The sequence below is a fragment of the Mauremys reevesii genome, linkage group 6, assembly GCF_016161935.1.
Source record: "Mauremys reevesii isolate NIE-2019 linkage group 6, ASM1616193v1, whole genome shotgun sequence".
In the NCBI taxonomy this organism is placed as follows: Eukaryota; Metazoa; Chordata; order Testudines; family Geoemydidae; genus Mauremys; species Mauremys reevesii.
In genome coordinates, this window is record NC_052628.1 from 65,241,371 (window position 1) to 65,385,549 (window position 144,179).

A 144,179-nucleotide genomic window follows, 5' to 3' on the forward strand; every position below is an offset into this window, starting at 1 on the left:
TAGACATCTGACGCCCATTGACTTAACTCTTTACACTCCTTTGAAAATCCCAGCTTTAAGTTTCATACCCCACTTTATTTATTTTTTTTAAAGTCAGGATATATGCTTAAGAATAGTGCAAAAATTTCTAAAAATTCCACATTGTGATATCCATAACAAATAACTAGAGGTTCACACATATGGGAAAAGAATATTATGAAAAAAGTCATAAGATAAAAAAAGTGTATTCTTATGCAGTTTATTTCCAGTGAAACCAAATTTTACTACTGCTGTGATCACAGAACGTCTTCACATTTGATGCAAATATGAGAGATCAATTACAAAGTCACTTGGTGCCACTATCTTTGACAAAAAAACCAACAACACATTGTTCAGTTATATTATGTAAAACAGGTTATAAGCATAACTTTAATAAGCTCCAACTGCACTGCAGTTGCAAGAACTTGAACACAAAGTGCCACATTAATGATAATTCTTTTGACAAATTTAACGTAATACAAGCCTTGGATATTACGGTTAACAGCAAGATGTTCTACTGCAGAAAACTGATGCAAATTTTTCTAACTTTCAGTTTGAAAATTTTAGCTATTATTGTAAATCTAAACAGTTTAGAAAGTCTTACATTCTCTTTCTAAACTAAAATATATACTATATATAGCATTTATATATAATATATTTTATATATAATTGTTTTCACATTGTAATTAAAACAGAAGAAATTTACATTTTTAGTTTGCTGGGGCAACATCTCATTCCAGAGGTTAATTTTATTGTGTTCCTGCAGCACTGTGGACTGAAGGAGGGGAATCATGATCAGAGAGAAAGGAAGTAGCAGCAGCTGCTGCTTCAGGGAGTACAGGTGCAAGCACATGACGACACACCGGGCATGTTCCTGACTAGAAGAGACAAAAAGAAACAGATTAACTGTAAAGTGTGCATGACTCTACATGTTTTCCAATAACAATTCTCAACTGCTTTATTCACCCATCTTTTAAATGTCTCAACCACTGAGGATTTCATCCCTGTGCTGAGAAGACAATTCCACACGAAATAGACCTCAACCTAAGTTTTCCAGTGCAATTTAATATTATTACTTCTAGTTAAATTGCTCTGAACCACCTTAAACAATTCCTCATCTTTCGTGATGTTGCACTCTTCACTCTTGTAGTTTGCTATTCTCTCTTGCTAGGCAAGTTATGAAGAAAAAATTAAACAAGTTTAAGTCAATTCTTCCAACCCAAGAAGAATTTTTTATCTAACCCATTTAAATTTTCTTTTTTCCTCCTAGTAATCAGAAGCACAGTATGGAGTTCAAGGGGCTGGTCATTCTAAAGAATATCGGTACCATCACTGATGCAGTCCAACATTCGGACTGTACACACACTGCAAGCAATGTCTAAATTGTTTATGAGTGATCTTGAATATATCAAATGGTCAAGACTAATCAACTTTGCTCCTTGCATACTCCTATAGATCTCTTTTCACCACCAACAAAATTGTTTCCTAAAATATTAAAATAATTCAATTAACTATTTTGTGAAATAATCTCACAATAAGTTTTCAGAAAAAGCTGCATGTTGTTCTAACCAGAAGAGCACAAATTCACCACTAATCACGCAAGCAAGCAAAGGAGAACTCACCTTCTGTAACCAAAGTGTTACACAGGGTTTGTGAAAGAAATGGTGACAGGGCAGCTCAGTTATTATTTCATCTTTCACATAATCACTGCAACAGATAGCACAACACTGCTCCTGACCAACAGCTTGAGGGGAAAAAAAATAAAAACCCATCACAAATTTTAAAATTTAAGTTTAATTAAAAATCAAGTGAAATATGTTAATAAGAAGTTATCAGTGGCTAATCATAATATGATATAGTTTATCAGAGTAAGCAAGTCATTTTCCAAAGTACACTTAAGTTCTACTCAGAGTGAACAGATAATTTCTGAATTTACCACTCAGTATTGTTCTGCATAACAGAGTTTCCTTTAAATATTGTATGTACACTACCACACTATAACAAATTTAAGCTTAGATATTATATTTTGCGGAAATTAAATTTTTTTGTGGGCCGGTTTTTCCATACCATTGTGATTTTCTGTAATAATAATCTGTGGCAGACAGTCTATGCTTTCTTTGCTGGCTGGTGGATGAGCTTGCTCAACATCAACTGCAAGAGACTCCAGATGTGCCAAAGCAGTCTAAAAAGGAAACATTTTTAAAAAGGTTACGTTTCGTTACTCATGTCAGAGATACTTCACATTTAAAAAACCCAACAGACAAAAAAATTAATATAGCTATCGTGTTACTTTATTAAGCAAAAGGATTATGCAAGTTATGTAGAGCAGCATTACTGCTAGATTTTTACAGGTCAAATGGAACAGAAAGTTAATTGATTAGCTACTTATTTCTGGATCCCTGGTTTCAAATATCAATTAGGTTATGAGCAAAGAGAGTTATGGTCTCAAGCTACTCCCTAATGAATCACAAAGTGGCTGAACAAAATGGCATGAAAATGTCTTTTCAGGAATGATTTAGAGGATGCAGACGGTCAGAATTGACTGTTTCCTTAGTAACACACAGCTGTTGTCACCTTATGAAAGCAGTACCAATGGCTTCATGGTAACAGATTTCTCAGTTTCAACTACAATATATCCTAAAACTATAAATGAGAAATTAAGGATAATAGTAGTGGGCTTGACTATGTATCAGCAGTAATACTAGTTTTCAGGAGGAAAGCAGAATTCATCAAGGTCATTATGCGGATGAGTGACATTTCAGGAAGACTCAAGTAATGCAAGGAGTTGGGATATTTCAGTAGATGGTACTCTTCCCTGTGGCTTGCTACTCAACCGATGTATGGTGGTGAATGGAGAAGCACTGTACTCTTTGAGGAAACGTCTCTTGGTTAAGACTTACAACTTAAGATCTTGACCAATACAAGGTCATTAGAGATAACTCCTTACTCTTATAAAAAGTTAACACTGGTGTTCCTGACCAAATATGACATGATTAGTCACATTCTGTCCAACTAAAATTCATATTTCAGTTTCAGCTAGATACAGTATTCTTTATTTTCCGACCTTAACTTATGTACATAATGTAAAACATGTTCCATCTAATGTGTAGCTGCATTTCAGTGCACAGAGAAGCGGTCCCCATGTAATTTTTACTTACCGTACCTTACAATGATGCTGAGAGACTTAATCAATTGTTTGTAAAGTATTTTACAATTCCTGGATGAAAAGTACTGTAGAAATGTACTGGTATATTTATTATTATTTTCTTATTTGCCAACTTAAAGAACATTTATTGCACTTACAACATGAAAAGCTGAAGCAAATGAACATAATACTGACCTATTATATGGAGTGGATGACATGTTAAATAGATTTTACATCTTAAAGATAGAAAATCCTTAAAAAAAACCCAAAACACCTTAAATCAAGCTAGAAAGCCAAGAATACTGGGATAATGGATCACAGGCAAAACCCTTAAGCAAACCAGACCTTGCAAGTCTGTAAAAACAAATTTTAAAGTCAGAAGCCCATATTCACTGGACCAGCTGAACTCTGCTCAGCACAAATCCAGAGAAGACGGAAGCAAAGATGGCATTAAAGCCACTTTTGAGAGTCCCCAATCCCAGACCTCACATAAACGACAGCAACTTTTTGGCTATGTTCTCACTTGGCCCCAAAAACCTATTCTGGCAGCTGAGGATCACAGATATAGCAAGCTCCCCCATCATGTTCCTTATGCTGGGACCAAGGCAAAGTGAGATTGCGCAGGAACTCATACACCTCTTTTCAAGTAGCTGGTATGGCACAAGGCTGACCGAGCAGGAAAGTGAATCTAGACAAATATTTTATTAAACTGGCACCACATGGCTCTTAATACTGACTATCTTCAATAATTATGATACTCCTTCTTTTAAAAAAATTCTTATTGGGAAGTAAATAAATATTTATCAATATATATTAACAGAAAAACATGTACACGTAACATGTGACAAATGTTCAAGCACAAAGAAACAAAACAAGTTAAGTCATATTACGCTGTGTCTCCTTGATTCTCCCTATTTAAATGACATTTGAACAGGTTCCCAAGTTTCAGAGTTGAGGTTTGTCAGAAAGATATTGGAATATGCATATCTAGTGTGGAGTCTGACTGAATACCTGGCAACTCAGTTCCCTAGTGTTGAAAATAAGAAGTCTGAGACTGAGATGAGGCATCAATTTAATAAATTTCAAAATCCAGTAAAACCAGAAGAGTACTTTTGATTTGCATAAGAACATACTTAGGTCAAATTGCAAATTCTTCAAATTTCTAAGGCACTTCAGCAGATTGAAGCAAACTAACATCTATTATTCCCCAAGGTGTACACGAGATGATAAGAAGAACCATAGTACAACCCACCCTGCGCCCCCCACAACTTGCTGTGAACCAAATTTGACAGATTTCAATTGTAGGATGGACCCAACAATAGTCTTACAATAGCACAATAGAACAATAGCAATTGAAACTGAACAGCTAAAATGCCACTTTAATACATGTATGTTATAAGCATGAATTTTTTGGGGGGAAAGTCAGCATCCAATTTATTTATTCTAATGGACACAAAACTTATTAGGGTTGAATAATCTCTAATACTAATATTTACAGAAAATGTTACTGAGATCTACAGCAGCCTAATTAATTACTAATTAATGTAAAATACAAAAGGGGAAAGCACTCAATACACTAAACTAAGGGACTGGTATGTTGGATTATATCTGGATTTACTTTGAGTGTGTCCATCTCAATCTTTAAATAGGGAGAAAGTTTAAAGGACCCAGTCCAAGTTTAAAGGACCCAGTCCAATTGGTTTAATTTATGTTCCTGTATAAGATATTACCTTTGAGTATTAATCTTAAAAAATGTTTAAAACTTTAAATGCAGTATTACATAACATACTTTTAGGATAAAAAAAACATCAAAAGCAAGAAATGGACGAGAAATTTGGGAAACCATGAAAATAAAAATCTGAAGGGTGACGCGGAGAAGGGGATTATAATTCGTTTGATGCTTTCCCCCAAGCACAAATATCAAAGTAGTCCAAAGAAATGGCTATTCTGAAGCTACAAAATGTAGTAGTGTATGTTATTAAAAACAGTTAATGAGAACACCTGGGAATCAACCACAGGCCTCTACTTCTTCCCCAACTGACACGTTTCCTAATTATTGCTTATTTTAAAGTTTTTTTGCACCTCCTGTCTATGGACTTCCAGCCAGGTTTCCACTCTCATCCTCCTATCTGTGCCTGCAACCCATCTTGTACTCTGAAATAAGGAGAAGGAGATACCAGCACTTGTTCTATAGCTTAATTAGAACAGGTAGAAAATTATCACAAATGGTTTATAAGATTAAGTTTGCTGGACACAGAAGCGAAGCTTTCTTTGACATTCAGTAAGATTCTGGAATCTATTAATAAACAATTGGCTAATCTACCAATTAGAGGGGAGAAAAATGGATAGAGTCGTGCTTAATTGGGACAGTTCAATCTCTCCCTTTCCCAGAGTAAGATAAACTTAGATTTTTGCAGCACTACAGATTCATGCCCCTTTCAACTGCTCCTTAGCTACAGCAAATTGGTTTTGCTAGGTAGAAAGATTTTCTGAGTAACTTCTGAGCTACAGTAGACTTAGATAAAAGTTAGGTTGTCACAGGGAAAAATATCTGGCTAATGAATTTGCTAGTTCAGATAAGGAACATTAGAAATTTTGGGAAGATTGAGGAAAGGGGTTAAAATAAATTAGTACCTCTGAAAGAATGAATCACACTGTCACAAGACAGATAGGATTTTATTGATGATATAATTAAAATCAACCCTACCACTTCCTCAGATATCAAAAAATGGTACATAATATTTCAAGTCAGTGGTTAGACTCTGAGAACACCCTTAACCCCACATGCAAAATGCTGCCAAACTGTGATAATCCTGGACACGTCACTGTATTTTGACAGGGACCAGCCAATCTGCCTTTTATGCTACAGAACAAAATGCTCTTTATTATCCCATTTTCAATGTATTTCCTACATTTCGCATATGCAGATAATCAGAAATTGCCAGATGGTGATAAGTCATTTCCATGAACATGCTTGTTACCTGAATTTGAAAAGACTTGGATTAGTGAAGGGGAGTACAGGATTCTTAACTGTTTGTACCCCAGAATAAGCTAACCTAAAAGATTATTCTTCTGAAAAATGTAATTCCAGGGCTGGAATGTTTGTGGGCATTATGACAGTGGTACTAAATAGGAGAGAAAACCTTTGTATCATTATGCCAGTATTTTGAGAAATTTAAGTCATTCTCTGTTCCAAGATTTTTTATTATTTTACTTGCTTCACACCCATTTTAGATTTTCCAATTGCATGTTGCACCATTTAAAGTCTTTGTCTACAATGGCCTAAAAGCAAGATAAGGAATCATTTAAATTTGGTTTGAAGACAGTATCAGGAACACTAATTTCTAGCACCATGTGCCTAGCAAATGTGGGATGGTGCTGCACCTGTTCCACAGTGTCCTACACTAGGTAGCTTGCCTTAATTTAGGTAACACTAGCCAGCCAAATCATGTTAGACTCCATCTTCTAGAATAGTGGTGGGCAGTGCCAACTTCAACTAGTCCTGAAGATGAAGGTGTAATCTTGCATGCTGGACCGCATAAATGCATGGCAACATATGGCTTAATCTCAGACATACATATATCATAATTGAAAGGTGAGAGCAGAAAGACAGGCACAGGCAATGAATTGCTTGAAATTGTACATAGGTCAGGAATGCACTCGAACTAGATATTTTGTGTTTGTGTTAATGCTCACTTCCCTTTGTTCAAAATCAGAGCCAAATGATCAAAGAGATGCAAAGTGAATTTGACATGAGAGAGGACTTGATCTAAGGACTTGCCTTTCACTAACCAATCATCCAGGTACAGAAAATAATGAATTCCTCTTCTTCTGAGATATGCTGCTACGACAGTCATGCATTTGATAAATGTCAAGCCAAGGACAGGCCAAATGGCAACACAGTGTACTGATAATGCTGGCCTGCCACTACAAATCTCAGAAACCACCTGTGACTTGGGAAAATTACCACATGGAAGTAAATGTTCTGAAGATCCGGGGGGGCGGGAGGGGAGGGGAAACCACTTGTGGTTCAAAGCAGGGAGAATAGCAACTAAGTTAACCGTAGAGAAACTCGTGTATCTGATGTACTTGTTGAGATGGAGATTGTCAAGGTTCCTTCCCCACTCTGAACTCTAGGGTACAGACGTGGGGAACCCCCTAAGCTTATTTACCAGCTTAGGTTAACAGTCAGCTGCCACCACCAAGCGTTCCAAATCTTAGGGGAGAGCCACTTGGAACTCTGCCTTTCCCCCAAAATTTCCCAAGTCTCTAACCCTCCCTTTCCTGGGCAGATTTGAGACTAATTCCTTCCTCCCCCCACAAAGTCCTTACCCCCTTTCCCTGGGTAGGCTTGAGAGTATACCCTGACCAATTGGTCCCATTGAACACAGATCCAAAACCCTTGGATCTTAAAACAATGAAAAATCAATCAGGTTCTTAAAAGAAGAATCTTAATTAAAGAAAAAGGTAAAAATCATCTCTGTAAAATCAGGATGGAAAATAACTTTACAGGGTAATCAGATTCAAAGAGTCCAGAGGAACCCCCTCTAGCCTTAGGTTTAAATTTACAGAAAACAGGTGAATACTCTAGCAAAAGGAACATTTACAAGTTGAGAAAACAAAGAAAAAACTAAAACGCCTTGCTTGGCTGTTACTTACAAGTTTGAAATATGAGAGACTTGTTCAGAAAGATTTGGAGAGCATGGATTGATGTTCGGTCCCTCTTAGTCCCAAGAGCAAAGAGCCCCCAAAACAAAGAGCACACAAACAAAGGCCTTCCCTCCCACCCCACCCCCGTGATTTCAAAGTATCTTGCCCCTTATTGGTCCTTTGGGTCAGGTGTCAGCCAGGTTACCTGAGCTTCTTAACCCTTTACAGGTAAAAGGATTTTGGTGTCTCTGGTCAGAAGGGATTTTATAGTATTGTACACAGGAGAGTTGTTATCCTTCCCTTTATAGTTATGACAGAGACTGAGGATAGGTCTCACTCCTCTCTTGACTTGGGGATCAGGAAGTACTGTGAGTAGAATCCCCTTCCCTGATTCTGAAGGGGAATCTCCTCTATGGTCTCCAAAGCCCAAAGAGTTTTCACCTGCTGTAGAAGCAGAGACTCATGAGAGGGGTCCCACAAAAGGGATGGTGTAGGAGGGTGGGAAGGGGGGATGGAATGGCATTACCCAGTCCCACAGTGCTTAGGACACCCTTGTCTATAGTTATTGACTCCAAAGCCCTGTAGAGGTGGGACAGCCTGTCTCCCCCCACCCCAAATGGAGGGGAGATGACTTGAAACTTGATGACTGGAATGTTGACCTTGGAGAATCACACTGACGGCTTGCCCAAAACAGAAGAAAGACAGGCTGACTGGGTGAAATTGGAACCAGAAGACCTCTTACTTGACTTGTACCCCTTTCTGGAGAAGTCCTGCTGTCTAGTGGGATAATCTGACCTCAAGAACTGCTGAGGATGATATTGATCCTTTTGCTCTTGCCCCATGAAATGAGGTCTTTTTACCGCTGGGGTAAAAAAAAAACCCAATGAACACAATGTAGCTTGAGAGTTCTTAAAGGAATGTAACGTTTTCATCAGTTTTCTCTAAAAACAAAAATTGACCGTCAAAGAGCAAGTCCATCATCATTTTTTGGATCTCAGGAGCTGTATCAGAGTTCTGTAACAACAAAGCCCTTCTCATTGCTACAGCAGATGGCATAACTCGAGAGGAAGCATCTGCCATGTCCAAAACTGACTGTAGTGACATATTTGCCTCTAGATGGACTTCTGCAATGAAAGTCTTAAACTCTTCCCTCAAGGATTCTGGCAACTTATCTGTAAATTTTGCTATCACTTCCCAATTTATAAACTTGTACTTTGGCAACTCATATTTGTAAGGACAAGACTGAATATATTTTCCTCTCCAACAACTCCAGTCTTTTAGAGTCCTTTTCTTTTGGTGTTGATTTAGATCTCCTCTGTCTTAACCTCTCATTTGCCAAAGTTATGACATGAGAGTTAGGCACTAGATGCAAGTAGAAGTGCTCAAAACCATAGATAGGCACAATTTCTCTTATTAGTGCACTTCATTGTGGGTGGTGAGGCTACCAGAGTGCTCCTCAGAGAGTCTTTGCAGGTTCCAAAATCACTTAAAATTATGGGGAAAGCTACCCTCCCTGGAGTGGAGGACTGGAGAATATTCAGCAGCTTATGGGTGCTCTCCTGAAAAGCTCAGCCTGAACACCCAAGGCTGAAGCCATGCGCCTCAGGAGGTCCTGATACTATTTAAAACCCTCAAGCATGGGGGAGGAAGAATCCAGCACCTGGAGACGAAGAATAGGAAGAAGCTGAGACAATGGAATCTCCTGTGGTGCCTGTAACAACAGTTCAAGCTCAACCAGTTCAGCAGGAGTAACCCTTGTCTGTGGCTGCATGTTGGAGGTTCAGGAGGAGAAGCTACTAGTGGATAGGTGACCTCACTCTGGACTGAGCCAAGGATTGGGATTGCACGGGAGGTTTTGATGACTTTCAAGAGAAATACTGAGAAGGTGAGGGAGAGGATGACTATATCTCCAAGCCAGACAGTAAGGAACCTTTCAAGTAGTCCAGAAGCAACAGAGAAGCCACCATCAGAGGGGCCAGTAAATGTTCAGCCCCATCCAAAATCCAGCAAGCCGGGTATATCAGGACCAACAAAGGTAAAGCAATTGGTCCTTAAAGCCCTGATAGGAGCCTTGCACTCACATCCAGTACCACAGTAGACGTTGCTACCAAAGTCTGCACCAGTCCCATAGATGCAGCATGCACCAGTGTCGTCATATGCACTGAAGATAGTACCTGTATTAAAAAGCCCTTCAGTACCGAACAGGTGGACAACCTCAACTCTGCGCCCTAAACTGGAAGAGGTGCAGAAGAAGGTGTCAACAACAATGTCAAGTCTTTAGTAATTTCACATGGTGCAAAGGACACCGAAGAAGCAGCCACCATACCTGAACATTCCTGAATTAGTGGACAGTCAGGAACAGACAGGAAAAACAATACGCTACAGTACCAGAGTCAATAGTACAGACCTCTCACCTCGGTACCAGAGAAAAAGGTAGACATCTCTGCTCTATCTCATGTACCGGATGAATCACGGTCTTGGTCTGCATTCCTCTTAGAAGGGGAGAAGAAACCTCTCCTAGCTCTGGAACAATCCTCGTGCATTTTATGAGATCTATGTCTAGGAGGCCCAGAGGAAGGGAGACAGTCTCTCTTCCTCCTGGAAGAAGAATCCGAACCTGGCCAAACCACAGCCCCTGCTGGCTCAGATGCCCATTAAGGTATCTGGCAATTTGTGGAGGTCTCTAGTGCTGAAGCAGACCTCATGGTCTGCTCCAGAAGATACTGCTTCAAGTGAAAGCTTATGGCCATCTGCATTTCTTTGCCTTTCTCTTCTTGAATGACCTGCAGATTTCGTTAAAGTGCCCTTCCCCAACAAGTCTGAGGTCACTATAAGCATTCGCTACACCACACAACAGTGAAGGCATCACACCAGGCAAAATCCTAACTAACTATTAGTAAACTAAACCTAGGGGTCCTACTACACAAACTACAACTAACAACTATATACAGGGGGGGAAAACCACACAGGCAGCACTGTGAAACAAGGCATGAGGTAAAAGCCACAATGAGCACTCTGACTCAAGCTCTGGGCAGTGAGAAGGAACTGACGCAGGTATGGGTAGGAGCACTGCCTGTACGGATTCTGCTAAGCAAAGTTCTCCAGCTTTGGTGTGCTGGGGGGTACATACTTGAGTGGAACACATGGATGCAAACACTTGAAGAAAAATGCCACAACCTCCCTTGGTAGCCTATTTCAATACTTAACTATCCGTAGATTTACAAAGTTTTTCCTAATATCTAACCTAAATGTTTCTTGCTGCAGATTAAATTGATTACTTCTTGTTCTACTTTCAGTAGACATGAAGGACCACCAATCACTATCCTTTTTATAACAGCACATTTGAAGACTCATCATGTCCCTCTTCAATCTTTTTCTCAAGACTGAACACACCCAGTTTTTTGTTTTTTTGGTTTTTTAAAACCTTTCCTCATTGGTCAGGTTTTCTAACCCTGTTATAATTTTTGCTGTTCTCCTCTGGAGTCTATCCCATTTATCCACATTTTTCTTTATGTGTGAGCATCCAAAACTGGATGCAACACTGCAGATGGTGCCTCCACAGTGCTGAGCGGAACAAAACAATTGCCCCTCATGTCTTACATGATGACACTCCTGTTAAAAACACCCCACAATGATATTAGTCTCTTTTGCAACTGCCTTACATTGCTGGCTCATATAACACCCAGCTGTACTATCACCTGGCCAGTTATTCACCCATTTTGTATTTATGCATGCGATTTTTCCTTCTTACATGTAGTACATTTCACTTCTCTTTATTGAATTTCATCTTGTTGATTTCAGACCAATTCTTCAATTTGTCAAGGTCTTTTGAATTCGAATCCTGTCCTGCAAAGTGCTTGCAATCCCTAACAACTTGGTGTCAAGTGCAAATTTTATAAGAATAGTCTCTATTCTATTATCCAAGTTGTTAATGAAAATACTGACTTGTACCAGACAGGGGCGGCTCTAGACATTTCGCCGCCCCAAGAAGGGCGGCATGCCGCGGGGGGCGCTCTGCCAGTCGCTGGTCCCATGGCTCCGGTGGACCTCCCGCAGGCGTGCCTGCGGAGGGTCCGCTGGTCCCGCGGCTCCACCGAAGCCGCGGGACCAGCGGACCCTCCGCAGGCACGCCTGCGGGAGGTCCACCGGAGCCCTGCCTGCCGCCCTCCCGACGACCGGCAGAGCGCCCCCCGTGGCATGCCGCCCCAAGCACACGCTTGGCGTGCTGGGGCCTGGAGACGCCCCTGATACCAGACTCAGGACAGACCCCCTGCATGACGGCACAAGATAGGGCTTCCTTGTTTGACAGTTAGCCATTGACAACTACTCTTTGAGTGCAGTTTTTCAACCAGTTGCATATCCACCTTATAGTAACTTAATCTAGACCATATTTCCCTATGGGAACATATGGGACTACACCAAAAGCTTTACTAAAATCAAGATATTTCATGTCTACTTGCTTCACCCCCATCCACTAGGCCAGTAAACATGTCAAAGAAAGTAATTAGGTTTGTCTGGCTTTATTTGTTCTTGACAAATCCATACCGGCTATTACTTATCATTCAATTATCCTCTAGGTGCTTACAAATTGATTGTTTAATAATTCGTTGCAGGATCTTTCCAGATACTGAAGTTTCCATTTATAAAAGACATGTACTGTATGCCCCTTCCAGTCCTCCTGCATATCACCCATCCTCAATGAGTTCTCAAAGATAATAGCTAATGGTTCCAAGATTGCTTTAGTACCCTACCATGAATTTTGTGAGGTGCTGCTGACTTGAATACATTTAAGTTATATAAATATTCTTTAACCAGTACTTTCTCTATTCTGACTTGTATTCCTTCCTAGTCTTTGTTAATATTAATTGTGTTAAACATCTGCTCATCATTCACCCCTTTTTAATTGAAGACTGAGGCAACAGTCTTCCTGGTGTCATCCAGTATTAGTTCTCCTTCCTTGCTAAGTAGTAGACCTACACTTTCCTGTGTCTTTCTTTGCTCCTAAGGTATTTATAGAACCTCTTCTTACTGTCTCATCCCCTTGCTAGATGTAACTCATTTTGTGCCTTAGCCTTTGTGATTTTGTCCCTACATGCTTGTGGTATTCATTTATATTCATCCTTAGCAATCTGGCCATGTTTCCACCTTTTGTAGGATTCCTTTTTGATTTTCAGGTCATTAAAGAGATCATGATGGAGCCATAATGGCCTCTTACTATTCTTCTTCTTCTTATCTTTCCTTTGCATCAGGATAGTTTGCTGTTGTGCCTGAAATACTCTTTCTTTGAGAAACTGCCAGCTCCTGTGAACTCCTTTTTCCCTTAGATTTTTTTCCCCAATGGAACCTTACCCACTAATTCTCTGATTTTCTACAAAATATTCTTTTTTGAAGTCCACTGGCCTTATTCTGCTGCTCTCCATCCTTCCTTTCCACAGAATCATGAAATCTGTCATTTCATGATCACTTTCACCTAAATGAATGATGCACTAGGAAACGATAACACAGTAGCAAGTGCATCTAGCTCACTGTTTCATACTTGTTTAGATCAGCAGACCTTACAAGAATAAAAAGTAGTAAAAATGTATGTCATTAAAAAGTGAGTCGATATGCATCAATACACATAGGGACCATATGTGTGGAACACACTGGTGCATTACCACTCAAAACAAAATGAAAATTGTCATCTTTAGGCTCCTTTAAGCTAGTCTGATGACATGGTTTTAGTCATTTTAATGTGTTCCATTTTTATTTTTACGCAGAAGTCAGAAACCGTATTTCAATACCTCCATGGCCTGTGCCAAACGCTCCTCCAGTGCCATATATGTGAGAAACTGAGGATCCACATAAGAAATGGCTTGAGCAACTCCTAGGCCATCACCAAATTCATCAAGTAGCCTGAAAACACCAAAAATACAATATTAGGAAAAACAGCCTCCATTTTAAGTGCAGCCTTAACAATATTCAATTGAAAAATTACTTGATCTGTCAGACAAAAACCAGACAAATCCTAATGAGAGAGACAAGGTGTGTGAGGTAATATCTTTTTACTAAACCAAAGCTATTGGTTCAATAAAAAATACTGGCTCACCTTCTTTGTCTCTCTAATATCCTGGGACTGACACAGCTACAACTACACTGCATAATATCCTAAGGAGTGCATAAAAGCTGGGTTTGTATATGTCAATTAGAGGATGTTTGTGAATCAGTCAGCAGTGTGCCCATTTGAAAATTGTATGCTTCATGTCTATGCATACAGATGTTGAGATGTATAGACACACAGTGTCTAGTCTTTGTTCAAAAACATTTACTTCTATTTTAAGTAAAATTGTGCACTCTGCAATGGAACAACCCTGTATCAGGCTTCTGACACCATTTCTGCATTTATATCTGATGCTTTTCTATATTATGCTCATGAAAAATAAAAGCAATTTATTTTAGACCTACTTTTTATAATTTCATCAGTATAATTTAGTGACAACGCTTTGATATGAGCAGATATTGCAAGATGCAGGTATCAGCACTTGCTAGGTATAAGGGATATGCTTTCTGTGTTCTTATCATCCCTAAAAGATATTAACAATTTTTGTTTTCCAAAAAACTGAGACAAGATTTGGGGTTGTGCCTTTTAGATCTTCATGATGCTAAACCACACTCTGAAAGCTCTTGCTTCCTCCCCCAACAAAAAAGTTTATTTCCTGCTTATTTTTCTACATTAGGAACTCAGGTCCTGTCTCGCCTGGAAGAGACTGTGATGTCACCACAACAATAAAAGTGAAAGGTGAACTACTGTAAAGGCAGGACTTGTCATTAGGCTGCTTAAAACTCTGTTTTTGTTCACACTTTTGAACTTAAACACCTAACATTTTTGAATGAAGACTATTTTAAAAATTCAACATCCCACATTTTCAATTAAGGCCAGAAAGTTAACACTGTACTTGTTCACACCCCTCACCCCCACCAAGTGGTCTCTCAGTCAAATCTTGGAAAACAGACTTGATATTCCTAAGGTTAAAAAAAAATTGAAAACCAATATTCCCCCCTACCTCTGTCACCAGATTCAGTTATCTGATAGATTTATAGAGTTTAAAGCCAGAAGAAATCATTAGATCATCTAATCTGACTTCCTGTACATCACAGGCCATGGAATTTCATCCAGGTACCCTCGTACTGAGCCCAATAAACTGTGTTTCACTAAAGCATAACTTGTATTTGCCTGTTTTTCTGGAAAAAATGCTTTAGCCAGTCTTAATTTAGACAGCAAGAAATGGAGAATCTACCACTTCCGTTGGTAGTTTGTTCTGCTTGTTAACTGTCTTCATTGTGAGAAACCAGACACTAATTTTTAACTTGAATTTGTCTGGCTTCAGCTTCCAGACATTGGTTATTGTAAAGCCTTTCTCTGCTCAGGGCTGGTGCAAGGAAGTTTCGCGCCCTAGGCAAAACTTCCACCTTGCGCCCCCCCGCCCTCCTGGCCACAACCCTGCGGCAGCTCCCTGCCTCCCCTCCGCTCTGAGGCGCCCCCTCACAGCAGCTCCCCCCGCCTGCCCTGAGGCGCCCCCCCGCGGCAGCTCTCCCCCCTCGGGGAGCCGTGCGGCACCTCCCCACACCAGCTCACCTCTGCTCTGCCTCCTCCTCGAGCACGCCGCCCCCGCTCTAATTCTCCTCCCAGGCTTGCGGCGCCAAACAACTGTTTGGCGCCGCAAGCCTGGGAGGCGGGAGAAGTGGAGCAGTGACCGCACGCTCAGGGAGGAACCACTGTAAAAAAAAAAAAAAAAATTGGGGGCACCGCTTTTTGGTGCCCCCAAATCTTGGCGCCCTAGGCAACCGCCTAGTTCGCCTTAATGGTAGCACCAGCCCTGTGCTAGATTAAACAGTTCTTTGGCACCCTCTATTTTCTCCCCATAAAGCTACTAATACTGTAATCAAGTCACCTCTCACTCTCCTTTTGGATAAGCTAAAGAAATTGAACTCCTTAAATCTCTCATTCTAAGACATTTTCTCCAGCCCTCAAATTATTTTTGAGGCTCTTTTCTGCACTCTCTAATTTTTCAACTTTCTTTTTAAAATGTGGGTACCAGACTGTATGCAATATTCCAGTATTGGTCTTATCAATGGCATATGGAGGTAAAGTCATCTCCCTACTCCTACTGTAATTATCTTGCTATTTTGCAATATTTCTAAGTAACTTTAACACAGAAATAGAAAAAAAACATGTTAAACAGCATCATAATAATGATTTCTATATGCATAGCACTGAAAAGAGAAATAAGACAAGGTTAATAATGCAGATCTAAATCCCTATAATTGCAGAAGAGTAACTACAACATAAAAACCTTTACCAAGATCATATATACTTCAACATTCAATTAGATGCATATTCTTATGTAATCAAAACTTTGTAAAACAACATTTATATAGGGGCATTTATCAACCTGGAAATGAATCCAAAATTACATCCATAGGATCTCCAATACATCAAAACTAACTTAAATTTGAACCTGATCAATATGACACAATGTCTTAGTCTTCTTGTTGGAAGAAACAGCACTTATTGCAAGTTAAGCCTGAACGGTAGTATTATCAGCTTGTTTAAGCAGTAGAACAATGCTCAATTTGTGGCCTCCTAAATATAGTATGAAGTGCAAGATGACAGAATAACTAACTACTAATACCATCTCACACAGAGAACCCATCACTTTTATGCACAGATGCATACCTCCACTCCATGTCTAAGTCTTCACTCATACTGGAGTCATCCTCAAGGTTGTTGTTCCCATCCAACATGAAAAATCCTGGATGCACAAAATGGCTAACTGGATCATTTTCCTCATCACTGCTACTTTCAATTTCTTCATGGTACTGCAGCCAAGGAATCTCTCCCTCCTCCAAAGAGGTCTGTTCCCTACAAACAAATATTAGAAAAGCTGTAACTTAAAGAAAATCATTGCTAAAGTAAATGTAAATAATGTATACTTCTTTTAAGGACTGTAAAAGCACCTCTCTCATCCCTGGTCTACACTACTAGTTTAGGTCGAATTTAGCAGCGTTAGATTGATTTAACCCTGCACCCGTCCACACGATGAAGCCATTTTTGTCAACTTAAAGGGCTCTTAAAATCAATTTCTGTACTCCTCGCCGACAAGGGAAATAGCGTTGAAATTGATCCTGCTGGGTCAAATTTGGGGTAGTATGGAGCTATCCCAGAGTGCTCCATTGTGACCGCTCTGGACAGCACTCTCAACTCAGATGCACTGGCCACGCAGACAGGAAAAGCCTCGCGAACTTTTGAATTTCATTTCCTGTTTGGCCAGTGTGGTGAGCTGATCAGCACAGGTGACCATACAGAGCTCATCAGCACAGGTGACCATGGAGTCTCAGAATCGCAAAAGAGCTCCAGCATGGACTGAATGGGAGGTACTGCATCTGATCGCTGTATGGGGAGATGAATCCATGCTATCCGAACTCCGTTCCAAAAGACGAAATTTTTGTCCCATGTCTGCCCAGATGCCCCCGACCCACCTAACCAAGGTCGGCCAGTAGCACCCACAGGATGATGACAACGATTAGCAGTTGTATTGCACCGTCTGCTGTCTGCAAGGCAAGGCAAGGGGACACTACTGTGTAGCACTGCAGTACCGCATCTGCCAGCAGCACCCAGGAGACATACGGTGACAGTGAGCTGAGCGGGTTCCATGTTTGCCATGGTATGTTGTCTACATGGGTAACCCAGGAAAAAAGGCGAGAAACGATTTTTTACCGTTGCTTTCACGGAGGGAGGAAGAGGGGGGGCCTGATGACATGTACCCAGAACCACCCGCAACAATGTTTTTGCCCCATCAGGCATTGGGAGCTCAACCCAGAATTCCAATGGGCAACGGAGACTGCGGGAACTGTGGGATAGCTACCACAATGCAACTCTCCGAAAGTTGATGCTAGCCTCGGTACAGTGGATGCACACTGTCGACTTAATGCGTTTAGTGGGGACACACACAATCGACTATATCAAATCGATTTCCAAAAAAACAACTTCTATAAATCGACCTAATTTCGCAGTGTAGACATACTCTCAGACTCAGAAAAACTAGACTCTGAATCCAATGATGTCTGCCAGGATCCTAAGACAATAGCTCCAAGAGGTATCACCTGACCCATTCACCAAAAATCAGGGCCCAGTGACAGTCATAATTCTGTGGTCATGGAGTCTGGCTTTTCCCCAAGATGCTACGGAAATCAGCATTTTTACTGCAGAACTTGCTATTTTGTTGCAGACAGAATCAGGCATTTGTCTCCCTGCCCTGCCAGGGCCCACTTTCCTGCTGAATTTTGCTATCTATCTTTCCCGACAAGAGGGCACTTAATTGAATTGAATTATAGTGCATGCTCTTTGAAATGTTCCATGGAACCAGGAAGCAAGGAATTGGTGACCAAGAATAGGAGTCCAGCTTGCAAGAGTGGAGCTGGAAAGACAAAATTATAAGCTGGCCAACTGGCCTGTCTGGAGAATAGCACTAAACGGTTCCATTTCCTTTGCTACTGTTAATAAAAGGCAAGCAGAGAGAGGCACTCCATTTTCTCACTGACAGATTTGTATATGTTGTGTAAAATTTATACTTTGATTGTTGCCCCAAAATTTGTACTTTTGTACAGGATCAACAATAGGGGGAAAAAAGGGGTACTCTGATCATAACCCTTTTGGATTGATTGTGTAAAGGCTAGTCAGCATAATATACATTTTAAACAAAAAACAACTTAAAATTGTCCTACCCCACTGAAAGTACGTATGTCTAGTCATTGGTATACTGGACTGGAGTTAGGAGTCTACCTGGCTTTGCAACTGGACTTGCTGCATGACCACGAGCAAAACTTCTTTTTGTCTCTATGCCTAAAACATCCTTCACCTAGGATTAAAACCTGCCTACTCCTAGCAGGGATATTATGGAATTAATTTGGGATATTTGTAAAGTGCTTTCAGATCATAATTGCTATAGGAGAGTGAAATGTTATTTCAGAGTTGAATACTGAGTAATTTAAGGTACAACTACATTTTAGTTTTTTCAGCATCTAATACAGTCTGTGTGTCATGCTCACTTTTGGTTTATCTTTTAAATACATTTTCATTCCTATTTTGAAAACTGTTGATGGTGTTTCGCTTCCTATATTTCCATCCATAACCTGATCGAATAAGGTGCTTATCCTTGGAGAACTGAAATCTACTTTGGTGGACATGCAAAACCTACCAGCTACAAAAACGAGGAGTCCTTGTGGCACCTTAGAGACTAACAAATTTATTTGGGCATAATCTTTCATGGGCTAAAACCCACTTCATCAGATGCATGGAGTAAAAAATACAGAGGCAGGTATAAATACACAGCACATGAAAAGATAGAAGTTGCCTTACCAGGGGGCGGGGGTGTGTATGTGTCAGTGCTAACAAGCCAATTCAATTAAGGTGGAAGTGGGCTATTCTCAACAGTTGACAAGAAGGGAGGAAAATCACTTTTGTAGTGCTAATGAGTTCAATGTAATCAACGTGGCCCACTTCAAACAGTTGACAAAAAGGTCTGAGTATCAGCAGGGGGGAATTAGTTTTTGTAGTGACCCATCCACTCCCAGTCTTTATTCAGGCCTAATTTGATGGTGTCCAGTTTGCAAATTAAATTCCAGTTCTGCAGTTTCTCGTTGGAATCTGTTTTTGAAGTTTTTTTGTTGAAGAATTGCCACTTTTAAGTCTTTTGAGTGTCCAGGGACAATGAAGTGTTCTCCTACTGGTTTTTGAATACTAGTATATCAGTATACTATAGCTGTTCCATTGGCAAGTCACGTGTGAAAACAGGCGATACATTTAATGATTCTGAAATCCAAATATTAAGTAGGAGTCAGAGAGCAGAAGGAGAAGCTCCACCCACCATCAACCCAAGAACTACACACTCTTGTTGCCAAAATGAGATGCTTCACAGCTCCAACTGCTAGAAGCAAGCCCAGTTAAACAGCTGGCACACATCTCATTGTAGTTTGGCACAAAGTAAAAGGAAAAGCATTGGAGTTAGCATCTGCTCACCCTCATTTTTTGCCACAAGCATATAGCTACTTGAGCTAACAGGGGCCAATTTTAGGTCACCTGATACTGTTTTATCTGCTAGAAGATGGAAAAACATTGCATTTTAAGTTCTGGAGTGACTGCACCTTGAACATCATACTGATTCCTGATTTTTTTTTATTAGAAAGGTAGTGACAATTTGGAGGAAGTTCAGAAGAAGTTAATAAGTTAACATTTGCCAATTGTTACCACGGAGTTATCCCAACTGGCCTCTAAGGCCTTGCTTAGAGTAGAGAAATAGATGCCTTCTTCAACCAAGTTAGTTCAACTGAAAACTCCATGTAACATGAACGTACACACTCCTTCAGCTTGATTTTAGCTGGTTGAATTATAGGTGAAGTTGAGCTAAAAAGTGTAAAACTGTGTCTACATTGGTGTTAAATGAGTTTTTCAATACATTTGAACTAGCTCAATTGAAAAAAAGCACCTTTTTGCTTAGTTTAGAGAACACCTAAACCCTTGCTTACTTTTTAAAAAGAATTATATGTTTTCAATTAATTTTTCACCTAAAGGGACACCAAGATTAAATTTGATAAATTACTAGATACATAACTGAGAATAAAGTTGAATATACTGACATCACCCACATTCCTGTTCTTTCAGGTAAGATAGTCTTTAATAGAGTTTAAAGAAATTTAATTAAAAAGTCAGTGTTTGGCTCTATAGTGAGCACTCACTTTGCCAGTCAATGAGGGTCAAGGTGTGTAATTGCCATTAATAGGCATTTTAAGGTGCTTTTGTAATGGAAAATTGAGCCTCCAGGAGTCCCCATCCCCAGAAATCAGAAATAAGCCTGATTCCTTGCAAGAATATAGAAGGAACCCTTCTATCTGCAGCAGAGGACAGATAGCAGGAGACAACTCAACTCCTGCAATTGTGGTGCCTCTCCTGGAATCTCGGCAACTATCAGAGGTGCATGAATTGGACTCAGTAAGCTACATTACTGGGGTAGGGACAGGAAGATACTCCAATATTGCCATGATGGGCTCAATACAAGTACCTGAATATGAAAGAACAGACACCAATAAAACCCCTGAGATGTCACCTGCCTGTAGTCCCCTCCCCCACACTGGGCACAAACTCCTCTCATATACTACAGTGATGATGGCAATATAAGAATTTATAAAGAAATGAACACGGTACATCATGCCCCTTCCCCCCCGCCCTTTTTTTTTTTTTTAAGTGGCAGCCATACTTTTGTGTGTGTGCTGCAGATCAGGGAATTATTGAGGGTAACTGCCCTGTAAAGACTGTACTGTATACTGTCTTTAAAATATATGATCTTCACTTCTGACACACACTGCAAGAGTCACAGCTTCTTGGCTATGTAATGCAGAATTGTGTGATTTCTGAAGAGAATGCAGAAATCTCTTTCAATTGTTTTACGGTTCAGACAGAAAGGATAAAAGCCCTTATGTCTATATTTTTATTCCAATTTAGAAAAAAATCCAGCATATGAAGTGTATAAATCACACTAAATCTCAGCAGTTGTTTGCAACAGGTTATTACCACTGCTCCGATGCTAGTTAAGCAACACTTTTATTCATTCACCAAATGTGAAGGCAGAGGCCTTGAAGAGACCACCACTAAAAATAGGACTATGGGTATTGTTTGGCTGTTGTACACATGACCAACATGACAAGCCACAGACACTACTTTGATGAAAAGCAAAATTCAGGTGGTAAATTTACCATGTCAGAGTGCTTGCACTGTGCTGGCCACAAGCGATCTTTTGCAACACAGCAATGGAACGCTAGTGCTTGTCAGACAGGAAAGCTATTCTAAAAAAATATTGGGTATATTCACATGATTATTCTATTTCACATAGCAAATACAGAAAAAATGTATTCCCGAGGGTATTATAAGATTATAATTCAATCAATTTGTTGATGCCACCGATCTCAAGAGTGCAATTTGAATGTCTTGAATTACAGAAAAAACCTCCAGAGAAAGACTTGTGCATTCAGTTACCTTATTGACTAAAAGGCTGCACACTACAGTGAATGTCCTAGGTAAAATTACCTAGTTTTTCTTAATCCATTTCCTTCTGCATTACATAGTCAATGACTTTTCTAGTACTACCTCAAATGCTTACTGATCTTCCAACTATGACAACCCAAAAAAGCCCATGGCACATTGGGAAGACATAAAGTCTGGCCAAAAATACAGAATGTTAAGTTAAAAGAAAAAAACAGTAAATGCTCAAATGTTGTTTGAGTTTTCAATCCAGATTTAACATATTTTAGACAAATACACAAGAAATGCCCTGCCCTGCATAGAACACAAAAGATAGTTTCACTGTCACTCATGAGATATTTGTGCTTTTATCAAAAAAACTCCTTCTCCCCCTGCCCGGGCCACCAATAATCCCTAAGAGAAAAATCACAGCTTTATTTAAGAGATTGTATATTACAGACTCCTTGTTAAACTAAATATCCACCTTAGAGTACACTTCCCTTGCAACTTTCAAATCTCATACACTTTCAACACCTTAAGTTCTTGATTAACAGAAAACATCCTATATAGCACCATTAAGAGATTAAAATAAAATAACTAAGTAGTATTAAAGTGGATTTATGTTCCTAATCTGATACAGTATCTCTACTATTTACTACTTCTTTCTGGATTTAGAGCCAGTATTTATTAGTACCAAATATCCCTTTATTCCCTACATCCCACTCTGCTCTAATCTCTCCAAATTGCCTAGAAGAGTGTTACTATCTGTTTTTCAAGTTTTACAATTTATTTTTTGTCAGTAAGTTTGATCAGGTTTGAATTTACAGTAGAAAAAACACAAAAAGACTAATTAATAGGCAAATTCCTGCACAGCAACCTGGACACAGAGTCATACAGGAACAAAACAGACCCCTATTCCTGAAGACTTCTTCAGACACAAATGAAATTTCTAGAATACAGAATTACCTCTTACTTCAATTGCACATGCTTAACCATTGTGACAGAAACAGCTTTGCAGATCAGTTTGAGAAATGTTGATTTAGTAAATTATTCACCACACTATTATTGTCACTAATATAGCAGCACTATATAAGCTGTACCAATTATTTAAAAAAAAGAGTATAAAGATCAACTTTTTCAAACATCAGTGCCTATATTTGGTCACCTATAGCCATATTTAGGCATCTAAATCATCTAAATTATTATTTTTGAAGTGTTGAACACTTGCAATCATCAAAGACTGTGAAATCAGGCCATTCTGATTTAGATTCCTACAAATAGATATAAGTAACCAAATTTAGGCACTCATTCAAAATTCTTGACGCATAATATTATTTAACAGACTAAAAAGTGTAATGGAAAGCCACACACTTTCACCCAAAAATATACAGTGAATAACCTTTCAAATGTGTAATCTCCCAGGGCGAGTGATTTACTTGACAGGTGAATAAAATGTCAGGTTCTCCCACCATCAATGTTGCAAAGGCAGAAAAGATCTTGTGTCTGGACTGGTAAGTTTTTAAACAGTATTTTTGCAAAGCTGTGCTAATTCATTACACCTGAAATTTATGAAGGCCAGAACAGAAATACCCTAATGGTAGTGATTTCCCTAGGCAAGAAGGACCTGAGAGTGTGGAACAGCAGAAGAACTGGGAGTGACTACTGTCGCTCAAGGAAGAACTCTCTAGTCAATTAAGAAATAATACCGACTGGTTCAGAGGAGAGTTCTCAGCTGGAAGCCTCCAAAGTTTGCTTTGAAGAACAAAGTTGCAACAGTTATTGACACATATGACTGAATAAACAAAGAACTGATGATGGCAAATTCCATGACCAGAGGAGGAAGAGCAACCAGGTAAAGAGAATTGGACAGAAAACCATGGAAGTAAATTTGTAGGAGAAGGTATCTGAAAAGCAGGAAATATATGTAAAGAAGAAGAGTGTTCATTACAATGAAATTGGACAAAGATAATAGAGAATCCACTCTCGCTGTTTTAGTCTAGTAAGTCTCTTTTGTTGCTTGTGCAATCATCAGTATTTCTCAATAGCATTACAGTATTACTATAGCTATCATTCAGAAGTCAACTATTACCAACAGTGGGTCTGTATGAAACACCAGAGTTATTTCCTAGTCTAAATATAGGCAAATACTGCATTCTTTCTGATACAACCATAGTAACTGCTGGTAAATTAAGATTTACTTAAAATGGCAACAATTAAATATACTGTTGAGTACACATCATATTATTAATTCTCACTTATTAGTAGAAATCACTTTCTGAAATACAAAAATAAACATACCCGCCTTGGAAACAGAAGTCTGTGTTTTCCTCTTCTAGGCCACTGCTGTTGCTCTGCACTTCAGGTTCACGTTCCTCCCTGCCTGGCAGAGTCTCCCAGCTTTCATCGCTGGAGGATTGGTCTTTTTCTGTAGCAGCAAAATAGGAGGGCAAACATGCAGACCACTCCCCATCACTGCATTCAGAACTGCAATTTGAGACAAGTCAATGTTGTGTTTAAAGTATTGACAGGTTCAAAAATAAATAAATAAATAAATAAAAGCCAAAGTTAAAATCCATTATTAGCTATTTCACGAAAAGGGTAGAGAACTGTTTCTAAATATAAACAATATTTCTGAAATACATTCATTTTGTACCATTCATGTATCTTACCATCATGAATAAAAGCTGTTGCTTCTTTATAAAAAGGAGGATTTGTTTATCTTCTTATAACACTATGATTTTTAAAAACCATGTCCATATTATTTCGCACAATTTTTCATTTTTCCCTCCTCCATCCATGTTTGCAGAGTCCATGAAATACCTTCAAAATATTCACTCCAGATACTACATAAGAACCCTTTCTCTTCCTGCCCTGGGAAAAGAAAAGGATGGCAAGACCCTTGAGAGGAGCCAGAAGGATACAAGTGAGTGGCAATGGCCTCATTTCCATAGCATGCAAGACTTCACACCCAAACATTGATCCTCCACTTCTAAACACTATTTGGTACTTTTAAAAATAATCTCTATATGTGAATGAGACATCTAAATTGAAGGAACAGGAGAAAAAACTGAAGATTATTAGGTGCATGGGTCTAAAACAGGGGTGGGCGAACTACGGCCTGGTGCCACATCAGGCCCTCCAGACGTTTTAATCTGGTCCTCCAGCTCCTGCCAGGGAGTGGGGTCTGGGGCTTGCCCCGCTCCAGGGCTCCGTCAGGGAGCAGGGTAGGGGGCTTGCCCCACTCCACACGGCTCCCAGAAATAGTGACATGTCCCCCCTCTGGCTCCTACACATGGGGCAGTCAGGGGCTCCACACGCTGCCCTTGCCCCAAGCACCACCCCTATAGCTCCCATTAGGGAACTGTGGCCAATGGGAGCTGCAGGGGTGGCACCTTCAGCTAGGGCAGTGCGCAGAGCTGCCTGGCCACACCTCCTCACAGGAGCCGGGGGGGGGGGGGGAGAGGGACACATGCCACTGCTTCTGGGAGCTGCTTGAGGTAAGCGCCGCCCAGAGCCTGCACCCCTGACCTCCTCCTGCACCCCTACCCCCTGCCCCAGCCCTGATCCCCTCCTGTCCTCTGAACCCCTCGGTCCCAGCCCAGAGCACCCTCCTGCACCAAAAACCCCTCATCCCCAGCCCCACCCCAGAGCCTGCACCCCAGTTGGACCCCTCCCCCCCACACCCCAACACCCTGCCCCAGCCCGGAGCCCCCTCCAACACCCAGAATGCCTCATTTCTGGCCCCAACCCAGAACCTGCATCCCCAGCCATTGCCCTCACCCCCTCCCACACCCCAACTCCCAATTTCGTGAGCATTCATGGCCTGCCATAAATTTCCATACCCAGATGTTGCCCTCGGGCCAAGAAGTTTGCCCACGCCTGGTCTAAAAGAACCAATGGCAGAGAAGTTTTTCCTGAGAAAAGGGTAAAGATTGAGGAAGTTTAACTTTCACCCACAACATAGTGCAGTAAAGGAGCACAGTAGATGGTATCTGACTGGATGTTACTCTCATGGCTTATAGTAGCATTAACATTGTAGAGGCATTAGCTGAATCTCCAGAAGTAGGCTACATAACATGTCAAACAGCATCTTCTATAAAGCAATTTGCATAGCTCTTGGATCTTTTGCCTCTGGGGACAGAGGACACCTGCCTAGATCAAAGCAGAGATAATGGAGTATGTCATTCAATAACAAATCACAGGAAACTATAATGGGTAGGCAAGGAGAGAGTCTGTAATCTGATGGAGAAAATGTCTTCTTATTTAAGACACAGGCAGTCCTGGGACAGCTGCAGAGCAGGATTTAGTCTGCAAATCATTATGAAGTTGACATTTGAAATTTTACCTTCTTCCCGCCCTCAAACTTATTTGGGGAAATGGAGAAATAATGGAGAATTAAGTTTCCTTCTAATAGTACATAACCATGCTGACAGAATTTGCTGAAGAACACGTTTAACCAAATAGCACAGTACATTGGAAGCTATACGTGATAAATGCAAGCTGAGGGAAAGATGTTGCAGGATCTGTACATTTATTTATCCCCTATTCTCCCCCAAAAGAGACATTCACCGTTTTATACTGGCTCTGGTCATGCATGCTGAAACTACAATGGTAAATAAAAGCTAACCAGTAGGTGTCCAGTAAAGTTAGAAGCCCCTCGGGAGTAGTCCCATAAATAGATAAATACATCTAACTGTCCATCTGATCTATGAATAGTTATTCCCCAGAGGAAATAGTTCCATAAACTGGAATGTCAATTCAAATTGTCTTCAAGAGTCACCAATAAAACAGCAGGTAGAAGTTCAACAATATCCCATTTGAAAAAGAAATCTGATAAGTCCAGAGAGAATGCTGTAAAGACAAGGGGGAGGGGGCAAACAGCTATGCATATCTCTCTATCAGTGTTACAGAGGGCGAACAATTTATGAGTTTACCCTGTATAAACTTTATACAGGGTAAAACAGATTTATTTGGGTTTAGACCCCATTGGGAGTTGGGCATCTGAGTGTAAAAGACAAGAACACTTCTGTAAGCTGCTTTAAGTTAAGTCTGCAGCTTCAGGGCAAGTAATTCAGACCCTGGGTCTATGTTGGAGCAGACAGGCATGTCTGGCCCAGCAAGACAGGGTGCTGGGGTCCCAAGCTGGCAGGGAAAGCAGGGGCAGAAGTAGTCTTGGCACATCACTTGGCAGTTCCCAAGGGGGGTTCTGTGATTCAACCCATCACAAGGATGACTTTGCTCTTCTACCCATTCAGCCACCTGAAAGATTCTGGCATGATCTCTTATAATAATATCCAGAGTCCAAATCCAAAGATTAAGGGAAAACAGCTGAGACCTAGCTAAGTTAGGGTACCAAGAAAAAGGTCACACCATTAAAAATAAAAAAATTTCATAGTAGTAGCTCCCTGTATGGAGAAATCCACTTGGGGCAAAAATTGACTTAAGGTGGTAGAAGCCCAGTTTTAATGGGGAAATGTCAACTTGAAACAAAAGTTTGTATCCATTAGTGTCACAAGTTCAAGTTACTATAGCAAAACCAAAACTCACTCTCATGTGGTTTGTTTTACATGTTTGACACTATAGCATATGGAGTCAGTTACACTATTTTGTTGATGGTATATGGCCTTCCCCAAGCCCTATTACAGGATGCTCATCAGTAACAGCAATAGCAGAGCTGAAACAAAAGTGAAGAGCTAGTATTTGTAGTTTAAAACACATGTGCTTATTATTTAATGGTTCATTTATTACCATTATCACTAAGACAATATTCATAAGCATGTGGTCTATATATTTTTCCCTCCCTACCATTCTACAAAGAGGCAAAGAGACAGATTGCCTCCTGGGAGCCAATGCTTAAATTATATAAATGTAGTTACTCACCACATCTATAGTAGCAGCACTGTGGAAAAGAAGGTTATGCAATAATATAACCTTGAAAGTAAAATACAGTTACTTACCTACAATAACTGTGGTTCAAGATGGTGTAGCCAGTGCAGATCCCACTCTAGGTGTACATGAGCACCATACACAGCAGTCTGGATTTTTTGAATAACCATGTCTGTCAGGGCCTTGAACGTGCCTCATGCGTACTCGTGCTCCCATACAAGGGCATAAAGAGTGGGACAGTCACAACTCTCCCTCAGTGCCCTCGCAATTCAAAGCCTGTATAGCTAAGGACTCAGAAAAACTGGGATGGAGGGTGGATCGTGGAATCCACACTGAATACATCATCTCGAAGAACCACACAGTTACTGTAGGGAAAGTCACTGTATTTTCTTTGAGTATGTGTCAGTGTGGATCTCACCCTAGGTGAATAGCATTCTCCCCAGATGGCAAGAGTCAAGGTTTCGGTTGTATCAAACAGAGATTCAAGTACTGCTTTTTCAAACTTGGCATCTGTCCTGGCAGTCATGTAGCCCCGTCAAGTGCATAATGTTTCCAAAAAGTCTCCGGGGTTGCTCCACATGGCTGCCTGACAGATCTCATTTCTGAAATAGGCCGGAGACAGTGCCTGTGTCCGGGTGGAACGTGCCTTGATATTTGGAGGCAGAGGCTTGCCGGACAACTTGTAGCAGGCTGAAATGCATTTTGAAATCCACATAGAGATTCCAAGACCAGACAGTTTGACCTTTTGATGCACCACATTTGGTCAGCACAAAGAGGTGTGGAGAAAATTGAGGGGGGCATCTTTAGTCCTATTGATGTAATAAAGCAGAGCCTTAAATACATCCAGAGTATGAAGCTTCTTTCCTCTTGGCAACAAGTGCAGCTTTGGGAAGAAGACTGGCAAGGTGATGGACTAGTTCAGGTGGAATTCTGAGAGACCATTTTAGGGATTAATTTAGAGTGTGCTCTCATCACCACTTTGCCCATGTGAAACAATGGCAGAATGAGAACTTGCAGTTCACTGACTCTTCAAGTTGATGCAATAGCTACGAAGAAGACAGTCCTGATGGTGGAGATGATATAACAAGCATTCCGCTAATGGCTCAAATGAGCTGTAAGAGAACAACATTAAGCTCACAGGTAGCAGGGTCTCAAACTAGAGGGCAGGTATGGAGAAAGCTCTAGAGGAATCTAGACATCACAGGGCATGAAAGACCAAGTGTGACTGTATTGGAGTGTGGCTCTCTGTATATTGCTTCCAGATAGACTTTAAGGGACCTAAAGGCTACTCCTCCTTGCTTCAGGAGCACTACCGTAATCCAGAATCTTGGCTATCAGGACCTCAACTGGGTTCATATCATTTTGCACTGCCCATATGGAAAATCTTTCCACTTTGAAGAATATGTCTTCTTGGTGGAGGGCTTCTGACTCTGTAGAAGAATCTCCTGGTCCTACAATGAACAGTCTCTCTCAGTCCTACTCAACCACCCAACAGCCAGGCTCTTAGATGCAACGGTTGTGGGTCCAGGTACAATATTTGACCCTACTTCTGCCAGGCTGTTTCTGGACAGATGGGAAGGCATTGGGGCAGGAGGAAGCTGCAGGTCAGATGCAGGAGATCTGACAGCCACAACTACCTCAGACAGGCAGGGGGGTATGACGACGACCATAGCTCTGCCCAATCTGATCTTAGATAACGATCCTGGGGATTGTTGGAAAGGCATACAGTAGTACTTCAAACCACCAAAGTAGAAAGGCATCCAGACAGGAACTGGAGTTCACACCACGTTATGGTTGGTGTTGTCCATCATGGTGAAAAGGTCTATAGTGCAAGTTCTCCATTGGCAGAATAACAATTCCAGGACTGATTTTGCACTGACCATTCATGCAACCACATTCTTGCTCTAGAAGTCAGCCAGGGCATTGTAAACCTCCGCTAGATGGAAAACTATTAGAGTCACCCCATGCTGATAGCACCATTTCCAGACTCAATCACTTCCAGGCAGAGAGGGAATGATTGAGTGACTTCTGCTTGTTTTATATAGTGTGTAGCTGATAAGCTGTCTCTCACGATCTGCACCACTAACTTTCAAAGGACTGGTAGGACCACCTCATAAGCCAGTAGGATGACTGTCAATTTCAAGACATTCATATGTAGTTTTCGATTGTCTTGAAACCAGGAGAAGGCTTTCACTTAAGTGAAGTCACACTCTTCGGAACTCTTAGCATCTGCACTGGTCTGAGAGATAGCGTCTCATAGTTCACCAGGAGTCCCATCTGTGAGAGAAAGAAGAGGATGTGATTCAGGGCTGCTTCAGCCTCCTCTTAGGACCTGTCTCAGACCAGCCAATCTAGACACAGGAAAACACTCTAGTTTCCACAGGTGCACTGCTACTACTACAGCTCAACACTCGGCAAACACTCTTAATGCACCGGAGAGTCCGAAGGGTGGAACTCTGTACTAGCAATGGTTTGGCCCCACTGTGAATTTTAGGTATTTCCTGTGGACCAGGTGGATGGCAAATGGAAGTATGCGTCTTTACCTGCAAGTAAAGAACCATGCACCAGTCTTGGGCTTGGACTGATGACATGATGGAAGCAAGTATTACAATCCTGAACCTGAGATGGCATATGTATATCTTGAGTCTCCTCAGGTCTAGGACAGGACAAATACCCCCTCTGGCTTAAGGTTATAGTGGAAGCAGACATCTCTTCCCTTGTATTCTTGAGGAACCTCCCCTATAGCTGCTAGATGAAGCAATCTGGTCACTCCTGTTTGTAATAGGCTTTTGTGAGAAGGATCCCTAAAGAGGAATGGGGAAGGGGGTAAGCAATGGATTGTATGGGGTAGCCATGGGCTATGATCTCCCATACGCATCTGTCTTACGTTATCAACAGATCACACCTGGGGGAATGGGGTGATGAAGCTTCCAAAGGTCATTCTCTGTGCACTCATTTCTATGCAACTCTCAACCATCCCATCAAATTTGCTGGAGGGTTGCTGCAGAGAACTCTGGGGGCAAGGTCATGGAGGACTGACACCTCATGTTATACCTGTGAATTTCCTGGCCAGGTACTCTGTCTCTGGTAGAATGGGTACACAGTGTCTGCTGGTATGATGGTTGAAGCATTTTTGATAGGGTGGGGGAATGCATCTCCCCAGAGAGGTTAGAGACACTGAAATTTTTCAGTGAACATAGAACACTATCCATTCACTAAACAGCTCTGAACTCTTGAAGCACAGTCTGCTCTTTTCTGCCCTGTCATCAACACAGTACGTGATTTGGCTGGGTTGTCTTGTGATATATTCCAGTGTCCCTCTTTATAAGAGAGCACACAGAGTTCCTTCTAGAGCTCCTGTCCAAGTACTTGGAGTTCCCACTTTCAACACTTTGCTCCAACATCTGAGGTGTCAATTTTTAAGTCAGGGTCAATACTAGTGTCAACGCTAATACCAATCCATCTTGGGCTTTGCTGCTACTTTCTCTGCAGAGATCTCTGGAGTCACCTGCTAACAAATGGAGGGCTGGAAGATGTGGGCTTGACTGTCAGAGGGATGTTCAAGCTTGGCTCTTCTGGATCCAGTCCCACTCTGAGATTGCTCCAGAAGATGGAGCTTCAGCCTTGCATCCCTCAACTTGCAGGTCATTTCAGAAAATGAAAGACAGCCAAAGCACGTGCTTTGATGCAAGACTCTCCCAAGAACAGGCACCTGCTGCACCTGTCTTTCAGTGGAACTAGCTGTCTACTAGCCTGAAAGTTTTGAGCCAACCATTCTAACAGCCCACAAAAAAAGCTATGTATGGGAAAGTGGTTGTACAGGAGGGTCTGCAAGCAACTTCTACCTGACAAATGCTAGACCAGACTAGGTAATACAGAATAAAGATAGCTCTGAGGCATTTCAGAGTGCTTGAAGAAGCATTAGAGAAATTTAGCCAGAGCTGAAGCCTAGTGAGTCAGCCAGCAGCTAGGTTCTATCTTGCTGCCATGTATTGCGGCTCCCCTACCCTTTATGCCCTTGTATGGGAGTATGAGGCAGCAGAGGACACATGCATAGCCCTGAGAGATGCTATTAAAAAAACTCTAGTTTTGCATACGAGGCACATCTGTATCTAGAGTGGGATCTGCCCTAACACATAACAGAAGAAGAAGAACTGTTACAGGTTATTCCCATCCTCCCTCATGTTAGTATTCCTCATAAGTCCGCCCAAAGGCATTAAATAAAAGGCTTGACCTTTTGAATCCATTTACAAGGCCTTGAAGATTTCATTCTCTTGCAATATTTTAGTTACAAGAGTTTATGCAGACAATTTTTCATACTGTAAATCCCTCATAAGTGGTAAAAATGTGAACTGGTAAATGGGTCTGGCCAAGGAGCATAAAGTAGTAAAAAAATACAAGGTCAATTATATATCAAGAGAGAAGATTAGATCTGTGGTTAAATGCACTGAAAATTGGACCTCCAGAGATTTGATTTCTATTTCCAGCTCTGCCAAAGACTTAAGTTGTTTTGGCCATGCTGCTTAACTTCTTTGGGTAACATTTTCAAAAGCACTTAAGTCCCACTAACTTTTAATGGGACTTAAGTGGATTTGAAAATGTTACCCATAGTGACTCAATTCCTCAACTGCACGATTATGGATGGCCTGTGAACCTTAACTCTGTCTTTAAATTTAATACAATGAGGCAATGTTCCATTAATGTCGTTTTGGTAGTTAATATCTTTATAAAAAAATACAGCAAAAAGTTGAAGGGCTATTTTAAAAAGATTTTAGGATCTCAACAATTTAGTAATCATTTTAGAATTCTTCCTCCTTTGGGTACTACACCTATGTTTTTATCTAGCTATGGATATTTCTTCTATTTATAGTTCTTGCGGATAAGTATGATCATTAAAACTTCAATGAGAATTATATCAGCAGTTGGTCTTTCTTACAAGCGTAAATTAAAAAGCTAATACTATGTGTCATTCTCAAATACAGAAATTACATTTTATGCATTTTGTAACATTTAAGATTTACTCACAGCATAAGATGCTTATGCATGGTGGATTTGCTGGAGATTTGCCATGCTACAGTAACCACTAGTTTGCTGCTGTACACAGGCAAACTAAAGAGTGAAAAAGAAAAGTGCAACATACAAGATATTCATCAATTTCAGTCTACAACTGCCTACATTGACTGGCAGTGAAACTAGTCAAAAGTTATGGAAAGAAGGAGACGTCTTCTAAAAGTTATATAGCAGGAGTGGCCAAACTTACTGACCCTCTGAGCCACATACAACAATCTTCATAAGTTAGAGAGCTGGGGCGCACCTGCTGGGGCTTGGGGCTTCAGCCCTGCGGGAGGCGCCTGCTGAGGCTCGGGGCTTCAGCCTCACTCCTGTTAAAGCCCCAAGCCCCACCAGGCACCCCTACCCCACCACCCCACTGCAAGGCAGAGGTCCTGAACTCCCCACCTGCACCCCCCCTTTCTGGTAGGTGGAGAATGGGGGGCTCCACGAGCTGCAGTTCAATGGCAAAGAGATGCACGTGGCTCACAAACCAGTTTGGCCACCCTTGTTATATAGGCTACTACAGAGGACTTCCAAAATAGGCTTTCAAAAACAAAATGCTTACTTCACCCAACTGCATTTCCACAAACCAATCTTCAAAATATTTTGTTTTGGAATGCAGGATGTTAACCTATGTTTCTGCCTAAGACTAAGAGTCACATGGTATGTGGAGGGCTTTAGCTTACAGTACACAGAATGGAGACACTGAAACGTAGCAGAAATGCAAGTTTTTCAGACATCTAAAACCTCCTAGTACAATACACAACTGTAGCAGTTAAGTCTCCCTCTCTACATTACCTTGCACATCTTTTAAAAGAAATTATTCTACAGCAGGAAATTACAAATAGTATTCAGTAATCTTTCTCTACAAATAACTGTATGCAGAAAATTATAATTCAATGTAGTTTTAAATGATCAATTTTGACTGAAGCACAAATACCTTACATATTAGTGGAATGAAAAACGGGCTGGTTAATATTTTAAAATGAAAAAACCCTATATGCAATGATGCATTTCTGGGTTTCGGTACAGCAGCAGATATTAATATTGCACAGCAATTTGAGGAGGAGAAAGATGGCAACTCATGACAAGGTCACAAACAATTTAGAGAGCAATTTTTTGTTTTGCCATTTTATATATTCATTTCCCGGATACTTTGCCTTTTTTAAACCACTACTACCTCCTAATAGTTGCTAAAGTTATTCAGATTAGTACATTATTTTTACAAACTTAAGATGCTACAATACTGTATATATTAAAAATCTTACCTGTCTTCATCTTTGTTGGAACTAGGTAAACGCCTGCTGCAATCTTCAAATTCATCCCAGAAAGCACTATCATCTACTACAGATGTTCTCTCTTGGGTGGTTACATTACTTTTTAGATCATTTTCTGTTTTCTTTTGAGTACCTTCATAGTCTCTTGGGTCAAAGAACATACTGGAATTCATTTTTTCTTTGCTATTTCTCAAGGCATGTTCTGCACTGCCTTGCTGGGCTTCGAAAATTTCACTCCTCCTTCTAGTACTGCTTTTCGCCTCATCATCACTAGTAAGCTTTTTTCTATCCAACAGGTTTGTAGCATTTTGTTTTCTAACTTTAGGTCTCACTACCAGTTCAGGTGATTTTCCTTGGTCAGTCTTGCCATCACTGGTATTCAGTTCATTACAAATCCCTACAGGGGTCCTGATGGCAACATCAGCTATAATTTTTCTCTGTTGTGTTTCACAACTGGCACTACCACTTAAGTTATTTTTTCCTATAACTTCATCTTCAGCAGGTGATTTTTTAAATGTCCTATTATTTCGATGGCCAAGATCTGAGTCTATGCTATATCTCATTGAAGGCACTGGTCCTTGTTCTTCAGAAACTTCTCTAGAAGCATTATGATTAAAAGTAGACAATCGTGACTGTATGCCACTGAAGGACTCTACCTCTTTCTCCAACTCAGAAAGCATGTGATCCAGTGTTTCCTGAAATAAGCCTGCTTCCTCTTTTGCTAAGGAAAAATCAACTTGTCCACCATCATCCTCTCCATCACTGCTATCTGGCTCATAGGAGTCAATGTTTACAAAAGCAATTCCATTCTGACCATTCAGATCACTACACTCGCCAGAAGTATACTCTGCACAGTCCTCAGGAATTTTATCAGGATTCATACTGCTCCTTGAGGTTTGATTGCCTTCCTGATTGTAGCATACTGGAGAAAATGGTGATGTGTTTGTTTCAACAGTTTGCCTCAATACAGTTCTACAAACAGGAACTTCAGATCCACCACTCTGTAATGAAGGTTCATCTGATAAAGCAGAACAAACTTGAACCAATGGATTGGGACCTTCATAGAAAATTGCAAGAAAGAATAATACATTGGAGTGATCAAACTGGATATAAAGTTTCTCATTAACAATGCCTGCTCATGAAAAAGCTGGCAGTTGACTGGAACAACAGTGCAATTGAATGATCAGGTACGTTTATCACAGGTGAGCTTATGTGCAGCTAATATAGCTTTGGTTCCATTTATTAAACTAAGCCTAAACGAACAAACCTAAATGATACAATTTCAGCTTCACTCATGACAGCAGAAATACTTAAGAGTCCTATAAACAAAAACACATTTGCAGGCAAACTCTTTTAAATTGCTTTAAGACAATGGACATTTGAGATGAGAATCACAGGAATTTAGTATGTTTCAAAAGGTAAGGAAACTGAAAAATTTGCTGCTAATAATAATACTGCTAATAATTAGACTACCCATATATTAATGGGCAAAAATGCACATTCTGCTAGGATCTGAAAAAGCCATTTATGGGATTTTTATATAGGTATATTTTGTACTTGCAAGCAAGAATGCCATTCTTGATTTACAAGGAGAAATTAACAAGTAAATGTAAAAGCTCCAATTGGCAACAATGATTTCATTGTAATTAGGTTTAATAGTAAAATTGAGGGTAGACTCCTCTGATGGTATGACAATGAACATCAAGAATGGCAGACTTTGAAAATGGAGGGGGAAAAGCTAGAAAAAGGTTGAATAAGTAAAATAAAGTATAGCATCTGATCATCTTTGAAGTGAACAGTGAGCCATCTTCAAAAGTGTGTACATTTTTGCATACTTCTGACTGGTGCACATGCAAATCAGGGTTGGAACATTTATATTCAAGTTTGCATGGAAACCTCAAGTTGCATTCACAGCTCAGTGTATGTACTTATGAAATTTAAACTACCGTTAGAAGCACAGAAAGCTTGTATACATCTGAGAAAAGAGTTTTGAATAAAGAAGAATGAAATATGCATGGTTAAATACATGTACCCAAGTATAGTCTTTTATATATATATATATATATAGGGAATATGGCATAAACAGATAAGGTGTAAACTAGAAGAAAAAAGAAAAAAATTTCTCTAATTAAAAATGTTACACATTATTCAAATACATAAGCAAACTAGGGAAATGTGGTCTAGATTAAATTAATATAAGGTAAGTGCACAACTGATTGAAAGACTGTACTCAAAGAGTACTTATCAATGGTTTGCTGTCAAACTGGGAGGGCATATCTAGTGGAGTCCCACAGAGGTCAGTCCTGCATCCAGTACTATTCAATATTTTCATTAATGACTTGGTAATGAAACAGAGAGTATGCGGAAAAAGTCTGCAGATGACACCAAGCTGGGAGGGGTTGCAAGCACTTTGGACAAAAGGTTTAAAATTCAAAATGACCATGGCAAGTTGAATTGGTTTGAATTCAACAAGATGAAGTTCAATAAAGACAAGTGCAAAGTACTTCACTAGAGGAAGGAAAAAATCAAATGCACAAATACAAAATGGGGAATAATTGTCTAGATGGTAGTACTGCTGAAAAGGATCTCAAGGTTATTATGGACCACAAACTGAATACGAATCATCAGTGTGATGCAAAAAAGGCTTATATGATTCTGGGGTATATTAATTGGAGTGTGGTATGTAAGACACAGGAGTTAACTGTCCTGCTCTACTTGGCACTGATGAGACCCCAGTTCTAGACACCACAATTTAGGAAAGACAGGGACAAACTGGAAAAAATCCAGAGGACAGCAACAAAAATGATAAAAAGGTTTAGAAAAACCTCACCTATGAGGAAAGGCTGAAAAAAAGTGGGCATGTTTAGTCTTGAGAAAAGAAGACCAAGGGGCGACCTGATAACAGTCTTCCAATATGTTAAGGGCTGTTATAAAGGCTGATCAATTGTTCTCCATGTCCACTGAAGGTAGGACAGGAAGTAATGGGCTTAATTTGCAGCAAGGGAGATTTAGGTTAGATATTAGGAAAAACTTTCTAACCATAGGGGTAGTTAAGCTCTGCAATAGGCTTCCACGGGAGGTCATGGAGTCCCCATCATTTGAAGCTTTTAAAAAAAGTTGGACAAACACCCATCAGGGATGGTCTAGGTTTACATGGTCCTGCCACAGCACAAGTGGCTGGACTTGATGACTTCTCAAGTTCTCTTCCAGCCCTACATTTCTATTATTAGAATCCACATGGCTGCTTGAGACACTTGTATCATATAAAAAGCAACGAGTCCCGTGGCACCTTAAAGACTAACAGATGTATTGGAGCATAAGCTTGCATCTGACGAAGTAGGTATTCACCCACGAAAGCTTATGCTCCAATACATCTGTTAGTCTATAAGGTACCACGGGACTCATTGTTGCTTTTTACAGGTCCAGACTAACACAGCTACCCCTCTGATACTTGTATCATATAGACTCAGATTTCTGCAGAACCTTGAATTATAGGTGGCACAGATAGCGCCACCTCTATTTATGGTAGCCCAACATTTTTATTTATCTCTTCAGTCTTATCTGGAAAAAAAAAAAAGATACGGCATGTCAGAATGGGTGAGCTGATAGCATTTTCATTTCTGGAACACAAGGATGCGGGTTGTGGTTTCCCACACTAGAATTTGGGCTTACATGGCATGCTGTCACTGCAAAACTAAAAGGATATTGCTCTGTTAGAGGTGCTGCCTTTGATGAAACATTAAACTGAAGTGTCTTCTGTCTATCTCTTGTGGTTGTTTAAGTAGATATTGAAGATGGCATGGAATTTAGCAGGGGATAACTCTTGTGTTTTGGTCAGTACTCTCAGTATAAAATGAGAATCAGCTTGGAAACATGCAAACTCATACATCTGGGAATAAAATAATCCAAAACACAAATATTCAATGGCAGGGAAAAATATGAAAAGTAGAAATGCCAAGTAGAGACTTAAGGGTTATAGAGCACAGCCCATTACTATTAGACATGAGTTCACAAGGAAATATTGCAGCAAAAAGTCAATGAAAGTTTGAGCTACATCTGAAGAGGAGTCACATCACGGAACAGGGAAGTAATATTCCTTTTAACCATATACCTCCTCTGAACACCTGAAACAATATGTTCAGTGTGGGCACTTCATTATCTAAAAAGTGACAAACTAGAATGAGTTCAGACAAAAAAAAGCAACAAAAAGCAACAAAAATAGTCATGGGGTTAGCACTGAGTTACCAGAAAACAAAGATGCAAATAAGGTAGATATTTGCATACCACTCACTCTGAACATTTGAAAGATGTAAACACAAAAGGGGAACAGGAATTTCTTAGCATAATAAAAAAAAGCTTTCAAAAACAATAGAATGAAATTATGTGAAGAGTTTCCAAAAAAGTGAGATCTTCTGGTTGTGGAATAGTCTCGTAAGTGTAAGAGTGGTAAATATTACTTGGCACATTTAAGACTAGACTGCAAAAACATTTACTAACATACAATAGACTCAAAAGAAGAGGGACTATACATGATTTAATAGGCCATTTTGAATTTCTAGGTTCAATTATTCTAACTGAATGCTACTTTACTATTGAATGCTCATGAACTATTGATGAAGTTTAAAATTAGCAAACCAAAGAAAACTGAATATTCATGAAAAGGGGAAAATAATGGCCATTTGCTATTTCAACATTTATTTTTCTCTCATATTTTTCTTGTAAATATTTATATATAGTCGAATTAATTTCTGGTGTAGCTCTGCTAAGTCAATGGACTTACATGATGGAAGAATTTGGCTCATGAAATGTAAAGTATTTTGTTTTCTAGCTCTATTTGTGGCAGCAAATAAACATGATGCATTTTCCTCTTACCTGGGAATTATTCAAGAATCTGGTGCTGGGGTAAGATTTCTATAATAATAGAAGAGTTCTATAATATATTCATAGTTACAATTATATGTTTTATGAGATTTTATTAAATTTAAATCTTTCAGTGTTGCTCATTTATTTTATGAAGTAAATTTAATCATTTTAAGATAAATACTAATTTTCATTAAACTTCACATTGAGTTTTTATGCAGAACATATGAACTATAGTTTGTTCATATGACTTTAACCATTCTATACATTTCCATTTCCCTTCCCGCCCAAAGAAAACGTGTCTCAGTTTGAAATTACAGAGCACGCACATAAAGACTTCTCTTTGTGAACATCGTCTAATTCTAATCCTTCACATTCTCCATTCTGTTGGCTTGAATTTCTGTCTTGATTCATCAAAGATGGTCTAAAACTGACATACGCGTGTCTTCTTCCATATCTTCTCCCTGTAATGGTCTGATATCCTCCAACTGGTTTGGGCCAGGCAGGTTTGCCAGCTTCTTGACCCATTGCTGCAAGAGATAAAACAGGAAAAAATGAATACATTATACAAGAGGGATGGGAAAACAAAAATCCATTCCCCCCTTTCCCCTTACAGTTTGATTTCTTTGAGCAGGGAATCATTCTCCACTATAAATTTCCCATTTTTCCTCTTTAAAGTGTTGAAGTGTGCTGGCGTGAACATTTAAAAAAAAGATCTATATATAATCAAGTAACACTACCAGCTTAAATTTTAGTTCTTTTGATGCTAATAGCATATAAAAGTATACTTGAATCAGACTTTTCTCCTTATTTTAAATAATATTTAGTGATTAGAGCCTGTCAGGATAAAAAGACAGACTCTGCAGTAAATAAAGGCTTAAAAACAAACACTGGGCCAAACTCATCCCTAATGTAACTCAACTGAAATCAGGAATTAGTTTGACACAGTAAATTTTGCTCTATTCCTGATTTGTATCATTCCTCATCCCTTTCATATCTCTGAGTGACATGAATACCTCAATCTGGAACACTCAGCACTGTAAAATTAGGGTTTAGTTATTTGATAAACCATCCAAAGCACAACTATGAACTACTTATTTTTCTGAATAATCTATGCAAATGCTTTGCTGAAAGAACAGTCTATTTTTATTAAATGTGGACTACAAAAAAAAAAAGTGTTCAGAAGTTACAGTAGTCCACCAAGCAAAAGAAAAGTGTACTGACACTTTATATAAACTTAGCATTTTGTCATAAAGGCATAATATATGCTATAAAAACATGATTAAGAAAAGAGTTAAGAACAACTGTAGCTCACATCCAGTATATCTTAAGAAGTGCTGATTTAAGAATTGCTGCCTCAAAGAATTTTTTTTACTTGTATGAGCCAGGTAAGGCAACAACTGAAAAAGGGCAGAACTAAACATTGCACAATCCACCCCTGTGAGGTCAACAGATTATATCTAAAATTCAAATCTTCACTACAAACACCTTCTGGTTTATGTGATTAGGCTTTTTCCTTATATATGCAAAAATTTACAAATAAAGAACACAGAACACTTGATTGCTCTTCCTTAAATGACATGCATTGGTGCTAATGGGTCTGACATTTGACATAACCATAAGAAGTTTTATCACAAACTTAAGTACTGTTGAAAATAAACCCAACAGAAACAACACAAAAGTCAGCTGGCTCCAGTTAGTCTCTCTCCGGTGGGGAAAAATATTGGCAGTCAGACCACATCTTCTAGAATAAACATTCCAGGTCACAAGGGGTAGTAATGGATTCTTTACCTTAGGTAACTTCATTAAGCGCAGCCATGCAAAGTAATTACCCATGTGGGATCCTATTACGGTAAAAAGATCCAGGCTAAATAGATCCTCCTGACTTTACCAAGAAAATACAGCCAAAAGTATAAGAAAACTTGAATAGGAAAAAATACTGATATACTAGCTATTACAAAAGTTTCTGGTGAAATGTTAATTCCAGTTGCAGTCTGCCTGATATAAAGTGCTCATGTTGCATAATTTCCCCAATTAATGTAATTAAAAGTTCAATACTTCAGAAGTTCAGCAGCTTTCTTTGGGGTTACATATAAGTCATTTTTCCAGTCAATAGGCCATCTTTAACTTTGCTGGATATTCAATTAACACTTTAGCTTTTGTAACCTTGAAAGCCATCGAAATTCAGATGGGGAAAGGACAAGAGGGAGTTTAGTTTCTCTGAGAGCCCACATTCACAGACAGCAAATATTTTTGGAGTTCAAATGGAAGTTCTATTTTTCCCAGCTCTTACAAGTATTCTTTCTTTAAGAACCATGCTCAGTTCAGTGGAGACAAGCAGGATAAAGTTGTTTGTTTAGACATATGATACCACTGATCAGGGGGTTTCCTCATGTACACTCAAGCGCTTTTTCCACTACCAAAGTTAGTACCTATATTACATTAACTGTCAGGAATGGTGCAGCTACACAGGTGGTAACAGCATAAATATTAAGAGTAGATGGGGGGCTGGTGTTTTTATCTCTCTCATAAAAACCTACACCACTGCTGAAGCATGTATTAATTATGCCAACACAGACACACCAAAGGAGGCAATTTTTTGTTCCAAGCAGGATGAAGCCAGAGCCTGCCCTTAGAAAAAGATGTGGAGAGAAAAAAAAGGATTTTTTTTTTCTGGAGCTTCTCTCAACTAAGATATCACCCTTTAAAAACTTCGACTGAAGAAATGGATGTAGAAGGACTTCTTATTTCAAACTAAGGGCTACAGCTTCCAGCAGAAGCCATTTGGGCTGCAGGTATGTCAATATTCTCAAAGAAAAGTGTAAAGACCTGTAACTGTCATGATTTTAAAATGTAATCTGGATACTAGAAGTTTTTCTGTGGAAGACAATGGTTATATTGTTTTCAGTACTAAAAGGTGAATCTGGAAAATTTCTGGCTGGTGAACACAAAGAAAGATGCGTGCAAGATAAACATTAATGGAATAATTTTACGTAAGTCTTAGGAACTCAGTTACAAAGCATCTATAAAGCAACTTAAAGGAGAACCAGGTTACGCCTCAATTACAGATTGGTAAATATAAGATATTATTCATGTCAAGTTGGGAAACATACAAATTTAGAAGATACTGAGAGATTCTCTCTCAATTTAAGGATTTCTCTTGTGCTTGAACTTCATCACTAAGAAAAGGCACTACGTGAGTTTGGATCTTGTTACTTATGCTTTTTCTGAGAAGTTATTTAAAGCAAATAGCAGCTTAAATAAACTATTTAAATAAGGAATCATTTTATTATTTATGCTTCATTACTGAAGATATGGAGAGCCATTACGGGTGACCTATTCTCATTTTGGAGCAGTATTTTAACTTACATATAGTTTAATCTATACATTAAATGCACATCAAGTTTCATGAGGTTTACAGGAATTCCTGAAGGCTGAGAGAAAGACTTTCACGATCACATTTTCTCCCTTTTATTTTTCAGAGTTGGAGGCAATTTAGCACTCAAGAAAGGTACTAACATCAATAATCATAGAAGATGAGGTCCTCTATTTATCCCGTGATGTACAGCATGGACAGTGGGAGAGCAAATTTCCCTATACTACACTACCAACATGCCTCAATTCTGCTCTGTGATAGGCCTCTTCTAAGGATTAGAGATTAGTGCAGTTTCCTTACCCACTCAATTCTTGGCTTCTCTTGCTAACAAAGATGCCAGACATGTTGGCACTTTTGTTACTAAGAACTGTATTTAGCTAATGAACTCATTCACATGAATCAGCTTTAGAAGATAAGAGCCTTCAAGTAATTATTGACCTCAGAATGAAGATTTTATATAATTTATACCCACAACAAAATTTTCATAGTTGATTCTCTGTATCGCATTGGCTCTTTTTGGCATAGAATCATGTTGCAAGCCCCTATCTAGTTTACTGTCCACTACATTATCTAGATCCTTTTCAGCATTCCTACCTCTTGCTCACTGAATCTGTGTTTTTGAATATGTTTTAGGACCATTATACTTCCCCACTACCACAGCCATGTGAACCATTCAAACATAAAACAATCCCTTCTGGTCATGTTGCCAATATACTGAAGTGCTGAGCAAGTACCTTAGCTAAGTATAGCACCACACATCTGTCTGTGGAAGCCATCACTATAGAAAAACAATTCAACAGTTAAAAGCAGCAACATTTATACAGAAGATTAAGGCCTAATATATTTAAAAAAAAAAATCTTCTCTTGTAGGTGCCAGATTCATTTGACTTTTCAAACCTCTGGCCAAGTGATATGCAGTTCCAACAGCATCTAACTTTGGGCCCCCTCTTTTGTTTCCACCATTCTTCCCACTTTCTTGGGAAAGCAATCCAATTCCCAAAGCACTGCCTGAGTCTGCCAGTGAGCCACTAACCATAGCATAGCTCTGGAGCAACAGCAAAGAAGATAAATCATCATTTATTATGTTTCAAATTACAAAAGCCTTTCAGCTATTTACAACTGCGCTGTGGTTGTCTGAATAGCTAAGACATTTTAAAGCTACAAATAGCATCTTATCACTGGTGTCAATGCAGCACCACATCCAATAACAAAGTGTCTGGCCCAAGTTTCGGCAATAGCAGAAATGTCTTACTGCCACAGACTTTGACTGAGATTACTTAAGCATTGCCCAAAAAGCGATCAGTTTGCTTTTCCTCGATCTATACCCGGCCTATGATGTGATGATTAGACACATAGGGGGCCTGCATGCAGAGTAGGTTTAAAAACGGGAAAAAGGAAGTTAGCATGCAGAAATTAATTTTTTAAATTTCCATTTATGTTGACACACTGCCTTTTCTATTCTGCCACTGATACAAGAGATTTTTGAGCTGCTCTACTCTGGTTACTGAATACAGTATTAAGAACATTGCCCTGCCACCATTAGCTGAAGCAAGGGAAATATAGAAATAAAATTAAATTAGTAAAAACTGGAGTTGCAGCAGTAGATCTTAACATCAAGATGCATAAAGAAAGTATAAAGGAAATACGAATTGTTTATAGTCATAAGTATTTAATAATTTATAAAGGCAATTTCAAGCAGTTATAGCTAGGAATAGTAAAAATGGCAGTCTGGGGTAGTCACAGTCAGAAACACTAAGATGGCGGTCTTGGAGCAATTCAGCCTATGGCAAGCATGCAGCCTGGGATTAAACGCAGGTCACTCCAAAACCTGAGGGAGGGGTCAGTCAGGCAAGACAAGTTCTCAACTAGGCCTTGCTTTGATTGACAGACATCTAGCAGCTATGATTGGTTTATAAGAACAAACTAATCAGAGAGGGCTTAAAGATGATTGGAGAATAGGTATGCTAATGATAAGGATTAAGGGACTAACCAATCAGAATAGGCAAAAACTGTATATAAAGCAGAGAGCTGACAGGCTTGAATCAGCAGCAGGAAGAGATCAGGAGTAGAAGGTGGAGAAGTATGAGAAGAAGGCAGATGAGAAGGAAGAGTGAAATCACTAAAGAGAGTAGAAGAGGGTTAGGTTTTTGTGACAGAACAGAAGAACTTCTGGCAGAGCAGAGGGAAAAGAAGCCTGTGGAAAGAAAGCACGACAGCCATAGTATAAAAAATAAAATAGAAATAAGGTTCATAGGTGTGTATGCTGGGAATAATAAAATTGGATGTATCTGTATGTATGTTTGTTTCTATGTATAAAGTTAAGTCTTTAATTAAAACTGATGTCAGCATCCTACACGATTGATCACTGTATGTAGAACATACTCAAAGCCATTTCCGTGACATTGCAATATTGGGTATTTTAATGCACATACTTGGGCTAACAGGATTTATGATTCTATGATTTATGTTTTGGTTTCTTAATGTATGCTTTCAACATTTATTGTATTGAGGAATATAAATACATTAAATAAAGGATATTTTGTTTTTGAAGATTACTGCCTGATTCTCGATCCGTGTCCTCCCAAGGGTAAAGAGTTACTTTTCTGGGGAGTTTCCTGAAGGCATAGGGGAAACCCTGGCAATTCCTCTAGGGCAGGCCATATCCTTTCGCCTACCAAAATAGATAACTCAGTTACTGAAATAGGCAAGCCATTGTGGGGGTGACACTACTTCTATAATATATAGATGAAAAGTTGCTTACTTGGGTCAGTGCAACTCAGCAGAGCCCTGCCATAAGAGTCTTTAAGTAGAGAAATCGTGTACTAACACCTCCTCCTGCCTCCTCAGTCCATCTGAGGAATTGTTTATTTGTCCATAAAGACTGTATAGTTTGATGTCAATCACGTTTCATCTTCACTTATTATCTTTCCAGGCATTTTCACAACTTGCCGAGCCCACTTGGGCAACCAAGACAAACTTATTGTTAAATAGATATGGTTCATGTGTTCAGTCACTTGTTTTATTCAATCAACTCACCTCTAGTTATAGCCCAAAAAATCTTTTCAAACACTTGCATCAAAAGCATTTCATGCATTCCCAGGCCCGCCGATAGCAATTCCGGAACCCAAGGCTGAACAGTCAAAGGGCCCCCAGTCCGCCTGACATTTGGGCAGTGCTGCACCTGTGCTGGCTGGTGCCCAGTGAGCTTCCGGGTGCGCTGCCGGGGAATTCTTCTGGCACGGCCAGGGCTTCCACATACCCGGATGCCTTCACCACCACTGGTACCACCCCACACGCGCCTAGGAGCCCTGCCAGAGGTGACTAGTGTGAGACACACAAAGGGTGACACCAGCTAAGGAGGTGGACATGTGACACCCCGCATGACCTCCTACATGACACTGCCTCGCCCCCAGCCCAAGGCCCCCATGGTCTCCCTGTCCCCTCCTTCCCATCCCATGTTACCTGAGCGGGGGGGCTCTGTCCTGCTGCACCGGCCTGGCTCCCCCTGGCTGTTCAGGTGCTCTTCTGGCAGCCAGGCTCCAGAGCCACTCCCGGATGCTGCCTGGTGCAGTACAGCAGCTGCCTGGGAGAGCATTTGGCTCCGGCAGCAGTAGGCCACCCCGCCAGCTCAGCTTCTGGTGAGAGTGGCCAAGCGAGCCAGAGCGCCCCCGCATGCTCAGAATTGGTTCCTGTCCCCAGAAGCTGAGCCTGGGTAGGGAGAGGGCTGCCGCTGTCACCGTTCCCTGCCTTGCTCAGCCTCAGCTTCTGGGGACAGGAGCCAACCCTGAGCATGCCAAGGAGGGCTCCGGGCTCACTCGGCCGCTGCATTGCACCGGGCAGCATAGCCAGAAGAGAAGAGGCTCTGGCCCTGTCCCACCTCTTCCCTTTGGGCTAAACTAACTTTTGACAGTATTTTGCAGGTGCAGAGAGAATATTTTCTTCATTTCAATTTATTCAACCAGTTCAATTCAATGACTACTTCATTCAAAGTTAAGAAACCAGGAAAGTTTGTTTTCCTCTTCCAATCAATAAATAAAATGGAGGCATGAGAGGGTAAGATCTAATAGCTCTAACACGTTGGCAAACATTGTGTGACCAGAAACAATCATCTCAATTTATAATACTGCCTTTGTTTAATACAGCAATTAGTTTTAAGTGTAAAATATGTTCTGATAAACCTTTTTCTTATATATCAAGCACATTTAAGATAATTTTATTTAACTAATACAGCCCAAATTTATTTTTTGTGTGTGCATTTTTAATTGAATTCCAATTTTCATCCAAATAGAGCTTGACACACAAATCATAAGTAAAAAAAATTAATCTATTAAATAAGAAATTTATCCTTCACCATTTTCTAATATAATAAAAAAATAAAATTTAAGACTGAATAAATATATGTTAAGCTCTATAACTGCTTAAGTCAATTTGTAAAGATATAGTGTATTCCTTTTAATTATTAAAAAGAACCACCAAATTTAGCATAAAGGCTAGAATTAGTAGCATTTAGTGTCAAGACTAGAGTTAGTTTCAAATCAACATGCTTTAATGGTTACCAACCAATGAAATAACTAAAAAGTACAAATGTAAAGCAAAGATTACAAGTAATTATTTAAATCAAGGTTTTCTGTTCTGTTTTGTTTGATTTTATTTAAATCAATCCACACCCTGGCTGAGATCTTGAAAATCTGGTTTTATATTCCTAGCACTTCCTCCAATCCTGTTTTTAAACATCAAACAATTAAGTTTCCTCCACTTCCTTTGAAAGACTATTCCACAGTCCAAATGATCTTGAGCTCTGGACATTTTTCCAGATACTCTGCTTAAGTTTTCCCTTACTTAATTTCATCCCAACACATCTAGTTTCATCCCCTTAAATCGTTCTAAATAAATCCTCTCCTTTCTTGGTATATATATGCTCTCCTCTGACCTACTATTTTTACCTATCACTAAACCAAGAAACATTTAGGGTATGGCTACACTTCCAAATCTGCAGCGCTGGTAGTTGCAGCGCTGGTCGTCCAGCTGTGCAGGGCCAGCGCTGGTGTGTGGCCACACTCACAGCTACCAATGCTGCAGTGTGGTCACATTTGCAGCGCTGTTGGGAGTGATGAATTATGGGCAGCTATCCCAGCATTCAAGTGGCAGCAACGTGCTTTTCAAAAGAGGGGGGTGTGGGGCAGTGTGACAGGGTCCGGGGGAGGGGGGCGGGAGAAGAGAGAGTGGATTTTTGGAACTGACACTGTGCAAAATCAGAAAATTTTCCCACCCCCTTACTGTTAACTGCAAACAGCCTGCATCCAACATACTCTCTTTCCCCCCTCTGCCCCCTCCCCCCCGTTTCTCTCAAGCAAAGCAAACACTCAACCCCTGTGAATGACTCCTTTTCTCTGCTGGTCAAGCAAAATGCAAACACTCAACCCCTGTGAATCACGCAGGGAGGAGGATCTCATTTGATTGTTCACAGATTGATCACAGCAAACAGGAGCTGATAAGCAGCTCCAGTAGAGCAGCTCCGGTAGCAACCGGAGCTCCGGAGGTTCACAACAAAACAAAGAGAGGCTGCATAACAAAACAAAGGGAGTAATTTAGTTAAAAGCATTCTGGGATACACCCTTATACGCTGGAGGCCAATAACAACGCTGGTGTGTGGCCACACTTGATGACCAGCGCTGCAGCACCAGCGCTGCAATCCTTATTCCCCATGCTGAGTGAGGTGTACGGCCAGCGCTGCAGCCAGCGAGTTGCAGCGCTGGAAGTGCCCTGCAGGTGTGGCCACTTACTAATTGCAGCGCTGGAAAGCCTCCACCAGCGCTGCAACTCGCAAGTGTAGCCATACCCTTAGTAATTTTAGTCTTTCCAGGCACTTTAAGTCATTTTCATTGCCTTGTCCTGGACTCCCTCCCATATAGCTTTAGCTTGCTAATATGGAGGATTCCAGAAAAGAATGCAGTATTTCTTAGTTAGCTAACCTGCTGTCAGCTATCAAACCTATGTCACTTTTTCAAACGTCTCTTCCACTAACTATTTTGATCTACAATATTTTACAATTATTCAAGCTATAATTTCATTTTTTCCCATTACCTGCCATATTTCCAGCCACTCCAAGGCTTGGTCTACACTAGCAACTTATGTCAATAAAATATTTTAACAAAACAGCACAAGAATTTTTGAATTTAGTTAAACGTTCACATTTTTTTAAAATCAGGTTTGTTTTTGTTAAAATTGTTTTTAACTAAAATTGTTGAATGAAATATTAAAAAAAAATTAAATCGACTGTGTCAGCCAAGTCAACATGAGAAACTTAAAATATTGGCTTCTTTAGCTAACTCAGTTGTCTTCACTTTCATTTTCCTGTTTGTTCATAATATGGAAAAGAAAAAACAAGCTTTCCTGCTTTTTCAGGTCCCAAACAATTTCTCAATTTGGAATGAATTAGTCCAAAGGAAGAAAATATTTTTTCTACACTGGCAAAAGAAGCTACTGCTGTTAAAAGTGATTATCACTTCAACAGTCTCTGAATCCAAGTGCTTAAGTGACTTCCACCAGTTCACTGGTGTGACTTTCTTTAAAACATCAGCAGCAAACATTTATTTCTTGAATGGTTCTTATTCCCAAACTGGGTCTCTTTTATGGCCTGCTGCCATTAGAGGTTTTCCCTTCTGTGGTTACACTCCCATTTTTTGATGATTCCCCATTGACAACTGTTTTTTGAGATCTGTGAATTAGCCAATTCTTAATCCATTTAGGTATATTTTATTGATATTGTGCAGTGCTAATTTCTGAAACCAGAATATTATGTGGTACTAAGTCAAACGCCTTATAAAACTGAAGTATATTACACCTATACAGTGACTTTTATCAATCAAGTTTGTAATCTCTAAGAATGACAACAGGTTTGTTTGACAAGACCCACTTTCCCTAACACTATTACACAAAGAATTAATGTTAACCTAGGATGAAGAGATGAACAGAATGGAAAATCCAGAATTATGGATCACAAGAGAAATGGACTGTGAAGCTCATCTTCATGTTATCATCCCCTATGAAATTCAACTAGTTGACAACATAGGATCTTTCATCCTTAGGTAGACCGTTTCAGCAGACTAAGAACTTATCACAGAGTTCACAGCCTTCTAAGGCCCATGTGTCTTAGAAGGCATCAGAAATAATGTGTTGGATTGAGCTCCATTTGTCATTTGAAGACAGACTCACAGTATGCAAGCTACCAGCTAAAGATCAAACCGTAAATTATAAAGCACAATGGCAGGGTACTACGTTTCCTCTAAATCATTTATACTTTGTTGATCTGCTTCATCGTTGACCACTCACCCTTCTGCTCAGTTGTTTGCCCACCACAAGCCTTGGTGCACCATAGGCAGTAGTTGCGCAAGCAGTCACAGCAATGCTCTAAAACAGAGTCCTCTGCAAAAATAGCTGACTAGGGTTCTGATCCTGCAAACACTTAAACAAATGCGTAACATTAAGCAACAGAAAAGTTAATGAGAATTTTAATGTGCTTAATGTTACAAACATACAGAAGTGTTTTCAGGACTGCAACCTAGCATTGTAAAATACTAACCAGTTTTCCTATGGGAGCTTTTATGTAAAATGTATTGCTGCTGGTGATTAAGAAAATAACCCAAAATGAATTAATTTCTGGGAAAACCAAAAATGAGGAGAAAATACACTTGAGCAGACAAAAAGAAGAAAGAGCACAGAGAAGAACTGTAACAGATGCAGAAAAGGAGAAAAATGAACAGAGGTAAGGAAAAGGCAAAAACAACAGCAGTGGTCTCAACATTAGTTCCCCAAATTTCTCTCCTTCCCAAAAATTATATCAATATAACCGAAGAGAACTACCAAAATGAGTACTTTTGAGACATTTTAACAATCTTAGATTATAACAATTTAGCCACTTCTATTGAGTACTAAAGTTTTTGGTAAATTGTATTAATCATATTTTGGGTAATTATTTTTGAGAAGTTATTAAAACACTGCCTCATAACTCCAAATAAAAGTTCTAGATACATAATTTAGTCCTCAAGTTCCTTAAACTGCCTGTGCAGTAAGCTAGTAACTGATACTTAATGTTATTGTTTCTTTCCAGAAGATATATTTGAAAGCATGAAAGAATGTATGAAACAACTCTATACTTATTCAAATCTACATTATTTCAGTTTTTGCTGGCCAGGGCTCAAACTAGTGGGGAGATTATTCCACACCTCACTGCTCCCAGATGAAAAAAGGAAAAATATTGAGAAAAAGGAGCAAATAAATACTTTAGAGTGGTGAAGAGACCTACCACTGTACCCCAATGTGGCCATTCCCAAATCAAGTACTTGTTGTGACAAAAGCTCTTGAAGTTAGCTGTGGTTGATGTTAGTGTCTAAGTTTACAGATTTTACACTATGTGCACTGGTAGACTCTTTGCTCTAGGACAGTTAACCTTCTAAGTTAAGACATTCCACCATCCTTAGCCACCTGGGATTTACCTAAAGCAGTGGAGGACCATGCTGTAGGAAAATATTTAAAATGTACTTAAGGTATTTGATTTTTATTAGCTGTAAGTTACTTTCAAAGTCTCAAGAGTATTATGCTTTGTGGCAACTCAAAACTGTTTTGTAGGTTACTTGAGAAATGTACATTGGTTGTTTCCATAAGCAGTGTTAGTTCAGATACAAAGATGTTAACAAATGGGGGTGCTTCAGGGATTTATTCTTAGGCCTTAATTATTTTTTTCTTCTTGCCAACCTTTTATTTCAGCTATTTTTGCCCCAGGCTGAAAGCAGCCTGTAGTCTGATTTTAATAAGCTGGCAGCCGGCTCTCCACTGAGTTGACTTTAAATTAAATGAAAATCATGATTTTTGGTTCACCTCCCAGATGGGGGTTGGTCCTGCTTTGAGCAGCGGGTTGGACTAGATGACCTCCTGAGGTCCCTTCCAACCCTGATATATACAGAAAGTGACTGCTTCATTAATGACTGAAACAGCAGATGGTGATGTCTTGTAGCAATTGACCAATTTAAGCATCAGGAATCCTTCCTTTCAACAAGCCAGTATTTCCTTTATAGTAGATCAAAGTTCAGAAGCACTGTACAGATAATTTAATAAGTGTGAAATACTTTGTGAAGAAGCAGGTGTTCAGAAATACCTGGTCCATTTTGGACTATGGGGATTAATTTATATTTAAAATTATTTGGTGTGCTAATGCATACTTTGAAAATATTTAACCCAGTGAGTTTTGACATTGTGAACTTCAAGCACACAGAATCACAGAAATAATAGCAATGTAGGACTGGAAGGGCCCTTAACAGGTCCTCTAATCCAGTCTCCTATACTCAAGGCAGGACTAAATATTTGCTACACCATCCCTAACAGATGTTTGTCTAACTTGTTCTTAAAAACCTTCAATGACAGAGATTCCACCACCTCTATAGGTAATTTATTCCAGTGCTTACCTACCCCTACTGTTAGGAAGTTTCTCCTAATGTCTAACCTAAATCTCCATTGCTGCAATTTAAGCACATTATTTTTTGTCCTTTCTCAGTGGTCAAGGAGAATAATTTATCACCCTCCTCTTTATCATAACTTTTTACATACTTGAAGACTTATGTACCCCCTCAGTCTTCACTTCCCCAGACTAAACAAACCCAATTTTTTAAATCTTTCCTCATAAGTCATGTTTTCTAGTCCTTTAATCAAGACTGTTGCTCTCCTCCGGACTTTCTCCAATTTGTCCACATCTTTCCCACAGTGTGGTGCCCAGAACTGGACACAATACTCCAGCTGAGGTCTTTTCAGTGTTGAGCAGAGTGAAAGAATTACTTCTCGTGCCTTGCCTATAACACTCCTGCTAATACATAAAAAAAACAAAACAAATTTTCATTTGTGGGGTTTTTTTGCAACATTATTACAGTGATGACTCATATTTAGCTTGTGATCATCTATAACCCCCACATCCTTTTCTGCAGTATTCCTTCCTAGGCAGTCATTTCCCATTTGGTATTTGTGCAATTGATTATTCCTTCCTAAGTGGAGTGCTTTGCATTTGTCGTTATTGAATTTCATCCTATTTATTTCAGACCACACTTCCAGTTTGTCAAAATAATTTTTAATTGTAATCCTGGCCTCCAAAGCAACTGCCAGGCCTCCCAATTTAGTATCATCCACAAACTTTGTAAGTTTGCAGAAGATACACGACTGGGTCCTCTATAATCAACTTCATCAGCTAAGTCACTCCAAACTAAACAGTATACCAGATCATATATGTGTATTCGTAACTTGGCATTAGCATGTTTATACTCACTTATCAGACATAGACAGCAAGTGGCTACTGGCTCCATCCAGTCTATCAACTTTGAAATACCCAGAGTCAACAATTACTTTAGGAGATGGCTATGTAAGGCTGAATCTTCAAACTAGGATAGTCTACCTACTCTATTAGAACAAGCCCCAAGCTACCTACTCTATTAGAAACTTTTTCTCTTTTATCATTGCTAATGTAAATTATCACTCCATACTTGTGAATGCAGACTACTATTTAAATAGAATCCAGCAGTATACTGTTTATATGGTAATGTAACTGAAATATGCTGTTGTAATTCGGCAACTGTCCTTTTGGATCCTCACCAAAAAGATACTTGTCCCATCAAACCACCCTAAATGAGCAAAAAGTTGTTTTTTAAAAAATACACATAAAATGGGTAAAGATACTTTTTAAAATAGAGCATTGTGCAAATTCATTTCCCCTCAATAGAACATCTGAGTGCATATAAATATCTGCAGGTATTTACACCCATCTCTTCCTGAATTCCAAGGAGTGGGGAATAATACAAACAGTGAAACATTTAAAATGGTAATCAACCTTCTTTTACTTAGGGTTTGGCTACACTTGCAGGTGTGCAGCGCTGGGAGTTAAAGCTGTCTTCGTACAGCTGTGTAGGGAAAGTGCTGGAGTGTGGCCACACTGACAGCTACCAGCGCTGCAGTGTGGCCACATTTGCAGCATTTGCAGTGGTGTTGGGAGCGGTGCATTATGGGCAGCTATCCCAGCGTTCAAGTGGCTGCAACGTGCTTTTCAAAAGAGGGGGTGGGGTGGAGTGTGACAGGGAGTGTGGGGGAGAGAGACAGAGTGGATTTTTGGAGCCGACACTGTGTCAGTTCCCTGCCTTGCAAATTCCTACCACTTCCCCCACACTCTTAAATGCAAATAGCCTTCACACCAGATAAGCAGCTGCTCCGACAGACTCCCTCCCCCGCCGTGCTGTTTCTCTCCTCAAACAAACACTAGCTGTGGACATTCATCCCCCTGCCTGCCTCATTCACAGCAAACAGTAGCTGTGTTTGTTTTTTAGATAAGCAGCTCCAGGAGTCCCGAGTTCACAACAAAACAAAGAGAAGCATCATAACAAAACAAAGAGAGTTCTTTAGTTAAAAGCATTATGGGAAAATTCCGGAGGTCAGTTACAGCATAGTAAGATTAATCACTGTTTACACTGGCACTCCAGCGCTGCAGCACCAGCGCTGCAGTCGTTATTCCCCAGGCAGACGTGGAGTACAGCCAGCGCTGTAGCCAGGGAGATACAGCGCTGTATGTGCCTTGCAAGTGTGGACGGTGAGTGAGTTGCAGTGCTGTAAAGCCACCACCAGCGCTGCAACTCTCCAGTGTAGCCAAGCCCTTAAAATTTAGCTCTAATCTAGCATTCATCTGCAGATTCAAGGAGTTGTGCCTTCCCTTACAGTCAGTGTTTGTGTGTGGATTTTGTCCCATAAAAATAATTCTAAACTGTTATAAGAATGAGAATAAAAGATCTTAAGCATCTATAACCAAAGAAACACAGAGAAAGCTAACCTTTTCAAGAAGAAATTAATCCAGGTTATCAAGAGAAGTTATCAAGCAGCTGAAAAGTAAGAAGGAACATTAATATTTTAATCAGCATTTATATAGGTTTGCTTTCAATTAATACTATGCTATAATCAGATATATCACGTCTCCATTCAAAGCATTGGGAATTTCCCCATGGAATTCAAGGGGAGCAGGTGGTGGCGGCACTGTGTGAAAATTTCTGAGATGTAATTAAAGGTGTTTATACCTGGAGCTTTTCCATATACACATTTGTCTTGAAAGAAACTTGTTTATTTTTAATAACTTTCAGAACATAGCACAACCAATTTTTTGAAAGTACTAAAAAAAAAAAAAAAATGGTGGGGAAGATTACCCTAGGATTACCCAAGATCAATGTTGTTTTTTTCCGTAAGCAATGCATCCCTGTGTTAAAGTATAATTAAAAATATTGATTTTTAAACATTTTTCTCAAATATTTATCTACATGACTGTTCTAGCTTTGTTATGTCTGGTACCATTGTGTTCATGGGAGAAAGGGCTTTCCAATGATACCCAACTTGACTCATTTCCCATGACACTGTATTATCAAAATTTCCATCAACCCGAGAGCTTGGAGCTAGGAACAGCATGTCCCCTCTGTCATGCCACTGAGGGCAATACCATTGAAATTACGATTCTGTAGATTTTTATTAGTCAAATGACACCTCCCTTACCTTTCTATCACTAACTTGACCACAGAATGAGATTTTACTATGTTGTGCTCCCACATTGCATAAGCAAAACTGGAAGAAGTGGAGAATCCAACTCCAACGTTCCAGAGTGATGGCACAGATAAGAGGAGGGAGGTGGTAAGTGCTGCATTAGCATAAACTAATTTCCTGCTTGTGGCCACCACTCCCCTTTCCTGAGTGTATTCAGCATGAGCTTTGCAGTGCAATGCACTGATGTGGATGTGAAGAGCTGAGCGGGAGATAACTTGATCTTTCGCCGCCTACCTAGAAGCACCAGACACAAGTAGTATGCTCAATTTCAAGGGAAGGGAACGCTCTTCTGTTGCTATATGGTATTCTGTTCTGGAATATTTAAGCTTCCATATAAAGCTACCAATGGGATGGTTCCTGCAATAGAAAATAGGGAAGACCCTCTGGGTTCAGAGGAGGCCCATGGGAAGGCAGTCAGGGACTCTCTCAGACTACATTTGCTAAATTGTTCAATAACTGTTTCACTGATGTGATGTCATCCCTGTCCTGTGCTAACTCCACTTGCTTCTCATTCATTTCAGGGTCTAGTTCAAAAGTATCCTGCATGGTTTTTAAAACTCTGTTGGTTTTGCTCCAAATGAACACGTAGACCTCGACTGTGAAATCTTTGTTACCTCCTCTGATAAATTTATGAATGGGATTAGATGATGGGGTTGCCTGTGGTAGAAGGGTACTGAAGTAAATGTTGCAGGACGCCCCTTCCAGTACTGTCGCTTATGTTCGTCCCCCTCTTCTTTTGTCTTGCTGTCTCTAGAACACTCACTCCATCTCTAAAAAGATGACAACTATCCATGACTTCTTCATATCTCACTAGCTCCAGCTCCTGGCTTTCACAGAGACCTGGATCCCTTTATCTGCCACTGTCTCTGTCACCTCTTGCAAAGGCCTCTTCTCCTTTTAAATTCACTACCATGGCTCAGACACTGGGAGGTGTTGGCCTTCTCCTCTCCCATTCCTACTGCTTCCAATGCCTCCCTCCTCCCACTCTTTCTCATCTTCTGAACAGCACTGCATCTGACTCTTCTCTCCTCTTCCCATCAACCTTGCTGACATCTACCATCCACCTAACTCCTCACACCTCTCCATTCAACCTGCAGCTCTGGAACATTTCTCCCACTCACCAAAAGGAACGTTCACTTGACTTGGTCTTCACCAACCACTCACACTCTCTGATCCTGTTGATGAATTCCACACTCCAACCGTCACCTGGTCTCTTTCAACATAGGCATCAGTCCTTCCCCCCATACACACACATCCATGCCCTGTCACTGAGTCTTCTCATAACTCCAATCCATCAGCACTGATTTCTCATCTGCTCTGAGTCCTCTCCTCCCTTCCCCTCTTCCCTTTCTTTCATTGCTATTGTGGTTGATTCTCTCCACATTTCACTCTCCTCCACCCTTGACTCTCTGTCCCTCTTTCCCATTGCAAGATCCACTCTGCCAACCCCCAAGCCCTCGCTCACCTGCAACATGCACTTCCTCCACTCCTGTTCTCATGCTCCAGTTTCTCTCTGGAGCAAATCTTCTGACCAGACTGAATTCTTCCACTATAAATTAATTCTCTCCTATTCAGTTCTGTCAACTTCTCCAACTTAATTGAATCTCATTCCTACAATCTCAGTGCCTTTTCACCACCTTTCAGCACTCCTGAAAATCTCCCCTCTTCTCTCCGTACAAGATCTCATCGATTTATTTCAAGAGAAAATTGGCAAAATACATGACCTTCCTTCCTCTCCCTGACAATTCTCTCCTCCTGTCAGAGATGCAGCATCTCAACATCTTTCCTGTAACCTCTCCACGTCCCACAGTGAGCCCATCCCACCACATTTCCCTTGCACAGACTCTCATCCCATCCCTTGCTTTTCTTTTAACCTCTCATTCTCCTCTGGGCTTTTTCCCATCACATACAAACGTGTTAGTGTCTCCCACTGCAACAACCCCATCCTTGACTCTACTTGATTCTCCAACTGCCCCTTCTCCAAGCTCACTGAACTCCGTCTACAACAGCTGTATGGAGTTTCTGTCCTCCAGTTCCATCCTAGATTCTCTCCAATCCAGCTTCCACCTTTTGCTGGTCTCTAATGACCTCTTCCTAGCCAAGGCTCAGAACCAGTACTCCATCCTCATTCTCTTTTGACACCATTTACAATGCTCTTCTTCTTGAAATCTTGTCCTCCTTTGGCTTCTGTGCTCTGTCCCCTCCTTGTTCTCCTATTTCTCTAATTACTCCTTCAAAGTGTCTTCGGGGGGTACTTTCCTCATTCCCCCTCCAACTTTCTATGAGAGTTCCTTGGGGCTCTGTTGTTGATCCCTTTTTCTCTCTGCATCTTATCTCTAAGTAATCTTATCTGCAAACAAACATTCAACAACCATCTCTATGCTGATGACTCTCAGGCTATGGCTACACTTAAACTTCAAAGCGCCGCTGCAGCTGCTCTGTGCAGCGCGCGCGCGCTAGCTAGTCAGCGTCAGCGCTGCTGGGAGAAAAACCTCCCAGTCCTGCTCCCCCTCCCCCTGTGGGAATAGGGAGCGGGGAGCGGGGCGGCGCTGGGCGCGCTGGGCTGGGGCTACACTGGCGCTTGCGCCGCGCGCAATTTGCAGAGCCTGCAGCAGTGTTTTCACACCCTGCTGCAGCGCTGCAAATTTGTAAGTGTAGCCAAGCCCTCAGATCTACCACTCTCCTCCAGACCTGTCTTCTGTCCCAACTAAAATATCATCCTCATTCCTTGACATCTCCCTCATGGATGTTTAGCTGTCAGATCAAGCTCAACAAGGTTGAAACTGAGCTCTTAGTCTTTCCCTTCCCCACGCCTCTCCCCACCCCTCACCCCGATAACTTCATTCTCCATCACTACAAATAATACCACCATCCTGCCTATCACTCAGTCCTATAACCTGAGCATCGTCTTCAACTTGGACTTCTTTCTAGTCCTCAAATCCAAGCAATGTATAAATCTTGCAGATTCTTACTGCATAATATCTCCAAAATTCAAACTTTCCTATCCATCCACCCAGGCAAAACTCTGACCCAGGCTCTCATCATCTTGATTTCTGCAACTTCTTTTTCTCTGACCTTGGCAAATGCAGTCTTGCCCTATTCACATCAGCCAGCCTGCTGTTACAAAGATCATTTTCCTAGCCCATTGCTTTGGTCATGTCAACCCTGTCTTTGCATCCCAATCTTAGCTCACCCTTCTCTATCACATCAAATATATGCTGCTGGTCTTCACTTCAAATGCCCTTCACAGCCTATCCTCGTCCCACATGTCACGTCTCATTCATTGTCAATGTGATAGCCCATGATGCCAGCCTCCTTAGCCCACTTGTTAAATTTTCAAACAAGCACCTTTGAACTTTCTCACATGGTGCCCCTCATTCTTGGGAGGCGCTCCCCATAAAAATCTGCATTATCCTCTTTCAAATCTCTCCTTTTTCTATGATCCCTACAAAAAAAATTGACAATGGTTAGGCAACAATTGTCTCGTCAATTCTTTTTATTCTCCCGTCTGTCTGTATCTATCTTACTCTTGTTTTATTACTTCGATTGTAAGCTTTTAGGGGGGATTTTGTTCTGTGTTTATACAGCACCTATCTCAACTGGGTTCTGATCCATGACTGAGGCTTATAGGCACTACAATAATAAAATAATAATAGCATTCAGAAGACAATCTAAATGCTTCATATAATTTGGGGCTAAGTGTTTTATGTCCACAATAAAGAAGCTGCATTCACTGTTTGCCACTGCCAATTATCATTATGTAATTTTTAGTGCTACATTTTCTACAGTCTAACCAAGACTATATTGTTTTTTGTTTTCAGTTAGTTTACTAACAAGTTGCAATATTTCTTCTGCATCTTCTCCAGAAGTATACAAGGCCCAATCCAGAGGCCACTGAAGTCAATGGAAAGATTCTCATAGATTTCACTGGGCTCTGGGTAAGGCTCAAAATTCAGAGTTTGGCCATTAAATGCTTTCCAGTGGGATGGGAAAGAACATTTCCTTGTTGAAGTACTTCTCCCCCAAAAAGTCCACTATTATACTTTTATTAGCGCAAAATAAAAGAAGCTGAAGTGTAAAAGTAGAGAAGACTTGCTTCCTTGCTAATGGGCAGGAACTACGTTTTGCTTGATATGGTTTGTCCAGAAAAGATTAACCTTTTTTCTTTCAGACAAAGGAGATTTACTATTGTAATACAAAGTTTCCCTTATTTACACTTTTAGAAAAAAATATTCCTGTAATCAAATTTCCTACCAGATTACACTAACACATTTCCTTTTCCACTTCTTAGGAGGTGAAACTCCATTTTGACCAAAAGAGATTATTAGTACCAAACAACAAAAAAATTAAAAAAAATAAGGTCAAATATATAAATGCTCCAATATCAGATTGATACCCTTATAAACATGCTAGCATTACATCTCTAGAATGTATAACATAATCCAAGATAAATACTCTAGAAATGTGATAGAATCAAGTTATATGAGCTGAGCGTTTATGCTCAATATCATTAATTACATCAAGATTACATTAATCTCACTGCTTTCCTACCATACATTTTAACCCCAAAGTACAATTTCACATTCACTGGTAATCTCGATATTTCCCCCCCTATGACTGATTCATTTGACAGTAATGCACCCTTTATCCAAGTGAACTGCAAAAGAATTGAACATTTGCACCATTGTAAATTTGTCCTAAAAGAAGCACCAATTCAGAGACTTTCAACACATCTTTAATGGCTCTGGGAAAAGGACTGCATACACAAATTTTCAGCTTCAGTGTATTTTTTTTTAAATGTGTTGCTTTTGAAAAGCTGCTATAATCAATGATTTTACAGTAAATGCAAAAGCATTCTGTAGGATTTTTGCACTTATAAAGCAAAATTACTCAGATTAGAAAGTGAAACATTTTAGACTGAACCTGTTTTATTATTCAGGAAAAGGAAGGCGATTAAATAATTGAAATACTAAAAGCTTTCAGAAGTAACTACTGTGCATATACAATAATTATGATATCTAAATATAGACTGGTTTTCTTCATCAGAAAACCAATCTACATCTTCTAGTTTAAAAAAAACTAAAAAGGAAAAAAAAATGTAGTGTGGGTTGCACAGCAGTCACCACAGAAGAGTTGTGCATTTTGCTAATATGAGGGTAGCCATGAGAGCTCTCAATCATTGGCTAAGCCTTGGGTGATTTGCTCCTTACGCCAATTCTGTCAGAAGAATTCTTTTATAGACGAAAGATTAAAACTAAACTAATAAAGTGTACTAAACTAGTCATTCCTTATGGGTTGCTTTGCAACTGAAAGGTACATTTTTACCTAAATAGCGACTGAAATTGATGGATGTGCTGTCTGAAAAAAAAAATCAGACTCCTGCATGTAAAACGATGTGTTTTTAACTGTCCTCTCTCCGTTCCCTATCATTCCTTTGTCTGTTAAACAACATGCAATGTGAATGTAATTTTGATCATAAGCTCTTTGGATAAGGGACTGTGTCTTATTTAAATCTAGACAACTCCATGTAGAGTGATGATGCTATATAATATTTATTAATATACTGAACTAGGACTCAGGAGACCTGGATTCTACTCCTGGCTCTGTTACTGACCTCTTGTGTGACCTTGGACAAGTCACTTCCCCGTTCTGTGCCCATTTCCACTCCCGCCTCCTGCCCTGTCTGTCTTGTCTATTTAGACTATGAGCTCTTTGGGGTAGGAATTGTCTCTCACTACATGTTTATACAGTGCCTAACATAATAGGCCCTGATCACTGTTGAAGCCTCTAGGTACTACCACATTTATAGGGCCCTACCAAATTCATGACCATGAAAAATGCGTCACGGACCATGAAATCTGGTCTCCCCCCCCCCAGTGAAATCTGGTCTTTTGTGTGCTTTTATCCTACAATATACAGATTTCACCAGGGAGATCAGAATTTCTCAAATTGGGGTCCTGACCAAAAAAAGGGTATTGTGGGGGGCACAAAGTTATTTTAGGGGGGTTGCGGTATTGCCACCCTTACTTCTGCGCCACCTTCAGAGCTGGGCGGCTGGAGAGCGGAGGCTGTTGGCCAAGGGTCCAGCGCTGAAGGCAGCACCTGGGAGTAGCAGTGCAGAAGTAAGGGTGGCAATACCACACCATGCCACTCTTAGGCCTGGTCTACACTGAGGAGGGATGAGCTAAGTTGGTCTAAGTTACACAATTCCAGCTACAAAAATAGCATAGTTGAAGTCAACGTACTTAGAGCTATTTACCGTGGTGTCTTCACTGCGGTAGGTTGACTGCTGACGCTCCTCCATCAACTCCTCCTATGCTTCTTGCTCCGGTGGAATACAGGTGTCGACGGGAGAGCGCTTGGCAGTTGATTTATCGCGTCTAGTGAAGACACGATAAATCAACTGCCACTGGATCAATCGCTCCAGGGGTAAGTGTAGACATGCCCTTACTTCTGCGGAGCTGCTGGCAGTGTCTATCCCTTCAGATGCATCCCAGAAGTAAGGGTACCAGTATCACAAGTCCCCCCATAATACTCTTGCAACCCCCCCAACTCCTTTTTGGGTCAGGACCCCTACAATTACAACACCGTGAAATTTCAGGTTTAAATAGCTGAAATCATGAAATTTATTGTTTCTAAAATCCTATGACTATGAAATTGACCAAAATGGACCGTGAATTTGGTAGGACCTTACACATTAGTATTATTTAACAATTAAACCACATTTCTTCTATTGAAAGTCTGTGTGACAGATTATAGTCAGTAAATTAATATTTCATATCCAAGTAGGCAAGTTTTAGACACAGGCCTGGGCTATACTATGTAGGCCGGGGGTATGAAAAAAATGCACACCACTAAGCTGCGTAGTTAAGCCAACCTAAGTCCCCACATAGACAGCACTAGATTGATGGAAGAATTCTTATATCCACCTAGCTACCGCCTCTTGGGGAAGTGAATTACCTATGCCGATGGAAGAATCCCTCCTGTCAGCGTAGGTATCATATATACAGCGCAGTGTTTTAAGTGTAGACAAGCAATCCCCCACAAACAACTCCACGCAGCTATATGGAACTACTATCCTCAAGAACAAAGGGTAGGCCCATCAGAAACCAGTCAACTTCATGAGGTAGGCAGATACTTAGAGAACAAGCTGGGAAGTGCTATACTTTGGGTTTGGAAATAGGAAAAGTCATTAGGGTGGAAGTAACCTGGCTCTGGGGTGGGAAAAATCTGAACATGGAGAAAGAACTTTCATACAAGAGGTCAGTGACAGGACTTGCTCTTAGAACACATTAGATTTTCTTCTCTTACCTACATTAAGAAGGCATTATCTTATTTAGTTTACAAAAAGTGTAGATATGTTAACAGTTTGTTTTAAATTCATTTTGTTTTTAATAAGAAATTTTAAGAAATTCTACTGTTGTGTGCTGTTTCAGTCAGTGTCACCGAAGAGAAAAGTAACCTACAACCTCAAAAGAAGTGATAAAGTTTTTGTGGGTTTGAGCCATCCACTCAGTCTCTGTCAAAGGGCCTGGACAGAGTTGTTCTCCCACAATGGAGGTGTGTTGAAAAAGGCTGTATCGCATTCAACACATCACGGGAGATGCCTACAGGATCCAGGTGAAGACATGACTTAAAGGTTAGGTCATATTTCCCACCCATTACCTTTCAGGTCATTTGGCCCTCCCTATGCCTACAGTGGCCCTCTCCTATCTTTCTGCAGCACAGTCTGAGGAAGGAAATGGGTACAGGGAAGTTTAGTTTAGATGTTGTAACTCAGACCATTAATTACACCTAGTCTTGCTACTCCCATCATAAGATTACATATTCTCTCTCAAGGAGACCTGACAGTTCAGAGAGCTACACCCTCACTTTGACAAATACTATAAAATGTTTGTCTAAGTGACTCTACGGTTCCAAAGTAGAATTGCAGATTTCTGACAATCTAAGACCTGATCTACCCTACACAATTATTCCAGTACAACTATGTTGGTTAGGACTATGAAAAAAAAACCTTATGCTGGCATAGGTTCCATAATGTAGGCATGGTCTTACATGACGGAAAGCCACAGCTCAGCACAAAGATCATATCCAGAGAAGTATTTCTGCATAATTTATCTTTTGTCTTATGACACATAACTGGCTATATTATGTTTAAATTAGCGTGTTGCATTACATCATTCACCTTCTGTGACACAGAGGCCCATTTGTACTTCACTATTTTTTGTCAGCAACTCTTGTCAGGTACATGCTCACTACACCTAATACATTGTTGTTGTGTCATATATCCAAAAAGGGGATCATTGGTTTCAGGTGATGAGTTTCAGCTGGCCTGAACAATTCAGTGTACCCAAACTGACTATGGTTATAATCTGCATCTAAAAGGTGTCATGTAATGGGTCATTGGAAAACTAATAAATCACTGATAATTACTATTTTCACATAGCATATGTATTTGGTGTGTATAAAGAGTTACAGATATATGCTGGAAAGGTGACTAAAATATGTTTAAGGCAGGTATGTCAAGGAGAGTTGGTAAACAGGTCTGCCCTAGATAAAGGAATGTGTATTTGCTTCTCTGACCAGCCTGGCCATCAGGCAGAGACAATGAAGGTCTATTTACTTATTAGGTAAACAAAGCTAACAGGTGAGGGAGGAGACAGCTTCTAGCAGAGAAGAGAAACTTTATCTGGGTTATAAAGACAGGAGGGCTGACCCTCAAGTGAAACAATTGAATCCACTGACTATATATAATATTACTGTATTATAAAAAAGTTATTGAGTGAGGTGTTTTATGAAAGTCTATGATACACTGGTGACTAATATCATTGGGAAAATGTATGTATTAACACTCTAAATGGAATTGTGAATACTCATTGATATTAGGCTTTAAACTCGGTGTCTAAACAAAGGGAGAAACGGGTCTCTCCCACACATGAGGGATCACCACAGCTATTTACCTGTCTCATATGTAAATTACGCATCGTGGAATCAAAACAATGAAAACCTAATTTACATACAGATAGGTGGGAAGCCCACACACGAAGGGAAAAAACAGCATGAAGTCATTCTGCCTCTTGAAACACAGTCATTGAACTTTGGAAGATCTAAGCAAAGACCAGAAGTCATCTTTGGCATCCATCACTAGAAAGACAAGTGAACAGAGCCCTGGCAAGCTGAGAAAGATGGGTCCTTCAACTAAGGGTGGAGCCTCAAGTCTTTGGGCACTGTATACAGGTGAGAAACCTGCTTAAGCAAAGATCATTCATCTAGGAAGACAAGGGGAGCCAGCATCATGTACTTTTGTGGAAGGTCCTGACTGAGGGAAAGTCAGCCAAGGCTGAGAAGATTGGTGACAGAAACCATCTTGAACAAAGCCAGTACCTTGCTAGATTGAGTTTTACACTTTAGAGATGTGTTTTCATTTCAATTTGCCTGTAATCATCTCTACTTTTATTTCTTTTACTTGACATCACTTAACCTATATCCTATTGTTAATAAATTTATTTTTATTTTTTACTATAAACCAACTCAGTGCTGTGTTTGAAGGGAAGGGTGTATTTACCCCAGTCAAGTTAATAATGTGCTTTTGTTTCTTGAGAGGAGCAATGAACCTTATTTCTCTGTGTGACCCAGGTAAGGGCTGGATAATTCAGAGCACATGGTTTTGGTGAAATTCAGTACTGGAAGCATGTTGGTGTCACCTTGCTGGTTGTAATAAAGCTGATGGAAGCCAGGGTAGGGCTGCAGACAGGCTGCTGGGGTCAGAGCTGCTGAACCAAAGCTGTCTAGCACACAGACACTCAGGGGTGTGATATGCATACTTGTAAGCTGGCTGCGAGCTTCCCAGGCTGGAAGCTACAGCAGTAAAGCATTATAAGGCACTCAGGGTTGCAGGGCAAGTGGTGACACTGCCCTTTACTGGTCTGAATTGCACCCCAAGGCTGTGACACCTTTCTTCCCATCCACACACAAAACTAACTTTTGGAAGACCAGTTTTATCCTTATACCAAACAAACACAGACATTAAACCATTGTCTAAGGACCCTCTTCCTCTCACACAAGTGTCTTTAATCGTTCTCAAATATATTTTAGATGAACCTATGCATGAGAAACTCAGATGAATCTCCCATACTAACAAGAAGTCATTACTCTGATAAATGTCAAGAAGAAATTATGCAGATGACAGAGTTTATATTCTGACATCAGACAGGTTCATAATTTAGTCCATAAGTACCAATCATTCCTGCAGACATAGTAACTCATCCACTTTCACTATGTATAGAACTCTTCTTTCAAAAGCAGTATCAGAAAACAAAAGATCTAATTTTGTGATTATTAAAAAAAACAGTATGAAAGTTAGAATGTCACTGCTCTTCAGATTCATTTGCCAAAATAAGCAAGTTCTTTTCCCAAATGGTGACAATATTTCTTTCTATTAGGGATGTAAAATATTGTTTAAAAAGTTAACTGTTTAAATGATTAAAATATTTCATTTAAAGTAGAATTTCAGATTTCTGAAAATATAAGGCCTGATCTACCCTACAAAATTATGCCAGTACAACTATGTTTGTTAGGACTACGAAAAAAAATTATGCTGGCATAATGTAGACATGACCTTACATGACAGAAAGCCACAGCTCAGCACAAAGATCATATTCAGAGAGGTATTTCTGCATAATTTATATTTTCTCTTATGCCACGTAACTGGCTATATTATGTTTAAATTACCATGTTGCATTACATCATTCACCTTCTATGACACAGAGATTAAAATTATGTCATTTAAATCATTAACCAAGTAAAGGGAGAGGGGCTGGGCTGTTCCTGCTCCGGCAGGCCCGGGGCTGGGGTCAGGTTCGGCCACAGGCTGCTGGGGCCAGCGGGCGCAGGGGCTGCTGGGGCCGGCCGGCCAGCCCAGGGGTTAACAGTTAAGGCAGGTTAACTGGTAAGTCTAATGCTTACCGGTTAATGTTTTACATCCCTTCTTTCTATGCACTTAGATATCGACTTTGAATCTCTGTTGCTCTGGCATCTAAGTGGAAAATAGGGACATAGTTTAGCCTTAATTCTTTAGTTCTCTTCCACATTTTAAACACAGTTCTACCATGAAGAGTATGCCAGTCTTTAATTCCTGTGACCTTTGAAATAAATAAATGCAAGAGAAGGCATCATAATTATTTCAACTTTATAGCAAGAACAAGCCTGCCTCCTCCGATTTTCTCCTAGAAAATGTATTTATTAAGAAATGCTATTTTAAAAAATAATAAAACCTCCTTAAGAAGTTTGAAGGTGCATAGGCACCAGGGCCGCCCAGAGAATTCCGGGGGCCCGGGGTCTTCGGCGGCGGGGGGCCCCCGCTCAGGGGCGGCTCTAAACCCCAGCGCGCCGAAGACCTGGGGGGCGGCATTTGGCTCCGGTTGAGCTCCCGCAGGCATGCCTGCGGCAGGTCGACCGGAGCCCGGGACGAGTGACTGCGGCGGGTGCCGTGGTCCGGCGGCTCCGCTTGACCTGCCGCAGTCATGCCTGCGGGAGGTCCAGCCCAGCCGCGGGACGAGCGCCCCCTCCGCAGTCATGCCTGCGGCAGGTCCACTCGTCCCGGGCTCCGGTGGACCTGCCGCAGGCATGCCTGCGGGAGCTCAACCGGAACCGCAGGGGCCCCAGAAAACACTCTTGGGGGCCCCTGCGGGACGCGGGGCCTGGGGCAAATTGCCCCTCTTGCCCCCCCCTCTGGGCGGCCCTGATAGGCACGTGTGCATCACAGAGAACTGCAGGGTAGTTCTTAATCTATTTTATTTAAAAATGCCTTTAAAAACCTTGCTTTAAGTAACATATTCATCTATTCTTATATTGTAGGCCAGCAGGTTCCCCTAAGCTGTTTGCTAAACTAATCTCTGAAGATTAAACTGTTAAATCAGTCTCACATCTATTAGCGCTGGTAGCATCTGGAATTGTAAAAATTTACTTTCTAACATTAAAAAAATTGTTTTGGTTTAACAGTAAACTTTGAAAAGCCAAGCTATTAGATTAGTATTTATAGATTTAGGTTTTATTACTGATCTCAAGAAAGAAGTACAGTACATTTTTTTGGAAAATGTATTGGATCCCTGACTGATATGTCTTGTTTGAAAATCATTTTCTGCTGAGCTAATTTGGGGCCCATTAGAAGGATGCCCCCTATGCTCTTTTCTTCAAGAGCTCTGGAGAGTACAATTGACAAACAACCCACTGTATGCATCCTCCACTACAAGTCATGAGATGAGTACATTGCAGCTGTTCCTGGAAACACACGTGCATGTTTCCAAGTGTCTTTCAAGAGAAGTTCCAGTTCCAATGCTCCTATTGAACTGATCTGCTTTTGTATTTGCCTATCTTAATGATTATTTGTGTAACACTAGCACCCAGAGGCCGCTGTCCAATTAGGGTCCTATTGTGCTGGGTGTCACACAAACACAAGTCTTGACCACTTCTTGATGGAAAACACAGCTTCTCATACCTACCTGCTTATTCCAACTATAGAAATGTCTTGCAGGACTGACCTTGAATGCCCCTTTTAAAGAATCAGAGAGGTAGCCGTGTTAGTCTGGTTCTGTAAAAGCAGCAAAGAATCCTGTGGCACCTTATAGACTAACAGACGTTTTGCAGCATGAGCTTTCGTGGGTGAATACCCACCTCTTCGGATGCAAGAGTGGAAATTTCCACGGGCAGGTAAATATAAGCAAGCAAGAAGCAAGCTAGAGATAACGAGGTTAGATCAGTCAGGGAGGATAAGGCCCTGTTCTAGCAGTTGAGGTGTGAAAACCAAGGGATGAGAAACTGGTTCTGTAGTTGGCAAGCCATTCACGGTCTTTGTTTAATCCTAAACTGATGGTGTCAAATTTGCAAATGAACTGAAGCTCAGCAGTTTCTCTTAGAAGTCTGGTCCACACACTGATGGAATACAAGCTGTCAGGAACAGTATCCCTGATGATGCCACAGCACAACTGGTTGCTGAGCTCTGTGCCTTTATCCTCACACACAACTATTTCAAATTTGATGACAATATATATCTCCAGATCAGTGGCACCGCAATGGGCACCCGCATGGCCCCACAATATGCCAATATTTTTATGGCCGACCTGGAACAACGCTTCCTCAGCTCCCGTCCACTCACACCCCTTCTCTACCTATGCTACATTGATGACATCATCATCATCTGGACCCATGGGAAGCAGACTCTGGAAAAATTCCACCACGATTTCAACAGCTTCCACCCCTCCATCAACCGCAGCCTGGACCAATCTACATGGGAGGTCCACTTCCTAGACACCACGGTGCTAATAAGTGATGGTCACATTAACACCACCCTATACCGAAAACCTACCGACCACTATGCCTACCTTCATGCCTTCAGCTTCCATCCCGGACACACCACAAGATCCATTGTCTACAGCCAAGCACTGAGGTACAACCGTATCTGCTCTAACCCCGCAGACAGAGACCAACACCTAGAAAATCTCCACCAAGCATTCTCAAAACTACAGTACCCGCACGAGGAAATAAGGAAACAGATCAACAGAGCCAGACGTGTACTCAGAAGCCTCCTACTGCAAGACAAACCCAAGAAAGAAACCAACAGGACTCCACTGGCCATCACATACAGTCCCCAGCTCAAACCCCTCCAACGCATCATCAGGGATCTACAACCCATCCTGGACAATGATCCCACACTTTCACAGGCCTTGGGTGGCAGGCCAGTCCTCGCCCACAGACAACCTGCCAACCTGAAGCATATTCTCACCAGCAACTGCACACTGCACCATAGTAACTCTAGCTCAGGAACCAATCCATGCAACAAACCTCGATGCCAACTCTGCCCACATATCTACACCAGCAACACCATCACAGAACCTAATCAGATCAGCCACACCATCACCGGTTCATTCACCTGCACATCCACCAATGTAATATATGCCATCATATGCCAGCAATGCCCTTCTGCTATGTACATCGGCCAAACTGGACAGTCTCTAAGGAAAAGGATCAATGGACACAAATCAGATATTAGGAATGGCAATATGCAAAAACCTGTAGGAGAACACTTCAACCTCCCTGGCCACACAATAGCAGATCTTAAGGTGGCCATCCTCCAGCAAAAAAACTTTAGGACCAGACTTCTAAGGCCTTGGCTACACTTGCAAATTTGCAGCGCTGCAGCAGGGTGTGAAAACACACCCTCTCCAGCGCTGCAAATTGCGGCGCTGCAAAGCGCCAGTGTGGTCAAAGCCCCAGCGCTGTACGTTATTCCCCACAGGGAGGTGGAGTACGGACAGCGCTGGGAGAGCTCTCGCCCAGCGCTGGCGCTTTGACTACACTTAGCCCTTCAAAGTGCTGCTGCGGCAGCGCTTTGAAGTGCAAGTGTAGCCAAAGCCTAAGAGAAACTGCTGAGCTTCAGTTCATTTGCAAATTTGACACCATCAGTTTAGGATTAAACAAAGACTGTGAATGGCTTGCCAACTACAGAACCAGTTTCTCCTCCCTTGGTTTTCACACCTCAACTGCTAGAACAGGGCCTCATCCTCCCTGACTGATCTAACCTCGTTATCTCTAGCTTGCTTATATTTACCTGCCCGTGGAAATTTCCACTCTTGCATCCGACAAAGTGGGCATTCACCCACGAAAGTTCATACTGCAAAACGTCTGTTAGTCTATAAGGTGCCACAGGATTCTTTGCTCCTTTTAAAGAAGTCAAAGATAATCTTGCCATCTCAGTTCCAGAAAATCTGTGTTGCTTTGTAGTGTTTCCACGGCCCAGGAACTTTGGATTTATGGGTCCACTAAGTTTACCAATCCTTTCAAAATGACAACTGTCTGGAATACTTTTCCTCCAACATCATTGCAACAGTGGACTCTAGCAGATGTTGGTGTTCCCCAACTAGCTTAACAGATACTTTCTTCACATGTTGCAAGTGGCGTATTGCACAGTGTCTAGATGTGAAACTTATCTCAAGCAGACAAAGGAAGGTGCTTGTCCATATTTTCCTGCATGCTGTTAGTTCATGCAGTATCTCATCTTCTAGAACTTGTCACTTGATAAAACTTCTTTTCCTAGAACAGTAATTGTCCTTGCTAGCCGTCCTATCTTCAAATGGATGAGAGGTTACTATTGTAAGGAGTTATAATAAGAGCCTCTTATCTATTTGAGAAGATACATTGATTACAAATAACCTGAACTTGAGTTTTAATACTGTTATCCGAGTTGCTGTACTTGTTGACTCCCATGCCACTTATTCTCAGAATATTTTCAAGGAAGGGTAAAAGGTGGTATCACTATTCTCAAAGAAGATGCTACCAGAATCTTGGAAAGAATTCTAGAGATCTGAGAATTTGAACACCATCTAGCAACAGCATTTGATAAATCCATGAGAGGTAGTCAACTGTAACTAGAAAGATACACATTACTCAAATTGTCATCTGATCTTTTGGGGACAATATGAGACCACTGCCTATCATGCTAACCTGTATTATCACAGTGCTTCCTTGTGCCTCCACTTATCTGTTGTATATACATGTAGTCTCTTGTCTTAGAGAGTAAGCTCTTTAGGGCAGGAACTTTTTGTTTGTTTAATATCTACCACAATGGGGCCCTGGTGCATAACTGTGACTCCTAGGTGCTACTGCAATACAAATAACTAAAACCAACCTCATCTGGTTTACATTCTTGTGTTCTAACACAGCATGTATTTATAGCATCATTTTCTTTTATGAGTCACAAGACAACAGAAAATGCCACTGATACAGTCTTGTTGCATCTCTTTCAAGGTAGTAGTACAGGGGTCAACATATTCTTATTCTTCTCTTTTTTTTTTAATCTCAAGGAGTTTAGGGGGTAAAATACATTCTATGTACTCTTCACGAATTCTTTGGAATGCCTTAGGAAATTTCTTCTGTGACCCATCAGTCTGCAATGAGTTTTATCTAGAAAGTCTAAAAATGATATCCTGCCCCATACCTGAAGCTGTTTTTGACATGGGGTATCTTACCTTGTTCTCTATGGGGTTTAACTGTATTTTCCCCAAGTCTTGACATGTGTGTTCCTCTACTTACTATTTCTGTTACAAGACCTCTTTCCGATATAAGCAGAGTTCTTTCTATAACCACAGGAACAAAAAGAAAAATAGTCTTCAGAAGCTGTGTGTCTTGATGTCTTTGACAGAGGTCATACAATCTTTTCCACATGCTCTTTTACCAACTTTTCAAATATTTTCCATTATGATACTCACAACACCACCACCACCTTTCTACCCAACCAACTGAACCAAGTCTCTTCTACCCACTCCCAAAAAAGATCTACAATAGGCTCCACCACAAGCAGAATTTTTACCCCTCAAAAAGAAGAAGTCGCACACTAAGGATAGTGCCATCATTATCGATTTCATGTGGAAGGTGCTCAGATACTATAGAGATGTCTGACAGCATAAAAACATACAAGTTCAAAAAGCAGCATCACGGTGATGCTTGAGGCTGTTAGGTAAAATTGTCCCTTAGCTACAGCAAAATACACAAAAGCTGAAAAGTTGAGATTGTGAATATATTACAGATATCTGTCTTGTTGACGGTGACATTATTACAGCATGCAATATCCCCTGAGAAAACTATCTGGGGCATCTCCTTTCCCTGCTCTCCCCCGAAGAGACCACCGGATGATAGTTTAATCAGAAAGGAGGCTACCTCGCAGATTTCCACTGTTAAGTCTGTCCACTGTTCATAAAGGCTTGGTCTACAGAGTTAGGTTAACATAAGGCAGCTTATGTCGATATAATTATGTCAGTGTACACATGCTCCTCGGGATGCACGTGCCCTACTACACCAACATATCTCCAGGAGAAGTGTAAGGGTTATGTCGGTGTAGTTAGGGCGATGCAGTGTCCATGTAGACTCTGCGTTACTTATACTGGCTGTTGGCTGTCATTCTTGTCAATTTCAGGACTCCATGCTGCAGCCCTGAAATTGATAAGAAAGCCGGGCTGTCACAGAGGTGGGTGGATGGCTCCAGCTAAAGCATGGCTGCTCCCGGGCTTACCACTCTAAGCCGGGCTGCACCTGCCCTGATCCCCAAAGCCCAGCTGCCTCCCAGCTTTGCATTTTTCAGGACGAATTACTAGTATAAAATAATCAATTTATATTTTTGCTTTGTAAAAAACCCTGTTTATTTTTTTAAATATTTAAAGATGTTGAGTCACAAAAGCTATATACATGACAAAATATCTGAAAATAAGCAAGTACAAACATCTGTGGGTATACATACATAACCAGTGCAATCCAAGCACCTATAACTTTCTTTCAGATCTGCAGATATATACAGAAAAGAACAAATCTAAAAACTGAAACAACCTTGCATATTTTTGCTGAGTCAATGTTTAATTTGCCATTTCATGCGAACTTGGTGTGGATCAAGGTGCTATGTAGAAGAATTTTCATGAAAATTTTTAACTTTTGATAGGGAAAGTTCAACATTTGAAGGGAAAAGCCTCCAAAATCAACATCCAACGGGCATAAAAGTCTCTTTATACTTGAGAATATCTATTTATTTTTCAAAAGTCAGAGCTCAAAATAAAATTAACCCAGCCATTAAGAGTATAAGACTGCCAAGTCCAATAATGCAGAATATAATTTTGACTGAGTTACGAGATACAATCATGTGATTGTATGTATACGTTAATAAAATATTAATAGAATTCTTAGACTTTCTTGTGTATTTCTTATTGCTACATTTTTCCTTCTGGGTTTATGGGAATTGGAGGTGGTAAGGGGTTGCTGCACAGAGCTTTTCTTAAAACTTGCTACTTTTTCTCATTTGAACTGAACTCATACTTTGAATTCATATCATTTGATTAAGTCAGATACCTGAGGCCTCAGATAAGGTGTCTAATATCTATCTTAAGTTTCTCACATTTGAACAATCCTCAGATGCTAACACTGATTCAGAATAGTTAATTTCAGCAGGAGAAGATTGAGACATTTTTCTCCACTGTCATGAACATTCATCTTAATACTTCACGTGGCACGGCAGTTCTGCCATACCTTTGAAGTATGTTAAATTAATTAGTAAAAGATTAGGACATTTTAGCACTTACCAGGCCTGTGTTGCTGATATTTAACAAGCTGTGAGTTACCTATACTCATTGTTTGTTCCCATCCTGTACCTGTGGTTTAGATCTAGAGTTCCAGACCATGTCTTCTAGCTCTACCTCAGAGTTTTCTTTTACTTAGCTATGCTAGAATACAACTTGCATGCTGTGTCACCAGCTACAACTTTGAGTGCTTTCTTAGCGCATAAAACAAAGCTCTAACCACTAATATCAAGTAACATTTGTTTAGAAATTATTGCTATTAGCTGAAAGAAACTGACTAAAAGAATCAGACAAAAAACAACCACTCTTACTGCCTAGTCTTCTCTTTGCCAAGGCAAAGCTTCTGGTAGGAGTTGCTCAACTTCACTGCTAAAGGGTCAGCATATGACTGACAGTTCCAATAACTGTCCTTGTATCAGCTGAGCAAGGCATTACTGCAAATGTTTCTGGTCATTTCTTTGACAGACAACATACCATATCTGTCAATAAAGTTAAGGTTGTTGGAACCACCAAAAGGAAGAAGATTCAGACAGAATAAAAAGTTCCATCCTTACATCATGCTGCTGCACCTTTTAAAAAGGTGAGAAATACCATGGCAAAGCATGAGCCTAGAATGTAATCAGAAGTTGTGGAGTTCCCATTCCTATCTCCATCTTTGAGTTGCCTTGTTTTGACATGTTCAAAATTGTATAGGTAATAATTTAAAAGTTGTTTCAGGACAACTTAGATTTATTTCTTTCAAATACATTTTGCTCACCTACTAACAAAAAGCAGATCCTAAACTGAACTCCAGGGACTGTTTGACTATAATGCTGGAACACAGCAAGTAATAAAGTTGGTGAAGTTTGTGCCAATACTAGCATATGGACTGTATTACAGATTTTTTTCAGCCCTTAATCTGTTCAGAAAAAGACAGAAGGGTTTTTATTAGCATTCTAATAAATAAATAAAATAGTGTATACACATTCCCTATGGTTCTATTTTGTAGTAAACATTACCATTATTCAGAAGTATTGCAATAAAACTTTATTAAAATGTAAATCATATGTTCACAACTCAATTATCTTGCATTGTAAATAACAATCTACCTATATTATAAACTCTTCAGGATAAAGGCATTGTGACCCAGGAATATCTTTGTGACAACTGGCAGAGGCCCTGAACTGGAAGGTATAGAGTTTTATAGGGATCCTCTGTTCAAGTATACACATAATAATTCACCAAAATGTGGCATATGAAGTACCCCACTGATTATCAATCATTTCTAAATGTATGGATGGATAATGTTTAAGAAGTTAAGTATCTAAACCAGAAATTATATTTTTAAGGTATGTAAATTAAGGTGATAAACACGCTCCATTTAGGAAGGAGGGAAGAGACCCTTCTCTCTCTCTGGCTGGTCACGTCTCATATTGTCTGCTTCACAATGGAGGCCCCTCCACAGACAGAGCAAAACGATAATCAAGAGTTTGTGACATCTTCAAGAGAAAAAACTGCAGGAAACACTAATGCAGCAGAGGGGTATCCTGTTTACAAGTAAAGACAATGGATTTTGGGGACATAACTGGAGGTACTGAGGTACACCCTGGATCCTTCACCTAGGATACTGTCAACGTGTTCTGTCTTAAGAAAGGAGGGTCACAGCTAACTTAGTTAGAACATAAGAATGACCATATTGGGTCAGACCAATGATCCATCTAGCTCAGTATCTTGTCTTCCAACAGTGCCCAAAATGCCAGGTGCTTCAGAGGGAATGAACAGAACAGGTAATTATCAAGTGGTCCATTGGCTGTAACCCATTCCCAGCTTCTGGCAAACAGAGGCTAGGGACACTTCAGAGCATGGTTTTGCTCTGAAAATGCTACAAAGACTTTGGGTGAACTAAACTTCATTAGACAGGAGACGATCTTCTTAATTAAGTCCAGGCTTTAGAATGTGTGTTATGTTTTTTATTTTACAAGTAACCACTTGTTTCCAAAATTTTTATTTGCTACTTCTCAAATCTCTGTATGTTGTTAAATACTTGTTTTCACTATAGACACTTGTAAAAATGTAAGTGTTGTGTGTTAAATGGAGTGGTGATCTGAGGTGTAGCTGGTAAACTGAGGGGTACCATTCCTTTGGGAACAGTGAATCTCTGAACTCTGAGTGTCCAGTGAACCAGCGGCTGGACAATCAAAGGGGACATTCAGAAGGTTCAGATGCTGGAGCATGCCTATTGCTAACCTGCAGATGGATAACAGAGCCTGCATAAACTAAGAGGTCAATGAAGTCAAGGAGCTGACACTCTGCAGGCATAGTCACGGCTTCCTCATGCTAAGGGCAGATGATAGTGAGGTACCTCACAATTCTGGGTACTGCTAGGAAGCATCACTGTCTATTATATGTTTATACTGTGCTTAGCACAATGGAGTCCTGGCCACTAGGTCCTATCACAGTACAAAATAAAGTAATAATAATATTAATTTCTTTCAAGACTACGCCAGGCCAAAGCGAAAGGAACAAAGAATCACCCAAAACCACCCTCCCCAGCCCCCCTAAAAAAGACCCACAAGTCAATGAGTACTTCTGATTCCATGCAAAATACTGTATTTATAAAAAGCGATGATGGTGCCAGCCTGAACTGTTGCTACTAATACCCATCAAAGCATTTTCTGAGTTAATCCAGTACACTAGATCAAACACTTTTCAGTTAATATACTGAATTCTTTGTGTGGGGAAAAAAAAAAAAAAACAGGTCCTTTTCATGGGAAAACTCCACAACTGACCCAGCACAATAAAACTGGGTCCAAAATGTGCCTTGTTTTGATGTTGATTTGCAAAATAATGACAAATACTTTCTTCACTGAACTGTTTATGCACTGAATTAGCAAAATAGACAAAAATCAATACCTGTGAAAGAGCTCTATTTAATACAATGTTAACTGTGACATTTAAGTCAAGAAATCTAAAAGTTATGTTTCCTACAGCAACAATAACTTGGCCACATTGCACATGTGTAGTCATCTCTATCACTTGCACACTATTTGCATTTGCCTTATTATCTCTGCAATATGGCCTCAGTAAACAATTCACTTTCTTGATTCATGTGTGTTGATTTTTAAACATTTACTTTGCATTAACAGTTTTAGGGAAAAACTTCTATACGATCTCTGATTCAAATATATACTTGTATAATCAAGTAAACAAAATGGTTTATATCTGGTGTACTGCATCACAGATATATGAATATTTACACAGTTTATTTTTAAACCATTTTTTCAATCATGTCACTAGTCTTAAATGAACATCAAGTCCATGAAGTACAGAAGTTTTAAAAAGCCATCAGAGCACAAAAATAAAATCTGAAAGTTCTCTTTACTGTTGGGAGGCACCATATCCCCCCTCCCCCAAGATGGTCAAATGTAATTTTATCAAATTTAACAAAAGAAATTCACATGCAGCACAATTTCAGCCCCAAAGGTAGCAGTTTAGGGAGATAAGTATATATAACACAGTTCAACATTCATACCAGAAAACTGGTGTCTCTGCAGAGACATTAAAAACAGAGCTGCACCTTAAACCCACACAAGTCAGTAAGCATGAGAGACCTGGCTCCTTTGTGAGCTATATAGTATCACATAGATGACGTTGTTTCGTTTTCAATTTAGAATTTTTTTAAACATTTTCATCCTTTGAATATGAAGAGATTGTGCAATATATGTGTATTTACATTAATGTACAACTCATGTCTGTGAAAACACTTTCAGTGGTATGTGCTAATTCAACTATAATTAAGTCATTTGGGATATGTCTATACAGCAAAGAAAAACCCACGGCTGGCCTCTGCCAGCCAACTGAGGCTCGGGGGGCTAGGGTTGCGGGCCTGTTTCACTGCTGTGCAAACTTCCAGTCTTAGGCTAGTACTCAGGCTCTAGGGCCCTGAGAGGGTCCTAGTGCTCGGGCTGGATCCACCCTAAAAGATCCTAAAACCAGGGCTCCAGCCCGAGCCCAGAAGTCTACAAAAAATTCACACCCCATAGAAACGTAGTTAAGTCAACCTATGCCTCAATACAGACAGAACTAGATCAATGGAAGAATTCTTCCATTGACACAGTTACCGCCTGGATCTACTAGAGCAATGGTTTTCAACCAGTGGTCTGCAGATCCCTGGGGGGCCGTAGACTATGTCTAAGCAGTCTGTAAAAGGTTGATATTATCATACAACACTGATTTTCAAACTGTGGTCCGCAAACTATGTATAAAATTTCCAAAGGGGGCTACACCTCCATTCAAAAATTTTTTAGGAGTCTGCAGATGAAAAAAGGTTGAAAACCACTGTACTAAAGCTATAAAAAAAAAAAAACTTCACAGCACGGAGCTGCTGGGCCCAACTGCCCCGGGATCCTCCGGAGCCAGCCGCACTATGCTATGTAGCAATTGTCCCACTTGGCGCTTATAGCATAGACCAGGGGTGGCCAAACTTATTGAGACTCCAAGCTGCATATGACAATCTTCAGAGGTTTGAGAGCCGGGGCATGCCTGTCAGGGCTCAGGGCATCAGTCCTGCTCCTGCTGAAGCCAGGAGCCCCAGCAGGTGCACCCCATGGGACTGAAGCCCCGAGAACGCCCACCCCACTGCAAAGCAGAGGTCCCAAGCCTCCCACCCCCGCACACAAAGTCTGGTAGGCGGAGAATGGGGCAAGGCATGGGGGGGCTCTGTAAGCTGCACTTTAATGGTAAAAGAGATGCATGTGGCTCGCAAGCCAGTTTGGCCACCCCTGGCATAGACATAGCCTATGTATATGTAGACTGTTATAAGAATATAAAAATGGCCCTACTGGGTCAGATCAATGGTCCATCTAGCCAGTATCCTGTCTTCCAACAGTGGCCAATACCAGGTGCTTCACAGGGAATGAACAGAACGGCCAGCTAAACCCAGGGTTGTGAATTCAATCCTTGAGGGGGGCCATTTAGGGAACTGGGGTAAAAACCTGTCTGGGGATTGGTCCTGCTTTGAGCAGGGGGTTGGACTAGGTGACTTCCTGAGGTCCCTTCCAACCCTGATATTCTGTAGTCTAGGTAATCATTGAGTGATTCATCCCCTGTCACCCATTCCCTCCTTCTGGGGAAAAAAAGGATAGGTATACTTCAGAGCATGGTTTTGCATCCCTGCCCATCCTGGCTAACAGCCATTGATAGACCTATCCTCTATTAATTTATCTAGTTCTTTTTTTAACCCCGTTATAATCTTGGCCTTCACAACATCCTCTGGCAAACAGTTCCACTGGTTGACTATGCATTGTGTGAAGAAATACTTCCTTTTGTTTGTTTTAAACCTGCTGCCTCTTAATTTCATTTGGTGACCCCTCGGTCTTGTATTATCAAGAAGAGTAAATAACACTTCCCTGTTTACTTTCTCCACACCAATTATGATTTTATAGATCTCTATCATATTCTCCTTCCTCTCCCCCCCCCCCCCAAGCTATCTCTTTTCTAAGCTGGAACATCTCAGTCTTATTAATCTCTCTTCATATAGAAGTTGTTCCATACCCCTCATCACTTCCGTTGCCCCTTTCTGTACCTTTTCCAATGCCAATATATATTTTTTCAGACAGGATGACCACATCTGCACACAGTATTCAACATGTGGGCATACCATGGATTTATATAGAAGCAATACGAGCCTTCACATTTATGAATGTGCTTCTGCTTATGGACCCAATCCTGCAGACGTCCAGGTATACTCCATGTGCGGAATGAACTGGATGAACTCAAGGCCTCTTCTAGCCCTATATGTCTGTGGTCCTATATTTAACCTTACTTGCTTGAGCAGCCCCATTTGATTAAAGTGACTCTTCACACACCTGAAGTTATGCACACAGGGAAGGGTTTGCAACATGAAGGCCCAGACGTGTTCACTGACTGTGACCAGGACATCACAACCCAGTGCTTAACTAGTAATGAAAAAGGTGTTGTGACTCAAGTAAATTTTTTTTACATTTAACACTGATGCAGCAAGCCCAGAGGTGCCAGGGTTACGAACTGCCAAGCCTCCAGCTTCCAGGGCTCAGCCTTGGCACACATTAAATACTGAGCCCACCCCCATGTACCCTGCTCCCCACCACCCTCCCAGGCGCCCCCCTCACATCTATTTCCACTGTATGGGCCACACCTGCCCCGGTGGCTACCACATCCCCCAGGTACCCCACCCCTACTGCCTGGACCATGCACAGCCCCACCCACCCCCGCGCGCCTCCCAGGCCCTGCTGCCAGCAGCGCTGGCCGATCCCCGCCTGGGCCTGCACAAGCCTGGCGAGGCGTGCAGCCGAGACCCGTCCTCAAGCCCGGGGGAGGCGGCCTGTCCCGAGGGGGCGGGTCCGGCCCAGGCGCCCCCCTCGGGGCCGGGCTGCGCCGCTCCTGCCCCGCACGGGGCACCCGGGCAGAGGGGTCAGACCCCGCGGGGAACCAGGAAGGGACGGGACGGGTCGCGCCCGCCACAGCCCGGGGCCGGGGCTCCCCCGTGACAGGCCGCGGCACGGAGCCGCTGGGCCCAACCGCCCCGGGATCCTCCCGAGCCAGCCACGCTACCGCGCAGCGGGGGCCGCTGCCCCGAGCCCGCCGTCCGGCCCGGGCCCTGCACTCACCCCTCCCCGGTCCCGACTCACCCGCCTCCTCCAGGCCGGGCCCCGGCACCAAAGCCTGCCCCGCGCCCCCGCCTCAGCGAGAGCCAGCCGGGCCAATCCCGTCCCGCTACACCGCCAGAGCCGGCCAATCTCTGCCCGCGCTGCGGAGACACCAGCCAATCCTTGCGGAGCGGGGGAGGGGATTGGAACCCATGGGCCCGCCCCGCTACTGCCTGCTGTAGGGTTCAGGGGAGGGAAATAAATGAGCTAAGCTACACATACAACTACAGCTCTCGCTGTAGCCACACGCGTCCACCCAGAGCCACCCTCATCCCAAGAGCTGCACACACACAGAGCTACGCTGTTGCCTAGAACCACACACACACAACTGCATTCCTGCCTGGAGCCACACACAGCTGCACCCATAGGTGCTGGAACTAGGGGTGCTGCAGCACCCCCGGGCTTGAAGTGATTTTCATTATACCGGGCTTGAAGTGATTTTCATTATACGCAGGGTTTACAGTTTGGTTCAATAGCTCTCAGTACCCCCACTATAAAAATTGTTCCTATCACGCCTGGCTACAACCCTCCATAGAGACACACAGACAGAGATCCACCCCTCCTCAGAGACACACACATAGAGAGTTGCATTCTGTCCTGGCCCCTCCAGAACTAGCACACAGACACATACAGCAGTTTGTCTGTTTGACCGTGTGCTTGATTGTTTGTTTGAAAAGTGTGAATTGGGAGTGCTTTGTTCCAGGTGGGCCTTGAGTGGGTCTGCCTGTTATAAGAAGGCAGTCAGCAGCAAGCTAGCTGAGCGGCAAACAGTGGAGGCTAACAGAGGGAGTTTGCCTGGGGAGAGCCTACTGAGGCTTTCATCTTGCGGGCTTCTGTGAGTTGCTGCAACAGCTGAGGAAGCTCCTAGAAGGAAGAAATTATGGAAGGTGAGAGTTCAGCTGTTGTAACCTGCATAGGTTGTGCCATGTTTGTCTTTCTTTCACAGGACAGAAGCAATTTTGTACAAAAGCTGGTCTCCATATTGTAAAAGAAGGTTCAAGGTTTGGAGAAACAAATATCAACCCTGCATTGCATAAGAGAAAATGAAGATTTCCTGGACAGACATCAGGATATGCTTCTACAGGCACAACGTTCTGAAGTATCGGAGCAGGCTGCACAGAGGGGACAGAGGAACGGTGAAGGAATTTGGCAGCATGTGACCTCCAGAAGAAGAAGGAGGAGCGACCATGTACCAGCAATGGAGATACAGGTGGGCAACCGTTTTCATGTTCTCTTCACAGGTACTAATGCGGAGAGTGGACTAGATGATACATCTGAGGGAAGGGAGCAGAAGGAGACTCCACCTATTTGAAGGCATGAGGTGCACTGCCCTAGGGATGGAGGTTTCACGACTGTCACTCCCAAGAGAAGGAGGCGGGTGGTAGTGGTCAGGGACTCCCTCCTCGGGGGACTGAGTCATCTATCTGCCGCCGTGCCGAGAAAACCGAAAGGTCTGCTGCTTGCCAGGAGCTAGGATTCACGATGTGACAGAGAGACTGCCGAGACTTATCAAGCCTTGGATCGCTACCCCTTCCTGCTTCTCCATGTGGGCACCAATGATACTGCCAAGAATGACCTTGAGCAGATCACTGCAGACTACATGGCTCTGGGAAGAAGGATAAAGGAGTTTGAGGTGCAAGTGGTATTCTCGTCCATCCTCCCTGTGCAGGGAAAAGACCTGGATAGAGACAGTCAAACTATGGAAGTTAACAAATGGCTACGCAGGTATGGTCGGAGAGAAGGCTTTGGATTCTTTGACCATGGGATGGTGTTCCAAGAAGGAGGAGTGCTAGGCAGAGATGGGCTCCACCTAACAAAGAGAGGGAAGAGCATCTTCACAAGCAGGCTGGCTAACCTAGTGAGCAGGGCTTTAAACTAGGTTCACTGGGGGAAGGAGACCAAAGCCCTGAGGTAAGTGGGGAAATGGGATTCCGGGAGGAAGCACGAGCAGGAGCGCGCAAGAGGGGAGGACCGCTGTCTCAGACTGAGAAAGCGGGACAATCAGCGAGTTATCTTAAGTGCCTATACACAAATGCAAGAAGCCTGGGAAACAAGCAGCGAGAACTAGAAGTCCTGGCACAGTCAAGGAACTATGATGTGATTAGAATAACAGAGACTTGGTGGGATAACTCACATGACTGGAGTACTGTCATGGATGGATATAAACTGTTCAGGAAGGACAGGCAGGGCAGAAAAGGTGGGGGAGTTGCATTGTATGTAAGAGAGGAGTATGCCTGCTCAGAGCTCCGGTATGAAACTGCAGAAAAACCTGAGAGTCTCTGGATTAAGTTTAGAAGTGTGAGCAACAAGGGTGATGTCATGGTGGAAGTCTGCTATAAACCACCCAGCCCCAACCCAGGGCCCACTGCTCAGCCCGGGCCTTCATGCCCTCCCATACCCCAACTCCCTGCACCAGCCCAAAGTCCCCTCCTGAACCCCCTCATTTCTGGCCCCACCCCAGAGCCCGCACCCCCCGTTAGAACCCTCACCCCAACCCCCTGCCCCAGCCCACTGAAAGTGAGTGAGGGTGGGGGAGAGCAAGCCATCAAGGGAGGATGAATGTAGTGAGTGGGGGGCAGGGCCTCGGGGAAGGGGTGGGGTAGGAGTGGGGCCTTGGGGAAGAGGCAAGGCTACGGTATTCAGAGGTTTTGTGCAACTAGGAAGTTGGCAACCCTATGGGGAGAGACAGGCTGAGAGGCACTCCTTACAGCTCTAACCAGGGAGTTGCATCTATTTGCATCTACCTCTGACAGACATCTGAGGTTTCTGTCTCTTTCACAGTTTGTCAACACTTGTATAGCCTGTCATCTGGTACCACTGAGAACAGTCTGGATCCATCCTCTTTGGAACCCCCTTTCAGGTAGTTGAAAGCAGCTATCAAATCCCCCCCCCCCCCATTCTTCTCTTCTGCAGACTAAATAATCCCAGTTCCCTCAGCCTCTCCTCATAAGACGTGCTCCAGCCACCTACATGAGTTAGAAGTCTGTAGGCTTGTAGCACCCTAGTCACTGAGGTTGCTGCAGCACAGAGAAGGCTATAGGCTTAACTGGAGTCAATCAGCCTGTTACTGATGCGGTTTAGTGACACTTGGTGGCAATTGTTGGGCTAATGAAGTAATTATCTTAGTAATGTGGAAGATATATAATTGGGAGGAAGAGGAAGTAAGAGGAATTTAGAGAGTGAGCTGGGTGGAGGAGTGACAAGTTCCTCTTTCTGCATATCTAGACTATGTCTTGCAACTTTGGTAACTGAGGATTAAAGATATATGTGGTAAAAAAGGAACAGGCTATGTGTGTTTTTGACTAGGAAACCATGAAAACAAGCTAGGCAGTACTGCTCACAGTATTCCCTGTGACTCTCCCCAGATAGTTTCTTGCATTTCTTGTGCTTAATGCCTGCTATGGATGTCTGGTTTTTTGTTTTGTTTTTGTTTTTGTTTTTTCCCTCTAAATGCAACATATCTGAAGGACACAATCAACTAATTCAGTCTCAATTTTAAAACCCCTGTTTAAAAATAATTACTTTTTAATCTCTTCCCCTTGTTGCAGTAACTGCAACATCTCTTAACCTGTAAATCCCAGGCATGCAATGCTGGCCTTTAAAAATGAATGAAAAAGATCCTAAATTAAGGTTATGATAACAGCTAAAATGGGGAAGACAGAGTTTGTTGTCACCTTTAGAACATTCACGTGTGAGGCTACAAATGATAGTGCAATTCAGATTTTTTCCTTACCTAAAATAAATTGGGTATATTCTATATCTTATAAGCACAACTAAGAAAATTAATGTTTTCACTAATTAATTGTGAACATAAGCCCTAAACCTAAAATGACATAGGACTAGTTCTTAAACATATATTAAAAAATCTTTTGTCATTAGTTTCAAGACTTTGTACTTTCAATCATGTTCTCATGTAACCACTAGGGTTGTACAAGCCAGAAGTAAATTTGGTCCTAAAATGAATGATTTATTTTTTTACTGAGGAGTACAACTGAGGGAAATGACTGCGGCTACACCATTTTTTACTAAGCGAGAGATAAGTGAGTCAGTGTTCTCTTAAACAGGTTAAGGAAGTCTTTAAAAAAAAAAAAAGTCAGTGTTTTAGCAACAAGAAGCAGTTTTCCAGTTTGAGGTTGGCAATTATTTTTTTCATTTGAAAGACCTTGCAAAAGTTTGTTAGTTTCAGTCTTAGAGTTTGAGGTAATGCAAGAGCTGAGTCATGTCTAAGGCCTTGTCTACACTACAAGACTATTTCGAATCTACTTAAGTCGAATTTGTTCGACGACCTGAAGTCGAATTTGTGTATCCACATTACACACACACTAATTGAATTTTCTGAATCCACATTAACAGGGCCACATCGACGAGCAGTGCACTGGGGAAGCTATCCTCCCACAGTTCCCCGCTCCCCGCCCCCCCATTGGGTGCTGGGGGGGAGCCCCTCCCCTGCTGGGGAAAAAAAAAAGTGTCGGGTGGTGGTTTGATCACGCTATCGAACTCGAAAATCACAATCTCTCCCTGCTCGCGGCCGGGCGGCGGGTTCGCGCGCTGTTTTCTGGTTTCCGCGCGGGCGCCCGCCACAGCGAGCACGCATGGCACTGCGATCTGGCGCTCACGCTCATCTTATGGCCGTCCTCGCATCTTATCATCCACTCATTTTATCATCCCCACTCTGCTGCTGCTGAGAAATCTGAGGGGAAGGCAGCGCGGCAGAGGAGGTGAGAGACCTCCGCGAAAGCGCAGCAAGGGGTGTGGAGATCATGGTGGCAATGGGTCAATGTCATGATGTGGTGTGGGTGATGGGTCTGGGGTGATTCTGGGTGGGACGAAACCGACACGGAGGGGTGGGCGGGTCTGGGGATGAAGAAACAACTGTGCGGAGGCAACTTTCACTTGCAGGCACTTTCCCTGGGGAACTCTGTGACCCTTGAGCTGCCCCCCCCCGCCGGAGGACAGCCCTGGGTAGCGAGCAGCCCTGCCCCGCCCCCTCTGAGCCCCCAGCCTACTTGCCACGCCAGACAGCGGCCGCACGGTCGCAGCGAAAACAGGTGGGGGCGGGGCAGTCGTGGGGTTGCTTGCTTTCAAGTAAAGAGCAACTGCTCGCTGGAGTGACTCAGTAAAGGCAGTGACTGATTCGGATGCGTGCCTCGTCATAGATGGCCGACTCTGGGACTCATTATGGCGTGATGGATATCCGGGCGATGGCCCACCACCATCCAGGCCAGAGCCATACCAGCACCAGTATCCCCAAAGTATATTAACCAAAGGGGGACCATTTCAATGGTGGACAAAGACCTGTTTCTGGGTGGGCGGACCGTGGGGGGTGACGTGGTTCGTGGCCTCTGGGGTTGTTCAGGAACTCGGGTTCAGGAGAACTCTTCCCGGACCACAAAATAACTGCTGGGGATGTGTGCACCTCTGCCTACAGTGACCTCCCCTGACCCTCTCTAGCCTGTGCCTCTAATGCAGTACCTCATACAGCCCGCCTCAGGCGCAAAAGAAGTTGAATTCAACTGGCCGGCTGAGCAGTGAAGGAAGTCTGAAAGTGCTCTGAGCTCTCGGCGAGTGTGGGGAGAGAGTGTAGGAGGCTTCGGACATCAAAAGAAAGAAGCTTACTGACTTGCTTTGCTGTGTTGCTGTGTGCTGACAATGTCTGTGAGAGCAAGTGCAGTTGAGCTTGGCGGATGGGAGGTTGGAGGAGAGAAATCGCCTGGCTGCTGGATGGGTAGCCCAGGCAAAGAAACTGGCTGCTGCTTTCCTGCAGCAGACAGCTGTGTGGCAGAATATTTAAAGGAAAGCTTTGAGTAGAGAGGAGGCTAACCTATGACTCTCCACTTGATTTTACTGGCCTTGATCCTGGGCCTGTGTCTCTATGTGTGACCAGATGTTCCTGTTTGTGATCCTTTGTACTCCACCAGTTCTCCAAGTTCCAAAAACAAAAACAAAAACAAAAAACATAAAGTTTTTAAAAATAAATTTTTCTTTCTTTTTCTGTTCAGAGTTTTTTTTAATAAATGAATATTTTACCTTTGCTGGGTGTGACATACAGAGCTGCAGCTACTAATACAGTGTTACACATACAGCCTGGACAGCCTCCTGCTCCTGGATAGGTGGGGAGGGTTGGGGATAGGTGTCTGGGGTGTGGTGGGTTGTGCTGGGGTGGGGGGGTTGGCTGGGGGGGGGGGGGGGGGGATGGGTGGGCTGGGCTGGTGGGTGGGGGGGGCTGTGGATGGGGGTGTGGGGAGGGGGTGGTGTGGGGAAGGGTGGCCACGCTCTTGTTGGGAGCAGGCAGGGGGGGGGATCGCGCTGGAGGTGGGGCCTGCTCAAGCAGGGGGCAGGCCTTAACATTAGGCAGACATTGAGACACAGGCGGCAGGACAGTGGAGCAGCATGTAGCACCAGGGCAACAGACCCCAGGGTAGTGTACAGCCCACCACAGGACTGAGTGACTGCAGCCTGCTGCAGCCTGACCCTGTGACCCTGCCTGATCCTGGTCCCCCCTGGTAGTAATCTACCCTACTCTGCCCCCTACATCCCCTACCTACAGACAACCCTAACAGTCACATAACAGCGACTTGCAGCAAAACAACAGCAAACAGCTGTTAACAACAAACTTGATGAAACAGTGATTGAACTGTGGGTGGGGCGATGTGATAAGGTAAAGCAAATTTCTACACAGTTATGTGTCAGAGTGTGTGCAGTTAGCTACACAGATCAGGTGTGGTGCGTTCATCTACGCTCAGCTGCAGGTAGAGTGACAGTCTGGTTTTTTTTGGAGGCAGGACACAGGACTCTTTGGGGTGAGGGGGGGTGAGCAGCAGTGCAGGGGGTCCTCCTGCGGTGAGGCTGCGCTGCAAGCTCCGGCTAGCGCTCCTCCGTTGGTGTCACAAGCTCTCCACCGCCTGCTGCTCTGCTGTCCCGCCAACTGCAGCGCTTCCTGCGCCTGCTGGTCTTCTCTGCTGCTGCTGTCCCAGGGTCTCCTGCTCGTCTCCCTGCTAGAGGTCTCTCTCCAGTGGCTCTCCTCCAGCTCTCTTCGGCTCTCGCCTAGTTCCAGTTCCCAGGCCTTCAGTCTCGCCGCCTCTTTTCAGGGCAGCCGCTGAAGAGCCAGAAGCTGTGTGGTAAGAGTGATCAGAGTGTCAGAAGTGAGAAGGAACACAGATGTGACAGGATGAGAAGTTCGTTTGGAAAACAGGAAGTTGCATCAGGTGAACAAGTTGTACACAGACAAGTTGAGACCAAGTTGACAGAGAACCAACAGGGCACAAGTTCCGATTTCTCTGCACAAGATCAGCGGAGGAATGCGATCTCCGGGAGCGCGGAGGAAGGAGGAGAGATGCTAAAGCAGCGATCTTATTAGCAGAAAGGCTGAGCCTTTCCTGTAAACAAGAAAGTGCTTATCAGGCTTGATCTGTAGGCAGTCTCCTGCTAGCAAAAAAGGCCCGTCAGTGAAAGATCAATTTGAGCCCCCTCCAGCCCGTTGCCAGTGCACAGAGTTAATCAATGTATGGTTGTTGCTCAAGTAGTCCCCACACTGCTGTTAAAAATTACAACGTTACAAATGCTAACCTAAGAGCGGATGCTGAGGCTACACTAACACCTGCACCACCCTGAGGCGGGCCACACAGTCCAGGATGAGCAGGATGTGGACGGGAGTCATGCTGCGGGAGAGGCTGATGCAGCAACACAGACCAGGACCATATGCATGTGCTGGTCCTAAGATGGGGGAAGAGACTGATTAGGGAGCTCCTCCCTACTCACCCAACAAGGCACCAGGCCCCAGAACTGCACCTCTCCCCAGGAACCTCCTTTTCAGAGCTTGCTTTTTGAATTCTTTTTTTTTATTATTTGAATTTATATTTTTGTATTTTTTATTTGATTTTTGTTTTTCTATTTTTTTGTATTATTTTTTATTAATATTTTTTTTTTAATAAATGTTTTTTTTTTAAATACCTGTTTTTAAAATTACCCTGATTCTTAAGAGATCCTTCCGATAGGTTAGTCCTGTTTACGGGCGGGAGGGCTGGTAGGGGTCTGTCCGGGTGATGAGGAGGAGCTGGCTGTCAGGATCCTGTGATTTCATGTGCCTGGGTGGTGCTGCGCTCCCTCCACCACCCCTTCCTCTTGCTTCCCTCCGCCAATCACACCGGGGAACTGTCCAGGACACACGGCCACTGGTGGAGGGTCAGTCACTGGGGGCTGGGCTGTGGCAGACCCCCCACCGAGAATGGGGCATGCATGGGCAGCCTGCGGCGGCGTCGGGCTGGGCGACCGTTTGCGGCTGTGACTTTTGACCTTGCTTTTGGTAACTTGACTATCCTTTGTCTTCACATCCCGGCTGTATCACTTGGGACCTCATGGCTTTGGACGTTCTCTTTGTTCTTTTGAGACTCGCGGAGAAGGAGCGCCTCGAGCGCAGGCCTGGTCTCCCCTCACTTCGATCGCCAGACCATGCCACTTGGCTTTTCCTCTGCTGGTGCTTTGCATCTGACTTCAGATCTTCTTGGGGACCGGACTCTCTGCATGTGCAGCTGCAGGAATGCTGCGCCGTGGCTTTCAAAGTGCCCAGACAGGAAGATTCTCAATTTCCCAGAAGGATTCTGAGAGTAATTCCTTCGGAGTTTGGTCCTGTGTGGCTGGTGAGAGCACAGTGGCAGGTGGCTGCCAGGAGCATGTTGCATTAGGTGCAGTGTGCTGCAGCTCCAGCAGCTATTAGCACAGACTTGCATGAATTCTCTAGTTAGAAACCGCCAGCCTAATTTAAACTAAGTTCCATGGGGGTTCGACCGACACTGTTCGTTGGAATGGACTTAATTAAAATTAAATGGCTGGTTCACTAATATTAATGGTATACTTAGATAGCTACTTTTGTGTTTTATGCATTTACTTTAGTGACTTAATTAAAAAGTAAAGCTTGGAAACATCCTGCCCAGGAGAGAAGAGCTATCCTAGCCAGAAGACAGAATTTTAGCCCAATCCTGTAAAGTCCCACTCTTTCCACCGCTCCTGTCTCCCCCAGCCCCATATCCTCCAGCAGGACAGGAAACCTCCCAAACAAGACATTCTCTCTGGACAGGAGAGAAGAAGCCTCAAAGTGCATAGATTTAAGGACGTTCTCTTCTTCTACCTAGAAGATTTGGGGTGGGTGGAATTAGATCTACTTTGCTAACTCTGCCATGAACTTCTGATGAAAGTGCATGCCAACCAGCTGACCCCTGAAGATTTAGTATGTGGGGAGCAGACCAAGATCAGAATGCACCGAAGAACCCTGAATTGATGCACATCTCCCTGGGGAAATTTTCTACCTTCTGGAGCTCTCTACTAGAGCCTGCACCAGTGGAGAGAATCTGTATATCTGGCATATCAGGGCATTTCATGGTCATGCTAGAAACAGGATAGTGATTATATAGGCGGTGTCTCAGACATATTAGTTGATTTGCTGGATACAGAATAATGGTTATATGTTGTAACTGGTTAGTCAATTGTGTCTGTAGATACTGAGCTAAATTCTGCTCTGTTACCCAAGTGCAGGTCCTCAGTAGAGTCAATGGTGAGGTTTATTTATTTGTGACAGTGAAGAGTCTTCCTCTGTTTTAAGTAAATAGGAGTTGCACTGGTGCAACAGAGCAAATTTTGGACCATGGTATTTAAGAGCTCCAAAAATGTACTGACATCCTTGAACATGTAGCCGATGAAATCTCAAAGATACCTTTTCCTTCCCTTCTTGAATTGATTGAATTGAAAGGTCTCTCCTCAAAGAAGGCAGAGGTTCTAGTACCTGAGACATTCTTTCAGTTACTGCATGCTGTGGGGAAAAGACTAGCTCCTAAAATGACTAAAAGTAAATATAAAGGTATAGAAAATTGTTGCAATCTGGCCTTTCAAGCTGTTAGGTATACTAATGGGTCACGTATGACTACAAAGACTATTTTCAAAATAGTCTATTTTGTGGGAGGGGAGGGTTGCATTTATTTATGTCAACATGAGGCTGGTTTTTCACCTCCAGCTGTGGTGGCTCAAACTTCTCTCAACTTCTACTGCTCATTTATTGAAGGCAAGGAATCTCAAATCCAGTGCAGAGACATCATCTTGCAGTTCTTTGATTTTTTACAACTCAACACTTCAGCATTTTTTCTCCTGAACTTTAAAATGATTATTTTTAATGGCATTGAACTGAGAACTTTTAACAGACTTAATCTGGGGGAAAAGAAAAGGATGTCAAAATTTCTGCAGGCAAAGGCGTTCCATGCCAATCATACACATTGATAATTCTGTGACTCCTTTGCTTACATTTAATCATTGATATGTTATTTTTATGACAAATTAAAAATCTTGTCAAAAGAAAAATAAAATTAGTGAACCAGTTAAAGGATCTTGTTTCCCCTTCATGAATTATGTATTTATTATTTATATTGTCTATATAGTAAAGATAATTATTCAAAGAGACATTCTGTAATAAGTTGCTGAAGATATCTTCACTTCAGGGGGGATGGAGACAGAAAATGAAATATTACTTTTTTCCTCCAGCTTTTTGTTCATTCTTTTAATTTCAAAAAATGCAAAGAACACTAGTACCTTTGCAGTGAAAGTTTAAAGATGAAGATGATTTTTCAGAAACATCTGGTAATTCATTTTGGTGCATTAAGAAGTAAATGGATTTAGAAATTGGTGCTACATAGTGAGAAGTTAAAATGTAAGACTTCCCTGTTTATTTAAATATACATTTATTTAAAAATGGGCATAGAAAGTATTTTCATTAACAAAAGATATGAGAATTCAAAATGCAGACTTTTAAGTTTAATGACATGGATGCTGATTTTCACCAATCAAGATGTATCTAAGGATTACAATAGGAATTATCCAACTATTTATCCCCATTCTGTTCCATTTATAGATGCTATAATGTTTTATTGATTTAAGTAGCAAATTAGTTTGCAATATTGCTTAATCTCGAAAGAAAAAAGGCCATTGCTTTTCATATGACCGCTGTATATAACAACTTGAAAATGTTAAATTGGCCATCAACAAAACTAGCAAGATGCCTTGAGTGGTAGTAGGGTTATCTGTATATTCAAAGATGATATTGATTTTTCTGGAAACATAAATATCCTTCAGGCACTCCTGGTTGTGGATCATACTCTCCAATGTGCAGGATTTCAGGAGAGCATTGATTCAATCTAAAAGTTGTATAAAACTTCTACAAGCCTATTTTTTATATCATATTATGTACTGCTAGCTATTCTTTCCTGGCAGAGAGAGAGAGGAACTCATACGAAGTCTGACTCTCATAGCGTCTTATCTTATAATTTTCTGTGACGGGTCAGTTTGTCCCTTCAATCCAAGTCATTTTATAAGGAAACAAAATCCTAATCTCATTTTAAACAATTATTCTAACATGTAAACTGGTCACCGTTCTTTAGGTCTCTTTTTATTGTTTTCCTCCATTTTTAAAATGATGGTTGGCATCTTCAATAGTCCCACTGCTGGAAACTAAGCAGTCCAGGGATGTCTCCATAGCAGCAACATTTCATCTATTTCTGAATAGGAGAAAAATCTGCCAACAGCAATCTCCCATCAATATCAATACTGAGATTCTTCCCATTTATTTATCAAGTATATGGGAGAGTTAGATAGCCAGTTCTGTACAAGCATCTGAACCTCTAAGCAGATTAAAAGTAACTACAGACAGACCAACATGCACCGGAGATTCAGATAACCTGTAGGAGCTCTAACGCAGGGTGTGAATCCCACGGCAAGCATTCAATAGCACCCATAATGTGCTTAGTGTTTATTCCAAACAGAAAGAAAAGATGGCCCCTGTTCTGAAGAGCTGACAGGCAGCAAGTGAAGAGAAATGGTGATTGACAACATCATGCCTGATATAAGGTTATGTAAACACAAACATACTTTTAAGAAATAGAACAGGCAATCTATTCTCAATTATCCCTGAAACTTGTCATTAACAGTCAGCTTCCTGTAGGCTTTGATTCAAGCTGTTCCCAACCAGAATGCTGAAAAAACTATTTCCTTTAATTCCTTCATACTACAAATCTGTGCAGAATCAAGAACCTCAAGGTTGCACTAATCCCCAATGGGCCCAACAGTCAACTATGTCTGGAGGAAATCCTGGAGGCCCCCAGTAATGCCTCCACATGTACTTTAACTCTCCCATTTTGAAGGAGAAATGATAATGCTAATGCACAAAATAAACCATCTTACATTAAACCACTGAGATTACACTGGTCTACAATTTCTGAGAAGTCGTCTGCTTCAGAGATAAAATGTGCTATTAATTATGTATTTTGATGTGCTGAATTCAAATATGACAATTAGAAACAGTAGCCAATCAGTTGTTTTAAGTTATGTAAGTTTACATTTTATGTCTATGTATATTGTGTAGATAGTAGAGTTTTAATCATAAATTGTAAGCCTAGGTCTTTTCATGTGTTTATGGTTGCTTTACATGATAATATTTCACCTGTCCTGTTTATGTAACACTTTAAAAATCAGCAAAAGGGTTATATAAATAAAATTTATTATGAAACAAAAGGCAAAAAACTATTATGTACATAGTTTAGTCCTATTCAGTGTCTATTCGGCGCTTCTTGGCTTGTCTCTTGTATTCATTAAATGGAGCATCTCTTGTCACTGTCCAGCAATAGTCAGCAAGCATTGATGGGCTCCATTTGCCCTGACAGCGTTTCTCCATTGTTGCAATGTCCTGGTGAAATCGCTCGTCGCTCACTGCTCCGCAGTTCGGTGGAAAAAAATCTAGATGAGAGTGCAAAAAATGTATCTTTAGTGACATGTTGCAACCAAGGCTTTTGTATGCCTTGAGGAGGTTTTCCACGAACAACCTGTAGCTGTCTGCCTTGTTGTTTCCGAGAAAATTTATTGCCACTAACTGGAAGGCTTTCCATGCCGTCTTTTCCTTGCCACGCAATGCATGGTCAAATGCATCATCTCAAAGAAGTTCACGAATCTGAGGACCAACAAAGACACCTTCCTTTATCTTAGCTTCACTTAACCTTGGAAATTTTCCACGGAGGTACTTGAAAGCTGCTTGTATTTTGTCAATGGCCTTGACAAAGTTCTTCATCAGACCCAGCTTGATGTGTAAGGGTGGTAACAAAATCTTCTTTGATTCAACAAGTGGTGGATGCTGAACACTTTTCTTCCCAGGCTCCAATGACTGTCGGAGTGGCCAATCTTTCTTGATATAGTGGGAATCTCTTGCACGACTATCCCATTCGCAGAGAAAACAGCAGTACTTTGTGTATCCAGTCTGCAGACCAACCAAGAGAGCAACAACTTTCAAATAGCCACAAAGCTGCCACTGATGTTGGTCATAGTTTATGCACCTCAAAAGTTGTTTCATGTTGTCATAGGTTTCCTTCATATGGACTGCATGACCAACTGGAATTGATGGCAAAACATTGCCATTATGCAGTAAAACAGCTTTAAGACTCGTCTTCGATGAATCAATGAACAGTCTCCACTCATCTGGATCATGAACGATGTTGAGGGCTGCCATCACACCATCGATGTTGTTGCAGGCTACAAGATCACCTTTCATGAAGAAGAATGGGACAAAATCCTTTTGACGGTCACGGAACATGGAAACCCTAACATCACCTGCCAGGAGATTCCACTGCTGTAGTCTAGAGCCCAACAGCTCTGCCTTACTCTTGGGTAGTTCCAAATCCCTGACAAGGTCATTCAGTTCACCTTGTGTTTATGAGGTGTGGTTCAGAGGAGGAGGAGGATGGGAGAAAATGTGGGTCCTGTGACATTGATGGTTCAGGACCAGAAGTTTCATCCTCTTCCTCTTCCTTGTCTGACTCAAGTGAGAATGATTCTGGTGCATCAGGTACCGGCAGTCCTTCTCTGTGGGGTACTGGGCGTATAGCTGATGGAATGTTTGGATAATGCACAGTCCACTTTTTCTTCTTTGACACACCTTTCCCAACTGGAGGCACCATGCAGAAGTAACAATTGCTGGTATGATCTGTTGGCTCTCTCCAAATCATTGGCACTGCAAAAGGCATAGATTTCCTTTTCCTGTTCAACCACTGGCGAAGATTTGTTGCACAAGTGTTGCAGCATATGTGTGGGGCCTACCTCTTGTCCTGATCTCCAATTTTGCAGACAAAATAAAGGTGATAGGCTTTCTTAACCATGGTGGTTATACTGCGCTTTTGTGATGCAAAAGTCACTTCACCACAAACATAGCAAAAGTTATCTGCACTGTTCACACAAGTACGAGGCATCTCTGCTCACTTTGGCTAAACAGAAATGTTTGATTTTGCAAAGGGACACACTGACAAATAAGAGAGTACGACACTGTATGGTTTCTAGAGCTGATATAGGGCAATTTGTTCAGCAGAGTGATGTAAGCTTTGTTATGATTGCATCATCCATGACTTCTAGGAATAACATGATGCAATTCATATCATGTATGATGCAATACCAGCTTCAGATTGCATCATTCATTCTTGTGCCTAAAAAGCAAGTACTGGCCAAACCCAGTGATGGATTTATTCATCGATCTAGTCAAAGATTTATTTTAGTCATTTCTGGATTAAATTGAGATCCCTTCCCTTTATAACTCACTTATCCTCCGCTTTTCCCAAGTCAAGGGTCGTATATACTGACCCAATAGCATATCTTGAAAACTAGAGCCAATCAACAATTTTAAGCATCATTTTCGTTCTCAGTGACCCAGAATTAGTAACATTTGACTACATTTATTTCAGAAGCATTTTGGCTGTAGAGCAGTGTTATCAGTGCTTCAAAACATCCAGCTATTAATGAGTGACAAAATCAGATGGACATATCAAAGATGAGCCAATATCTCAGTAGCAACTTTAAATCTTAGAGGTGCTGAGTGAGAAGTGGCAACATCCACTGACTGCTCTCTGACTCTCTTCCCTAAAGAGACAACCTTAATCCACAAAGAGCTTCAGAGGTCTTCAGGGCAAGAAGAAAATAACTCTACTGCCTCGGCGCAGAAGAGATCAGGCAGATCAGAGCTGGTCTGTGCTAGTCTGACAAACCCCACAACCTGGGCTTCAGACTGTTTAATAGAAACTGAAAAGCCAGGTCAGCCAGTTTGGGGAAAGAAAAGGACAAAATTCAAACAATGCAAATAGCAGTGGGCCAGGATGGCAAGACTTGTGAAAATGTCTACTCAGCTAAATTCAATCAGTGACCATATACTGAAAAAACACTCCATTTGGGGAATTTAAAGAACAGACGACTTGGAAGGCCAAGATAGCAAAAGGTTCTAGTCTTGTAACTTGAAATGACTTGGCAATTCTTTCATGCTCAGTTAAATTAGAAGCTGCCTGAAAGCACATGCTGACAAACAGCCTACTCCTTGCAAAAATATTATTCCAGCAGGACTGGCTATGCAGCAAAGTGAGATCCTTCCAAGATGCATTTTGTTAGGCACCATAGGATCAAAGATACTGTACACATCAAATATGAATTCATATAAGATAGAGACTGATCCTGCCCTAAGCAGGATTTAATGGGCAATGGATTTTAGATATTTTACCTGCATTCACTATTTCACTGCAGAAAATACTGCAGGATATCCTATAGGATGCCACTTCAATCCACCGCTCAAAGGTTTGTGGATAAGATTAAACGTTTGCATTTGCAAATGAAATCAAACAGTAAAATAGTCACTGCAAAAATCCAAATCCTACTGGACTTCACAAACTTAGGGTGTAATGAGAAGCTAGGACCTTAATCCTTTATCCATAAGTGCTGACCCATTAGCTGTATATTAACCAAACACTGTATGTCCCCCCCCCCAACTGAAACCCACCTAGACATGATGTATGCACTACAAGTGTAATAGGAGGGGATAAATATTGCAGTCTAGAATTAAGCACGTTACATGGGGCATGACCTTTGGGGGTTAACACTGCATCCCTCACTGGAGACCAAGCTGTGTGGAATGTCTTCTGAGCCAATGTCATCACATAACCACAATGCCAGAAGATAACCTTGGCTGGCATCTTAGTGGTCAGAGGCTACACTATGACTGAAACACAATGTCTGAGTCAAAACACATCAGTGCTTCAGTTTCTGTAACCAGCATCATTTACAGTCTCTCTCATTGGACACCAGAGTAATGCTATTCTGGAGCTTCAGTGCATGAATGATGTATGTGTCTTGGTTCTAGACTGTAGCACCTGTATCAGACTTCATTAGCAGACAGCAAATTAAGGAAAGTGCATTGGAGTCAAGAAGCTACAATTCTCTGGAGCTTTAAGGACCACAAACCAAAGTGTATTGCTGTTTCAGAAAGGAAGTAATGATGTATGTGTGTATATACCTAGAAGGGAAGATGGACTGGAGCTTTGGCTTCAAGCAGTAAGGGCGTATTGGAGCTTTCAAACTTAGAAATAAAGATCCATCTGTACCTCACTCCAGAAATAATGCTGCATCGGGGCTTCATCATTTCATGGAAGCCTAAGTATTTGGAGTCAGAGGTACAACAAAGCCTTGCCTGCACATTTGTCCCAGGAGGTGAGTGCATCAAAGCCTCTATGCTTAGAAACAAAAGTGTGGAAATAACAGGCCTTAGAAGATGATGCTGTATTGAAGCCTCAGAACCTAGAGAGGGTATGCTTTGATATCTGTCCCAAGTACCCAAAGGCCCATATCTGTCAATGTCTCAGACTCAGGAGGCAGCGTAACTGGATGTACAGAGGCTTGAGAGTTTCAATTCCCTGAAAGTTCCAGAAGACAAATCACAATACATGACCTACTACTCTTTAAACAATAAAAATGACGAGTCTGGTGGCACCTTAAAGACTAACAGATTTATTTGGGTATAAGCTTTCGTGGGTAAAAACTCCCACTCCTTCAGATGCCTGGAGTGAAAATTACAGATACAGTCATAAATATATTGGCACATGCAGAGAAGGGAGTTACCTTACAAGTGGAGAAACAGTGTTGACAAGGCCAATTCAGTCAGGGTGGATGTGGTCCACTCCCAATAATTGATGAGGAGGTGTCAATACTAAGAGAGGGAAAATTGCTTTTGTAGTGAGCCAGCCACTTCCAGTCCCTATTCAAGCCCAAATTAATGGTGTTAAGTTTGCAAATGAATTGTAGCTCTGCAGTTTCTTTTTGAAGTCCAATATTACACCAATATTCCACATGAGGATGGACTACAAGCTGTCAGGAACAGTATCCCTGATGAGGCCACAGCACACCTGGTGGCTGCACTTTGTGCCTTTGTCCTCACCCACAACCATTTCAGAATTGGCCTCATCAGCACTGTTTCTCCACTTGTAAGGTAACTCCCTTCTCTTCATGTGCCAATATATTTATGACCATATCTTGTAATTTTCACTCCATGCATCTGAAGAAGTGGGGAGGTTTACTCATGAAAGCTTATGCCCAAATAAATCTGTTAGTCTTTAAAGTGCCACCGCACTCCTCGTTGTTTTTGTGGATACAGACTAACACGGCTACCCCTCTGATCTTTAAATAGTAGAGAATCAAGATGATTCTGTGCTAGTGCTTCTCATAGGAGGTGTGGTACCAATGTCTTGAAGCTCCAATCAAATCATTAAACTTTCATCAATACCTTTCAGTAGGTGACTCTTTACGGTTGTCTTAATACCTGGAGGGAAAGACTTTAACTGCTTTACGCCTCTGAATGAGGTAAGGCTTCTGCCTGTTGCTCAGGTCCTGAGTGACACAATGAAGTAGTAATTGAGTATAACCTACTAGTCTCTGTTCAGGGATAGGCCAGACAAGAGAATCAAAGTACCAAAGGGGGCAGTGGAACTGAAGAAGCTTCCAAGGGTTAGATTCACAAGGGAGTGTAAGTGTTTTTGGAACCTTGTCACCTAGGGGAATTCACAAGCCCTAGTTAGGTGCCCAGAGTCCCTATACAATGCATAGGGAGCGGTACATGACTTAAAAAATAAAATAAAATAAACAGATTCAGAGAAGCTAGCTCATCTAAGCTAGCCAATAAGAAATGCCAAGAACAGTGTGTGGCCAAAGCCCTGCCCCATAAATGGAGTTAGGCACTAACTTTGGGCTAGAGGGAGGGGCCTAACTCTAGTCCGGATTCACAGCCATGAACCCACACCCAGAATTAAGTGTCTAAACCAGGTCAGTCCTTTTCTCAAGGAAAAGTAGAGTAAAAGAAGGTGGAACTGCCCCGTAAGCCCAATAGCACAGTGATTAGAACACTCTGTAGAGAGCCTGGATTCAAAGGCTCATCCTGACTGATTCAGAGCAGGGATTTGAACCCAAGTCTCCCACTTGAGGGCCCTAACCAGTAGACTATACTCACTCTCCTCTTGCTCATTGAGTGATTGTAAGTATTTCATACTGTCAAAGTGGGACAGTTCCAACAGGAGGGATTCCAACCCCAGAATACCCTTCTATAGCCCAGTATTTAAAGCCATGAGATATCAGGTGGGACACCCAGGTTCCAGTCTCTGCTCTGAATCACACAGAATTATGATTTGAACTTGGGTCTCCTGCATCCTGGGTGAGTGCTCTAACTATTGGGCACTTGCCCCAGCTATGTTTTGTGAAGGTTAGGCAATGTCTGAACAGCCTGAACAGATTGGGCCCAATAAGTGAATGCCAAGCTTGTGAATCCCCCTGGGGCTTAGGCATGAGTTAGGTGCTGAGCAGTGGCATCAGGACTTAAACACCTTTCTGCATATCCACCAGCAGAAGTTTAGGGGACTTCAGGCACCTACAGGATAAGGTGGCAGCTAAGTGGTTGGTTGTTTTGTGAATACCAGTGATACCTAAAAGTTGGTCTTGGATGCCTGAAATGGCAGCTAGGTGTTAAAGACCCCTTTGTGAATCCATCCTCAAGTGACTCAGTTATGCCGATGTCCTTGATAGAAAAAGAGAAACTAATAGCTATCAACTTATGAAAGCACAAATAAGAAAAATAACACATGGCACGATAGCACTTTGCTCTCTATTTACTTTTACCTTACTGAAAAGGAGGATAAAACTCCAGAAAATATCCAAATAATTTATTTTAACCAACAATAAACAACAGAAGGAGCAGCCATCACCGGGAGCGCTTCTGCCAGCAGCTTTTGAAAAGGAACTGACAGTTGAAACACTATGGGGCTGTGAGCTCAGAGAGCAGGGTGTATATACAAGCTGTTATGTGGGTGTAGATGGGGGCACAAACTCAAAATCATTAGTTTTGGGAGCTTCTCAATGCATGTTCTTGAAGCTTAAGACCCAAGAGTGTGAATCTGTAACAACTTGCATTTTTGCTGAAGTTTGCAGTACTGTACTTGTTATGTGAGTAAACAGAGAACTTCTGTCTCCAGGGCTGTCAGTAAAGCACTTTTCACAAGCACTAAAATTCACTAGAGCAGTTTTAAAAAAAAGATTAAAACCCCATCCTAAGGGTAAGTGGATGTGGTAAAAGTGTTTAGATTGTTAAGGGATGTTGCAGGAACCTTGATAAATATTTAGGCAACTGGGAGGTTTTGCCTCTTTGCTAAGAGGCAAAGAAGATAACTTGTTAGCGGTGTCATTGCCTACTTGTGGTGGTGAAATTTACCCTTGCTGTTTTATAACAATTTTAGGAACTACTGGATTCTGGTACAATGCCAGAAACAATGTTGTATTGATAATAAAACTTCAGTTTCTGGGTATCACATTTCAAGGGTAACTCAGTTAAGAAGAATATTGCATTTGGGTGGAAGAGCAGTAAAAGGCATGGGGATGCCAAGGTACATGTGGACAAGGTATTTATTTACATATATGTTTCTCTAAACATGGTTTAGGGAGCTTAGTACACCAGAAATGTGCAGATAATATATTTTCTGATGTATTTAAATACATCACTTTAAATTATATCCTTCCAGTGAAAGATCTGTAAAGCCCGCTTTATTTTGGTTACCATAAACCAGTACAGAAAGAGCATATATAAATTAATAACATACATTATCTGAATTTCATGACACAACAACGATTTCACTGCCATTTTTTCTGGAGCAGGGAATAAGGTATCAACTCACATACTACATCACTACATATAGAGGATTACATATAGAGAGATTACTGCTATCCATATACCACAAACATATCTAACACAAGCAATTTATAAAACTGCTATTGGGGGAGTAAATATTTGGATAGTATATGACTTCCAAATAGGTCACTTCTGAAACTATTGGTGCACAGTAGGGAGAGGAAATCCATGAAGTATGAGTTTTTAATTGTATTGCTGAGCTTGCAAAGGCTATTGCAACAATAGAGAGCAGTGTCAGCTCTTCTCTCTAAGACTGCTGCAACAATCCACTACTGGGAACTGCTGTTCTGAGCATGGGATCCCGACATATGGTTGAATCTCATAAAGACAACAATCCATAAGGTCAACAGACATAAGGCTGAAAGGCCAAGAAGTCAACATGTTGAGAAGTTACTAAGCCAGAAAGCTGAAAGAAGAGCAAGTATCCTTTGTTTCTGAGGAGGGGGAGTTAGTGTGTCTTCTTAAAGGACCAATTTGAGGCTTTTTATTTTGAAATTTCAATCTCTTCTTTTAAAAATCAGAGCAATTTCTGTGTGTGCAGTTTTTCTGATTAGTAAAGTACACTTCATTGTATAAACAAAACACCACAGGAGTCTGGGCTTTTGAGAAGGGCTTAGAAACTTATTGCCTAGCAACAGGATATTAACTCTCTCTTCTCTAAACCACTGAATACTTCTCCTGCCATCACCTTTCTGGCTAATTGACTTTGGGGGATTTCTGGACTCTTGGCTTCATGGGACTCAAGTACATGATCAAAAAACATCTCAGCTCAGAACTATTGAGGTTACTCTAATAAAATAAGGAAGAGTGTAATATTAAATGATAATTTAAAAAGAGGCTTTTCATCCCGTGTCATTTCTCAATATGTGTCTTTAAATTAGAGATGTGATAGGCTGCAAAACAATAACTTGAACTTAATTTATGCATTTCTAATTAATACAGAATCCATCCACTGTCAGTAGGCACGTGAATAACTTCAAAATATACTTGGCTTTTGTTCACTGTTTGTTTTCCTGGCTTCATTTTGGAACAAATACCAATAGATATTCCATCACGTAACAATAAGAGAAGCACCTGGGAATATAATGCCATCACCTTACTCAACTCTGAACTCCTTGTGATTCCACTATCCATAACCTTGACATCATTCTTGATCCTGAACTCTCCTTCTCCTTCCACTGCCATCTCCTGCGTCTGCAAATCTCCCTGTCACCTCTACAGCTGTTCAATTGCCTCTGCTGAAATCCTCATCTCTACATTCCTTTTTTCACCCCTTAACTCACATCTCTATCATCTTCCCATCTCCTTGCTCTCTATGTGCAGAATGTTGCTACCCACTTACTACTTAGACAAAGAAGTGGAAACATATCACCCCTGTCCTGAGATTTAGCCACTTCATTCCACATTCATCTCAGGATCTAGTTCAAAACCGTCTCTTTTTTAAAAAAAAAAATCTATATGGATTTACTGCAGCTTACCTTTTGGACTGTGTTCCTCCCTCTTTCCCTCCACCCTCCCTCTACTTTTTTAGCTTCTTCCTCTTGTATTATATTCCTACAATCTCCAAGCTGTTAGTGCCTGATATTTTTTCTTTGCATTTCCTGCCATCTGTATTTCCCTGACTTTTTAACTCCCCATCTCCTTTCAAATCTCATCTTAAAACTTATCTTTTCTCCATTGCCTGTGCTCCTACTTGCTCTCTTCCTCCACTGCTGGCTTTGTGATGGAATGCTTTTATTTATGCACCATACAATGTCTTTATATCCTTGTTTCTGAAATATATATCATATTATGTTCACTATCTTGTATTACTTTGTTCTGTAAGAAACCCCTTCTTCATCCAAAGCCTAGGGTGGAGGGAAACAAAAGCATGTTAAACACAGGAAAATTGGGTGGGGTGGCTAAGGAGCTTTGCAGAAATAGCTATAAGTTGGCTATGCAGTATGCTTCTACTCACTACATTAGTCATTAGCAGCCCTTACATGCTACTCAGGCATCTCAAAAGGATATCTGGTCTGGCTGCTGGGAGCAGGGGTCAGGTAACAGCTGCTGTGCACCACATGGACTCGTCTCCAATAGGCACATATTACATAGTATACATTTCTGCTACTTGGAACAGTAGTAATCCCCCTCTGCAAAATGTGCTGCCAGTGCTGCACAAGGGAGACAGGAGTTAAGCAGAGTCAGGAAGGCTGCACATAGCTGCTCTGAAGTCCAAGTAGTTTGTCCCTGATTTTCTCCATGGATCCCTTTGGCCACACATCCCCACCAATACTGTGTCCAGCTGGGGTGCTTACAACATTTTTTTTCCTACATAAGTATGTACCAATCCTTTTAGAGTAAGTAATTTTCTATGCATATTTATGCAGGAAGGGAAGGCACTAAGTTTTGGTACACGGTTTGTATGGTCAGACTATATAAAATAGATTAGTATTGTGAGCTATGGATGTTCCCTTTATATTTTGGCATTGTTTTGTGTTACAATGTAGTAGCTCACTGTTAGATGCTGTGCTCAAATTTCGTTGAAGCACACCATTGTGAATCCATGCTCATGTACAGTATTACTAATTTAATCTGATGCCAGGCCATCCACAGCCAATTTCTCAGTTCCCAATATGTGAAAAGATCTTTTCTAATGTCTGTATTCCTTTCTTCATGGGAATATTCTTTTACTGATATAGTTACAGATTAAGTGTATGTGGATGATAATGCCTTATTCAGGGAAAAAGACATAGGGCCCAACTTACTAGGCTATCCATAGTCTCAACTTCACATATAGATAGCGAATGATTTTTGTGGCTGTTGCTGTTGGCATCAGTTCTGGTGCATGGAACATTGTATCTGTTAATGTTGTGATATTTTTAATGTGACTTATTTCATGAATTTCTGCTCAGTTTGTTTCATGATTTGCTTGCTTTGCACAGGTCAGCAAAAGAGAAGTAAGTAATGAAGGAGAATATTGACATTATGTGCAAGCTATTTGTTTCTGAGAATGTGCATCCAGTATTCAGTACTTGCATCAAATGGAAATTGTCACTTACATATTTGACACCACATTGTTACTCAGGAAATTATCTATAAGGAGTGTATGAAGCCCTTTTGTATGTATTAGAAATAATCAAAATAATCAAATTTATTTAGGACAAATAAGAGATGCAACCTTTTGTCCAACCGCTAATCCAAACAGAACCTAAATCTTTTTTAAAAGTGACTTGCAAAGGAAGTTTTCAAAACTTCACAAGATATACAGAAATTATAGTTCAGGCTGTGAGTACATTTCTATTTAAAGCCCAAATTTGACTGCTAAATTGGCTAAAAATAAACCATTTTTCCCCCACTCCTGTTTAGACCTCAAACAGGTGTACAGGCTGGGACCTGTACACTCAAGCAACCCCCATTCAGTCCCTCGGGGAATAAAGAAAAATAACACTTGATAATTAGGAATTTAAATTTGGCTGCTTTTTGAGGGGCATCTTAAACACACACAAATAAAAGGTTCGCGTGACACTCCCCCTCCCTGATTTCTCAGAACACCACTGGCGGGGACACCCAGGAGCAAGGAGGCAGCCGGGGGAGGGAGGAAGTAACAGGGAGGCCCTACAGCTGCTGCTTCTCCTTCCCTGCTGCTGGAGTTCCAGTGCTGCTGCCTTCTTTGCAGACTGCCCACTGAGGTGAGTCAGGGGATGGAGGCAGCGGGGAAGGAGAAGCAGCAGCTGTAGAGGTGGAGGGAGGAGGAGCTCAGCTGGCACGCAGCCAACCACCCTACTGCTTCTTCCCTCCCCAGGTTGCAGGGACACATGGAGATTTGGGGGGGTATGTCCCCATTAGGTGGTCTTTGACAAACTTCACACCGAGTTGTCACAGGCCTGGGTTGGCTCCAGGCTGAGAGTGTTGTTTGGTTATTTTCTTTATGTGAATCCACCTTGGTTTGTTTCTCTTCTAATCAATACACTTTAAAATCTTCCAAGAATAAAACTTGGAGAAATAAAATTGTCTAAAATGTGCGTGTAAGTTTTCTGAACCATTGATATGCTCCATCAGCTTACAAGTAGCTTTTGAAATGTTAAGTTTGTCAAATGTCCCTAACTACAAATTGTGCTGTGTGCTATATACCTTCTTGTTGCAAACTAAAGTCATAAACATTCAATATGCCGACTTTGTACCCCCCATTCTTCCATATTTTCAAAAATAAATGGGCTTTGGAAGAAACTTTCTCGGTGGGCATGTTCCATAACTATCTGCTGCCAGCTTGCTTGAATCTTTTCTTGAAGCATGTAGTACCGGCTACTCTCAGACCCAGAATGCACATCTGGATTATATGGGCCACCGGTCTGATTCAGCATGGCACTTCCTATGGTATTTCCTACATGAAGCAAAGCTGTGTGCATGTACACAGACTGAGCACATGTGACTTTGCTACAAATGCAGTCTGTGCTGTTAAATTAAATTTTTGAGTCCAGCAAGAAGCCAAGCCAGAATGGTTGCTTAAGCCCAAAAGTCATGTAACAATAACAACCATGGCAAAGTAAAATAATATTTGTATTGCTTTTTCACATTTTGGAATCTTTTGTTTTCTGTCATCAGGCAAAAGCCTTTTGGGGCCGTTGTTTGAAAGAATCCTACAGAAAAGGGGCTAGACTATTCCATCTGGCACATGGCATGCACTTGATAAAAAGGATGCAAGATATGACTAATCTTTAAAAGTGTTCAAATTATTCATGCATACACACAAGATATATTACCATATAATCCTAAGTGAGCATGGGGAGTACTAATTCAGTGCACAGGATGTCAGTGTAACAATGTTAAAAAAATAATTTACATTGAACAAGGACCTTTATTAGAATGAAAAAAAAACAACCCAATATTGAGCTATTTTGTCTCTACATCTGTTTCAGTGCAGAACCTGCCTAGAATTTTCCTCTTCCCCACTCCTGCCTGACTTCCTCCTACAGACTGAAAGAAACAGTACAATACTCTTACCTATGACTTTCTCATTTAAAGGTGAGCTATAGATATAGGAAAGAGAGAGAGAGAGAGAGAGAGATGTGGTCAGATTCCTTACTTAGTATTATCCCATCCAAAAAACAGCATAAAAAAGGGAACAAGTTAAACCTGCTCAAAGCATGCTTCTCTTGCATCTTTACCACTAGGGCCACAGCAGATACTGGTTCTAATGTGTTATCGCTAGTCAGTGGGAGACTGGGTACCTGCTGCAGCTACCATATTGATCTGACTCATTTGCTACAAGAAGGTCATATTGCTTAGCATATTGATTATGCGGACAGTGGAATCTTTATGCAGCTATGATGTATGGCATCTGATGCTCCCTTTATGTAACGGGGTGTGGAATCACTGTCTTTATTACTGATTTGTCTCTGAACACATCAGATAAAATATCTGTTATGGATATTAAACCTTTTCATTTGACTGTGCTGCTGAAGAGTTTTGACTGAATATAACCATGCACTGCATATCCAACAATATAGGCATAAAATGAGAACTATGCATTCCATAGCTGACAGTGTTAGGTAAGTACAGCACAAATAATACTGTATTTGCAGCACTGTTAGATGTAGCACTGTTACTGCAGCACTATTATGTAGCAGCACAAACTTTCATTCCAGAATCAACTGAACATTTGTTCTCTTGCACCTTTGCCTTATCTCAATTGTTGTCGGTTCTCTTTGGATTTGGGACTGCATTCTCACCATCCACTCATCTTCCACACTTTTACTGCCTGTCAGCAGCCACTACCCTGGCAAGTTAAGTGTTAAAATATAATTAGGAAGGCCAAAAAAAGAATCTGAAGAACAGCTAGCCAAAGACTCAAAAAAGTAATAGCAAAAACTTTAGGTACATCAGAAGCAGGAAGCCTGCTACACAACCATTTTTTTTAGGTGACAAATATGAGGAACTATCCCAGACTGAGGTGTCATTAGAGGAGATTTTGGAGCAAACTGATAAACTAAACAGTAGTAAGTCACCAGGACCAGTTGGTATTCACTCAAGAGTTTTGAAGGAACTAAAATGTGAAATTGCAGAACTACTAACTGTATGTAACCTGTCATTTAAATCGGCTTCTATACAAGATGACTGGAGAATGGCTAATGTGACACCAATTTTTAAAAAAGGCTCTAGACAATTACAGGCCAATAAGCCTAACTTCAGTACTGGGCAAACTGGCTGAAACTACAGTAAAGAACAGCATTATCAGACACACAGATGAACATGATTTGGTGGGGAAGAGTCAACATGGTTTTTGTAAAGGGAAATCATGCCTCACTAATCTACTAGAATTCTTTGAGAGGGTCAACAGACATGTGGACAAGGGTGATCCAGTGGATATAATGTACTCAGATCTTCAGAAAGCCTTTAACAAGGTCCCTCACCGAAGGCTCTTAAGCAAAGTAAGCTGCCATGGGATAAGAGGGAAGGTCTTTTCATGGATCAGTAAATGGTTAAAAGATAGGAAACAAAGGGTAGTAATAAACAGTCAGTTTTCAGAATGTAGAGAGGTAAATAGTGGTGTCCCCCAGGGGTCTGTAATGGGACCGGTAATGAGGTGGGGATAAGCGGTGGGGATTCCCCTGGAAGGGGGAAACCCAGATACTGTGGGGTTACTGCCACGGGGCAGCACCCCAGTGAAAAGGGGCACCAGGGTCTGGGAAGGACATGGGGGCCCAGCGGTAGCAAGACACTGGCTGACAGAGGGCACTCTGGGGCTGGAAGCTAATTCTCTGAGAGACCAGCAGGAGGCGCCGCAGGGGTGAGTCTCACACCGTTACAAACCTCTATATAAATCCATGGTATGCCCACATCTTGAATACTGTGTGCAGATGTTGGCATCCCATCTCAAAAAAGATATATTGGAATTGGAAAAGGTACAGAGAAGGGCAACCAAAATGATTAGGGGCCTGGAAGAGCTTCCATCTGAGGAGAGATTAATAAGACTGGGACATTCCAGCCAAGAAAAGAGATGACTAAGGGGGAAAATATGATAGAGGTCTGTAAAATCATGACTGGCATGGAGAAAGTAAATAAGTGTTATTTACTCCTTCTCATAACAAAAGAACTAGGGGTCGCCAAATGAAATTAATAGGCAGCAGGTTTAAAACAAACAAAAGGAAGTATTTTTTCATACAACGCACAGTTAACCTGTGGAACTCTTTGCCAGGGGATGTTGTGAAGACCAAGACTATAACGGGGTTCAAAAAAGAACTAGATTAATTCATGGAAGATAGGTCCATCAACGGCTATTAGCCAGGATGGGCAGGGATGGTGTCCCTAGCCTCTGTTTGCCAGAAGCTGGGAATGGGTGACAGGGGATGGATTACTTGATGATTGCCTGTTCTGCTCATTTCCTGTGCTCATTTCCTGGTGCACCTGGCATAGGCTGCTGTTGGAAGACAGGATACTGGGCTAGATGGACCTTGGGTCTGACCCAGTGTGGCCATTCTTATGTATCTCTGCAACCTTTTGTCACCTGTGAGCTAGTTGTAGGCCTTGCTGGAGCCCTGGGCATAAGTAACAGTGTGAAACAAAGGCTGTGAACCTGAGTAAGCCTGGTCTTGGCAAAATAACAGTACACTAGGTATTGGCCAACACCAAGTAAGCACATTGACCTGAATGGATGGTACAGGAACAGCTAGAGTTCTCAAGTAATAGTGCAAACACATTCCTAGGAGAAGGTACAGTAATACATCAACCGCAAGTACAATTAGGATGGGAAGACAGGACGATGGATGGGGATGCATTGCTTGAACTAGCAGGTACAAGCATAAGGGCAGTAACTAATCACGTCAAGACTGTAATACGTAAATTGTTTTTATCAGTGTATAAAAGAGGAAGTAATCGAAGGGGCACCTTTGTCCAGCCAAGGGGACAGCAGAAACTCTCACAGCTGACTGAGCTGGTCCATTGTCATAGGCTGAGATGTGTTACTGTACCTGTAGTTCCTATGGGGCACAAGGACCATGCTTCATCAGTAATAAACCTGGCTGCGTGCCTTCACCACTGAACTGAGCCTGTGGTTTTTCTTATCAAGGAGCTTCAAGCACAGTAACAAAGCTGCATTAGCAACCACATTCCTCCGTACGTAACAGCAGCTAGTACTGTAGTTATGGTTGCAGGCAATCTGCTTTATTCTTGGTCTGAAAGAGCCACAAAAGTATTTAGCTAGCTGTGGCCTTTACCTTAAATGGAACATTCATCTTCAATACAACCACATTCACTGGTTGCAGATTTGGTGAGTTGATAGGAGACAGATTAAACATTATTGTTTTAGTATGTTTTACGTTGTTCACCTTTACTCAAGAGGGGATGATCTGCTCAAGAAGTTTTTTGCCTACCTTCCCCCTGCCACCCATCTCTTTTGCCTGCAGCACTGTGAGTTTGTGCAGGGAGAGAGAGAGCTCTTAATCCCAGGCAAACACATTCTCTCCCCACCATTCAGATGAAGATAGAGCCTAGTGATCTGTAAACTGAGTGTCTGTACAGTCTTAAGATTTGTTTCAGTCTGACCCATGCAGGTACAGTGCTGCTTTCATTACAGTCAAAACCAAACTGAAAATATAGAAAAATAGCAAGTGGCATGTCTGGGCCTGGTTTAAAGCTGGTGCCAATGAGAGGAAAAATCAAGCCCCTAGTTTTTATTCTCCTTTGAAATAGGCATTAAATGACAGCTCATAAAATCTATGTTATACTGTACATGCTAATATGAAATTGTTCTTGTTTCCTTGTGGGTTGCACTAGTTAAAAGTGTTTGAGTGATTTTATGGTAGAGCAAAAATATTAAATATAGGTAGGTACCTGGAGTGGAATGGTGGGCCTAATAATGGATGCCTTCATGAGCATCATTCTCCTCTCCAATCTGTGGAGATTTCCCTGTGGAAAATAAGGCTGTCATATGTCAAACTAACTTCTGAAAGTTCCTCCCGCCACATATTAAAAAGTTTCCCAACCCCACAATCGGGAGCTGAGAAGTGCACGCGAATATTGCTGCAGTGGAGGCCATGTTGCTATGGAAGAGAAGAATCTTGGGAAACAACAAACAGGTGCCAGGCCTCTACATAAGTAGCTCTCTTTTGGGGGGGTATCTTGAGAGCCATATGAACTTTCTATGGATCTCAGGACAATTGCAGAATTGATGGGTTTCACCCTCACCCAGTTCCATATATGGATAAATCCTGGTCCTGGAATAGAAGCTAAAGGAATCTTCATCAGTTCAAACTCTCAAAGTTCCCTGGCCCCTACATGGGTTTCTCCCATATAGGGAAGGATAGAGCTCAGCCAAACATATGCATCAGATCTAGTTTGTATTCACGTAATCTATTTTACTTTAAAAACCTAGTTCAGGGGATTTTCTTCAGCTTTACAGTAGTGTAACTAAAATCAGAGTTTGGTCCTTTATGTTAGTCTATGCTGGGTGGTCATTCATATCCCTGACACCAACTCAATAAACAGTTGAATCAGATTTTTTAGAAAAGCATTTTCTGTTAAAATATATGTCAGCAAGAATATGTTGACAAAGAATGCAATGCACATCAAGGAATTTCTGATAAAACAACATACTGGTGAATATTGATGAGTTTACTCTGTATCAAGTTTACAAAACTCTTAGATTTTATGCTAATTTTTTCCTGAATAAATAGTTATTAAAAGTAATAATCTCATATGAACAAGCTCCTGAATAGGAGATGTGGAAACTGCAGCCATATTTCACTGGTATTTATCATGGCTGGCTTTCAGCTTACATTCAAGTTTATTAAGAATTATTCATGGAGTCACAGTTATAGTTCGTGTAGATAACAAGCTTATTTTGGAATGAACTGGGAAAATGCACTCATAATTTCTATACATACGTTGTTATGGTTAATTTGTACTGCAACTATTAGTTAAGGCTCAGACTTTAAAAACAGAAACATAAATCCATCATAGAGAAGAATATGCATCACAATGTGCCCTGAATATAATTTATTTGGTTTTTACATGGTAGCAAAACTCAATAGGTGTGTATGTGCAATCTGCCAATACTGAAAAAACAACTGTAGCAGCCTACCCACTAAACTGGCAATTATTCTTGCTGTTAATCTAACATTATGGGACAACTTTTATGTCAATAGAAAACAATCTTTCCTGCTCTTCCCCTTTTCTCCCCCCACCCTCCACAGAACACACACAAAAATGCTATTAGAGAATTTCTAAGTGATCATTGTGAATCAAAATTATTATTTTTTGTGCTAATCTCTACAATGCACTTTGCACCAAGCAAGGTCAATATTATAAATTAATAGTTAACTTTTTGGTGGGGTATCAAGAACTTTGGTTTCCACTATGAACTTGATTCTGCTGGAACATTTGAAGTAACAAAAGCCTCACAATCCAAATAATGCATAAAATTATTTGCGTATAGTGAATAATTGTTTTTAGCTTGGTAAGTGGTTTTAAGGCTTTTCCAAGCATTAAATAAATAGCGCCATTGGAAAAATACAACACTTTTTTTGATCATATAAATGGATTGAGTCCTTACCCCATTCTCACAGAGTTAAGGTCTGTGCCAAAGTCCATTGAGGTTAATAGAAAAACTACTTTTGATATCAGTGGGTTTGGGATCAGTCCCCTGAGGAGCCAAACTCATTCAGATTCTGGGATTCAGCAGAAACAACACCTCTAACATAAACTCAGCTGATCATGTCTCTCAAAGCTCAGATGCTCCTCAGCCTTACTCATTGCTCAAAGAGGTATGCCCACTCCCTTTATATGCTGGTGAGATTTTAAAACGGAGCCTCCCATATTTACATTTATAAATATTTACACTCATTTGTATGTGGATCCAGGATTACTGTGCACTCAAATGTGTATTTATGCATGACATTACCTATACTGTACGCTTTTCAGAGCAGGGACTGGCTCTTTGCTATATGTCTGTACAGTACCTAGCCCAATGGGATCCTGACTTCTAGGTACTACTGTTTCACAAATAATATAATAACTAATATTTTTTTCTATTTATATGGAGAAATACAAATTTTGCATATGCAAATTGATGTGCTAGCAAATTTTGCAGGTATTTTGAAAGTTTAGTGATATTATTGAAAAGAATTCGGAGGCTGAGAATGACTCTGAGTACTTAGAGTCTGGGGACTAGAGACGACTTATGCTCAGCATTCAAAGGCTAGTTTTGGATAGCCTGCCACCTGCTGAAATCCACAGCCTGAATTAGGTACCCAAGCACCCTGTACTATTCAATGGAGAGAGCTAGATGTCTAAGAATGTCAAGGATTCACAAACGTCAGCATGCTGAGCAGAGAGCTGCCTAAATTAGCCAGTAAAAATATTGAGAAGGGTAGGGAGTGTCCCGACCACTCAAAGGGAGTGGGGACAAACCCCTCAAAGGGAGTTAGGTACCCAAGTCCATGGCAGAGGGAGGTACCTATCTCCACTTAGGATTCACAGTTGTGAAGCCTCTCCTGGAGTTAGATGCCTATGCCAGGTTGATGCTTTATCGTAAAGGACAGAAAAGGAGAGAGCTCGGTGGTTAGAACACTCATCTAAGCTGTGGGAGATGCGGATTCAAAGCTCCATGCTGCCTCATGTGGAGCAGGGACTTGACCCTAGGTCTCCAACCTCCCCAGTGAGCACCCTCACCTCTAGTTCTCTTAATATCTCTGGTTGATGCTGTTCCACTGTACATGAAATACTTAAATAGTCGTTGGAGCAGGAATTGGAACCTGGGTCTCCCAGGAGAGTGCCCCAGCTCCTGGTCTGTAGAGTCATTCTCACTCACTCTCTCTCTCTCTCTGCCCCAATGACTATTTAAGTATTTCATACAAAGTGGAACAGCTTCAATAGGAGAAATTTAGAGAAATCCATCCCAGAATATCCTATAGCTGAGTGATTAATGCATTCACCAGGAGGTGGGAGACCTTGGTTTAAGTCCTTGCGCCACATCAGGCAGAGTGGGGATTTGTACTTGGGTTCCCTCACATTGTGGTTGAGTGCTTTAATCACTGGGCTATAAGTTAAGAGGTAGCACCCCTATCTCATCTGTTTTATGCAGGGCTGAATCTGGTAGGCAACCTCTGAGCATAGCTGTTGGATCAGGCCCTGTGGGCAAGATGGGGAAATGCCTAGTTTGAGGATCCCGCTGGGACATGAGCACTGAGTAGCTCAGCGGCATTGGAATTTACTTACTCAGCAGGAATTTAGGTACCATAGGGACTTCATCTGTGGAAACGTAGGTGCCTTGGGAACTTAGGCACTTACAGGGCTAGGTGGGGGATGAGTAGGGGTTTTGAGAATCTACATTTTGGATGCAGGTGCCTAAAGTGGCAGTTAAGTACCTAAATCCCTATCCCAATCTAGCCTTTGGTGTCCATATTCCTAGAATATTATTCAAGTTGCTATCTCAGATGATGTAAATGGAAGTCATCAGCCCATCCTGGTAGGATTTATTTATTTTCAATTTCTTCTTGTGCTAAAAAAGGAAATAAAATAAAAAACCATGGAAAACTAAAGGCAGATCAGAATAGTGAATACAAAGGAAGGAAGGAAGAGTGATGAAGGAACAGGAGAAGAGAAGAAAATTTAAAGAAAAAGAAAAGTGGATAATGACAGGGGAAAAAAGCAGCATATATGAGCATGGTGAAGGAAGAGAGTGATGCAAAAACCAATAGTGTAGTTAGGATAATTGTTTCTAAGTGAGTTTTCCCTGCAAAAATTTCAGAGGTAGTTCATTTTCCTTCCTGTATGACCTTTTCTCAGAGAGTTATTGAAACCTTACAGATTATTATCACTCCTAGTTTTGTGTAGATCTTTCAGGGTTGTCTGAGTGGTTGGTGAGTCTCTGGTACCTAGTTGTTTTTTCCTCTCATAGAAGAGCAGTATTATTTTTTCCATAAAAAAATCATAAAAGTCTTATCTTCATCAAGCTTGATTCATCCTATTTAAATAGTTCACATTTGGGGGACACTGAAAACAATTCCAAAGTCAGGTAATGCAATGGCAGAATCAAAAAACATTCAATCAGACCTTGTTTATGTTGCTAATGTTCCAACTTGATCTGGCAAATTGAAATGTTTTAAATAATTAATACCATAAAGGCCAGTGATTGTTTTTAGAAGAGAATTCTGAACAGTTTGCATATACTGCATGTCTAAAATATATACCAGATCAGAGCAACAAATCAAAAGCAGCAGTGAAGTGAGTCATATCAAAGTGCTGAGAAACAACAAAGCAACCAACAGCTAGAAAGGAAGGCAGGGAATCCACATGGTTGAAACAAAAAGAAAAACAAACTGGATAATGGAAGGCATACTGTGCAGAACAAGCAAATACAAACAGCCCAGGATAATGTATGGAAAATGGCTGAGTTAGGGAATGGAACAAAAGAAAGACATTAACAAGCCAGTTAGGATGGGATCCTGAAGTGCTTATTAAGAATAATAAATGAGGGGAAGAAAATGAAAGCATAGTACGGCCAAAGCAAAAATGTTATTCCAACCCCCCGAACTTATTGTCTTTACTTGGGCAAAACTCCCACTGAAGATAATGGGAATTTTGCCTAAGGGAGAACTGCTAAACTAAACCTAAGAAAGGAAAATGTTATACATCTTGTTAGTTGTGCAAAGTGCAAGGTCATGCTCTTAGGGAATAACAACAAGAATTTTTGCTATAAGATGAGGATTTACCAGTTGGAAGTGACAGAGGAGAGAAAGACCTGGGTATATTGGCTGATCACAGGATGACTGAGTCACCAATGCAATGCAGCCGTGAAAAAGGCTAATGCAGTTCTAGGATGCACCAGGAAAGGTATTTCCACTAGAGACAGGGAAGTGTTAGTACTATTGTACAAAGCATTGGTTGGTACTATTGTACAAGACCTCATCTGGAATAGTGTGTGCAATTCTGGTCTCCCATGTTCAAGAAAGATAAATTCAAACTGGAACAGGTGCAGAGAAGGGCTACTAGGATGATCAGAGGAATGGAAAACCTACCTTATGAGATGAGACTCAAAGAGCTTGGCTTGTTTAGCCTAAACAAAAGAAGGCTGAAGGGAGATATGATTGTTCTATATAAATACATCAGAGGGATAAATACCAGGGAGGGAGAGGAGTTATTTAAGATGAGCGCCAATGTGGACACAAGACCAAATGGATATAAACTGGTCATCAGCAAGTTTAAGCTTGAAATTAGACAAAGGTTTCAAACTATCAGAGAAATGAAGTTTTGGAATAGCCTTCCAAGGGGAACGGTGGGAGCAAAAAACCTAACTAGCTTCAAGATTGAGCTTGATAAGTTAATGTAGGGGATGGTATGATGAGACTGGTACAATGGCATGTAGCTGATCTGTGACTGCTAGCAGCAAATATCTCCAATGGCCACTGATGGGACACTAGATGGGGGGGACGTGAGAGGGCGTCTGCTCCACACTGGGCTCTAAGGGGTTAATAGAGCCTGAGAGAGGCTGCACAGGAGGCAGCCACTCAGAGAAGGGCTGAAGGTAGCAGCCAAGCAGGGCCAAGCAGGCCCATATAAAAAGGATGCTGCAGGGCAGAGGACGGCGGTTCTCTGCTGAGATCCCAGGGAGGGAGGGAGGGAAGAAGGCTGGCAGACCCCTCCCTGGAGGACTGAGAGAACTGCCAGCACCCTGGACAGAGCAGTGCTGCTAGCGGGGATGGGGGGAGTGAGACAGCTGCTGGCTGGCTGCTGGGGTTTTCAGGCTGAGGCCCTGTGGCAAGGGCAAAGAGGATGCTGGGGCCAGGAAGAAGTGGCTAGACAATTTGCTGCAGTTGCCACTAAGGGAAGTGGCTGAACAGCAGACTGCAGGTCCCCTGGAAGGCAGGAGCACAGAGTGTGGCACAACTGGAGGGCTGTGTTGCTGAAGAGGACACCGTGATCCTTGGAGAGACATGCGTCCTAGAGCAGGAGTGTCAGTGGTGAGACACCACCTGAAGAGGATTTTGGCTAATTCCCAAGACAGACAGCAGGAGGTGCCACAGTGTGAGTGAACCCCATTACAGGAGGGCTCTGAGTTACTACAGAGAATTCTTTCCCAGGGGTCTGGCTGGTGGGTCTTGCCCACATGCTCAAGGTCTGACTGACCACCATATTTGGGGTCAAGAAGGAATTTTCCCCTGGGTCAGAAGAGCAGAGACCCTGTTTTTTTTTGTCTTCCTCTGCAGCATGGGGCCTGGGTCACTTGCAGGTTTAAACTAGTGTAAATAGTGAATTCTCTGTAATTTGAAATCTTTAAATCATGATTTGAATATTTAAGTAACTCAGCCAGAGGTTAGGAGTCTATTACAGGAGTGTGTGGGTGAGGTTTTGTGGCCTGTGATGTGCAGGAGGTCAGACTAGATGATCTTCCCTTCTGACCTTCAAGTCCAAGAGTCTATGAGACTATAATAATCAACAGCTCTGAAAAGAGAGGACAAAAGGGAAATCAAATCCTTGCATTATGATTTGGTTGCATTATATACCCACTTTGCACGTGTGAGTTAATACGCAGGCACCTTCTTAACTGCTTTCTGCTGGCCACATAGTATCCCTCCATCTGTATAATGGAGGCTTAGTAATGTGTTTTACTTACACTGGCACATTTTCTGAGCACCAGGAGAAATAGTAAAAGAGTGAGAAGAGAAGGTGGAAAGTGAAACACCTACAGTGGAGAGCAGAGCGCTAGCAGTTTATTTTCAAAACAATGAGCTTTCCTCCAGTCAGTCAGTGTTAAGCTGGCACATTTCCCAGCATCCAGGACCACAGAAAAACCAGCAGGTTGCCCAGGATTAAGGTGACTGCATAAGGTGTATGGTAGTGACCAATCAAACCCTTAGAATTCACAAAGCAGTTGCATCAAAATGATTAAATGATTAGCTTAGAAAGCTTTGGCTGAGATCTAGAAGATGAAGGGCCAAGAATTTTTTGGAGGGAAATTAAGAACTTCAAACAGTGCTGGAATGTATATGTAGATAAAGGAAAGTCTAAGCTGAAATCAGTGGGAGTTTTGTGCAGCAATACTACTTCATGGCCCACATACAGGGTTCAGTCTTGCATTAAAGCTAATGGGAAGTTTTATTTTCAAAGGGATTTTTTTCAAACTGCATGCTTCTTTAAGGCAGCACATAAGCCAAACAGATCCAATCCAGGGAAGTGGGGACAGAGTGGGTAGCTGTCCAGAGCAGCTGTATGGATCCAGGGTCATTAGCATATTGTAATGAGCTATTGATGAATAATAAGTAAAAGTTGTAAGATGACACTCAGCTGATGGGGTGTCAGTTGCTCCGATTGTGACTTCACTTGCTCCTACAGGTGGATCTCAATTAGACAGCCTGTCAGAAACTAACAAGAAGAGGAAGTTTCTCTTTGAGATTTTAATCTTGTCGACAATATGCCAACAATGGAGGTCACTCTGAAGGACAGATTGAACAGATATGCTGGATAACATGAATGCTGTGGGAGGCCAAAGGAGGCACCTTGCAGAACATCAAGAAAAGTGAAGGGCACTTCAAGAGGGTCAAACGTGAAGGTAACTGATCAGGCAGTGGGTAGAGATGGGACCCCTTGCCCAGGTTTTCTCATGCCTGCAGGACAGTATGGTGCTTGCAGTCCATGATGCCTGAACCCATTCATGGATTTGGACAGGTGGCCCCCACCTGTATGAGCCACCAGCTATCAGATGAAAATGCAGGAAATGTTTTCGTCTTAATTTATATATATAGTGCCTCAGTGTAGCCTCTTCCCATTCCTTTCCCTTCTGCATCCCACCACGCTGAGCCATTGTGAGCTTGCCAAGTTGACCCCTGAGTGCTACAGAGAACAGGAATTTTTCTCTATTCTCTTTGGCATGGGTAACTGTCGGAGATACATTGGGACTGATTTTTTTTAAATGATATACCTATTTTGCATGTATAAATATCAAAATAATTTACCCAAATAGCTTATTAGACCCATGTTATTAGCACACAGAAGTACTAGATGCCCAATTATGGTATTTGCACATCTAATTTTATGAAAATAAATCAATTTAATTAGCAGCAGTCTGATGTGGAGAACGTAAATAAGTGTTATTTATTCCTTCTCCTACACAAGAATTAGGGATCACCAAATGAAATTATTAGGCAGCAGGTTTAAAACAAACAGAAGGAAGTACTTCTTCACACAGCACAGTCAACCTGTGGAATTCTTTGTCAGAGGATGTTGTGAAGCCCAAGACTGTAACAGGGTTCAAAAAAGAACTAAATAAGTTCATAGAGGCTAGGTCAGGGCTGGTGTCCCTAGCCTCTGTTTGCCAGAAGCTGGGAATGGGTGACAGGGGATGGATCACATGATGATTACCTGTTCTGTTCATTCCCTCTGAATCACCTAGCATTGGCCACTGTCAGAAGACAGGATACTCGCCTAGATGGATTTTTAGTCTGACCCAGTATGGCCATTCATATGTGCCTGTTATGTTGCCTTTATGTAAGCAAAGGGTAACAGAAGATACTGGTATAGAAAAATTTGTTGTTGGAGACATAAACTGCACTTGTTTTGTGTTTTAAATACCTTACCTTTTGGTTTGATTTTAGTCTCGTTTACTATGTTGACTACATTTATAAAGATATAAAGTTGAAAACATTTATAACAAACTTTGAGCATCTTTCATTCAAATTAGTGTTTAACTGAATCTTTCAGTTTTACTTCCAATATTTCTTTATGGAGATTCAATGTTTCTCTTCTTAATATCAAACACTCCAAAGGCTTTGCTGGTTGAAGTAGGTACTATGGGTATGGCTACACTGGCGATTTGCAGCGCTGGAAAGCCTCCACCAGCGCTGCAATTAGTAAGTGGCCACACCTGCAAGGCACTTCCAGCGCTGCAACTCCCTGGCTGCAGCGCTGGCCGAACACCCCTCTCGGCATGGGGAATAAGGATTCCAGCGCTGGTGCTGCAGCGCTGGTCATCAAGTGTGGCCACACACCAGCGCTGTGATTGGCCTCCAGGGAATAAGGTGTATCCCAGAATGCCTGTTCAGCCACTCTGCTCATCAGGTCAGACTCTACTTCCCTGGCCTCAGGTGACCCGCCCTTTAAATGCCCCGGGAATTTTAAAAATCCCCTTCCTGTTTGCTCAGCCAGGTATGGAGTGCAATCAGTGAATCTTTACAGGTGACCATGCCTCCACGTGGCAAACGAGCCCCAGCATGGAGCAATGGCGAGCTGATGGACCTCATCAGTGTTTGGGGGGAGTAATCTGTGCAGGCACAGCTGCGCTCTAGCCGTAAGAATTATGATACCTTTGCCCAGGTATCGAGAGCCATGATGGAAAGGGGCCATGAGCGTGACGCGGTGCAGTGCAGGGTAAAAGTAAAGGAGCTGCGGAGTGCCTATTGCAAAGCACGCGAGGGAAACCGCAGATCCGGCAGTGCCCCCACAACCTGCCGGTTTTACAAGGAGCTGGATTTGATTTATGGGGGTGACCCCTCTGTAAATCCAAGGACCACGATGGACAGTTCAGAGCCGGTAGAGGAGGGGGAGGGGGAGGAGGAGGGGGAGGCAGACAGACAGTGAGGTTACTGTGGTGGGGGAAGCCAGCCCGGAGGAGGCATGCAGTCAGGAGCTCTTCTCAAGCCAGGAGGAAGCTAGCCAGTCGCAGCCCCTGGAACTTGCTGCAGAAGAATCACAGGAGCAGGTCCCAGGTAAGCAGCTTTTATTGCAATGCAAAGGTTTTGGGAGAGGAGGGGGATGGTATGGCTGCATGCCTGCATGCCTAGACATGGAATATCCCATTGATGTGGTCTATCATGTCGCAGTAATCTGCCTCTGTAATCTCTTCAAAAGTTTCTGCAAGAGCATAGGCAATTCGCGTGACCAAGTTTAAAGGGAGAGCCATTGTGGTCCCTGTCCCATTCAGGCTAACGCGTCCACGCCACTGTTCCAGGAGGGGTGGGGGAACCATGCTTGCACAGAGGCACGCTGCATACGGACCCGGGCGGAATCCGCATTGTTGTAGGAGACCCTCCCTTGCTTCTTTGGTAACCCGCAGAAGGGAGATATCTTCCAGTATTAACTCCTGTGGGAAATGGAGGGAGTGTTTCAGTGCTGGTTTCCCCAACTGCATAGCGCGGCAGGCAGTAACCCCAGGGTTAACAAAGCCCCGAAACAGGCAGCCTAGCCATGAAGCAAGAAGCACCCTGCTCGAGCACACCGCGGAAGGCAACCCCAGGGTTAATTCCTGAGGGAGATGGAGGTGCTGCGTTTAACAAATCAGCAGCACCCTGCATGAGCACACCGTGGAAGGCAACCCCAGGGTTAATTCCTGAGGGAGATGGAGGTGCTGCGTTTAACAAATCAGCAGCACCCTGCTCGAGCACACCGCGGAAGGCAACCCCAGGGTTAATTCCTGAGGGAGATGGAGGTGCTGCGTTTAACAAATCAGCAGCACCCTGCTCGAGCACACCGCGGAAGGCAACCCCAGGGTTAATTCCTGAGGGAGATGGAGGTGCTGCGTTTAACAAATCAGCAGCACCCTGCTCGAGCACACCGCGGAAGGAAACCCCAGGGTTAAGTACCATTACCATTTCTGGGAGGCTGTGAATTCTCTAGCAGTTGCTGAAATGTGTGAGGAATGCTTGTGAGACTTTAAAATAACTTCAGATTATACACAATGGAAGCTCTCTTAAAATGTATCATTTGCTGCATTTTTACAGTGACCTTGAGTAGTCCTGGGCCAGTCTTATCAGTGACTGAAAGAAAGCTGCAAAACCTGAGGAGGAAACCGAACAAGAGCAAAGAAGAACTGTTGAAGTCAGTAATGAACCAGTGTGCAACAGAGAATAAAAATGCGCAGGAATGGAGAGAAAAGATGCATCACTGGAGGCAAACAGAAAGCAGGAGAAAGGCGTTGACGCTGAAGAAAACCACGAGGCAGCTTATAAACCTCATTGCGCGCCAAACAGACTGTATGCAGTCAATGGTAGCAATGCAGGCAGAGCACTACCGTGCCAAACCCCCACCCTCCCAAACCTCTTTCCCCTATGCACCAATGTCAGCTCCAAGTCCCGTTCCCCAGCATCCAGGTTCTTACCTACACCATCACCAGCTGCCCCCAACACCTGTACGGTCACCTATGAGCCCAGAGAACTACGACCCTTACCCTCTGCACTCAACCCCCATCACCATGCAACAGTACAATCCTGAGGTGCACAGCACTCCTGGCTGTACATATGAAAAACTATGAATGTACAGTTCAACAACCAACCCCCCTGCCCGTGTACTTCCTTTTTTTTAAATAAATGATTTCTTTGATTATGAATCAGTTTTTATTATTGCATAAAGTGAAAGATAACAAACCCCAATGAAAACACAGGTAACAAACATCAAGGAAAACACAGCCACTTAAAAGCACTGTAACCAGTGCACGTCACTCCTGGTCAAGGCAAAAAAACATTACTGTTGGCTTTCAGCCTCAAATTTCTCCCTCAAGGCATCCCTAATCCTTGTTGCCCTGTGGTGGGCGTCTCTAGTAGCCCTGCTGTCTGGCTGTGCAAATTCAGCCTCTAGGAGTTGCACCTCGTTGGTCCATGCCTGGCTGAATGCTTCACCCTTCCCTTCACAAATATTATGGAGGGTACAGCACGCGGATAGAACCGCAGGGATGCTGCTTTCCCCCAAATCTAGCTTCCCATACAGATACAGACATCTCCAGCAAGCTTTTAAACGGCCAAAAGCACACTCCACAGTCATTCGGCATCGGCTCAGCCTGTAGTTGAAACGGTCCTGGCTCCTGTTCAGCTTCCCTGTATATGGTTTCATGAGCCAAGGCATTAATGGGTAAGCGGGGTCCCCAAGGATCACAATGGGCATTTCAACGTCCCTTACTGTTATCTTTCGGTCTGGGAAAAATGTACCTTCCTGCATCTTCCTGAACAGGCCACTGTTCCGAAAGATGCGTGCATCATGCACTTTCCCAGGCCAGCCTGTGTAAATATCAATGAAACGCCCACGGTGATCCACAAGCGCCTGGAGAACCATAGAGAAATACCCCTTGCGATTAATGTACTCGTAGGCTAGGTGGGGTGGTGCCAGAATAGGAATATGCGTCCCATCTATTGCCCCTCCACAGTTAGGGAAACCCATTTCTGAAAAGCCATCCACAATGTCCTGCACGTTCCCCACAGTCACGGTTCTCCTCAGCAGGATGCGATTAATGGCCCTGCAAACTTGCATCAACACGATTCCAACGGTCGACTTTCCCACCCCAAACTGGTTCCTGACCGACCGGTAGCTGTCTGGAGTTGCCAGCTTCCAGATTGCAATAGCCACCCGCTTTTCCACCGTCAGGGCAGCTCTCAATCTTGTGTCCTTGCGCCGCAGAGTGGGGGCGAGCTCAGCACACAGTCCCATGAAAGTGGCTTTTCTCATACGAAAGTTCTGCAGCCACTGCTCGTCATCCCAGACTTCCATGACAATGTGATCCCACCACTCACTGCTTGTCTCACGAGCCCAAAAGCGGCGTTCCACGGTGCTGAGCATTTCCGTTACCGCCACAAGCATTTTCATGTCACCCGCTTTAGGAAAATCCATATCATCATCGGACTCCTCACTGTCACTTTGGAGCTGAAGGAGGAATAGCTCAACTGCCAAACGTGATGTGCTGGCGACAGTCAGCAGCAAATTCCTCAGCAGCTCAGGCTCCATTTCACAGCGTGCTGAACTGACAATGGCAAGAAATGTGGACGGTGAAACTGAGACTGCTGGGAAGTGAAGCGATGCACCACGGGGCGTTGGAACAGGAAGCGGAATGACCCACACACTTCCTTCCCCTTCCCACAATACTCAGCGCCAAAACGGCGCCAAAACGGGATGAGGTGCTCTGTGGGATAGCTGCCCACAATGCACCTCTCAGTACAGCGCTGGAAATGCTGCCAATGTGGCCACACTGCAGCGCTGGTAGCTGTCAGTGTGGCCACACTGCAGCGCTGGCCCTGCACAGCTGGACAACCAGCGTTGCAAACTACCAGCGCTGCAAACCGTAAGCGTAGCCATACCCTATGTATCATTCGGCACTTCAGTTTATAATGCAGGCTCATTACCATACTCATTATTGTGAATTACAGAAGTTGCCTGGCTGGCCCTCATTAACCATCTGGCAGATAAACACTGATTTGTGTTTATATATAAAGTTAATTTTAGAAAAGCACCTGAACATCTATTGAAAATGTTGATTTCATCTATTTCTCCATATTTCTGCAGGTCCTCAAACTGACTGTCCCAAAAGCACATTGTTTGTCTTTACTGTTTTATTTATATGTGCATGATGTTGTCATAAAATTGCAACAGTGGGAAAGGATTTTTTTATGCCTTTACTGGCTGTGTATTAACATGGCATCTGTCTCTTGTCTTACCTAGATACTGATTTATTGTAAGGTCCCTCAAAATCTGGTTTACCAACAACACTAGTCAGTGCTGCTTTTCATGAAGTAGTAGTTGCTGGACCCCAAACGTTGCAGGTTAGCCTTATTTCTTCACATACGTTTTCAATTTTCTTTTACAAGGTGCTGCTGTAAAGTTCAGGAAAAACTAATTTCTATCTGATAAAAATTACAATTTTTCAGTGACTAGCAAGGCCCTTAATTTTGTCCCACTGGGTCTGAAACAGAAATGTCACAAATAAGATACATCCAGCCCTTAATTCCCTTTTGTCTTTTATCAAATTGTTGTTTTCTGTAGGTCTTGATCTTTTGTAACCTTAGGTGGAGACAAATCACTTGCAATTGTCCCACCCTCATTCTCAAAAACATTAAATCACAAAGGTTTCCAAACAGCCATTTTCAGAGATTTCAAAGACCTCTAATACTATGTAAACAGCTTGAAAGCCTCTGTAGAGTCACTCCCTAAAACTCTTGGGAAATTCATTAACTGTAAATTATTAATGTCTGCACTTCAACATGCTCCATCTTTCTTCTTAGGCCTTGTCTACACTGCCACTTTATAGCATGGCAACTTTCTTGCTCAGGGGTGTGAAAAAACACCCCTCTGAGCACTGCAAGTTTCAGTGCTGTAAAGTGGCAGTGTACACAGTGCACCAGCACTGGGAGCTATTCCCCTTGTGGAGATTTTTTTTCTTTTTTCTTTTTTAACTGCGCTGGGAGAGCTCTCTCCCAGCACTGGTGCCACGACTACACAGCCATGTCAAAGAGCTGCCGCAGCAGCGCTTTAATGTTGCTAGTGAAGACATGCCCTTAGTTGTATATTGTCTCTAATTAACATTAGTTTGAGCGGGTCCTTCACTCACTCCGGGTGTGTTCGGCGGCACTGAAGGACGCGACGAAAACTCTCGTGGGGGCCCCTGAAAACTCTCCCGGGGGCCCCTGTGGGGTCTGGAGCCTGGGGAAAATTGCCCCACTTGCCCCCCTCCCCCCCTCTGGGAGGCCCTTCAGTTTATAATGCCTTCACATCCTTGTGTTGAGTCCATGTGCAAATTGGGGCTTCCATTGTGTTGGCTTACAATGCTTAATCTACATATGAACCAAGGCAGACAGGTGAATCTATATCCGTTTGTCTGGCAAAACCATATTGTCCACAGATTAAAAATCTTTGCAGTACATATACACACCTCTTTAAATATCATCTGTACATACATCTCACAACATTTATGAGATACAGTATGACAAGCTTTTACGAGATCTTACTTCTCTCTCTTTGGAGAAATATTATAAAAGTAATATGTTAGGGCTGACAAACTCACTATACCCATCAGGAATTACTATTACAGAACAATGAACCTTCTACCAGTTGACATGGAGGAGTTCTTGTGGTTACCGATATGTTTCCTTGTCCTTAGCCACTTCTGGGGTCATCACATGACCTGGAGGAAATAGGAGGGAAGAGAAGCTTGAAGCAGCAGGACAAGAGGAAGAGCCCACTACTGGTAACACAATAGGGTAAGTGCCTACATTGCCTGCCTCCAATTCCATAGCACCCTGGCCATCAGCCTTGTGTGGTTAGGTTCATCAGCTTTCTAACTGCAAAATGGTGGGAGGCGTCCCTGATTTCTGTTGGACAGCAAGGGGCTGTTCATGGTCCTTTAGTATGGAAGCTCCCATGAAAAGCTGCTGCTTCACTTCTGAGCCCCATCACACAGAGTTTTGTTAGCCTGGAAGGCCTAGTCTACTTTCTCCTTGCTGGAGAGAATTTCACATTTGTTAGTGGCACAGAAGGCAAAGGTTGGGAGCTAGAAAAACTAGTGGTTAAGTTGGGAAAGCTTGAGAGGGAACCCCCCCTCCCCAAAGAAAATCACTTCTCTCCAGATTCAAACTAATGTTAATTAGAGACAATATACAACTAAGGGCATGTCTTCACTAGCAACATTAAAGCGCTGCTGCGGCAGCTCTTTGACTTGGCTGTGTAGTCGTGGCACCAGCGCTGGGAGAGAGCTCTCCCAGCGCAGTTAAAAAAGAAAAAAGAAAAAAAATCTCCACGAGGGGAATAGCTCCCAGCGCTGGTGCACTGTGTACACTGCCACTTTACAGCGCTGAAACTTGCAGTGCTCAGGGAGGTGTTTTTTCACACCCCTGAGCAAGAAAGTTGCCATGCTATAAAGTGGCAGTGTAGACAAGGCCTAAGAAGAAAGATGGAGCATGTTGAAGTGCAGACATTAATAAGACCCAGAGCTTCCTCCGCTCTGGGGGGTCTTTGGTGGCAATTCGGTGGCGAGAGCTCCTTCCACTCTGGGTCTTCGGCGGCAGTTCGGCGGTGAGGGCTCCTTCTGTTCCAGGTCTTCGGCAGCAGTTCAGCTGTGGGTCCTTCACTTGCTCCGGGACCCACTGCCGAAATGCCCCAAAGACCCAGAGCAGAAGGACCCCTGCCGCCGAAGACCCCAGCCCCCCAAATCCTCTGGGTGGCCCTTGCCCTGCCTTCTTATTTACAGATTCTCAGAAGAGTCAAAATTTCAAATCTTTCTTCTCCTATGAAGTGCATTTAACCGCTAAGCTGAGACACAATAATTTAACATAAATATTATTATGGGTATTTTCTGTGATGAAATCCATTGGCTACTTTCCATTCCTTCTGAGTGGCTTGTCATTATGCTAGTAGCATGTTGATGGAAAAACAAACAACTGTTCACTTTGATCAAAATGTACGTTTTGCTCTTTTATCATTACTAGTTTTAAAATAATAATAGCAAAATCAGAGTAGAGGTCAAAGTACATGGTGTCTGATTTCAAACCAGCACCCTGCTACACTGTAATGAAGCTTTCTAGCTTACCCTCTCTGGATTTCAATCTCTCTCTCCAATGCATATTATCATCAACAATATTTCATGATAAACCTACACTATGTTTCCAATAATCAATACTAAACAATTATTAAGTTAAACTCCCTAGAAACATCCAAACACGAACTGTCATTAACAATAATTAAAGCACTTTCCATATTAACATATATTGGCTGACCATATTTCCCTATGCTGAATATAGGACATCTGGTAAAATTACTCATACTGAAGCAAGTTCAATGGCAATCAATCAGAACTGTGTAGTACAAGCATTCAAATTAACATCAAGTTGCTGAGCCATTATTAAAAAGAAATACTGCATAGTTGGATTATTTTTATTTATCTTCTTATCTTTAAAGCTTTAGGGTTCACACAGGGAGAGGTGAGACACACACCATACACCTCTCTCACACAGGGAGGGTGACTGACTGACCGACCCAACTCTCCCTGTCCAGCGCTCTCTGGCCTCCATGCCTGGCTGGACCCCCAGGACGGACCTGCCTTTCCTGGTACCTGGCACCACATCTTCCCCAGGCAACACGTGGGTGTGGGGGCGGGGGGGACATGCAGGATCAGATGCCCCACTTCCCCATATTTCTACCAGGGTTTACACCAGAATGTGGCCAGCAGCAGCCTTTTGGCACTGTGCGGGAGGGAAGGATGGGAGCTGCTTCCAACATTGGGGCAGGGGGTGGGAAAAGGGGTGGGGGGGAGAGAGGGAAAAGGGATGACTTGGCCTGTGTCTTTGCAGAGCTAATTTCTTTCTCCCACCTCCCCTGTGGCACCCAGCTACAGTGCGGGCAGGAAGGGGTTAAGCCCTAACAATGCATTGTGCACCAGGATCCAAGGAACCTGATTGCAGGGGCTTCAGTAAACCCGGCCAGAGAGGTGGCTCAGCATGGGAGGGTGCCTAGGGGACAGAGCAGCCCCATGCTCCCTAGGGGCAGGACCCAGGGTCGGGGGGCAGGTGGAGAGGGTGCTAAGCCCCTGCCCAGGAGGCTGCTGTGGAGCCTGCAGGGCTGGGGCATGAACAGGCTGGAAATTGCTTTCCCCCCCTGCCACTCCAGAGCTTAGCTGAGGGGTGGAGAGGCTTCCCGTGCCAGCGCTGCACATGGCTTTGGCACATGCAGGGCTTGGCTCCTCCTGGCCTTTGCCCCTCCCAAAATTGAGTGTTTTAAGACTGACCAACAGTGTACACAGATGATCTGGAGTTATATACATTAATTTTCCACAGGAGCTTTGGTGCTGCATGGGGGAACTTCAAATAAATGTAGCTAATACTCTGTGCAGCTGCCCATTGCAAATGTCTGATCCAAGCCAGTAGTCACTGGCTCAGCTGTCATGCACAATATCTGAAATATCTTTGTTTCCTGAACATCTGTGAGAATTATTATAGCAGAAAAAATGTTTTTGGGACCCTTGACTACGTTGGCCCCTGGTCCTTGTCTCATTTGCTTAACTTTTTGTGCAGTGCTGTCCGTGGTGCCTTTAGTCTCTGTAAGTTACTGGATAATGGCTACCAAACGTGTGTTTTCTACCGAAATAGTACTACAGCACCAATATAGTGTAGAGCAGACATTTTAAATGGGTGTGAGAGTTGGATCTGTGTAATTACCCATGGATTCTGCTTTATTGATGCCACTTTGTTTGCTCCATCTTGTGCTATTTGTTGATTTATGATGAAAATAGAGTTTTAAAACATACTAATATATTGAGTGATTACTGTACTAACTTTATGAGCTGGGCAAAGAATTTTCTGTAAGTCACCAAAACAGTCTTGCAGCATTTTAAAGATGTCACCACGACATCGCTAGCTTTATATTCATTTCAGAACTAACCTTACGCTGTTTATTAAAAGTCAGTAGATCAAGTTCTGTTTTCAGATACATGCACACAACTCAAGATGATTCAAAAGGGAGTTGCACACAAGTATCCAAATATGGACAGAATATGGACCATTACACGCAACCAGGCAAAAGCTTGGGCCAGGTCACACGCATAAAAGAGTTTTAGATAAAATTGCAGCCATCTGTGTAGAAAAGTTCAACAATACTTGCATTTCTTATTTAATAGTCCACTTCACTTTGAATGGTCTCTTACAATATGTGTTAACTACTTATGCTAAACAATCTGTTCCATCTTGTATTTACCTGTGACACTTTAAGTACCATTCCCAGACATGAGGAAGAGCTCCGTGGAGCTTGAAAGCATGTCTTTCTCACCAGCAGAAGTTGGTCCAATAAATATATTACCTCACCCACCTTGTCTGTCAAATAGTCGGCGAGATATGTACCTGCACAATAACTCAGTATTAATATACCATCCCCTCATGTTTTTGATGTTCATGAACGTATTCACATAAATAGTTGTATTGGGCTTTGTTATTCCCACTCATACCTAGCTGAGGGCAAAATATTCCATCTGTTTAGGATGCCTAATATATTATACATTTAATGTAATTTAGCCATTGTGTTATATACTTTTGATCAAATCTAGAGCCAACTAAAACTAAGACATCAGAAAACTCTCTAATATTATGCTACTCAAGGAATAAGCCTCTGTTTAGATATGGTACACATCATGTTATAAATTCCCCTTTGCAACTCAATAGGTTATATTGGCCTTCAGGTTTTGTTTACAACAATGATTCCGGAGTACTGATCATTAAAGTTTGCAGAGGCAGCCTGTGAGTATATATTTGAAAGTATCCTTGCTGATTTTGAGGCACCAAACTTAAAGAGAAGGAAACATTTTAAAAAGTGCATTTATTTTTCTTTCATGTTGCAACAGCCGATAAAACCCATTGTGTTTGCTGTTCATACATGAAGAAACACATTTGCACACAAGACATCCTGCCATATGGATACTATAGTGCTGATAAAGGACATCTGGTGATATACTCTTCAAAAGACTAGTAATTATTTTTTTCTACCAGTAGAATTTCATAGTGGTAATGCAAGAAACTGTTAGGAAATTTTCACAGTTTCTTAGGGGCCATTCAAGCTCATCATCTATCTTCAATAGAATATCTTATTTCATCATTTCTTTTTTGAATATATGAAGCATCTTGACTGTTATCAGGATCCTATATTTTGATTTCTTAATTTTTTTTCAATCGTTCTGTTTTGGAGCATGATTCTGCAAGATGCAGAACACTCTGGCCCTAATCCAGCAAAGAACTTGAGCAGATGCTTAAGTCTCATTGAAGTAAATGGAATTTAAATATGTGCTTAAATTTAAGCCTGTGCTCAAGTGCTTTGCTGAATTGGAAGGTTTTGTAGGATCAGGGCTTGAATACTTTGAATTTTGTTCTGACTTGTTTATGCTTCCACATATTTTTAATTTTCCCAGTGTAGTGAGGAAGTGTGGCCTCCCTCAGAGATAGACTAGGAGGGACCACAATCTTCCTCTGGGGCTGCAGATTCAGAAAAGTCCCGCCCATCCCTCTGGAAGCTGAGTGGCGGGACAGGAAGTGAAAGTATAAAAGATGGGCCCTGCAGCTCGTTGGGTGGGAGCTGCTGAGAGAGATAAATGCTTCTCCCCTGCTGCTGGAGTGAGATGCAGAGGAGGACTGCTGCTGTCCTGGGGAATGGCCAGGGCTCCCAGGGCTGCTGGATGACAGAAACACTGATGAGCTGCTGGGGCTGCCACTGACAACCAACCCCTGGGAGATGGAGGACACCCACAGCATGGCGGGACTAAACCCTGGGAATGTAGGAAGTAGCTCAGGGGCAGCCAAATGTAGCCAGGCTGCCTGCAGATAGGTCAGCATGTTGCGGCTGGAGTCCCCGCTGACCCCAGTGGCGGAACACTACACCACTGTTAGGGCCCTGGGCCAGGACCTGGTGAAGTCAGGTTGGTCCAGCTCTCCCTTCTCCCTGCCACCCCACCCCTGGGGTGCCAGCCTCCCCACTGTAGGGCAATAGGTCTGCGCTAGTCTACCATCCACCTGAGCTAGGATGCTAGAGACCCTTGTTTAGCTCTGCCCTGATTGCAGGCCAGAGCCCCTAACTATTTGTGACCCTGCTCTGCCTGAGGGCTGGGCTTCACAGGCTCGCTATTGCTCAGCTTTAAAGACTGCCAATTCCCCTCTAATTGACTGCAGTACTAAAGGCACAACCATGAGGAGGTGTGGCCTCCCTCAGAGATAGACCAGGAGGGGTGGCCACGCAGGCTTACACCCAGTATATCTTCTATCCTGCAAAAACTTAACTGAAATTTAGTTAACGTTGCTCATGTGAGCATACAAGCAACACAAACAGTACAAACAAGGAAATCCCAAGTTGCATTGTACAAAACTAGAGCTGCTAAGAAAATATTGAAATTTGAAACATTGATAGAACATGGACAAAATTACAAATTTCAATAAAAAATGAAAAAGATTTACCTCAAAATTAGGGCACTTTTGTTTTTGTGAAAGCTGTTGGTGATGGTGACCCACAATGATGTTGACCATTGAGGGTGATCATCTTTTTTAGGTCATCAGTGGTAATGGGTTATCAGTGTCTGTCATCATCAACGACAGCACAGGTAGCCACATTGTGCCACTGTCCCTAGTGCTTGCTTTGCTAAGGAGGGGAGAAAGAGGAGTAGAGCCCCCCACCCTCTTGATTCATGCTCAGCTGACTAAGGGCTGCTCCAACTGTGGATCTGGTCACAGGGGAAAGAACAGAGGCTGCTCATCCCAAACTGCTCACTGTGAACTAATAGGTAGGGAGGGGGCAGAGAAAGTTGGCAGGTGGGAAGAGCGTTGGACCTCCCCACCCCCAACTCCTTCATTCCCCACCAAGAATAGTTGGCTGAGTGTGAGAATGGTGGGTAATGTACACCTTGATGTGAAGTTAGTTGTAGTATATTACCCTCTAAACCAGAGATCCCCAAACTGTGGGGCATACTTGGAGGAACATTTGGCGGGGTGCAGCAGGGCCCAGGACAGCCCCCACAGGGGCAGGGAGGGAGCACCACCAGCCCTGCTCTGCTCCCAGATCTGCTCCATTTCCACTCCCAGCCACAGTCTCTGACTGCAGCCCAGCTGTGGCTTTGTACCCAGCTCAGGCCCAAGTCCCCAGCCCCTGGCCACAGTTCTGTTTCTGGCCCCAGATCTGCCCCCAGCCTCGGCTCCCTTACCCCTGTCTGCGTCCCCCGCCCCAGGAGATGTGTCCCCTGCTCCCAGCCCCGGCTCGGGGAGGGGGAATGCAGACATGGATCAAGGGGGCATGACTCTGAAAAGTTAGGGGGCTACTGCCCTAAACCAAGGAGGAAACACGACAGAATTCTACTCTCCCAGGACAGTACAGATACCTGTTGCCCCAATCTGGGCTGACCCGAATGGCTCAATCTAGTCCATGATGGCTTGAAAACCAACCATAATAAACTTGCTGATCTGCAAGTCTAGAACACACATGGAAATTTTCACTGTTCTGTTTGCAGAACCATCACATTGCAGAAACTGCCTGAACTGGCAGAAAGACAAGGAAACTTTTTGAAATGACTTAAATGAGCCCAAACATTAATATTCTCATGGGCAGCACAACTCTTTCAACTCACCATACTTGGAAACATGTTGTTAAAAAAATTGGCAGAGAATAACATTAATAAATCTATTGGACAATGTAGGTCAGAACTAAAATACTTTGAACAAAAATTTCTTAGTATATCATTCTTCAGTGGCATATGAACCATGAAACACAAGAGATGACAGACGCAAGCAGACAATACTGCATTGGTTATATTCAGTTCACAATTTTAAGGTTTCCTTCACATACCGTAATTATTGTAAATGAAAGCCGAGATTCTGAAGCATCCATTTGATGTGAAAAGTATTCTCCATTAAAAGATTCAATGACAAACATCATGACATAGAAGACCAAACAGATAAAAATTAATTGTGCTAATAAATTAAAAACACAATAATGAAATTAAAAAGTTGCCATCATACCATAGTCCAGTAGGTGCATTCACTCATGCTGAGTTCTTGCTTTGAATGTCAAAACAAACTGGGCATGCCCCAGCACAGGCCCAGCTCCAGCGTTTTTGCTACCCCAAGTGGTGGAAAAAAAAAAGCCATGATTGGCGGCAGCTCTGCTGCCGCCGCTTCATTCTTAGGCAGCGATTCAGCAGCAGGTCCCTCCCTCCCTTTCTGTTGGCTGCCCCAGGCACCTGCTTGCTACGCTGGTGCCTAGAGCCGGTCCTGCCCCAGCACATACTGTAAGAAGAATTTAGTGTTGCATGGAGTTTACCATGTACATACAGCAGAAGATCGTGGTTCACAAGTCTTAATTTCCACTTTTTTTAGTGTAAGATCCAACTTCATATGCCTGCCATTAATGTCTCTCCTTATGTACCTTGTAACTCAGTATTAATTTAAATGAAAACTGGAACACTCAAAGAGATTTGTCAGTTAGGACTGTGGCTCTAATTTTCTGCTGTTTTAGGTGTCGTCATGATTCTGTTAGGTCTTGTGCTTTGCCTTCCACTTCTTTTTCCACTTGCCTTTTACTTCTTTGGGACTAAGAGCTACTGCTGCCCTTACAACTTCTTATCAGAACATTTAATTACAGGACACTTGAGGCCAAAGTTTGCTAATGGGATGCCTAAGTCTTCCAAACAAAAATATATGCTAAATAGTAATTGTAAAATTGTAAAATCCAGTAACGGTCTGTGCAAATTTGGACACACAATTTGGTCACCAATCATTACACTCACTTTTCCAGATCTCGAACTATGAAAGTGGTAGCTGTAACCTACAGGCAATTTTTGACATTTATTCAAAAACTTCAGAGACAGCGGTCCACAATTTGTTCTTTTGGGCAACTTGGACCTATTTTTATGTTTGTAACCCCCTTCAAAGATGTTCATACACTGAACATAACTAGAAAATTCCCCCAAATACCCATTTTTTGCAGGAAAGTGAAAAGTCAATTTAAACAAGAAAAAATTGGCTGAATATCTCCTTAAAATTGTACTAAAATCTAAGATAAACTCTGAATGCCTCAGGACCAGTTTTTAAACAGACACATATTCTTGCAAACTATCTCCACTACAAAGCATCCAATCACAATCCCACATTCCTAAGTGTGTAACATCCCTGTGGCAACAACAGCAATAGTTTGTGTGGAAAGTAATATTAGGAAAGCAGAGATGTATGTTGTTGTATCAACCAAGCAAGGTACTAACAACTTCAACAGGACTTTATTTTTACAGTGGAAATCTCTGTACCAAGCTGTTGCTGCACTCTGTAACTCTCACTCAGCCTCCCCAACTCCTCCCCCTTCCTTCCTGTTTCCTATCCTTTCAGACTCCCAACAGCCAGTGCTCCCAGTTCTAATAATTATAAGCACATCTAAACACCACATATGTTTAACTGTGTTTTGTCCTTTTAGAAAAATGTTATTTATGTCATCTCCTCTTTGCCTCTCCCACATGCTGTTCCCTTTCTCTGCCACTGCTCCGCCTGCCCATGCTTCTCTGCCACACAGTCACTCTCCTATCTAGTCCTGCATACAGTATGTTTCCTTCTGCCTGCCTTTCTTCTTCCCTTAGATATATTGCCCATCTACTTGCTCCTCTCTACTCCTCCTCTGGCCATACTGCTCCACACTCATGTTCCCTTCTCCCCTGGACATTCCTTCCGCACTGTAAGGTTTTGGTTCTACTCCTCTTAGCAGCTCACACGGGTGACTGACAGTTCTACTTCCTGAGAGCTGGTCTTATTTCCTTTCATGCTTAGGCTGTCTCCAGTAGAGGCAGCCAGACTCACCCATTTTCTAGCTGCTTCTACAGGTGCCTAAGCCTTTTTTTGCAGTAGAGAGTGTGGATGCCTCTAGAAGCTCTGGAAACAAGGAGGAGGAAGCAACACCATGTGACCAACTAGCTCTCCACTGACTGACTCCATGTGGCCTGTGGTACTTAGCTTTATAGCCACTGGTATAAATTCTCTTGGTGTTAAATAGCACTGATTTGGTGTCTGAAGCATGATGTTTTAAGGTGCAAAATTTCAGAGTGGTATGATCTGTCAGGATAGTGAACTAATGACTATATGAACAGAAGTGATCAACAGCACAGATTTCAGACAGTAACTGTGACATGCTATTTTATATACTGCAGACTGACAACATTGCTGTAATGAGGAATGACACAATTCTAACATCTTACAATACCTCCAGGCTAAATCCCTACAAGTGATATTCCCAACCTGTGACAACTAATTTTCCCTCTGGTAGTGAGAGAACCTTGCTGTAATGAGTCATGACACATTCCTGGCAATCTTATGATGCTGTTCCCAAAGCTACTTTGTTAAATGATGTCCAGAATGTGAGTTCCTTCTTCTGTGTGTGTGTGTGTGTGTCAGGGGGCGATGGTGAGGGGGGAGAGGGTGAAGGGTGGCTGGTGGTGTGGGGAAATCAAGTGGTAGAGGGATTTGGCAGGATTACTTCAGTCACTGAAATATTCTCATATGTTCAAATCCTATAAAATACATTTTCTTTTCTTCACAGCTCATAAAAAGTCTAGGCAATATGCATGGCTGTGTGAACTTCAGATAGTAATCAACCAAATTGCTTTTTCATGTCTTATTTTGTGAATGGGTTATTTAATAATATAAATGTCTTCTGTTTTAACAGAAATGCTTTTCTTAAGCATAGTCAAGGAAAACTATATTGCACTTGATTATTCTTCTTACTTGGTGTTAAATTTGTAGACTGTGATATTAGAAACATATGCTAGTGACAATAAAGGTTACGCTGTTCCAGACAATTCTGTATTAGTCATTTGTTCATGAATTTATGCTATGCTTTGAATCGTCCTGCTAGCATTTAGAACACGAGTCTCTCAGTGATTGTTAGGAGATGTTATAGATTCACAACAGTATTTTAAATTGCTACAACTAATTCCCTGAAGAAAATTAATCATTTTTAGTTGTAAAGATTATTACGTTTTCTAGTAACAATTCTTGAGTTTGAGAGGAAGAAGGGAGACAAGATTAACAAGGACATCTGAAGTTACAGTAATTGTTAGTAGATGCCTCTGGAAGCTTTGGAAACAAGGAGGAGGAAGCAACACCATGTTCGGTATTCTTGCTTAGTTTCTAGTAGTCAGACAGAAAGTTGAGCTACTGTTGCTTTAGCACCAAATCACACACCACTTAAATAAGGAGATGAAATACCCACCCAAATTTTATATATTTATATCTGGTGCTCATTAATACTCTTGGTTTGTGGCTGTTCATAAACCCCTGTTTTAAATACTTTATCATAATTTGGGCCAAAAGTTTATTAAGCAGTAATTTGACATAAAAGATTCGGATATTTACTGAATGAAAATTGAGCAGTTTATTTTCAAGTTACGCAAGCAACCAAAAACAAGTAAAACAAAATCCCTCACACTTTTTAGCACCTGAATAACTTGAAAAAAACACATTTAAAAAAAATTAGAACCTGATACTGCAAATCTTTTCTTATATGAATAGTCCAATGAAAGATCTAAAATGATAGCTGTATTGTACCTTGGAGTCAGGAAATTGTGAACTTCTCAATAGCTAAATGACTTAAATATGACAGTCAACATAAAACAATTGCGCTTTGGTCAACATTTTCTAAAGACTACACTCCTTGGCTGAATTCATCCCTGAGATTTCAGTGGAGTAACACTGGGAATGAATTTGGCTCACTCTGTTTAAAGCTATGATTTACATGAGCAATTAAGCATACAAATCCAGGTCTTCCAAGTGGTAATTTGCACACACAACATTGCTTTTGATAGTTAAACAAGAAATGAATGTCAAATAAGGGAGAAAACGCAGACCACCAATAGTTTTTCTTGATAAGTGTAAGAAAATTAATCCTGTACATTTGTATTACTCTCTTTTCTAAAAATAATTAAAAGTTTAAATAAAAATTGATATATGTCAATGTAATAATACATTTTGTTCTGTTGTGTTTGGACACATACCTTCCTGAACACTAGTGTCTGGATTCTTTACTCCATCTGATCTCACCTCAGCACAGCAGAAAGGTAGCACTACAGGGAGGCAGTTACAGTTATTTGTTCTGCATCACTTGGCCTTGGGGGTGTTAGGCCTGCTGTGGAGCATTTGTTATTTAGGCCATTGGGACTTTTCATCAGTAGAGGATTGGTATAGTGGAGCTCCACTATATCATGGCCCATCCCACTGCTGCTCCTCCTTATTTCGCCCCATCATTAAAGGATGCAGCTCTGTCCTCTTCACCACCTTTCTGCCAGTGATAGCTTCTCTGCACAGATGGAAGGGCCACTGGCCATTTCTGGCCAATTTATATCCACTTGGTGCCAATAAACCTACTGGGCTGGAGAATCTAGCCCCCAATGTGTAACAGGATCACCAAAAAGTGTAGTACAGAGCCAAAATGTATCATAATTTCTTAGCTCTCTCTACATGCAACTGTATGATTATATCTCTGAAAGCCATATAGATTTTGTAATATTCTTACTACATTCTTGTTCATATTTATATTACAGTAGTTCTCATAGGACTCAATCATGGCTCCACTGTGAGAGAGACAAACATGTACGAAGAAAACCCCTGCCCCGGGCACTTTACAGTGTAACGGTCAAAATGTGATATATCTTTGCTGAAGTTGTATAGAACTGTATGGCACTGGCAGTCCCACTGAAATCACTGGGGCTGCGTGTGGAGTAAGGTAGTACTCCTTGTGCATAAGACCACCACTCCAACCCTAGAATGATAAGTAATGCATGATGTGTGTGACTGGAGGATAAAATCAAGTATATACAGTTTTTCTAAACATAGACATTTGCAAAAAAATTAATAAAGTAAGTTCCAACTATCCTGACCTGACATCATAAATCGGCTGATCAAGTCTAGGCATTGCAGCAGTGGTGGATCTTGAGGCAATACTGTATATTTTGCTTTTGCTCAGTCTGAGAGGTCTGCTTAGGCATTGTAGGTTTGGATTTTCATTTCAGCTTATATACTTTTGTTGAAAATGAACTAATCTTCACACGTAATGTCCCTTTGGCTACCATTAAAACTTGTGGACCAGTCTATGCACAAAAAATACATGTGCAAAAATATACAAGCAATAGTTTTTGCAAATCGGGTAATGGCAGGTCCAAAAGACTAGTTAGGCATTTGATTTGTGTGTGCAATGCTGTAATTTCATGTTCATTTTTTGGCATCTGAATCTACTTAAATAAAATTCAGTGGCTAAATTTTAAATCACAGGATCAGAAATCCTGGCTTACAGAATTACTGCTGAACTCTCCACTTCCGATTTGTCCTCTTGCTCCTTATTCTGGAATTTGTAATGATCACCGGGCATAGTGTACTGGCCTTTTAAAAGAAAACCTTGCATTTCTGTTGCTCTGCCTGAGGGGGAAGAAGCACAAAGTGGTGTGAGGCAGAGAGGGTCTAGATCTAGAAATAAAGTTAACTATGCCCCAGTGTATACTCCCACTACGTAAACCTGAGGCCTAGCTAAGCCTTATACATTCTGTGAGGCATGACAGCCTCTTCTAGGCACATGGCTAGATCTATTTTCTTTTTATGTGCATGTAGCATGCCTGAACTCAAATAGACATTGTCAGATCAAATTTAGCTTAAAAATTAAGGGTTTGTAAAATTACATTTTTACAAGAACTTAGACCAGTAAACATGCACCAATGATTTTTTTTTTAAATTTCAATGGAAACATTTTCCAAACAAATGCACATACTCTTACAATATTTGTATTCAAATTATTCCAGCATAGTGCTAGTGCACAAGAATGTGAAGGTGTAATTTTATTCAAAATTATTAGCAAAATAGTTACTAGTACTTTCATTATCCAAGCTGCAAAAAGTGCAGAAATTAAACAAGCAGCATAAACAATAAGTACAGTTTTATTACTTGAAATCCTGCATGTCTACTGTAGCTCCACCCAGTGCAAAGGAAACAAGAAGTACAGTAGAGACAGTAGAGCGATTATAGAGCAGGCAGCAAAGCTGAGCAGACCTGTGTTCTGTTCCTGTATCAGTCTGACACCTGTGGCAAAGTCCCGTCTCAGTCTCCCCAGCCTCTGCTGTTTTTAGCTCTGGTGAGACTGGCTAGGGTAATGCAGTCCCCCTTAGGACTCAGGGGAAGTCTGTCCCCTGTCTTCTCACCAGTCTTAATTAAAGTATTTTTACCCTGTCTTGTAGGAGAGTGTCCTGCCGCTCTGCCTGGGAAGGCTTGCTGCTTCAATACTCCTGGTAGCCAGGCTCCTTCTCTCTCTGCTTTCGCCCCCCTCCTCCTTCCTCCCAGGAAGGGGTTTAAAAAGGTCTCAGGCAGCTCCAAGTTGTAACCAGCTGATCCTAATTACCCTCAGGTAGCTCCCCTCAGCTGATTCTAATTTGCTACCTGGGTAACCCTTTCTCAGCTGAACCTGCTTGACCTGTAGTTGCTTCAGTTGATAAGGAGGAGGGCCTTCGAACCCTCTGGGACTGACACCTCCCCCCCCTCTGGCAACTGTCTGTCCTGAGTTTATCACACATCCCCTGCTCAACACTACAGGGTTGGGCTACAAACAGTGTACCCTTGAAAGGCCATCCCATGCTTGATTCCAGACCTATGTTGTACTCTGAAGTGGAAGGGTTGTAGTGACAGGAACCACCTGGTCACTCTCGCATTTTCTCTTTGTTTTGGTGCATCCACTTCAGGAGCATGGTCCGTGACAAGGGTAAACTTCCGCCCGAGTAGGTAATAGCGAAGACTTTCAATGGCCCACTTTACGGCCAGGCATTCCTTTTCAACTACGGCATATTTCCGTTCCTGGGCAGGAGTTTCCTACTGAGGAACAGGACGGGGTGTTCTTCCGCTCCAACCAGTTGTGAAAGTACCGCTCCCAACCCAACTTCTGAGGCATCCGTTTGCAAGATAAACTCCTTCTCCCAGTCTGGAGCTACCAGCACTGGGTCAGTGCAGAGCGCGTCCGCAGATCTGCAAATGCCTCCTCAGCGCTAGACCATTTCACTATATCTGGGCCACGGGCTTCGTTAGGTCAGTTAGCGGGCATGCCCTGGTGGCGAAGTGGGGGATGAACCGCCTGTAGTACCCCACCAGCCCCAGGAATGCTCTGACCTGTTTCTTCCGGACAGGTCGGGGCCAATTCTGTATTGCCTCTAACTTGTTGAGTTGGGGCTTTACCACACCTCTCCCCACTATATATCCAAGGTATTTGGCTTCTGCTAGCCCAATTGCGCATTTGGAGGGATTTGCAGTCAGCCCTGCCTTCCTCAAGGTGTCCAGGACTGCTTCCACCTTCCCCAAGTCGCCTCCCAATCCGGACTATGTATAATGACGTCATCAAGATAGGCGGCCGCATACCTGCCATGTGGGCGTAACAGTTTGTCCATGAGTCGTTGGAAGGTGGCAGGAGCCCCATGTAAACCGAACGGGAGGACAGTGTATTGATACAGTCCCTCTGGAGTTGAAAAGGCCGTCTTCTCTTTGTCGGCCCTAGCCAAGGGAATTTGCCAATAACCCTTAGTCAGGTCAAGGGTGGACAAAAATCGTGCTTTCCCCAGTCGGTCAATTAGCTCATCTATCCATCAAATTGGGACACCTCATTCAGTTTCCGAAGTCATTGCAAAACCTCATACTGCCATCCGGCTTAGGTACTAGGACCACTGGGCTTGACCATTGGCTATGAGACTCTTCAATGACCCCTAGCTTCAACATTTTCCTGACTTCTGACTTGATCTCTTCTCTTTTCGCCTCCGGGATCCGGTATGGCTTTACATTCACCTTCACTCCAGGCTCTGTGAGGATGTGATGGTGAACCTCAGTAGTCCGGCCTGGCTTTTCTGAGAACACGTCCTGGTTGCGTTCAATCATGTGGATCACCTCCGCTCGTTGGTCAGAGGTCAATTCTGGGGATATTCCCACTTGGCCAGGCAGGTTGCTCTCGGGAGGGGATGACCCTATAGTGACCACATGCGCTTCTCTGTCTTGCCAAGGTTTCAACAGGTTCACATGATAGATTTGTTCCAGCTTCCGGCGTCCGGGCTGTCGGACTTTGTAATCGACCTCTCCAACGGCTTCTATTACCTCGTATGGCCCCTGCCATCTGGCCAGGAGCTTGCTCTCTGCTGTGGTACCATCACCCGATCTCCCACCTGGAATTTTCGGTCGTCGCCTGGCGATTGTAATATGTTTGTTGGGCCCTTGTGCTCTCTCCATGTGTTCCCGCACTATGGGAGTGACTTGGGCTATCCTGTCTTTCATCTGCAACACATGCTCGATGACGTTTCTCCTGGGTTCGGCTGTTCTTCCCAACTTTCTTTGGCAATGTCCAATATGCGCGGGGTGGCGACCATATAACAGTTCGAACGGGAAAACCCAGTCGAAGTCTGAGGCACCTCCTGATCGCAAACATTGTAGCAGGGTGTCCCAGTTCCTCCCATCCCGGCTCACCACCCATGTTCTTCAACGTCCTATTAAAAGGCCATCGGTCTGCGGATGATAGACTGATGTCCTTAGTGTCCTTATGTGGAGCATTGCACATAGATCCTTCATTAATTTAGACACAAAGGAGTTCCTTGATCTGTCAGGATCTCTTTGGGTATTAAATTTGGATTAATTCTTTAGCTATGGTCTTGGATGTAGTGTTCCGTGGGAATGGCCTCGTATCGGGTGGCGTAATCTAGCACCACCAGTATGTGCTGATGGCTGATCTTTCTAATGGCCCTACTAGGTCCATAGCTATCCGCTCAAAGGGGACTTCAATAATCGGAGAGGTACCAAAGGTGCCCTTGCCCGTGTAACTGGCATTCTGGACAGGAGGCACAATACCGTCGGACCGCTGCATATATTCCAGGCCAAAAACCTCTGTAGAATTCGGTCCAGGGTTTTATCTACCCCTAGATGTCCCCTGAACAAATGGCTGTGAGCTAGCTCCATCACGCCCCTCTGATGTTTCTGTGGTACTAGGAGCTGTTCCACGACTTGCTCTTGGATACGGACAACACGGTACAGCAGATCCTTCTTGATCATATAATACGGCGGGCCCTTGGCTCTCCCTTCCACAGGGACCCCATTCACCTCCACTACTTCTTTGCGAATGTTCTGGTATACTGGATCATTGGCCTGATCCTGTCCAAAATTCTCTAGTGAAGTTCCAAGTTGCCCAAACTCAGAGGGTTCTATCTCCCCCTCCTCTTCAAGGGAGGTCCCTGGGGAACTGGGACTGGCTCCCCAACCTCCTGCCTAGTCCTCGTCCGTTGGGCCAACTCTCTCCCCTACGAGTATAGGCTTCTGATTCTGGGCCAAGATGCCCTCCTCTTATCTGCCCTCCTTTCTAGTCTTCCTGGTTTTCCCAGGGGGCGAGAATAAGTCCTGGGCAAATTCTTGGAAGGCTGGGGGGTTGCTAACTATTGAGGCCACCCCATTGCTCTCTGGAGTGTTATCTTCTTCTGACTCCTCTCCAGGAAGTAGACTGCCAAACCCTGGGAAGTCTCGTCCTATGAGGACTGGGTAGGGGAGTTTCGGGACCACCCCGCCATCACCTTAGTGGGGTTTCCTTGGACCTCTATTTTCACTCGGATGGTCGGATAGTAATTTACATCCCCATGGACACAGGATATCCTGTGCGCTTGGCCCGGATAGTTGATCATACCCGACCAGCTTTCCGAGACCAGCGTGACTGCACTTCCTGAGTCTACTAACGCGGTGGTCTTTATACCATTCATTTTAACTTGCCTAGTATATCTATGAGGGACCATCGCTACTCCTACTAGGCTTATCAGGTCACATGACTCTTCTAGATTTCCCAGGTCGCATTGCATGGGCTCCTCTAGGTTTGGGCATTGGGCAGCTATATGCCCTATCTCTCCACATGCATAGCATCGGTACCCTCCTCGGGCAGCCCCTTAATTTTTGGGCTGTGGGGAGTCTCTCTCCCAGTCCCCAGGTCCCTCCGAGTACTTTGGCTGCTCTTCGTTCTCCTTCTTCCCTGCCATAGTTCGGCCTGGAGCTATGGCAACTCGGGCCCTTGGTACATAGCCTTGCCTCCTATCCTGGCGCCTCCCTTCCCCAGTGGTCCGAGAGAGTTCCTGTGCTGCTAGATGTCTCTCTACAAGGGCAACTAGCTCATCATAGGAGGAGGGATCATTTTGACTGACCCATCCTCGTATGTCCTCTCATGTACCTGTCCACAACTAGGGTTTCCACGACTTCCTCCGGCCGGCGGGTCTCGGGGCACAGCCACTTCCGGGCCAGATGGATCAGGTCAAACAGCTGGGACCTCGGGGCTTTGTTGGTTCGGTATTTCCACTCATGGAACCTCTGCGCCCTTTAGCTGGGAGTAATCGGAAGCTGCTTCTGTTGCCATATCAAAATACGCTTTCTGTGCCTCCCCACACAGAAAAGGTGCCAGGATACTGGCCCACTGGTCTTGGGGCCAGGCCTCCCGCCGGGCCGTCCTCTCAAACGCAAGGAGATACGCCTCCACGTCATCATCCACTGTCATCTTCTGTAAGTAGCGGCTGGCGTGCAGGGGCCGAGTCCCCTGGGGGCCGTGCGTTAGGGTGGTCAGGGCCTTTAGCTGGTTCACAACCTCCTGCAAGGTGGCTCGATCCTGAGCCGCTTGGCTCATCAGGAGTTGATTTGTCTCCTGCTGCATTCGTACCGCCTCCTGCTGGGCAGCCATCTGCACCCTGGTAGCTTCTTGCTGAGCTGCAGTGGCCTGCACCAGTGCCTTCACTACATCTTCCATTTTTTTTTTTGGGGTGCTTTTACCCTGCCCGAGACGGTTTGAAGTCTCACTCAAATCCCACTCCTGACACCACGTGTGGCAAAGTCCCGTCTCAGTCTCCCCAGCCTCTGCTGTTTTTAGCTCTGGTGAGACTGGCTAGGGTAATGCAGTCCCCCTTAGGACTCAGGGGAAGTCTGTCCCCTGTCTTCTCACCAGTCTTAATTAAAGTATTTTTACCCTGTCTTGTAGGAGAGTGTCCTGCCGCTCTGCCTGGGAAGGCTTGCTGCTTCAATACTCCTGGTAGCCAGGCTCCTTCTCTCTCTGCTTTCGCCCCCCTCCTCCTTCCTCCCAGGAAGGGGTTTAAAAAGGTCTCAGGCAGCTCCAAGTTGTAACCAGCTGATCCTAATTACCCTCAGGTAGCTCCCCTCAGCTGATTCTAATTTGCTACCTGGGTAACCCTTTCTCAGCTGAACCTGCTTGACCTGTAGTTGCTTCAGTTGATAAGGAGGAGGGCCTTTTAACCCTCTGGGACTGACTCCTTCCCCCCCTCTGGCAACTGTCTGTCCTGAGTTTATCACACACCTAAAACCTTAAAGACTCTGTTCAAAGTAGCAATTCACATAAGCTAGTTCCTACAGTAGCTTCTCTCATGTTTCTTACAAACATGTTTACTGTTGATCCTGAATGCTAGTAAATATGCACACATATCTAATGTATCTTTAATTCCAATTACTTTGCAGCTGCTGACATATATGTGCTGTTAGCTGCAAAATCTTTCTTCTTGTCTGACAGTTCAAAAGAAATTTCTTCTTTCTAAGTGTTCTCAGCAGGAACGTTAAGCAGTCCTATCTTGAATATCAGCCAGTGAGCTGACAGATTCCCTGTGCTGGCATTAAGCACTGAAAAGAAACCAGACTTATTTAAATGCATGAAATAATTGCTGTCTGGGTCCAGTAAGAAGGGGTCATCACACTTCTCTTGCCCTCCCTGGAGTTCGTTTAAAAATTCCCATTGATTTCAAGGGAAGCAGGATCAAGCCTTGGTGAGAACATCTTTTCAAGAGATAAGAGAGCCATCTGCATTACATTATGATGTGGAATTCATTAGCAAAACAGACTGTACAGGTTTTTATTTACAAGTTGACATACACAGGAACTAAGCTAAGAATAGCCACCAATCTCATAATTATCCATTTACAAAACAGCTGGAGCGCACAGAAACTGTAACCACCCTGTTTGTTGTCTTTATGAACTTACAAGAGCATACTTCTTTCAACATGTTTGCTTGGAAGAACTGATGGTGAACTCAAGTCACTCAGGACAAGAGATCTACTGAATTTAAAGGGAAAGCACAGCAGTTAAACCATATTTACATTTCAAAACATAAAGAAGTCCACATAGGATTATCAAAGCTTCATTTCATGTAGATAGAAATATTTTATGCATGCAGATGGTCTATGGTATTTGGATCACTCCACAGAGAAGACAGGTAGTCACATAATGATACCTTGCAGAAACATGTCACTTTTTGATCATTTACAGTCTCCTTTTCTTCTTTTTTGTGTCAGTTGAACAGTTCATTTAAGCAACCGGTCATTTCAGTTAGAGAAAAAATTCTGTCCTACCCACTGAAATGTTTAGCATTCAACAGATCTTTTCTGGTGCTGATTCAAAACTGTAAAAACTATTCTGTGTTGTATTCTTGAAGGGAACATCTAATTTTTTTGCCCAACAGGAAAAACTAACAGGACTTGACTCTGGAGTTTAAGATTTTAATACTTCTAAAAATCTTTTTAGATCTATCTAGGTACTTCAACAGCCCCTTTCACCTAACAACCGGGTATCACCACAGTATCCAAATGAAAGCAAATACTTTTGAGAAACATCTGACTTCAAGATGAGTGTATTGTAAACATCTTGAGGATGAGGTTCACTTTCCCACAAATCCTACCAGTCTATTGTCAATTTCTTTAATATGGCCTGTTTCTGTATTTTCTTCCTAGTGACTAACACCAGCTTCCAATATAGCAAAGCTGAGAAGATAATGCACATGTGGCCTTCTCTGCTGCTCTTTGATTTGACATAAAGCAAAGCAATGGGCATGCTTGGGTCTTGCAGTCAATTCCCAACTCTACCACTTATAGGTCTTCTTCATCATATCTCTGGTTCTGGTGCCAGACAGACAGAAGTCTCTCGGCTGCCCACCTCCCCATCATGCTCTGCTATTGAGAATAAGGAGCACATCCTGCTGTTGCTCCCACCCATTTCAGGTTTCTGTCATTCTTTGGAGGCCCAAAAATGGTAAGCTGTGATTGGTTGGGAATGTTCTATTAGCAGTGCAATGCAAACACATCCTCCACCCTCACCCCCATCACAAACACCAGCTGAGCAAACCTGACCTGTGGTGGGGTGTTAATGCACTCAGAGCTTGTGTGGTGTGAATGGGGACCAGAAGG

The 144,179-nt window shown here is 42.2% G+C and overlaps 1 protein-coding gene across 22 annotated transcripts; it reads right to left on the minus strand.

Annotated features, from left to right (window-relative positions):
• Positions 1-222: 222 nt before the first annotated feature.
• PJA2 (praja ring finger ubiquitin ligase 2) lies at positions 223-79,772 on the minus strand. 22 transcript variants are annotated; one of them, XM_039543883.1, is made up of 12 exons: positions 79,687-79,703; positions 71,013-71,056; positions 65,892-65,961; positions 54,172-54,220; positions 39,271-39,471; positions 34,073-35,138; positions 24,165-24,350; positions 16,530-16,715; positions 13,597-13,708; positions 2,086-2,200; positions 1,641-1,762; positions 223-896 (listed from the first exon to the last, which is right to left on the minus strand). In XM_039543883.1, exons 5-12 carry the CDS (start codon positions 39,467-39,469, stop codon positions 768-770), a joined length of 2,115 nt encoding a protein of 704 aa, XP_039399817.1. In that variant the 5' UTR covers positions 39,470-39,471; positions 54,172-54,220; positions 65,892-65,961; positions 71,013-71,056; positions 79,687-79,703; the 3' UTR covers positions 223-767. The 22 variants fall into 22 exon arrangements, with proteins under 22 accessions (XP_039399817.1, XP_039399818.1, XP_039399824.1 ...); XM_039543884.1 differs by lacking the exon at positions 79,687-79,703 and adding an exon at positions 58,275-58,371 and having other exon boundaries at positions 70,949-71,056; XM_039543890.1 differs by lacking the exon at positions 54,172-54,220 and having other exon boundaries at positions 79,687-79,702.
• Positions 79,773-144,179: the final 64,407 nt, after the last annotated feature.

What these genes read in the sequence shown, in the direction of transcription:
- PJA2 (XM_039543879.1), bottom strand. Translation starts at nt 73,902, where the DNA reads ATGCTAGTATTGGCACAAACTTCACCAACTTTATTACTTGCTGTGTTC. An exon ending in TAAACCCCATAGAGAACAAG is followed by an intron (nt 39,472 to 70,948) that starts GTAAGATACCCC and finishes TATCTCTTGCAG; the next exon opens with CAATGGGTCAAGAAGCTGGC. An exon ending in TATTACAGAAAATCACAATG is followed by an intron (nt 1,763 to 2,085) that starts GTATGGAAAAAC and finishes TTTCCCCTCAAG; the next exon opens with CTGTTGGTCAGGAGCAGTGT.